Raw genomic sequence first — 142639 nt, forward strand, 5'->3', positions numbered from 1 at the left:
GCCTCAGGGAGGCAATGTATTTTAATGGCTCAGAGAGACCCGACTTCAAGTCACCCACCTGCGTTGAGGTGACGGACTGGGGGGCAACGTGGGTCATGGTCATTCACATGTGTCTGGATGTTTCACAACTCCGGCTGGGTAATAAATCCAACAGGGTCCTGATCACATGACAGGTAATGGTGGTAAAACAAATATATAACAGTAGATAAAGAAAACACAAGCTCCATCTAAAACACATGCAGCTATGCATATAGATCTTGTGGATTTATGGTGGATCCATGTTAATATATTGTGGGCGTTTAACAGTAAGATGGGGAACCATCATCAGCCTGAAGATAATATCTCAAAAACATTCACTTTCTATAGAAATGACAAAAAGTTAATCTTAATGATTTTCTCCTTAAATATCTTAACACTATTTTCTGATTGGTGTTCATCTAAAAAAACTGTGAAAGCAAAACTAAATCCCTGCAGTACAATGGTCTCACAACTGAGGGCGAGGGTACATGATACACTGCAAAGCAACAACCACATAAAAAAGACCTACCACGTTGATTACCAACAGGCTACTGTTCAGGTTAAGTTGATGGACTTTTTTTATGGACCTTTTCATATTGTACTGTGATTCAAGGGCCACAAATGTCCTGAGTAGCCTTATTTATTTCTACTCTACATGATGAAATGGCTAGTATGGTTCATGCACATGATTCTCCTATTTCGTTAAGAAGGACACAATAAAAGTCTACAGGCTCTTGGTACTAAACCACAACTGCTCTGTCCTCAACTATGAACCTGGCAACCTGCATACATATGAAAACAATCTAAAAAATGTCTTCTGTTGAAATTAGTTTGACGCAATGTTTTAAGTGTTTACATATATTTGTGACTCTTTCCTACAACCTATAACTTAATTCAGGTGTATTCCGCATGAAAATTAGTTGAGAAAATGACACAAATCAGTTGTCCTCACATGTCAGGGTCCTCCAGGCCACATGCATATTTGGATTTATGTGGATGTTACTACATTTACTTAAATCCTGTCACCCAGGGCTACAAGGAAAGTGGATTACCCCTTAGCCCAAAATAGAAAATGAAGTGATTTCACACCAATCACTCCAATGAAAAACTTTTATTTTCCTTTCACTTGGAATGGATCCAGTTGTTTGCATCACACTTCATAGCATAATAATATGAGTTGGTTTGGTGGTCTGGTAGCATGGATGGTTTGAAAAGGCTGAATTTCTGCATTCTAAGCATTTGGCACATATAGTTTGCTAAAACAAGATTAGTGGAGAACACTGTATATTTCTTATTTAATAGCTTTAATTGTATTATATTTTGGATCCAATTGTACATAATGGTACTCGTACATAAAGGAAATCGCTTTGGATAACATAAAGGTAACACACACACACACACACAGATACACAGGCTTCCAGCTCATCTGGTTTTGTCCCACCGCCTGTGCTGTCGACTGTTCAGCTGGTTCGGATCAGCGTTGTCCCTGAATGCCAGACCTCTGGCCTTTCCACGCATTGCTGCAATTAAACAGACCCCCAGCCAGACTACCGTGCCTACCGCAGCAGAGTGTCCGTGGCCCATTCAGTCCTGCTGGCGAAGAAGGACAACAACAGTTGCCGGCCCTCATCCAAAACACACTGGACACCCTTCCAGTAGTAATCCCACTCAGGCAGGGATTGTATTAGGACGCGTGGAAAAAACACTAATGCTACTTTTGTAGCACTCACACAACAGGGAGCGTTTCTGTTTCTGGACTGCCAAGCTCCGATGTTGACTTTTTGGTGCTGAACTCGGTGACATGGCTGTGAGATTGTGAGTTTGCATTCCAGCTGCATTGTGTGACTTCCTTTGATAAGCTCCATGGTGAGAGCTCCTCAGAGGCTCGATGCCTTGGCACTTGCCACGGGAACTGGTTCCAGCGGCGGCAAAAGCCAAGCGAAGTTAATCAGTACCAGATACCATCTCCAGGGGTCACAGGTCGTCACATTAACCTTCTTCTCTTTCCCTGCATCTGCCATGAGCTACTGTATACGTAAACTATGGACTAAAGCACCAGAATGGAAATGATTTCGGTTTACAGATGCCAAATCCATATTATTTACTTAATCTGGGTTGTAATCTCTTTTACAGTAAATATATGGGCTCTTTACATCTTTTAAAACACATTTTAATTTGAAAATGTGAGATCTCTGTGACCCAGGAGGTCTCACCAGATCAAATGCCAGGCTCATTTAAAGGATTTAAATATTATCCATCTACAGTGTGCGGCTGGGCTTGGATAACAGGCTTCTTAAATTCAAGCGTGTGGCATTAGCTGTGCCCCCATTGGACGGCTTATTGAAGCACTTTTGTTCTAATGTTTCCATGTTGCTTCCTTGCCAGATGGCCGTCTCAGTCCTATCTAAATATTTAGAGAGAGGGAGCTCAGCAAGAGGCAATCTAGACAGACAAGAGGGATCCGAATGCATTCAGGGAAGCCCTCTCACCCTCAGCCTCCTGGGAAACCTGGTCACAGGTGAGTACTCGGGAAGACGCAGATTAGCTCTGTTCTGTAACCCATGATCAGACAGAAGGACACTCTTAAACCTGCGGCCTGAGGTCATGGAGTGGGGGTGGGGGGATGGGGGGGGGGGGGCAATGAAGAGTTTGGAAAGAGAGAGAATGGAGAGGACTGCCAAGGCTATCTGCTGCCCTCTGCTGCAGACACTGTGCATGGAGGTACATTGAGTGTGCGTTCAATTAGAGAAAATTTGATGAGAACTGGCTTTTTGTCTGCAAATGGAAGGCAATGTTTGTTCACTTACAAAGGCTGGTAGCTGGTTTGGGTTACTCAGTAAATTCTGATATGCAGCTGCTAAATATAGTATGCATGTTACTGCCTATTTCGCAACAGCAAGGCTTTATAGACTTTTTTTTACTGGTCAAGAGGTTATAATTTGCAAGAATACCAACGCTATGTTTGGATCACACTACTTACATCAAAACAGTAAAAGGCCACGTGGCCACTGATCACTGAGCCCTATATTTTTCCAGCATTTCCAGGGCCATCAGTGTGTGCAGTAGGGATTTCTGTAAACAGTCACATTATTCCAACTTCTATATCACTGCAGTGAGCAATAAGTCTCTGAATGCCCACACTCAGTCTCTCAAATCCTCATCAGATTCACTTTTGACTGTAACAGTGAGGACATAACAACCTGCTTCGTAACAAGGTCCTACTCTGATGGAAAAACTAATTGAATGCTTCCTCCAGTTTACTAAACTTTGTGATGAACTATTTATTTTTAATAAAAGCATAAAAGCTTAGTTTCAATTTAACCAGAAGATTCACATTCAGTGTTCTAACAAGGCCACAGTGGAAAGCAAACCACATAACACACAATCATTAATTATGATCAAATGGTGAGGTATACTGCAGCCATAAAATGCTTTATGGTTCAGGTTTATTTTGGGTTTGTAGCTTATGCTTCCTGTCTAAGATTTTTAATTAAAGGCAGGTCTGTGCAGTGAAAGTGGTTTAAATGATGTAGATCTGCTCAGATGTGCGTAAATGGTGCGTGTAAATGTTTTCTAAAGCACATACCTTGCTCTTTGGAGCAAACAGGCAGATGCACAGTAAACAGATTCTAAAAATATAGAATGGCTTTTTGGGCAATATATGTATTTACATGCCTCACATATATATATACACACACACACATACACATGCATACACACACACATACACACACATACATACAGAGGTTGCAGACAGGGCATCCAAAGAAATTCCTCACATAGCTATGCTTTAAAATGACTGCTTTTTGGTTTTATACAAAGCCCCTCTCTCTAGGCATGTGTTGACAAGACACTGAGGACATCTGAAATGGTTCTGGGCACATCTACGCTCCCGCACACCAGGATTCAGGGGTGGATCCCCTCTAAGAGCATCACCTCCATCTGAACCTTTCACCCAGGTCCAGTGTAATTTTAACACCACCCCGGTACAATAAATAATTTTGTAGCTGCCTCTTCAGCAGAAATTCTCAAATTTAACACCCTTCACTTCAGTCAGATTGGACCTTGCATTGTGATTGGCTGGGAATACATTATGTAATTTGGAACAATATCTAGATAATATGTTCATCTTTTTTGTTTTTATTATGTTGCCATTTTTTTTTAGTTTGTACCACTTTAATTACATTAATAAATTATTACCAGTGTGAACAATTTTTTGTCAACAAACAACTTTTGCCCCGAAAATGTTCCAACATGGTAATATTCAGTAAATGCCACCCTCCAATAGGAACCCAGCCATGGGAACCCAGTGAGCTCTGAGCAACAGAGCAGCAAAGCAAAGCTTCCCAGGCCACACAGAGGAGATTCTTGAGAGGCAGCAGAGCCTAGCAGAACAGCTCTGCAGCCCATCATGTCCAACACACAGACACAGCGGACTTCCACCTTCAGTGAACTTATCCAAGAATTTCAGCCATCAGGTTGACAGCCACACAAAATCTGAAACACACACTGTTGTAAGTTATGTCGCTCTGACTCCCTCTCAAAAAATGCTTTATGGTTCTACATGATGTTAAACGTGATGGCAAAATATGTTTTGGGGAGCCTGCAGCAATGCCCTTTGACCTTTGCGTGTGCTGAGCATGCATGCTACCTGTTAGGACCTGACTCTCCAGCATCTGATCTTCGGATCGCCCCGCTGGGGCCTGGGGCACCACAGAAGTACCAAAAGGAATTCCAAAGATGCTGCTGAGCCTTTCAACCGGGCTATTTGGCCTATGTGAGCTTCAGAGGTTACCTGTCATGGGCCCTGTATCCCCTACCCCGACCCCACAGGGGAGCTGAAAGCTGAGCTTTTGGAAGTGGGTGCACCAAAACATCACAAACTTCAGGCATTTAAGTGTGTGTATCCCTTTGGTTTCATCATCGGCAGAGCTGACAGTCCTGATGATGGAGTTCTGTGATTAGCCGGAGGCACAATAGCAGCAGTCGTTCCAACTTGTGGCGGGGGCTACTAGATGTTACTATTCCTTTGCTAAACTTAGTTAGCTGAAGTATCGTTGGTTGTTCTCCTCTGTCTCAGAAAAGCCGTAAAAATTGTGCGTGACTCAAATCATATTCTGTTTGAATTGCTGCAAGCAGTCCTTTCTTGTCTGTATGTATTAACTTTTCAGTCAATTCAATAAAACATATTTGATGTGATATTAGCAAACACTCCTCATGTTCCATGAAAATCAGCAAACAAGCCTTCCCATATTTAACCCTTTAATGTCGTGCGTTCCATATTGAGATATGCATTTCAGAGACCCATTGCATTACCATTAGAAATATACTTAGCATAAAACCCTTTTGTATACTATGCGATGCTTGTCTTCTACCTTTTGCACTGCAACAATTCTCACATACAGCCAGAATAAAGGGAGATTTAGGGGTAAATCCCTCAATGATCATTTGTTATTTTTGTCATTTGTCTTCCATAATCCACAATACAATGTTTTGATGAATCAATTACACAATTTACAGAATGAACTGTGATATGTACAACTAATAATTTGACTCAGATTTCAAATACATCTATGCAATGGCTAATTAATAGATGGCTAAATGGAAGTTCACAACTGCATATGACATGCGCTTATGACATAGAGGGCCTTGTAGAGACAGTTGAGTATATTGACCAAATACGACAAAAAACCTAATTAAGATAAAAATTAGTTTTCTGTCCATTATTTCTTGGTTCAGGCATTAAAGGGTAAATAAAGAGACACATTGTCACACAACCCAGCCTCAATCCTAGATATGCAATTTGATTGCAAAACAGTAAAAAGACAGAGCAATAGGTATAAAAGTATAGAATAACACACTGTGATAATAAAGAGCCACAAGTTTAACAGAATAATGTGGGGAAATGTGCGAGATTTGCAATGTGTGGCATCACTATCCATGGATAGAAAGATGCAGTGGTGGCCTAACACATGAGGAAGAAATGGCTGCCCACTACTCACAAAAAGTGGGATGTGTTAAATGCAGAGGACACTTTCTGTTGTGTGCAATGACAATGACAAAAACGGTCACTTTATCGATCTTTATTGATCTTTCCATTCATTTACTGGAGCAAATTAAGGGTCTACTGACCACTTTAGGATATGAAACTGGAATCCTCTCATGGCAGAAGCCTCTGAACCTCAAAGTGATGGACACTGAACAGGTAACAAGAGGTGAACGTATTAGGAGAACAAGGCCAGTGGGTGTTTAGACTGAAGAAGGCCGCAGGCTTTGATCCACAGGAGAGACTGTGGCACCTCAGACGCTGATAATTACCATCATCGTCGCCCCCAGCCACCAAGACTGTCCCAACAGCACGCAGCTATTGATCAGTGAGGGATGACTAAACCCTAAATCTAGACACACAGACCAACTAAAGACCCATTTTTCCACAAGAAACAGCTGTTTCCACTGACATTAAGTTAAATGCACTAAGTGTAATGAAGGACTGCAGGGGTCTCATTTAAATGTCTTAACCGCATTTTGCTCCAGCAGTTTTTTCATTGCAATGGTAATTAGGGGTACAATTTCATTGCTGTCCCCTGCACAATTAACCCACAAACACCCATTTGCGCAAGGAATGTCGGTGGCACTGAATTCTAGCATTGCAATGCAACCTGGCATCGGTTCTATGTCACCTTACTAGTGCAAGTGAAAGTGACTACTACCTTAACTAGGAAGTTAAGGTAGTAAGGAAGTAAGTTAAGTAAGTTAAGTAACTAATACCTTAGTTGTCAAGTTTATCTTGTAACAAAGTCATAAATAGCTGCTACCTATTAACTACCCAACAATATAATGTAGTTTTGCAACAACACAATGGTAAATTGTAGAGGTATAATCTAATGCTTCTCAAAAATTTTCCTTGCCTTTGTTGTCACATATTAAGTCAAATTTGTATAAGAACAATGATGCACCATGGGCCACGCAACATAATTCGATATCAGCACTCATTCTCAAGCCATATCTACAAATCAACTCAACTCACAGTGCCTTTGGGGGAAAGGGAATTTAAAAATGGGAAAGTGGCAGAAAGATGGCAGGCCGAGATTACGCCCTAATTGTGTTTTGCAAACGCCTGTCGGCTTAGGCTCAAAATGAACTGGGTGTTTTGGAGCCTAGGGTGGCCAGAAGCGACCTTTCATCAGAAAGACGGTAAGGGGTCTAATGAGGCGCGCAATGGATGATACACAGCGGGTAGTTTTCCACAATTAGGAGCGATTAGGGCACCATCCGAGAGGGCAGGGGAAAGGGCAGAAAGGCAGACTGGCTTTTCATTAGAGGATGCTGAGAGGAGCCAACGCTTCCGGCCCTTCACACTTTGCTCAGGACAGGGCTCCATAAAGCCGAGGAAATTCGACTTGCTAAGTTGAAACACGGAAAAAAAAGGAAAATGAACAGTATGAAAAAGGAGCTGCAAGAATCTTCTAACAGGGTAGATTTTAAAAGGTTCTTCAAAAATAAGACAAAGAGCTGGAAGGTTCTGGACATGGTTCCTTTTTCACCGATATTCCAGGACAACAAACATAAGCATACATGTAATAGTTCTATTCATTTACTGATCTGTTTATTCTTTGTAAACTCCATGCTAAACAGGTCAGTATTAGTTCAATTAAATGTGATTTTAAAGCTTCCTTTTAATGGTGTTTTGATCTGCAGTGATACATTTAGGTGCAGGCAGTGTTCCACAAGTGCCTTCAGGACCTTCCTTTCAGGTTATTGTCCTCTTCCAGATGGGTCATGGCACAGTGCACCCTTACACACTTGTAATAACAAATTCACACAATGGGAGGCAAACACAATAAGAAACTCAGCCATAAATCCCAAATATCTACAAAAATGCACAACTGACCAATGGGCGTAGGCAGTATGAAGATGTTTTTTATGTTTTATGGAGGATAACTAGGACACTGTAGAAATAAAAAAATCCCATAATTTTTTGTAGAGCTAAGCTTCAGGCTCATGCAAGGAATTCCATGTTAAACAGGGTTGCAAAGAAATTAAAGAAAGCTGAGCTCCTGGCCAGTTAGTCCACTTCCTCGCCAATCCTTCTGAAATAAAATATCTCTGGTCTGAGCGTTTGCTTTTGCTTTGCGCCTGAATACTTGCAAGACCTGGAATGGAAAAGAGGGATGACAAAAGGACTGGACTTTAATTGACAGGCATGTAGGGAATGGTTACACTTCAGACTGAGGGAATGGATTTAGGCGAACGAAAGTGCAGGCCTTCAAAACTACTGACCCTGCAGACCCTCTCATCTTCTTCCCAACGCACAGCATCACCGCTGGAATGCTGCAGCAGCTGGCTGAAGTCAAGAGTACAATATATATTTCAATCCTTCAGGCGACAGGATCTACCATCAGCACGCCATCACGCATGTGTAGCATGTGCTTGCTTAATTCAAAGCAGCGATGTTGTCACGACTACGGACTTACGGGGGAAGGAAGCGCAGAGGTTTGACATGCTGGGAAGGGGGTTTTATTAATACAAACAATAAAGAAATACAAATAAACAGCGGCGCGGTGGCCGAAAACGATTTAACTTAAATAACGAACTGAAACTAACCCGTAGGCGTGTGGCGATTGCCAGAACTCAAAACACTCATAACAAAACCAGGTCAAGTTCGTGCAGAGTCCACGAAAATGCCAGAGACCCAGAACGGGCGGAAACTTCCGGCATTTATGGGGCGTCAGGATTGGATTCAGGTGTGGAGCCCAGCTGCAGGCAATCCTGACAGATCCGCGTCCGCCCCGCCGCCTCCACTGATGGTACTGTTGGGGCTCCGAGGACGTAGCCCTTGGAGGGGGGGCTCTGTCAGGATTGCCTGCAGGTTTTGTTATGAGTGTTTTGAGTTCTGGCAATCGCCACACGCCTACGGGTTAGTTTCAGTTCGTTATTTAAGTTAAATCGTTTTCGGCCACCGCGCCGCTGTTTATTTGTATTTCTTTATTGTTTGTATTAATAAAACCCCCTTCCCAGCATGTCAAACCTCTGCGCTTCCTTCCCCCGTAAGTCCGTAGTCGTGACAGAATGCCAGCGACCCCCCCAAGAGCGCAGAGGTAGAAAGCAGAGGAGAAGAAACGCCGCGAAGGACGCAGCCCGGCGCGGCGAACGCGGACGGCAGGGGAGAGACGCGCCGCCCGTTCTGGTGGAGCGTTTTCTCCCCGAGAAGCCGTGGTACGCGACGCCGCGTGATGACGTCACCCCCGGGAAACTCCGCGAAACCCGGAAGCGACAACGTCGGCGGGTGAGTGGGCGGAGCGAGGACGTTGGCGTCGGCAGCAGCGAGGAAGTGACGTGGGCAGCGAGCGCAGAAGATGCGACCCCCACGATCTTCGGCATGTCGAGCCAAGAACTCTGCGCTCTGCTGGCAAGGCTCCCCGTGGACTGGGACGACACGGACGACGACGAGAGCACGGGAGACGAGAGTTGGGCTCCGCCCATCGCACCAGTCTGCGATCGTCGCAAGGTCCATGGGGACCCACGTCACTTCCAGGGGGGTGAGAAGCGGCAACAACAACGGCGGCGTTCCTCCAGCGAGGAGGTGGGCAGCCTCCAGCCCGAATGGCCAGAGTACTGCCCATGGGAGCTTATCGCGCCATGGGTCCAGGATGTCCGCAGGGTGGACGACCCTCGGAGTCACCGGTGGGAGGACACGGATGACGAAAGCGATGATGACGTGGATTTTCGGTGGGCGGTCGGTGCCGGGATGGCTCCGCCCAGCGTGCGCGTCCGAGATCATCGCGGCGTCCGTGATGACCCATGTGACTTCCGGGGGTACGAGGTTGACACGGACGACGACCAGGATGACGCCGTTTGGGCAGTCGGTGCCGGGATGGCTCCGCCCATTGCGCCCATCCAGGATCGTCACGAGGTCCGTGGAGACCCACGTCCCTCCCAGCAGTGTGAGGAAAGCTGGTGGAAGAGGGCGACGGGAGGTCGCCAGCCAGCAACTGCGCTGCCGGGACTGCCTCGCAGGGAATCCTCCATTCCTGCTCCAGTCGCCGACCCGCCTTCCCTCTGCCCGGACGTTCCCCAGCAAAATGGCAGCGCAGCACCAGCGTCCACACCTGCTGGAGAAGACGTCCACCCCCCTCCACACCACACACCTACCACCATCTCCAGCGACGTGCCCAGCCCCGTGTGGGACAGCTCAATTGTCCCGGGACCCTTCAGTGGGGCAGCAGACACAGACGAGATCACTACCATCCTCAAGTGTCTGACTGGATCAGCATGGGGCTGGAGCACAACCCTCTGGCAGCAGGGAGAGACAGACAGGAGTTTTCGGGACTTCCAACAGAGACTGAGGGCGGAGTTTGATCGGCCTGAGCCAGGGATCGAACTCTGCCCCTCCACCACATCCAGTGCCAGTCAGGATCCGGGGCAAGAAGACCCAGCACTGGTGGGCGACGAGAAGGTCGCTCCTCCCGAGATCCTGGCTGTGCCCCCTGAGGAGGTCCCGGAGAGCCCAGAGAGGGAGCCAGACGACCCTCTCTTCTGTCTGTCTCTATCTGTGTGTGTCTGTGTGGCATATGTGTCCGTATGTCGCCCCCACTTCCCCTCTTTGTGTCCACCAGATGGCGACCCAGCCGCGGAGCCGAACCCCAGGGAGGAGGTTCCTGACCCGAATGTGCTGGTCCAAGGCGAGGTGGACAAGCCCCAAGGTACCCCTAAGTCCAGCCGGGGGGGGTGCTCCCCCAAAGAATTTTTTGGGGGGGTGCAGTTCGGGTTGGGGACTCCTCCTGAGGGGAGGGGAGGTGGGGAAGCGATGGAGCTGGGTCCTCCGGTAGCCAGTGAGGAGGGCGGACCAGGCATGGGCTTGCGTCTGCCTCCAGAGGGGTGGAGCGCCATAGAGCCCCCGGGTAGGCATGAGGACCCAGCTGGGACAGGCAGGAAGAGGGCCTGCTTGTCCCAACGGACGCAGAAGGGGCTAGCCGGATGGTCTGGCAATGCCCCCCCCCTTGGCACCAGGGCCGTGCAGCGAGAGGGGCTGCATAGTCCCAGAAGGCACCAGCCTGGGGTGCCTGGAACAGTCGCCGGAGGCTCTGGGACAATCTCCCTGCGCGGTGCAGGGGGTGACACAAGACGTGTCAGAGGGGACATGTGGAGACAGGGCCCACACGTACCCAGATGGATCGGCCCTGATTATTGTGTGCAGGTACGGGAGTCCGGGGCCGCCATGCGGGACCACGCCGGGGAGCCAGGCCGAGGGTCCGGGGCCGCCATGCGGGACCACGCCGGGGAGCCAGGCCGAGGGACCGGGGCCGCCACGCCTGACCACGCCGGGGAGCCAGCCCGAGGGACCGGGGCCGCCACGCCTGACCACGCCGGGGAGCCAGCCCGAGGGACCGGGGGCCGCCACGCCTGACCACGCCGGGGAGCCAGGCCGAGGGTCCGGGGCCCGCCACGCGGGACCACGCCGGGGAGCCAGGCCGAGGGTCCGGGGCCGCCACGCGGGACCACGCCGGGGAGCCAGGCCGAGGGTCCGGGGCCGCCAAGCGGGACCACGCCGGGGAGCCAGGCCGAGGGTTCGGGGCCGCCACGCCTGACCACGCCGGGGAGCCAGGCCTAGGGTCCGGGGCCGCCACGCGGGACCACGCCGGGGAGCCAGGCCCAGGGTCCGGGGCCGCCACGCGGGACCACGCCGGGGAGCCAGGCCGAGGGACCGGGGCCGCCACGCCTGACCACGCCGGGGAGCCAGGCCGAGGGACCGGGGCCGCCACGCCTGACCACGCCGGGGAGCCAGCCCGAGGGACCGGGGCCGCCACGCCTGACCACGCCGGGGAGCCAGCCCGAGGGACCGGGGCCGCCACGCCTGACCACGCCGGGGAGCCAGCCCGAGGGACCGGGGCCGCCACGCCTGACCACGCCGGGGAGCCAGCCCGTAGGGACCGGGGCCGCCACGCCTGACCACGCCGGGGAGCCAGCCCGAGGGACCGGGTCCTCCAAGGGGAGGATACAGCAGGGCAGGAGCCCTGTGGTTGCCGCCGTCCGCCCCGCCGCCTCCACTGATGGTACTGTTGGGGCTCCGAGGACGTAGCCCTTGGAGGGGGGGCTCTGTCAGGATTGCCTGCAGCTGGGCTCCACACCGGAACTCAAGCCTGACGCCCCATAAATGCCGGAAGTTTCCGCCCGTTCGGGGTCGCTGCCATTTTCGTGAACTCTCTGCACGAACTTGACCTTGTTTAGTTCTATGTGTTATGAGTTCTGGCAATCGCCACACACCTACGGGTTTGTTTCAGTTCTTGATTTATGTTAAACTGTTTTCGGCCACCGCGCCATTGTTTCTTTGAGTTTATTGTTTGTTTATAAATAAAACCCTTCCCAGTATGTCAGACCTCTGCGCTTCCTTCCCCTGTAAGTCCGTAGTTGTGACAGATGTATTATGAGTCTGACATGCTTCTCGAGTATGTCAGGTGCTCCTGCCTGTTGAAGGGGGAGAAGAATGTCAGAAACTCGGCCGCAAAACCTGTCAGTGTTTCTGTGTGTGAACACTCACAATAACATATTGTCACAATAGAATTTGCACTAAAACATATAAAAAGTTACACAACATTTTAGTTACACTTCATTAATGCTGGGATCAGACCCTATTTTGTTGTGACAGACAAATTTCCAGCATCTGTCACTGGGAAGGATGATTGGATCTTGTGCAAGGTCTTGGTCTAGAACATCAGATTTAATTTAATTTAACTCCAAATATGTTAGTTAAAACTTCATTTCATAAATATATACACAAATTGACTATAATCTGTCACTTGAAATTTAGCAATCTCTAAAAAGTATATTTTTGGAGTAATAGAAAACTACTATCTTGTTTATTCGACTGTTGTTTCATTTACATCCTTTATATTCACATGTTTGATTGCAATGCCTTGTCATATTTGCAGTAGGTGTAGACTGTTCAATGTGAGCAGAACAGAAAAGAATGACTCCGTTTACTTCAGCATGCAGTTTTATAGCTGTTCCAGTTAGAGCCCAAGAAAACCCACCTCCCTGGTTTTCATTGTCGATTTTACCAGGGTTCTAGTTGGATTCCAAATGAAATTATGCTGGCGTGCTTATTAGTATTCATATTTGGTAGCCTAGTGGCTAACACAATTGCCTATGAAACCACAGGGTTAACTATTACTTATTACCATTGTAATAAGTACAGTGATTTAGCAGACATCCTTGTCCATAGTGACTTACAATCAGTAGTTACAGGCACAGTCCCCCTGGAACATCACTCTGTATACTTCTATATAAAAAGTGAAAAAGTGAATGTAAAATGATTGTCATTGTGATACACTGCAGCACAGCACACGGTGACACAATGAAACGTGTCCTCTGCTTTTAACCATCACCCTTGGTGAGCAGTGGGCAGCCATGACAGGCAGTGTGTGGGGACGGTGCTTTGCTCAGTGTCACCTCAGTGGCACCTTGGCGGATCGGGATTCGAACCGGCAACCTGCCGCTTTCTTAACCGCTAGGCCAACCAAAGTTCACTTTGACTAGACTTTGATGGTCAGAATGCAAAGATGCTAGTGACTGTTTGGGGTCAACCTGGTCAAGGTCAAGGGACTGTGAGAATTTAATGGTGCTATGAATCCCACATGGTGAGATCAAATTCTGAAGACATCGGTTTGTTTTCCTTAAACCGGGTTACATAAAATCAGAATGACCACTTCACCGAGCTGCATGAGACTTTAAAGTGTCACACACTACTGAAAGGTGTACACACACATCCATCAGAGAAGTCACTGCCCTGTAATAAACACTCCTCATTACAGGTCATCAGCGCTCTCTAATTTACCCCCTCACACTCTGTGCCTCTCTTATCAGCGTCACTCTCCCAAATCTTCCCACACTCTTAAAAAGAGGCTGAGAATGAGCCCCGCTCAAATAAACACACCTTCTGGGAAAATAATAAAGATAGCAGAGTAATGCAAAGTATTCACCCAAAATATCTCATTCCTATATTTCCCACAGACCACTGAACTGACTGAAGTTTATATGATGTACTGAACAGTGTGACCTCTGCATTTAACCCGTCATCCTTAGTGAGCAGTGGGCAGCCATGACAGGCCCCCGGGGAGCAGTGTGTGGGGACAGTGCTTTGCTCAGTGGAACCTCAGTGGCACCTTGGCAGTTCAGTAGTAAAAGTTTAAGTCAAACTGGGATTCGAACCGCCAACCTTACGATTACAGGTCCGCTTCCATACCCACAAGGCCACCACTGCCACTTATCCTTGGTAGCTGAAGATAGACATAGGAAGACATTTGGAGGGGTGAGTACCACATGGGTGTAAGTAACATTTTGAGCAAAAGTGATATATGCATATCAAATGAAAGGATATGAAAAAAATCATATCAAAAACAAAAGTCAAATGACTTAACACTGAAGAGACAGAAGCAACTGGTGCCAAACAGGAAATGCAAAAATGTATTGAAAAACTGTTTTTTGAATAAGTGTATAGTGTGTATGTATAGTAAATCAACACACAAAGTGATATTAAAGTATGATATTTTTTTGCTCTAATATTTTTTTAAGCATTAAAGCAAAATGTACTTTATGCCTACACTGAAAAAAAATTAACATTACCTAGTTGTTAAAACATGAAATTTTATTTGGATTTAGCCAGTGTTCACTTTTTTCAGTGCATCTCACACCCGTTTAATACTACTGCCACATCTGCTGTAGATGTCTTTCTACGTATGAAAGAGCTACTCCACCAAACCAACTTCAACACACTCTAATATACAACCCAAAGGCACTAACATGGTTGAACACGGCACCCGAACGGTTGAAATACTGAGGAAAAGTATTACAGATTGAATAAACTTCCAGTAATTACTTTGGTAATTCATGTCAGATACTTTTAACTGTCTCGCATTAAACACCGCCAGTGTAGCATCTGGGACTAACCTGACAAAGGTCACACATTTCTTTACAGCAGACCAGGCACAGGAGGGTACTAGTGGTTGGACAGCCACACAATCAACCTAATGCCCTTGATTAAAACTGACCAGGCAGAATGAGCCCAAAATGAGCCACTCCATAGCCTCCGAGCACCAGCACAGCAGACCCAGCCAGGCATCTCTCAGCATAACCTGTAGACACATTCCTCACTTGAAATCCCTTTTGCATGACTTTTTGACCCCTGCCTTCCTTCCTGATGGTAGGGGGCTGGGCTCAGACATGAGGGAGACACAGTAAAAAGCCGTGTCACAGAGCTGAATGGCGGCGATGACTTGACAGGGGTCGTGGCGGTATGTGTGGACTCACACTCTGAAAGGAAAGCAAATTAAGCTCGTTGAGGAGTTTCTCTGAGCACTTGAGCGATCTTTGGCTCCTTTGAAAACAGCAGCGTGCATGAAATTGAGTTGAAGCGAGTGAAGAGGTGAGACAAAAGCGCTGTAAACGTCAAGTCGCGGTCACCTCCCCCACTCAGTCTTACAGACAAGCATGCACAGCCACACAAATACAGAGAAATCTTTTAAGTAGTCATAAAAAAAAAATAATAATTTACTGGAAGGTGTACCCAGCATTACTGGCATTTGTTCAACACTTGGTTCTTATTAGAAGCAATGTGAATAAGGAGAGCTGTACACAATTTGTACAAAGTGTGCAAATACCGATGTCATGTATAACCATTCTGTCCCACAGCATTTGTGCTCATTAGCTAGACAGCAGAGTTAGACATCTGAGCTAAAATGCATTTGTTTACACAATGCAAACTGAATTTAGTGGGATTGGTGAAGTGAAAGTGAAGTGATTGTGAAACACCGCAGCACAGCACACGGTGTGTCCTCTGCTTTTAACCATCACCCTTAGTGAGCAGTAAGCAGCCATCACAGGCGCCAGGGGAGCAGTGTGTGGGGACGGTGCTTTGCTCAGTGGCACATCGGCGGACTGGGATTCAAACCGGCAACCTTCTGATTACGGGATGCTTCCTTAGCTGCTAGGCCACCACTGGAGGTGCCACAGGAGGCTGTCTTATTATTTGGGCTATTTTAAAACAAAACAGGTGAAAGATACCCATGGACCCTGCACAAAACATATTATATGCCACATATTGTTAACAATGCATGCAGTGTTATACATATTGTTACCGAGCAACTTTAACGTAACAAAAGTTTCTTTCAAAATTTGCAGTCACAAGGCTTCATCTGAACGTGACCATCTTTTTACAGGAAACATCTGTCACAATGTCTAAAAAGCTTTTTTCCCACGCTGATCATCGGAAGATCATAGTGAAGTTACTGTATATGTTAATTGTAAGGCTCAGCAGTGATGTTTCGTTGGAACACACTGCTGATAGGCACGTCAAGCATGCATTAAAGTCATTACAGGCGTGATCAAAGTCTGCCGATGAGGTTCATTTGAGTCATTCTGAAAGCTGGCTCGCATGGCACGGCGCTGAACCCGGTTCTCTGCCAAGACATGAACGCTGAAACCGAAGCCTCCAATTATCACTCATCGAGAGAGGGCCCTCGTTCAGGCAACGGGCATTTCTAGAGCCCCGAAATGTTAAAACACAACATGATACGGTGATGAGGCCAGGCAATGCTCTTGCCCGACAATGTCTGTCTGTGTAACAGATTAGCATGAATGTCAGAGTCTCTGCCTAATCTGAATACTAGTGCGATGGTGCCAAATCCCTCTCGTTGCTGGCTTCCCTGGGATCCTGCGCTGCGCAGTTTCAGCAAAAGACTCCCCAAAGTAGGATGAGCATTTTCACTTTTTGTTCACGACTCCCGTAAAGAACCAACTGGACCACTTCTCACTGCTCTTTCTAATGGGTTTATCCATGTTTGTGCGGGAGATTTATAAATGCCAGACTGCACAATGCCAGTTTACAAGCCCCAGATGTCGGGATTGTGGGGATCGAGTCAGTCCTTGAGCTGCACTTGCTCACTGATGACAGGCGCCAGTTTGGGGTTCAAGGGGCAGCGGTTGACTGGGGTTAGATCGGGACCAAGTGTGACTGAGCGTTTCGGCATGGCGAGACAGCCCCAAACCCATCTTCCTGCTCCAAACGTGGATCCCAGCCATCAGCACCTGCTGCTAGAACTTCTGCTGCTAGAACTTTGTTATGACTGTGCAGAGCATGTTAAATAAATGCACGGATTAAGAACAATTACCATTCTGTGATTTTCGAAACAGAGGCTAAACACCATTGAGAGTTAAGACTTCCTTCCTACTTCTTTCCTGCATGTCTTATGCTACGATTCCTACCACCCGGCTCTGAAATTGTAATTACGATTTATTGTGCTTTCATGTGCTTAACGGGGAAATTTACACAAATGAGGACATAGTCTTTTTAATAGGAATTAATGACCTGACAACCCCCCCCCCCCCCCCCAACACCCCCCCTAAACGAACTGGAGTAGAAAGTTTTCATGACTTCCAAATCCTAAAACGTGGCCATGTTTGTCCTTGCTAAATCAGGGGACTAACGCTGGACAACCTGTCTCAACCTGTCAACCTGTGCTGCTGTGTATCACATGTGACAATCACTTCACTTTTTTTTTTTTAATATTTTTGCTATATTTGCTGCAACTCTAAAATCCATGTCTGAAAAATAAAAGTATAAAAGTGAAGCCTGGCTCTGACTGAGAAGAAGGACAGCCCAGCCGACAGCTGAAGTATGAAGGGGATTTTGCTATCATGGGATGATGTTCCCAAACAGCTGCTTAAAGTCACACAGAAGTTTTCGAAGACCTTCAAGGTCTCCTGGGTCCATCCACCACAAAATGCCCAGTGCTCTGAGAGTGACCTTCCAAAACACACAACCTAGAACAGGGTGTAAAAAGCACAAACTGGTTACATTTCACACACCCAAAATTCAAGGTCCAAATCCATTTTCCACTGACAAAGCAACCTCGACAATTCACCATTCATTTATTAAACCAAACAAATCAGTCAAACAATCAATTTGAAGTCACATTGTTTTAAGGTAGTGCCATTAATTTTATGAATAATTATAATATCTACAGTAATAAATCTTGCTGAACCAAGTTAACCCTTGCTGAACCATTCTTTGGTCCTACTCAGCTATGCAGAGTTAACTGGCTTGCTGCAGAGAATTACCACAAAGTCAAGGACCTGTATTCTTCATTCTTTATGTCCTATGGTAATTCCAGCCACTGGGGTCAGGCAGAACCAATCAAAGGGCGGTATACTGAGGATATTTGGTGCTAATCACATGACATTTTAGCCACTTGTTCTTTCATAGTTTCCCTTCAGAAGAAGGGAAGATGTTCAGCACCTCAAGTGAACAAAGGAAATGATGCTTTATCAGCCTCATGCGGGCATGACATTTCCTATGGGCACAATCCAGAAAAAGGGTGTTTTGGAATTATCAGGACAACCTGCCTTTTGCTGACTGTGAATCGCCTTTGTACTATTACCCAAAAGAACCTTTTCATTCACCGCCTTGGTGCACCGTGGGGCAGCTTTCTTTTGCAGTGGCTTAATTCCTCTTCTCATTTGCATGGCTGAAGCAATGTTTACACATGCCCCAGACCACAAGCTGAGAAAATGACACTGCAAGACCCTCGGTGTGTGCACAACAGTGCTATAAATTCTAACTCTTTTGTTTCACCCTGAGCCACACAGAACAGTTCTGAAATGTTGGTGCTACGAAACTGGAAATTTCACACTGATTTAATGCCTGGTTCCACATATCCCATACAATGTACCTATTCATTGCCACCAATAATCTCGCCTTCTGTCACTGCATGCAGCCATGGGATGACCATGGAATCCTACAACATTAGAAGGATTCGTCCATTTTTTTCAACACAGGCTACACAGATACTTGTCCGATCTCTGGTCATCTCCAAACTGGACTACTGTTACTTACTCCTGGTTGGTCTGCCTCAAAGCACTACTCGACTACTCCAGCTGATCCAGAACACAGCAGCATGACTTGTTTTCAACTTTCCCAAATTCTCCCACACTCCTCCACTGCTATATGTTCCCTGTAGCTGCCCATGTTAGATTCAAAATACTGATGTTACAAATCCAAGGAAGGGTCAGCACCTCCTACCTCCAATCCTCTTTATCTTTCCTTGCTCTGTACCTCTCCGATCCTCCAACACTGCTTGCCTGGTATCACCATCTCTCAAGGTATTAGGAAGCATTTTTATAGACTCTGGAATGAACTTCCACCCAATGTTAGAACAGCTGAGTAACTAAAGATCTTCAAATGAAAGGTAAAAAAATTGAAGCTAATGGTTCTCAGACCCTGGAGAACCAAATTAGGGATTTCTATTGTGGACATTTTAAAGCACTTATATAAGTCACTCTGGATGAGAGCATCTGTCAAATGCTGTACATAAAAGTTTAAGCATAATTATAGAGTTAATAATAAAATGAATGCCAACGTTGACAATAAACATTGGGAAAGTGTACATCCCTTTTGATGCAGTCAATGTCCATCAATTATACTTATAAAGAGTGATAACAGTAAAGCTCATCAAATATCTCTGTACATCACTTTGAATGTGAAAATACCATCTAATAGTGAATAGACCAACAAAGTCATGCCTGGAAGCCCCTCACTTACAAATCTGAGAATGAGTATGTGTGTTGTTCTCTATGTAGCATCGCATAAAAGAAACAAATGTAACCAAGTTCAGTCCACAGTGGTCAGCAGTGGAGAGAACATGCTGGAGACTGTCAGAGGAAAGACAGTTCGACCACACAGAGAGAGACCAACACAAGTGGCCATACAATAATTAGTCTGGCAGGAAGGAGAATAAAGAATAGAATGTCCTGGGACTTCATTTCTTTCCCTCTTTCTTCTTGTATTCTTTTTTAGACATGGAGTTGGCCTTTGAATATCGTCTCCTGTTTCTGCCGCTCATTCATTGTGCAGGAAAAGGAAGAGGGCCGGAGGGAGATCTGGTTGGAGTCTCCATGCTATATCAAAGTTATGGATCACGTGTCGGACAGGTATGTGTTCTCGCCACAGCCTTTGGTAAGATCAGAGTCATGGGTCCGTGAGACAAATGATGCAGATAAGCATATAACCGCACACCACACTCATAAATGTCCAAAAACGTTTCTACCATTCAATGATGCAAATCAATTCTAACCACCCAGAGACAAGACAGTTTTTCTGCAAATATGAATCATTCAATATGGCTTTCAACTGACAGTCCATTTTATGTAAGCATGTCTGAGATATTTGTTCATTATTATAACCCAAGGACTTCACTTTATCAAAAATTAAAAAAAAACCCTGCCACCACCCATCCAATTCTTATACAAAGAATATATTAAGATCACCTCGATGGAAAATCTTCAAATTCTGCACCCAAATGGGACTAGTGGATTAATGCAATAGAACATCACACACAATGTCCATAGATGGCAGCCAAAAAATGTATTTGTCTGCACCACCAGGAAGTAATTTAGTACTAAAAAGGCTGTACGGTTGGATTATGGTAATAGGAACTGATAATATATCTTGAAAAATCATCCCTGAAATAAAAAAAAAAATCTAACTGATACAAGGTGACATTAATAATAGTAACGGTAGGATATGTTCTGTGTGCAGATTGAGAATTAATATTCAAATTCAAATTTTATTAGTCACATACATAGTCATACATGGTATGATATGCAGTGAAATGCTTTAATATGCTTTAATATGCAAATAGGCGTATAAGAAGGTATAAACGCTTCAGGCATATGTGTGCCTCGGGTCTTGTTACGGTAACCATCACAGACACCTTCCATTATTCTGGCCTTTCTGTTTGTTTGAACCCTGGACACTGGAAATGTTCAGCAGAATGCGTCTCTGCCTATGGCTTGGTGAGTGGCGAAGGGGCGTATTTTGGAGGAATTTCCTGTCGTGTGTACATATCACAAAAGTAACAGCTTCCACCATTGTAGTTCACTTCTGAAATAGTCACATTTCCACAGCAGATTAAATTCTTGGCTGAGCAATTTCGAAAACAAAGACACCAGCAGTGAATGAGAAGAAGACAATTCTGCGGAAATAAGGTCAGACTCCTTATACAGAATCAAATCATTAAAAGAATGATATCAGTGAAACGTCTGGCTGATCAAAATACAGGATGCTATGTTTTGACATTTATCACTTGCTTGCAGGGTTGAGTTGTTCATTTTGCAGACAAGCTCTGGAATTTCCAACGTTTTATCAACAAGGAGCTTCCAGCGCAGGGTGTGGATATGCCATCATTTTCATTACTTCTCAACATTCAGGTTATGTTTTGTATGATCCTTTTCAATGGTGGTGTTACTGCCGATGATTATGGACAATATTAGCAATGTGATAAATATGTCTGTTAGAGCTTATTACTTAATACATACTTAAGAGTATATCATAATGACCATATTTTGGGTTAACCACATGTAATTCTATGAAAGCAGACAGAAAAGACATGAGGACATGCTTCATTCATAATGCATTTACTAAATTATTGGTTAACAGGCGAAAAATCAATCTGATGTCTTGCACTTACCGTACTGGCAGCTGGGTCCATTGAAGCCTACAGGGCAATCGCAGAGCTGGGCGGAGCCTTCTCGACACACACCACCATTGAAGCAAACACCATAGCTGCAGACAGCTACAGGACACAGGGGAAGGGTGGAGGAAAGACAGTGAGATCAGTAAAAAAAAGTGTGCACTGTCAGCACTGTTACATGATAAACCTAAATCCACATCTACCCACAAGCTATGGAGCCCTGGATAAACAAGGCCAACCCTGATCTTACCCATACTGATTAAATAATGACTTAAATTGGACACTCATCCGTCATAACTTCATGAGTCCCTGCCTAATAACGGCTCAGTGGCACTGCATAGTAACGTCCCCACACACTGCTTCCCGGGCGCCTGTCATGGTTGCCCACTGATCAATAAGGCAACGGGTTAAAAGCAGAAAACACATTTCGTTGTGTGTACCGTGTGCTGTGCTTCACAATGACAATCATTCACTTTCATTTTTCCACAAGACCTCGGAAAGTATACTGTGGTCTCTTGCATTAACTTTTCCAGATACTTATGGTACAGTCAGACAACACAAACCAGCCTGTGCTGGCCACATACACCAGTGAGCATAGGCCATCCATGACCCTGTTGCTGGATCACTGGTTTTCATCATTGGTAGCTCCTGACCACTGCATGGGGAATATCCCACAAGATGCTTGGAGATGCTTTGACCCAGCCATTTGGCCATCACAAGTTGGTCCTTGTTAAGGTCCAACACATTGATTTCAAGAATAAAATGTTCAAGTGCTGCCTAATATATACCACCAACTGCCAGGTATTATTCACTTCACATCATAATGTTATGGCTGGACAGTGTATATTTTTGTATATATTCTACAAAATTTATTCTGGACATAATATAAAAACGATATATTTGAACTATACAATATATTCTTTTTCACTCCTCTATGTGGGTAGAGAATTGTATGAATGCTGTTATATTACAAAAACAACCCAGTATTATCCCCTAATTATGCATGCTGTTCAACTCCCCTCAATCTTCTGCATCTTTCGTCCTTCATTTTACACTACACACAAACACTGGCTCCCCATACTCAGCCTCTGAGTGCTTCTTAAGTGACTGCATGTTTCTCATACATAGTAAAAACAGATGTGATGGACTCTTTCACCTCCTATAAATCAGATTGAAATTTCAGTAATTCAATAAGCTTAAATTTAGCCATTTCCCCTATGCAACATTGTTGGAGGCTGCCAGAAACATCTCTGTTCCTCTTTTCTTTTGGCATTTCTGCACCACCAGCCAGGTGTCACATGTCCACATCCACAGATCCTTGACAGTCGTCTGACACTTGGCTAACATACCTGGTCTGTTCTGTGTGTCTGTCAACAGAACGACCATCTCCAACAACATCGAAGCCGTTCGGCTCCTCCAGCTCACAACATACAAAGGCCCCTCAGCTTCAACAATGCCCTGTAATGACACGCATGGTGTGTGACCAGAAACAAACACTACATCTATCACCAGCTCTTTTCTAAAGGCTCCTATTGTTGTGGAATGTGTTTTTAATACATGTCCCACAACCCACACATCCACTTTGTTCTTAATAATGCCTAGGGCTACAAAATATGTGGAATATGTGCAATGCTGAGAATTTTTTTAATGGGACAATGACATCAACAACAGCTGGAGAAGCCATTCTGTCTTAAGTGCTCATAATCCTTGAGTTGATCTGACACACTGACAGCAGTGAGAAGATCTGAGATCAGCTTTACCAGGTAAATATTATAGGCCCAAAAACAATTATTAAAAAACATTTTGGCTTTGTGAAGTATCTGACAATTTCCAGCACCACTACCTGCACCCTGACACCACCTAATCTCTCTTATAATTCCCTATATGATTCCCTAACCCACCCTACAGCGACTGGCCTAAAACTGACACATGACATTTGTTTTTCCCTCCATACAGTGATTAACAGAGACACAGACATTTCAAGATCTCAATATCTACTTCAGAATCTATATTTGAAAATATCACAATATTATTTCAAGGCCATATTGTGCAGCCCTATCAGGCATCGACTAGCATTAATAATAAGAATAATCATAAAGCCCAGTTGAACTACGCCAATACATGGCCATATGGATAATATGCCTTTGTATCTGTTCTCAAACATTTCAAATCCCACAGATTTGAAAAGCGGAAATTGTATTTATAATTTGGAAATTATATTTAAAACTGGACCTAGTTTCCTACAGTCATTTGCAATTTGCAACTGTTCCCAACTGTTTGTTTCATCAATTTCTTGTATCGCTCAGTATTTCCTGCCATTTCATGGTTTCTGATATATGATGTAAGCATAGTCATCACATACAAATTAGTTACAAATTAGCATTCATTTTAGAGGATGTGCAAAAATCAAACTACCAAGCCTAGACTGGAAAGCAACTAAGGCAGCCACACTCATTTGTTTTAACTAGACCTTTGGCAGCCTCAGCTTCAGGCAGCAAATCATGTACTGCCATGCAGAAGAATGCGTAAAATCAAAAGTCTTCTTGCTTGACTTAAAGTCAGGCCAACTCCAGGGCAGCAGCATCGGATCCCCCTTTTGCTAATACCGCTGCAGAATAATGGGTTAAGTGCCCATTTCAAAGTATGGAAAATCAGTGAAATTATGCAATGAAAATAAGCACCTGGAATTTGCGTTTGAGATGTTAGAAATCAAATCAGATTATGCGGTCAAATAATAGACATTGCAAATGCAATAAATGCAAATGAAAAGTCACAGACATGGGACAGAGGCAAATGATAACAATTTTGCAGCTCTGTTTACTCTGATCAAGGAGAAGAAGTGTGCAGAGGTGGTTTGTATCATCATCAAACCTCAGTTTGAATCTCACAGTGCCACTGTTAGAATCAAGGGTGTTCTGGACAACAAGACCACCCAGGGATCCCGACTGACCCGCTGTCATTCCACATGGCTTTCCGCCCACTCCCAACAAAGGACCAGTTCCCATTCACTGGTTAACGAGAGCAACAAACAAACTGGGCACATTGTCCCTGTGCCTTTAAAATGGCAACTGTCACCATCGATCAAGAGAGCTGCCCTCCTGACTCACCTGTCTTCACCGCAGCACTTGAATGCATTGTTAAAATGGACGGAAGTCTCTCTGAAGACCATCCATTAGCCAGTTAGGGCACTTCGAAGACATAAAATGGAATTTATGTGATCATTCCTAATAGTTCACTCATCTCAGGACATTTCTAGGACTGCCGTTTGACCACTCAAGCACTCAACAATTGCCTTTAGGTCTAGTTCTTTTGAAAGCCTGCTTTGTATTTGTTAGTAATTAAGTTGCAGGGCAGGGCCTACTGATGTCCAAGGGGTCAAGAGTCTACAGTATTGTTGTTTTCTTTTCATTCATTTCAGTACTGAGTACCACTTCTAGCACAATGACGTATAAAAATGAACAATTATAATAATAAGTTTATATACACTATATAATTGGCCATTCAGTCCTTCAGGCCCTCAAATTTTACTCAATACTTGTAACTAGTTATATTTACAAGATTTTAAGTGTGCACAATTAGAGAAAAAATCCCCCATGCATTATTCTTTGGAACTGCCCAACAGACATAAGAAGCACACACATATATATAGCAAATGGGGTTGGATTTAGATAAAAGGTTGCAGGGGAAACCCAAACACATCCCTAATTTGTTAACAAGCAAATGTTCGTGTACAGACACCGAGCCCTTCCTTTCCCCACCTTCTCACCTGAAGGATCACGATCCTCCTGAAAATACCACATCTCGCCATTTAACCAGCCAATGGATTGAAAAGTGACGAATGAAACGCAAGGCAGGTAGTGAATCTTGAACTGAGCATCCTTTTACCCTGTCACTCATGCAGCTCAGCAGCTCAGTAAAAGATGGAAAGATTAGATTAATTTGTCCCATTTTCATGTAAACACAAGGGACAAGCCAAAGAGTAAATACATTTAAAATGTGGACACTGACACTAAAAGGACAGCGGTCTTAACTCTTGGAGACATTAAGTGACCTGTGGGAATCCATGTTAAGGCGTCTGTGTGTGTTTAAAAGCAAAGTGCAGTTAGGGTTGAGCACACAGTTTAGTGTTCGCCAATATAATTTAATGCTGTAACCACCGCAGAAACACTGGGGTCTTCACAGAAAAAAACAAGATAAAAAAATCACTGTCTCGGGTAATGAGACTCTTCTAAGAAGCGCGGCTAAGAGATCACTTTCTGTCTTATTCCTTCTTTTGACTCCCTCACCCGCTTTATTGCCCATTTCTACACCCTGCTCAGGCACTGTGCACTAAGCGGTGGGCATGAAGGGTGGTCCAGGCCTTTGTTCCTTTTTTATGAGATCACAAATGTGCCAGATCACAGGGGCAGTTTCTGTGGCATACCCAAGTCGTGGGATACCGACTTGGGTATGCAGGCTATGTGACTGGACCCAGCTGCCATGAAATCCTGTGAACAGATTCCAGTCTGGTCTTATCGGTGCAGGGATAAGCCGGAATATTTCCTGGCTGAGGGAAGACTTCACCCTCTCCTCACTGAGAAGTTTTTGCACACAAAAAAAATTTTCTTTCAGTGTCTTCCTTCTAAACAAATTTAGAAATTTGCTGATGAATGGATTTTGTGCAGACATACAACTAATTAACCCTGAATATTTAATGTACCTAAATTGGTACAATGTAATAAATCTCTTATATAACTTTATGCTTTTCTTTGATCTACCATAGATATACCATAGATAGTTGATTCAAAAGATTCCATGGCAGCTTCTGAACAATATTTAATTAGAATGTCGGTCGTCTGTTATATTGCACTTGGGGTGATTTAGACTGAAATGTGACAGTGTGTAACCACTCTTTTGTTGCAAATGTCTGGGTTGAGGTGTTTATGTTTACTGCGTCATTTCAAATGGTTCATGGGTCACCATTATGGTGCTAAGATATTGATCAGGTTCAAGAGCCTAGATTGGGAATGTCTGACATTAAAGGCAAAAGTTGAAATAACTTTGTGTCACTGCTGAAGAAAACAGGGCTGAAATCTCTCAGCAGACGGAGGCTCAAACAGCTAGACCACCACCTGTCATTTTGTATATCGTTGATTTAGCAATCAATTTCTTGATTAGCGCGATAATCAAAAGTGACGGCTGTATTTCAATTTTAGCTTTTTATAACTGGTCCACCTAGTGCCAGAGTTCAGTTTTGCCATGCACAGTATAAAAAGACAGGATAAAAGGACATAAAAATAAACTGTGACCTGCCGATAAGACCCTATGCCAGGAGCTACTTCAACACTGAGAAAATACTTCTCGAGAAGGAAAGCCTCCTTCCCCCATACGCTAAGTCTCTGGCATGAGCCCAGCGTTCAGTGTACAAAGAGCTCTACAATTCAACCCACTCACTGGATTAGTACAAGTCTGGTCATTAGTGCTCCGTATGTTCCCTTTTTATATCAGAAATGAGACAGAGCCACGCATGGCCAGCTTTACAGCGCATACAAGGTGTTGAGATCCTCCTCACCCTTACAGATGATGGCTGTCAAACATTTCACCTCCTTTTACCTCGCAAAAGTCCCTGAATGAAATTATTGGTTAAAACAAATGCAGAAGACGCGTAGACCCATCATAGTGCACGTGTGTGTGGTGCCTATTTTCTTATAACTATGGGGATGCCAAGGAATGTTTTGCTATTACACTGATTTTTTTACCAGCATTTGGGAGAGCTAATAACCATTCACAGGACATGAATTGCACCAGTGGATAACCGTGCAAAAGGTGTAACATCTGTAACTGAGGACACTCTCACTTGTATATTTAGGGGTTCTGTACAATTCATGTTAGCCCCTCGATAAAAAATGTGGAAGTACTGTGCAAGCATCCATTTTTAATATTACGTCTGAGGCCGAATGGAAAGCGATTTACTTTTCACGTGCAGGTCTGCACACATGGTCCCAGGATGCCTATTTCCTCTCCAACGTGTTGCTATATATCATTGCTAGGGTCTAATTTAACACGTCTCATGCTCCCTGCATCTTGTGCTCGTCAGCGGTCCACCGCCCGTCCCTGAGCAGAAGATTTCAGATTCTCAGCCAGGGCAGTGCACCGGTGAGCCGAATAACTCTTCACAGGGTCTCTTGTGGGAATTTGTCAACACCTGGCAATAGTGCGTGTGTAGCCGTCCTCGACCTGGCAACCCTCTACAACCTGACTCAGTAACGAGAAGGAGGGAAACTTACGATAGAGGCACCCGGCCTCTCCGTTGAGCTGGGACCATCCCGGGCAGCACTTGTGCACCGTCTCCTGATCTTGCCGGTAAACCTGTCTGTACGCCGTGTAATATGCCGTCCTGCAAAAACGACACAAGGACACGTCACTTCTCAGACTTGTCTCTGTTCAAGCAACGCTCCAAGGCGCCTGTCATCTGTTCTCACTGGGGATGTTCTCGTGGTCACTCTTCGTGCCATTACTTAGCGTGCAGCGCTGGCGATGATGAAGGAGCGACGCCGAGTGCCTCGGGCTTGCGGTTATGCGATTTGGGCCGTAAATAAGAGTGTTTACGGATGACGTGGTGCAGTGTGAAAAGATAACGCAAAAAGAGTTCTGCGATTTGCTAACGTTTCGCTCCTTCTTTTATGTACCCTTTTTCAAAGAAGGAGACTGGCAGACACCCTTTTTTTTAGCTAAAGTGCCTGTCCCTGTAGTTTGGACCAATCTACATCATTACAGCCCACGCCTGACTCTTTGTTTGCAGACCTTAATTTGAGGCCGTGGCAGCCATCAAAGCGGGTCTCGCCACCGTACCTGTGTAGGTGTTCGGAGAAAGCAAAGCTTGCGAGGACTGTTGTGAAACTCCCCAGTGAGAGGGACTTTAAATCCTGGCACTAAACCACATGCTCTCAAGATTCCTGCCGTGCTTCCCAAATTGCACGTTTCTGGGAGCTGGGAGCAAACCTTACACTTAAAAGCTATAAGTCAAGGTTGCAACACGGGCGTCACCTGGCCTGGCCATTTGGGAGTTGAAGGCCCCGGCGATTTTTATATGGCCCTCAGTAATCCAAATAAAACGTGGACCACTCTGCCCTCAATTTAAATTGATGTAATAAAAAAAAAAAAAGATAAAGGATTTGTGTCACTGTGTACTTGAACAGGAGTAAAAGAAGACATGCAGACATTGGTCCCTGCTGAAGAGGGTAATGTTATTGACAGTTCTGATCATTTGGTTCCCGCGAGATAAGGACTCGGGGTGTGTGGGAAAATCCTGGAGTTTAAACTGGTCTGAGAGAACATTGGCCTTTCATTGTGTGTAGTTCTATTTTTTTTAGTTAGTATTATTTCCCCATTTTCACTTTCATCAAAATGCTTCGCCCACAACAACGACCTGTTTTTCTTTTCATTTTTCTTCTGTGGGATCTGGAAAAAATGCCCTGGATGCATGGATGGGTGTCTGAATGGGGGGCAGTGGTGGCCTAGCAGAAGGTTGCCGGTTCGATTCCCGATCCGCCAGGGTGCCACTGAGGTGTCACTGAGCAAAGCACCGTCCCCACACACTGCTCCCCGGGCGCCTGTCATGGCTGCCCACTGCTCACTCAGGGTGATGGGTTAAATGCAGAGGACAAATTTCACTGTGTGCATCGTGTGCTGTGCTGCTGTGTATCACATGTGACAATCACTTCACTTTACAAATGGACGGGTAGATTTAACACACCATGTATTGTTTTCCCTTCAGAACATGGCTAGTATAACGTGAGTGCTGATGTAAGGCGAAGTTGTGCACAACGTTTGGCAGTGGCCCGTTCGGCAGAGACAACGACGGATTCTTACCTCCTCTCATAGCCCATGCACCACGACTGGCCGGTACAGCCCTGCTTCCACACTTTGACCATCCGTGTGAAGGTCTGAACGCAAGGCTGCTTATGTGCCACCAGCTTGACCTCCTGCTCTGTGCACACATTCGGCCTACAGAACCCCCCCCAGAAAAAAAGAATCAGAAATAAATCAGAACTTTTAACTGGTTATATGCTTGTGAGGACAAGCATAAAAAAACAATCCTGTTCGCCTGCGACACAAGAAAGCATTTCATTCCGCTCGGCTGTTATAAAGGCCACTCGGTAGCAGAGTGCAAGATCCTACCTGCAGGCAGACGTGACACCACGCAGAAAGTTCAACCGTCAGAATGGCAGCGCATACTTTGCGGATTACATTTCAAAAGCCTTGTGTTTTCAGTCAGACGTACAGTAAGTACGATGTAAGTATGATGAATCAGACCAGCGGACCGTCTGAGGCTAATGTGCATAGATCTTGACAAATGTGTGCCCTAAAGCTGTTCTCTAGAACAAAAGTGAGAGGTTTATCAAGACATGAGGCTATCCACGAAAAATAATTATGACAGTTGGATGCCATGACTATGTCGACTGGTTGATGGCAGCCAACATCTCATGAACTGATGCAGGTTTGGTCCCTGCAAGTCAATCCGAATCTGTTCTTTTCCACAGCGAAAAAAGTCACATGGCTTCTTTAAGTTTCTTAAAGCAGTATTTGTCTCTGCACACGGATCAGGCATTACATTTAGCATGCAACATAATAATGAAAAAATTAATAATCTGGTGGTGTGTGTGTGAGAGAGGGCTTTTCAGATTGCTGGTGCTGGAAAAAAAACTTTATGGGACTCCCATGCACCACAGCATATATTTAAATTTCACTTTTTTTCTCGTTCACCTTGCTTTTTGACAATTACGATGGATCAACTAATCAATAAATCCAGAACAGGCGAACTGTAGCCTATAGAATAACTGCAGAGTGAATAAAGCAGGTGAAACTACTCACATGTTCGGCTTGAGGTCTCTTCCGTGCTGGGATGCTGCGTTAATCACGTTAATTATCACCACAAGGAGCCATGTCCATACGGTGTCCATAATGGAAGAAATGAAAATGGGAAAAAAAAATGATCATAAAAATCACACCGTTTTTTTTTTTTTTCTTTAATAAATCGGTGCCAAAACGTAGCGCTCCTCGCGTCTGGAAACGCGTCCAAAAGCGGAGTGGAGGTTAGTTAACCGGAGGAGGTGGGGGTAGAAGAAGAAAAACACACACACACACACACACACACACACACGCCCGCACCTCAAAGAAAGAGTTACGAGCCAAAATATCCCGGGGGCGCAGCGCCTTCCGCTCCCCGAGTCTCCAGACAACATCCTTTTACGCGCCGCGTCCCTCCGCTGCTGCGTAACGGCGGACGCGCAGTGCCGCTCACGGCCGCTCGGTTGCAGGGTGCGTGCCTCCACCGACCGGAGATCAGGTAGTAAGCTGCTTGATCTTTGGTCTTTTGCACGTTCCTGGTGATGCAGCAGCCCAACCGGCTTTCTAAGGAAGACGCGGTGATGAATTCATTCATTAAAAACGTATACAGTACAGGCAAAAAGTTTGGACACACCTTCTCATTCAATGTGTTTTCTTTATTTTCATGACCATTTACGTTGGTAGATTCTCACTGAAGGCATCACAACTTTGAATGAACACATGTGGAGTTATGTACTTAACAAAAAGAGGTGAAATAACTGAAAACATGTTTTATATTCTAGTTTCTTTGCTCTGATTACTGCTTTGCACACTCTTGGCATTCTCTCGATGAGCTTCAAGAGGTCGTCACCTGAAATGCTTTCCCAACAGGAGTTCCCAGAGGTGTTTAGCACTTGTTGGCCCCTTTGCCTTCACTCTGCAGTCCAGCTCACCCCAAACCATCTGGATTGGGTTCAGGTCCGGTGACTGTGGAGACCAGGTCTCCACTTTTTGTTAAGTTCATAACTCCACATGTGTTCATTTATAGTTTTGATGCCTTCAGTGAGAATCTACCAATGTAAATGGTCATGAAAGTAAAGAAAACACATTGAATGAGAAGGTGTGTCCAAACTTTTGGCCTGTACTGAACATTAGACTGCTGTTTTCCAGGTTTAAATGATCTCCCCTTGCAGCGGGGGCTGGATTTTGGACAAAGACATCATTATTCACTGGTACCAGACTGACGCTGCTATGAAAGATTATTCTCTCATCCCTGAAAATACGTGTGAGAGAAAGAAAGACAATGAGATAGAGGTGAAAGGAAGGAGGGGGGGAGCTGTGGGGCACAGAAGGGAGATCTCCCTGAAGTCAGCTGGATCACAGCCTGGCCAGGCTGAGCTGCACTTTACACTGCCTCAAATTAGCAAGGACTCAAGGGTCAATGCCAGCCAAGGTTCAACAGCACTGTCAAGACAGAATTTAGGTGGACACATTTAACGGCATCTAAATAAACAGGACAGCAGTGAAGGAAATTCCTGGAGGATGAACTGTGGAGGGAACAGTGTCAGGAACAAAAGCTGCTATTTTGATTCTTGACGTTTATACTCATGTTCTCACATATGAGAGGAAACAATTGTTTGTTGCAGAATAAAGACCTCAAATGGGAGAAAACCCCCTTTCGTACTTTGTTGATTTATAAGTGACTCTAGTAGCTGGAAGTGTCTCTTGATGATGGAATATATGCATACATGTAGAGAGGAACTTTATCAGCAACAGTGGAATGCAGTGGACTTTGTCAGCAGTTGAGGCAACTATTAATATAAGATGATACTTTACTAGTCCCACAAGTGAATTAAGATGCATTTTGCAGTGTTCTGAGTAACAGATCACCATTTTAAATAGCTATGCTGCTGGTTACATATACACTGGTCAAAAAATTAAAGGGAACACTTAAACAACACAATGTAACGCCAAGTCAATCACATTTCTTTGAAATCAAGATATTCAGACGATATGTGAGACCATATGCTGGTGTGGTTGGACACGGATTCCTCCTAATGCAAGACAATGCAAGACCTCATGTGGCTGGAGTGTGCCAGCAGTTCCTGCTAGAATAAGGCGCTGATGCTATGGACTGGCCTGGCCATTCCCCAGACCAATTGAGCACATCTGGGACATCATGTCTCATGCCATCCATTAACACCACGTTGCAGGCCAGACTGTCCAGGAGTTGACAGATGCTTTAGTCCAGGTCTGGGAGGAGATCTCTCAGAAGACATCCCCCACCTCATGCCCATGCATTGTAAGGAGGTCATACAGGCACGTGGAGGCCACACACACTACTGAGACTAATTTTGACTTGTTTTAAGGACATTACATCAAAGTTGGATCAGCCTGTAGTGTGTTTTCCACTTTAATTTTGAGTCTGACTCCAAATGCAGACCTCCATGGGTTGATAAATTTGATTTTCAGCTATATTTTTTTTCCATCAACACATTCTTCTGTGATTTTGTTGTCAGTACATGTAAAGAACAGTATTTAATAAGTATTTAATTAGAAAATATCAATCATTCAGATCTATGATGTCTTATTTTATTATTTTGAGCAGTGTATTTATACATTATTCTGTTCAATTATATTTTAGTCAGAAACGTAATTGCTGACAGTGTTTGATATGCAAATTGTTCAGCAGTAATGACTATGTAAATAAGATTGAAACCATTTAGTGACCTCTGTGAACTTTCTACATTCAGAGCTGCAGCAAGGAATTGTGGGAAACTATTTCTCTGTGCGTCTGTACTATTTTGGGAGTATGGGATCATAACATTTCGCCTCTTTAACATTAACATTCAGCATACATTAGATGCTTTACACTGAAGTCTGCCCTGTACCCCTTTATCACATCAACTGGAACAGGCTGCAATCGACTGTATGAACAGCAGAAGAGTTCATTGGTGACCCTCTGCCCTCCATCCAGGACCTGTCCATCTCAAAAACCAGGAAAAGGGCAGGGAAAACCATCAGAACCTGGACACAGATCTTTTGACCTGCTACCCTGTGGCAGCCTGCAGACTAGGACCAGCCAACACAGGAAAAAAAATTCTTTATAACCCTCCTATACAGCTGAACTTTCATTGATATTGCAACTGCACTTTATGTACACTTGTGGCATTATTTCTGTAATCTTTAAATGTTCAGTATATAATATTTAACCTATGTTGTTCTTGTTTTATACTGTTTGCACATATACAATAAGTGAAGTTCCTTTTTCATGAATCAGCATTATAGCATATCAATGTTATCATGGGCATATTGTTATACTTTCGTATAATGGGTGATCCCCATCACCCCCATAGAAAGAAAGAGACACTACAGCTCTATTATCCTGCTGTTGCAGATAACAGAATGTTGCTCATATGATTTTATTAATATGTTTTCAGGGGGTTGAAAGCACAACATTAAATTATTATTATTAAATACAATCATGGCGACTTTCCTGTTTATTTAAAAGAACTTACGCAATTAAAGCAAAGTTCAAACGTTACATGTTTGACACGCCAACTAAAGGCTTTCTATGTGGGACGAATTCTACTCAATAGCTTGTGATTTGCTGCCACCTATCGACTAGACTTTATATTACAGGAAGCCAGTTGTGAAAGTTCTCTTTTTTTATAGAAAACAAATAAGCCGAGAAAAGAATTAACACTGCCAGTGCCTGAACTCTGCACTGTTCAAGGTCCGTCTTAAATTCAGGTCATTTTTTGTGACGGTCCCCTTTCACGTCCAAGTCGCCGCTGGAAACTTGCGACACGGTTCCTTGTTAAACCGAACCTCGTCCTTTGCACTGTGAACTCGGAGCCGATTCGCGCTTTATTATGCTCGCTGTGGCGAGAGCAGGCCTGTGTGCGGTTCCCGCTGCCATTAAACCGCCACGCTTCGTCCGCGCCAGAAGCATGTCGTCGCCGGACCCGAAGCCCAGAGCCGCGGCCACGCTCCTGGGCTCGATGGCCTTCGGCGGGCGGGCGGACGCGGAAGTCAGCGAGAAAATGGTCGCGGCTTTCCTGCGTCGCGGCCACGGCGAGCTGGACACGGCATTCATGTACAACGACGGCCAGTCCGAGGCCATTATCGGCGCCCTGCAACTACCCGACTGCGGTGAGTGAGATGAATGAGAATATTACAATGTCACGTGCAATGGCTGTATCCAGGGCAACGCCAGCCTGTTATTGTTGTTATTATAACAATCGTGCGCTAAATGAACCTAAGCTATAATTAAATGTGTGCCAGCCAGTGGCAGGCTTTGTACGCCTTTCATAATTGTAAGCACACATACCTACATATTTCTCCATATACAGTACAGGCCAGTAGTTTGGACACACCTTCTCATTCAATGTGTTTTCTTTATTTTCATGACCATTTTCATTGGTAGATTCTCACTGAAGGCATCAAAACTATGAATGAACACATGTGGATGTAACAAAAAGTGGAGACCTGGCCTCCACAGTCACCGGACCTGAACCCAGTCGAGATGGTTTGGGGTGAGCTGGACCGCAGAGTGAAGGTAAAGGGCCCAACAAGTGCTAAACACCTCTGGGAACTCCTTCAAGACTGTTGGAAAAGCATTTCAGGTGACGACCTCTTGAAGCTCATCGAGAGAATGCCAAGAGTGTTCAAAGCAGTAATCAGAGCAAATAAACTAGAATATAAAACATGTTTTCAGTTATTTCACCTTTTTTGTTAAGTACATAAATCCACATGTGTTCATTCATAGTTCTGATGCCTTCAGTGAGAATCTACCAACGTAAATGGTCATGAAAATAAAGAAAACACATTTGAATGAGAAGGTTTGTCCAAACTTTTGACCTGTACTGTAACCCTTCTTATTCATCTGTGGGCCCTTAGAATTGTTATAAAGTTTCACGTTATTAGGTGCACGTCTTCATTTACAAGGAAACTCTTCTACATGTGAACACCCCCCCCCCCCAACCAGTAAGAATAGCAACCAAAGCTAACCCTTGGGATGGGAAGACGCTGAAACCAGACAGTGTCCGTTCCCAGTTGGAGACCTCACTGAAGCGCCTGCGGAGGCAGAGTGCCGACATTTTCTACCTGCATGCCCCCGACCACCAGAACCCTGTCCAGGAAACCCTGCGTGCCTGCAACGAACTCCACACAGAGGTGAAGCTTGGCAATGGAAGCGTGTGTCTGTCTGGTTCAAATGGCTTTTTGCATTCTTTTACAATTCTTTACTGCTATTCAGGGGAAATTCAAGGAACTTGGATTGTCGAACTATGCATCATGGGAAGTGGCTGAAATCTACTGGATATGTAAGCACAACAACTGGATTTTGCCCACGGTCTACCAGGTAGCTACTGAATACATCATCTTTGCCTAAAGTGAATAAGAAGATCATGTTTCCTCTCATCACAGAGGAGAAACTTTCTGTTCCTCAGTATGTATTTAACTTTTTAATTGATTATGTATAGTAATATAACATTGTATGCAATTTTCTGTGAAATTGTGTGTTACAATAGCAGATGTGCATCTCTCTTGTAGGGCATGTACAATGCCACAACACGTCAGGTGGAGACTGAGTTGCTTCCGTGTCTCCGATACTTTGGCATTCGGTTCTATGCATACAACCCTCTGGCAGGTACCATTACTATAGTGACTTGAGCCTTGCACAAACCTTTTTTTTTCTAAAGAAGAACAGCAGTACATCCATTATAATGGGCATTATGAAATGAATTTCATTAACAAAAAAAAACAAAAAAAAGAGTATTGTAATTAAACATGCCTTGTATCTTGTGCCAGTAACACACAGGGACATTACATCCACACAGGCGGGCTCCTGACTGGGAAATACCATTATGAGGACATGGATGCAGTTCAGCCTGCAGGACGTTTCTTTGGCAACACCTGGGCTGATGCGTATAGAAACAGGTAAGGACAATGGTCCCAAGTTATTTACATTTAGACAGCAGAGAAATGGAATGTATGTTAAATATTTTTTTTTATGTAGGTACTGGAAAAAAAGCCACTTTCAAGGGATTGAGACAGTCCAGAGGGCACTTGAAGCAGCGTACGGCTCAGAAAAACCCACTATGACTTCAGCTGCCATTCGTTGGGTGTATCACCACTCTCACCTAAAGGTAATATCTGGACTATACAGGTAACTTGTATATATATATATATATATATATATATATATATACACACACACACACACACAAAATAATTTATATACAAGAATCTGTTATCTTGTTAGGGGGAGTTTGGCGATGGCGTCATCATTGGCATGTCAACCATGGAGCAGCTGCATGAGAATCTGTGCGCCTCAGAGGAAGGGCCTCTCAAGCCTGAGGTGGTGGAGGCATTCAAGCAGGCCTGGGACCTGGTTGCACACGAGTGCCCCAACTATTTCCGCTAGAGGTGCCGAACTACCATGTCAGTACTTCATCTGAATTATAAGATTAATAAAATTAATCAAGCTTCAATCCCTTCTGATGGCGTGAAGGTTAGATGCTATTCTTATGCAAATGTTAATATTTTCATTATGAAATCGTTTAATAAAGAAAAAGTCTCAACATACTGATTGTATGTAGTAAGTCGACAGAGCATTAAAGCATTTACCAGCCATTACAACATCAGTGTCTCAAACAAAATACAGCACGGAGCATCAGTTCCTCTGACATTCAGGGGGATATCAGAAAAATAACATGTACAAATCATGTACAAATGCAAAGACGTCGGTCAAAAGTGTTGCTGCAAATTAACTTCAGGCCACGGCATTTTAAAAAGTCTTAGAGTCTTGTTTTAGATTTATTCACTGCCTTCTAAGTCCTTGTCTTCATTATCATCATCATCATCATCATCTTCGTCTCCCTCACTGGCCTGCATGGCTTCACTGCCATCTTCAATCAGTTGTACAAAGTCCCCAGACTCAGAGTTCCACATGCACTTTATAGACAGTTTGAATTCAGCCATTTCAATTCCAAAGAGTTTCTGTACCAACACAAATATCAAAGAATATCATAGTTAATTGCAGGTTTATTTTAAGACAAAAAAAATGTTTGAGGAAAAAAAAAAATTAAGTCCTCACCAAAATTCGAGCTTGTTCAGGTGTTAATGTGTCTCCTTCTTTACACACCTCATAATCCTTAATTAGGGTAACCACTCCTTAAAAAAAGGGTGCTAAAATTAGAACTTGAGATCTGTACAAATTATTTCACAGACAGTTATGCCAAATATGTTCCATGTAAAGTTCCTTGTACCTTTTTTAAGTGCTGTGGGTAGCCCCAGCTGCCTCAGCTGAGGCTCCATGGAATGGGGGAACTGGTCCAGTGGCCCTTCATCAAGGGTCACTGCCATCGTTGCTGTGTTTCCTGCCCGAGCATAATCTGTGTCTTTAAAGCTGCCAAAGTACCTGTATGTCAACGATACAGCAGGAAAGTAAAGTTCAGTAAGGTTCATGGTAAAAATGTGGTATAACCTAAAGAAATAAAACTTGACTCACTCTTGTACTTCTTCTTTGGTTTTATTGGTGAATAAGACACCAACTTCTCCTCTTAGAAACCTGCTGATCTGCAAAATAAGAAATTAGCTGTTGATGCACAATAAAATATACATCTAATCTAATGAACTGATCGCTAGAACACTGCAAATTGTGCTACCTTGTGCAAATTGTCCTTGTACTCATCTGATGGTCCTTTCCCTAGAGCGATCATCATCACTTTGTTCTTCCCAAAGAAGAATCTGTGACAGAAAACAAACAGGTTACACACAAAAATAATACTAATAATCACAGACACATAACTCTCAGTAGATTCTCTGTTTTACCGTCCGACGGCATCTTACCGGCTATGCTTCCAAGCTGTCCTGATGTCCTTTAACTTGTTGTTTCTCATGTTCTCCACGGAAAAGATGAAAACATGTCTGTATGTGTCTACACACTGTCGCAGCTGAGGAATACACGACATGGTAAACGTTGTAAGCACGTGTTTACATCGTATATTTTCTGAGAAGGATCGCGCTAATACGAACCTCTTCAATTAACTTCTGTTTCGTCTCCAGCCCCTTCTTGGCTGTTTTTGTTAAGGACACTGCAGACAACCGTAAAATAATCGATTAAATAGTAATAAAGGAAACATAACGTTTATTCCACGTTTACGTGACTGCCTGACAGACACAGCCGGCAAAGTTTACCAGGGGGATATTAAGCACAGACACGTTTCTGCATCTTATAATACATATATGACGAGCATATTAGCATTTGTGTTCTGTACGCTACAAACCGTAACAAATCGCATTACTATCCACATAAAACAACTAAAAAATTACCTTTCTTATCCCTTTTCGACTTCGGCATGGCTCTCACGTTGTGCGCCCACTGTTTCGCAAGGACCCCAAAATGTTTCTGTTGTAAAATATAGCTGGCCGTGTGGCGCCTGTTTAAAATGTCATCAGGATTGTGTGTCAGAATAAAACGCGCAGTTATACATACATTAATTTGTTACAGTAAAATTGTTCTATCGCCCTTGTGTGTTAGATATGATTGACGATGACTAAGATATCGTCTGCATTGTGTCACGTGTTACGGAAGAAAAAAAATCTTTCCACGCTGACCTGGGATCGGCCAAAAAACATCACATGTAATGGACATAATTCGAGTTAAATTAAACTTTTCTTAACAATAGATACGGTTTATATGTGTTCTATATTTTAAATATACATAAATATTTAGATATAGTTAAAACGTACCAGGAGGGAAGAATAATAATAATCATAAATTGTGTACATTTGACGTATGCCTGTGTGTTTTTAAAAACTAACTACAGTATTGCGATTAAAATGAAGCAGAACCGAGCGTGGACTGTGGTGTCGTGTGCTTTCTGTCCACACGAGGCGCTGTTGAACTGTACGTTATGCTGCATGTACAAAATAAATCAAAGCCAAAGCTTGAGGTTCCAAATAAACAGGGGTCTTTGCGATCATCCCATACTTTCTTTCTGCACGTAATGGATTTAGCATCACAATGTTGCACTCACACTGTCCTGCGTGTTTTTTTCTTTCCAGAATGACTTGCACCTTGTGTGGGTGTTTATGGTACGTTTCATCATTCCTTCGAACGCATCATCAACTACACATCTGTCATGAAATCCCCTTTGTTCCCATGGCACAGTTCTTTAGTTTACTGCTTTTGATTAATCATTAAATTAATTCCTGTTGCTGAAATGCTGTTACTTTGTAGTATATACATTTTGTATTTCAGTTTTAATAAGTTTGTTTTATGAAGCCATTTTTTGCCAATACCCATAAACAAAGCGATAAATAGAAGGATGAGATTAGAAGGATGTGGTTGTCACACAAGTTCATGGCTAGTTGCTCTGAAGTGATATGGAGAAGGTTCATAATTGCATTTCATTATGGCATATGCATTATGCATTATGGCATTATGTGTGTGCATAAAGAATGGAATGAAAGATTATAATGCGCGCTTGGAAAGGTGGGGTCTGATTGGTGCTGTGTTTCCGTTGGTTGGAATCTCCTAAATCTTCTTTAGAATGCAAGACATTTACTTGGCTGTGGAATAAATGTCCAGCTGTGTAACTAAGTAATCAGTCATCAAATTCACTTCATTTGGATTAATATATATATATATATATATATATATATATATATATATATATTTCGACCTATGAATATTAAATTATACAGCACACACCATTATATCCACATTTCACAGGTATTCTAAACATGAACATCAGCAACTGCAAAGGTTGGCCCTCTACCATCATGCAGCTGATGAAATGTGTCAAGGGCACCCCATGGCATAGAGGAACAGCGGTGGGGGTTGGGGTAAGGAATTAGGATTGCTGGGGTCAACTGAAGGGGCCCTTCAAAGCCCATTGAGACACGCTGTATGTGATTTGGGGCTAATATAAGAAGTAAATGTTGTTGTTGTTGTTGTGTGTGTTTGTGCATGTGTGTGTGTGTCAATGTAGATCTTCCTTAGCAGGTGGCTGCTCACGTGCCACCTGGGGGGACATTCTCAACATCACTTTGCATCCTCTATATTAATTTACATTTACATTTACATTTACATTTACAGCATTTATCAGACGCCCTTTTCCAGAGCGACTTACAATCAGTAGTTACAGGGACAGTCCCCCCCTGGAGCAACTTAGGGTTAAGTGTCTTGCTCAGGGAAAGTGGGATTTGAACCTGGGTCTTCTGGTTCTTAGGCGAGTGTGTTAGCCACTAGGCTACTACCACCCCATATATTCAGAGGCGCGAGGCAATTTTCTTTTCCGGGGTTCACTGTTTACAGCCGATCATGCGCGCACGACGACTGCACAGATTCACCAGCGTCGTAAACAACGTCCCGCTCCCCCGACGCGTCCCTGCCCCTCCGCGACCAAATGGGCGGTTCCGGGCGCCTCTGCCGGCGGGTGCGTGTCTGACGTCGCGATCCGCGCAACAGCCAGTGTCCGCACCGCCGCGACAATTTCACGGAGGCACGAGACGCCACAAGCACGAGCAGGAAAAAAAAATACAAGAACGGAAAAAATGGGCAGAGTCCAGGGCGGCATGATATGCGTGAAATATCTGCTCTTCGTCTTCAACTTCATCTTCTGGGTAAGTGATCGCGGGTGCAGTTTTGGTGCAAAAGCTGGGGAGGGGGTGTGTGTGTCGTGGGTGGTTTATTTATTTATTTATTTATTATTATTATTTCTCGTTTGCTGCGTGACACGTCCAGTCACCGCACAGCGCCGGGACGACATCTGCACATCTTTCTCGCTCCCCGGCGACCGTCGGGGTGTCTGCTGTCGCCACGCTGTGTCACGTCGGCGCAGAGGCGGGACATATTGGGAACAAGGATTTATTATTAATAATAAAAGAACACTAATAAACACCAACACGGTGGCTGGAAACAGGGAAATGGGGGTGCGGAACATGAACTTGCCCGAGGGCGTGTGGCGGTTGGCAGAACTCAAAAAACACAAACCAGAAACTCAAGTTCGTGCACGAAAGTCCACGGAAATGTCCCCGCTCCCGAACGGCCGGAAATCCTCGGCTTTTAAAAGCGGTCCGGACTGGGCACAGGTGATGAGTCCTGTCACACCGTCACGTTTTTAATGTCGCCCGGGCGTCCCTTCGGCGTTATGCAGCGCTGCCGGACTTCTGGTATAAATATTAGATTAGATTCAACTTTATTGTCATTACACATGTACAAGTACAGGGCAACGAAATGTAGTTTAGGTCTATATATACGGTGCATAGTAATCGTACCATGTACAAATTCCACTGGACACTGTATATGTTTTCATTGATGAAGTAATGAATTAATTCAGCTCGTGATTAGGTACTAAGGTTTTGGAAGTGGGAGTTTTGACGAGACTGGCCTGACATTTATGCTGCATGCATGGAAGGGATTGAAGTTCAAGATGCAGATTAGTGCAAAACACATACACACACACACACACACACACACACACACACACATGAACGCGGTCTCAGGCTGGAGGAGTGCACAAGGTGCGGCCGGACTATTACATCGGGCGGTTTTCTTTTTCTGCCGGAAGCTGCACTTTGCTGTGCGGCCTTTCCCCCACCCCTCACCGAAGGGGATTGGACAACCACAGGCAATTAGGCCACTCAGGGCCATCGGTGGCCAATCGAGCTTTCCTTGCACGACAGACTCGCATCAGCCCTTGCCATGGGGGCTCCATTACACTAAGAGCCCATCATCAGCCAACACTTCATACTATCAGGGACGTCCTACGTGAAAGACAGGAAATGCACACGTGCATATTCTTGCTATGTTAATTATCTTGAAAGCATGTGACACACCCCGATTAATGCTGAAAGCACTCAGCAGAGGAAAGAGACCCCGGGGGCTTTTTTTTGTTGTTGCTATTTTCACCTGTCTTTCTTTCTCGGGACCCTATTTGGAGCGTTTTGCTCGAGTTAAAGTAATTTAGGTCTTCAGTAATAGTGCTAGTGACAGTCGTTTGGAGAAGTTGCAGGCAGCATCATGTCCGGGCATCTTTGTTCTTGCAGATTTCGGGTCGAAATGAAACCTCGACATGTTTATTTAAGCATGCCAGCTTCTCGGCTTCACTGAGCAAAGTCAGGCTCCATTTCATCTATGTGTCTGCTGAACATGAGGTGTGATTGGAATCGGTGAGTCTGTGCCCATTGACGCATTTGATGAACTTCCGTATTGTTGGTGGGTTAGCTGGTTCCACACAAAGTACCGCAACATGACGACACTTAAACATTGTTTGGGATGTACAAATGATCTTTCACTGAGAATTATTGGTGGAGTCAAGCGAACACCCTAGATATGCCCCATGAGTATTTTTGTCTTAAACGTGCACTGCCAGTATCTAAAGTTAGATAAGACGATTTGTCATTCATCACAAATCATCAGCATAGCCAGTCCATCTCTCTCCATGCAGAGAAGAAGGTCATTCTTAGAAGTCAGGCTTCAGGCTGTGGCTGTCTTGGTTCCATCCCATGCTGTATTTTGTAATACTGAAGGCAACCTTTCAAAATGTTGTTTTTCAAACTTTGCAGTATTGATGTATTTTACAGTATTGATTACTTAATTAATACTTTGCATCATGCATTGTATCTTTCTATTCAGATACTAAGCACATCAAAACTCAACCTGGCATTAAAGTTCATTCACTGTCAAGTACAGATCCAGGCAGCACCAACTGTCTGTGTTTTACTTTATTATTTTGTCCATATTTGTGGAAAGCAGACGAAAGCAGGCTCTGTCATAAATCATCCTTTGCGTGGTGCTGAATGCGTTAGCTTCAAAATGCATTGGTCTCATTGTATTTTTAATTTTTTGTCAGTGCTGGAGGTGGGGAAAACTGACCCCCCCAAAAAAAGAAAAATTACATTATCATTGAGATTACAGAGTAATGAAGTGGCGAGATTAGATCTGCCCAAATAGTTAGTGTAGTGTAATGTAATTTAGAGCTCAGGCCCCTCTGCCATTGGTCACCTCTGGAGTGATATCACCTCAACGCACACTGTGTCTTTGTCCCGGGGGTACGGACACATAAGCCGGGCCCTTGTGCGGTGTGCCAGAATGGGCGGGGCAAGGCACAAGGGACAGCGTGGGTTTTCAGGGGTCAGTGCCAGGGGGCAGTCTATGCCAGTCCGGGTGATGCGAGGCTCGTGAGGCTGGCACAGCCTGCCCACTGCTGAGGAGCACAGGGAGTGACAGAGCTGGGCCATGCTCCTGCAAGGGACTGTAAGGACCAGACCCTCTTTTGCCCAGGGCCACCGTGACAGTGAAGGGTCATGCATGGGATGGGGCCACCGGGGAGGCTGGGACACACAGGAACATTATTATGATGGAGAAGAAGTCCAGATAAGATCTGCATCTCCTCCCACAGCTCCATTTCCATATCAAGTGCCTCTCTGTCTGCAGAGGGCCTGCGAATGTAAAGCATTTTCTTGAAAAATCTGTACAGTGTGTCTAGCGTGATCTGTATAATGACGCAATGTTTGTGGTAGGCTGATCCCAAGTTTTGAGTGCGACGTTACTGTTCGTTCCTAAATGCAGAGGCATGTGTACAGACTCTTCACGGGATGTATAGATTTCAGGCAGCAGGGATGAAGTTTATTGGCAATCCTTGACTGTGCTCAAACCCATATGGAGGAAATATAATTTTATAGTACTGAATATCTGACCCTCCCTAGTGGAAATGGTCTCTGTCTGAAATTCGTTGAACTCATCCTTCATTTTCCCATGTATGATTAGATGAGAAGGCCTCAGAAGCAGACCCTGCAGTAGGTGACCTGCAGTAGGCATTCTGATGTTAATGGCGAGCTTGTAAAATCGGAGCCCTCAATGAAATTCAGAAAATACATTCGCTTAATTACCAATTCGAAGAGACCTCGTTTACTTCTACTTACGCATTAAATGTTCTGGCCGGAATTTATGATCGGCCTGAAATGGCTTGAAATGAGGCCAACGCTGGAGTTTCTGCTGAAGGACAGATTGGGGAGAGTCAGGCAAGGATACGCGACCCTTTCTGCCATACTGGGTTTCAATCAATGCCCTGCCAGAGATGCACAGGATGCTAAGAGAGAGAGAACGTGTGTGTGTGTGTGTGTGTGTGTGTTTGTGTGTGTGTGTGTGTGGGGTGGGGGGTGGGGGACGACGACGACTTCTTAATGGTCAAAGATGATCACTGGTTGGGGTTAATATTAATAAAACTGGCCGAGACTATCACCACTTTTAAGAAGCAGGTGAAAACCCTCTTGTTTAAAAAAAATATTACAGACAAATCTAACACTTACACATTGCACAAACAATACAAACATGTATAAATACATTATAATTTTTCTTCGTCTAGCACCTAACAATCTCTGAGCATGCTCTTCACTGACAAGTTGAGCCTTATCAGGGCTCTTAGTTTGTAAACTCAATATTCTATAGAAACCGAATGAGAATTGCTGGTGTCTTCCTCTTGTAAGTCGCTTTGGATAAAAGCGTCTGCTAAATAAAGTAAAGTAAAGTAAAACTGGGTGGTAGTAGCCTAGTGGGTAACTCTCTCACCTAAAAATCAGAAGACCACAAAGTCATAGGTTCAAATCCCACTTACCACCATTGTGTCTCCAGGGGGACTGTCTCTGTCACTACTGATTATAAGTCACTCTGGATAAGGGTGTCTGATAAATGGCGTAAATGTAAATGCAATTATGTTTAACTAAGAATAATTTGCTGGTTTCTATACGTGACATACATATAGTACATAAATACCCCTCTCTCTCTCTCTCTCTCTCTCTCTGTCTTTTTGACAGTTGTCTGGCTCGCTGGTTCTGGCCGTGGGACTGTGGCTGAGGTTTGACCCGGATACATCCACTCTCCTCAGTGAGAATGGTAGCCCAGAAACCTTCTTTATCGGTAAGTTAAGAGTTAAACAGGCCCAGCCGATATTTTGTGTGTGTGTTATTTAACCCTTTCCTTCCTGATGGGTAAACAGAAGGAAGATATTGGACTTTATTCATCTGAGGAGATCAGGGTAGTTTTTAGAAGGTGAGGGCCATTAAAAGGTTTCGGGCAAAATCAGGTTACTCGCAATTCACTCCTGCAAAAAAGAGCTCTTTATTGTCCAAGGACAATACACCAGTCCTCAGGGGTGTGATGGTGAGTTCCCTACTCTCGTTTCGCCCTACCCGTTTATTTCTTTTATTTCTCTCCCCGTCGCTTCTGTTGATTTTTAATATGCAAGAAGAAAAAGGGAACTAAGGGTCGGTTCAGTGCTCCGTCCGCATTGAGCGAAATTTAAAAAATTTGAATGATTAAAATTAGAATGTAGCATCTAGATTCAAGATTATGCTTGGCAGAAGGGAGATGCGTTGAAAAAATACAATATCCTGTATTCGCTGGCAACATGTGACCTTGTCTTAACATTAACAAACCACACAGCAGAGACCCAATCCGCTTTGCCGTCACCAGGCCAGAAGCCCTGCAAGGTTTGGACTTTTGGTTATATGATGCCATGGCGTCTGCTTTTAACGTTTTACTAGGAATTTTCCTTCTGTTATAGTGGGAACAAAAACTGTGTTGAACAAGGTCATAAAGCTTTTGTCGTGGGAGTTCAGATGTGGTCGAGAGTTTACAGTTTCACTTTTTATGATGTGTTTGTTTCACTATTGCAGCAACACTAGTTATTTTTTATATACACGGTCCATATATATAGTAGTGTCTTTCAGTCCAAATAATAAAAATGTTATATATTACACAGTGAATGTACAGAAATATGCTTTTGTGATTTTGGAAATCACAAAAGTGTTTTCACAGTAGTGTTTTGCAAAGGTTGGTGTTGACCTTGGAGCAGCATAGGTTCTAGGCTCTTTTCTCATTTAGTATCTTACACTTCAGACCAGGCCTGGGATCAAGAGGCCTGGGGTCACCAGATATTTCTTTTGTTTTGTTGTTTTTTTTATTCAAATGCATCCCCGGCAGAAAGCACCTTCACTTTTTTCTCTCTCTGGTGTGAAGTCTTGGAGTTTCCATTCAGCAGTGGGGCCTTTATAATAAATAGCAAGATCCTATTATTATTTTAAAGTGATAACAGCTCTGCGTGTCACTGTGCACCAGGCCAGGAGCAGCGACTTGTTTTCTCTGGTGAATCCACAGTGGACCCACCAGCTTTATCTCTCATCTGTTGCCCTAAAACAGGAAAAACAACCTGCAGCTCCCCCGTGGGTTAATTACAGCGTCACCACAGTTACGGCCGCGCCGCGCCTGATGAGCCTCAGATCGCGGCTGCAAGCGGCCCGGTAGTACGCCATTAGTCGGGGTGGAGCAGAAGAAGCGAGGGGGGCATCGCTTGGGGAGATGACGCCATGGCAGCCCGAGCAGATGCTAGACGCTCTCCTTTTCACCCACTCCGCTCTCCCCTTCTTCTCGCCTCTCCCACCATCCATCCCCTCTTTGTGAGGCCAGCGATTAGCTCACCTCCTGGCTCCCGTGAGGGGTATTGTTACTAAGGGTGGAGCGAGCTAATGAGAGCATCCCAGAGGTCCCTCAATGTGTGCCTTGTCTCAGCATGGAGCGCCAGATGAACAAACGGGACAGAGCATTTTTCACTTGGGGCAAGTGACGAGAACTCATACTACCCGCCGTCTCACCCCTTCCTCTCCATTTATATGGAGCTTCAGCTTTTGTACCCCCGTGTTTCAGTGTGCTTACAGTAAACGGAAAAGGAGTTTACTGTAAATTCTTCATAACCCCTGCATGAATGTGAGTGTGATTACACCTGCTCTATAGTCAGAAACAGAACATGCAAATCCAGTCTTCTGAGAGAAGCGCAGAGCGATTCAGTTCAGAAACCAAGCCACCAGACCAAGCAGCTGTTTTAGAGGTTTAAAATTGAATCAGCTTTAGTATTTTCAGTTTGATCTGTGTTGCCAGATCAGGAAAAAAAACACAATAAAAAAAACAAATAAATACATATTACATAAAGTTTATTTGTTTGCTTTTATTTTATGTTTTTATTTTGGTAGTGGTGACAGAGTAAAGTTACAATGTAATAATCATTGGGGGAGAGGTGGAGCTAAAAGTGCTGTTGTCCTCTGCTGACACCTACTGATCAGGTGTAAACATGTCTAAAAAATTTAGATTTTTTAAAGATTATTAATGAGTTATTGTTCTTTTTCTTTTCAATGTTCTCAGCTGTGTATATCCTGATCATTGTGGGTGGAGTCATGATGTTGGTGGGCTTCTTTGGATGTTGCGGGGCTGTCCGCGAGTCACAGTGCCTTCTGGGATTGGTGGGTAGGAGCAGGAACATATGGAACGAAGCTATTTTTTTACCTACCATTGATTTTGTGCACAGTTTGCATTTTCTAATTTCTCCTTTCTCTGATTTACAAGTGATAAACTTCTAAACAATTTTAATATTAACCTGGAATATGCTGCTTATGTGAGGGTGTATTTTATTATAAGTGCTTTAGCTGTAGGAATGGACATATTTTTTTCACAATGTTTAAGAGTAGCTTTCCATTTACTAACACTGGCTAGTTAAATATTGTTAAAGTGGTCAACAGAATAATATGAGCAGACCAAGACTGAGCTTTTAGTAGGGTGTTTTATTTGTTTTATTTATAGATTTTAATTCATGTACTGGATCAAAAGACTGTGGTTTTCATTTAAAATAAAACAAAAAACTCTTCTGCAGTTCTTCGCCTGCCTACTAGTGATCTTTGGTGCAGAGGTTGCTGGAGGGGTCTTTGGATTCTTACACAAAGAGAAGGTAATCCATAGCGATTCATATTTATTATATTGATTACACTTGTACAATTGATGACAGGCTATTTTAAGAGCCTAAAATCTGAGACCGTTAATAATCTCACATGTGTTACTTCATAGATTTTATTCTACGTGTAGAAATAGTCCGAAAAGAAATCTAACTCTGTCCATTCCAATATTTTAATTTTTTTAGGTTATTGATGAAGTTCAGAGCTTCTACAGAGAAGCCCTCGCTAATAACACTGCAATTGTAAATGTGTACAAGAAAGTTGTGAGTAATGTTTGGTTAATTTTGACAATGTATTTCTGTTTAGTGTTATTATTGTCTTGCATCATTGTTTGATATGCTTTTTGTGCTTCTCCAATAACAGCTTAACTGCTGTGATCCCACTGAGCAATCACTTTGTCCAAACCCTGACGACAATGAGGTAGAGACCACTTTTACATTTCTCTGTGCATGTTATTACACAGTTCTTATTAACATGACAAATTCCATATTTGCCATCTTGCTATTTGCTCATTGTCATTTTTTACAGTATGAAATATGAAATTGGGAGTACTACCACCACAGCCCCATAGATGGCAGCAAAGGTCATATAACTGGTTTAATTATAGCAGAATGTTCAAAGGTATAGGATTAAATGACCAAAACGATTTACATAAATATCAATTAAGGTAAACTAATGTAGAATCTGCAATTGTAAATCGGGTTCTGAGATATGGACCACTGTTGATCTGGAAACAACAAAGAGCAAGCAAGTGTGTCAGAAAATGTTGACTCACAATCATTCATAGGAAATTAAATTCAATGGCATTGGTCTAGTTCATAAACTTTTTTGTGATATTGTCATATTTATGGAATTTATCAGACACACTTATCCAGAGCGACTTACAATCAGTAGTTACAGGGACAGTCTCCCTGGAGCAACTCAGGGTTAAGTATCTTGCTCATGGACATACAAGGATCACAAGGACACTGCAGTGAAATGTGTATTCCCCATGCAGGCATTTTGACATCCTGAGAGAGAGACCTCTGTCTCTGAAGCCAGCCCTTGTTTAAACTCACATTGCTCACTGTTCATTTCTGTTCATTTTTACATGAATATTTAATGTAACATGAATTAGTTAATTATGGTATTAAGAACATAGTGTCACAGTGCAAAACATAGGATGTAATATTTAAAGTAAGTTTATGCAATGTACTGTAATAATACCGCATAGGCTTGTATGTTTCAGGCTTAAACCCTCATTTGTGTTGGTATCTGTGTTGCAGGAGGTATGTACCACTGCAATAAGTAACTTTTTCAATGAAAAGATCTTCATCATTGGCTATGTGGGGATTGGCATTGCGGGGATTATGGTGAGGACCAGATGTTAGAATATTAAAATCTGAATTGTTAGTAGCACTGTGTACGTAAACTGAGTGTGTAATCCTGCCCCTTTAGATCATTGGCATGATCTTCAGCATGGTCCTGTGCTGCGCCATTCGTAACAACAGAGAATACATTTAGATGCCTCGCCACTGTTAGGCTGTCCTGAAGTCACCGTCTGGACCAGCCGGGGCCATCACATCTGGACTGGAGAAGAGAGAGCATTACACAACACAATATCTCTGACTTGATTGAACTTGTTTGTTTTTGGTGGGTTTTGTGGGTCTGATGACATGGGGTTTTTTTTCTAATCGAGAAGCTCTGTCGGAGTTTCCCACCTGTTGGACTGGACCCGCACTAAGCTGTAAGCCTTGGTGTCAACCCTCCCCTTTCATAGGTACCATTTTCCTGGACCGCTTATTCCATAACACCCTATGATGCAGCAAGTCACATTGGCCTCTTATGCAAAAGTGAAAAAAATTTCTGCAGGTAGGACTAAGGCTGCATTTTTTTGAGCGCATCCTTTTGTTCATTGTTCTTGAGTCATATTCGACTCCATAAAACAACGTTGCATAATTAGCGGGTCTTATTTTACCGATTTTTTGATCATAGACACATGACTACCTGCATCATTCAAGATTCACATGCTTCTGCTGGACTCATGCTATGGGTAAAAACCCATATTTCTAAAAATGTACGTGGGAGAGCATACACTGCAGTATTACGATGTATGACTCGACACCTACTGCCATTTGTGATTAATAACTAGTTACTAACTAAATTGCCTCAATACCAGAAAGACCCAATCCTGGCCAGAGCTAGTAACCTTTCCCTCATTCCTTGTAATTTATGTCATGTTAAGTCCATTGCTGATTGTTTAACTCAATCCAGGTGGAACAAGAGGTTTGGAAGCCTCCTTAAAAAAATCCACTGGAAGAGATGAAGCATTCGGTTGGGTTTGGAGCTTCGTTGGCTTCAGTGTTATTTTCGGTTCCGTTTCAGTTCAGGAAATGAAATTCTGCTTAGTCTTAGAAGCCGTCTGAACTGTATTGTCTTTCCTTTATTGGAACATAATTGATCATAACTCTGGGTTATGTTTTGGAGTTGCCAGCACTTAATTCTTCAGCTTCCACCTCTCTGGTCGGGGTGACACCTCATTAAAAAAAAAAAAAAGAAAAAGAAACATGACACAGGCACAGAGCCATGTGGGCGCCTCCTGAGCATGTACGTGTGAACTGTCACTATAAAGATGTACACATTTTGTGTGAAACTGTAATTTATCTTTGTTATTAATGTTTTTTTTGGAATGTACTCTTAAAGATGTGTATACTCTGTAGCTGTTTGTAGATCGTGTTTGCTAATCGTGCAAAAGGAAAAGAAAAATGGGCAATTTTCATAGCATGACCATTTCGTAGCAATTTCTAAATAAAAATTGCTTTGAGGAATAAAAAAAATAATGTTATGAAATGTTGGGAGTTTTTATTCAGACGATTTTCCTCTACCTAATCTCATTTTCAGGTTTTTAAACTGAGTCAAAAATCCACACAAACCAGTTAAACCGGAACAGCTTAAAGGCATAATGTCAACAGTAACCAGGAGTGATACTGAAACTGAACCCAAGAGAAACCCCCGACGTGCAAAGACAGATTTCTCAAGAAATGTAGCCCAGAGTTTCAGCTTTTTTGGTGCACTAACTTCCCGTAGTTTTTTTATCATGTGATCTTGAAAATAATATAGGCTTCTCACAATATTCCACAATCACCCATTGATCTGGGAGCCTTAGGCTGTTTCACTGCTGTTCAAGAGTAGTCTGTACAAATCATATGAATATGTGTGAGCTTGTTTTATGATTTAAATACATTTTTAGATTAGATATACAATGCATGCACACAACATGATTGATTCCATATGTAAAAAAATACAAAGGCCAATCATATGTGAAGTAAATAACAGTCATACAGAGCTAACTGGTGGTTATGAGCGAACAAACTGATGGGAGCTCAACAAGGATTATGTAAACTCAACACTGTTTATTGCCAGCAACACAATGGCAAGAATATGCAAAGCAAGAGTGAAGACAGAAGGCCAATTAAAGCAGCCTGAAGAGATTCCTGAGCAAGTCGAGGATCCACCTAGTGACATAAAATGCAGCTCCTCAAGTGACATGTATTTCCCGGTGCTCACTTGCACTTTCAGGTAATCCTAACTGAGCTGGCCAAAACTCACTGGCTTGGTGCCATAACATTATTCAGAGCACCTAGCAGGCATCATGAATCTAAGCAACATTTTATAATATCCCATCAGGAAGAATATACATGTATGTGTGTATAAAAGTGCTTCATTTTGGTTTGTTACATTAGAGTGGAGAGAGAAAAAAAAAAAAAAAAGACTTTAATTTTATAAGCAGATGAGCTTTTATTTAGTTTCAGTAGCCCAACAATGTGTAACATACGTGGATATAAGAGACAAAATCAAGTTTTTCCTCAGGTGTACATTTTAGTCCTTACATTAGTGACCTGGAAAACAAAGGCCCAAGCACTGCTGAGTTAGATTTAATACTGTGAAGGCTCACCACAGTGGAGGGGAAAAACCCCTCATAAGGCAAACAAAAACAAAAATATTCATGAACTCATGTTAACTATTCACAAAAGTAGCAAAAAACACCCTGCACAAAATCACTTTGCAGAGTATAAAAATGCTAGTTCTAGTCAAACAGGACATCAAAAGCTGTATGGTGAGGTTAATATGGTTAAAAAAAAATAAAATAAAAATCAAGTGGCCTCAGGGCACATTGCTTTAAGAACAGGAATGAAAAGTGTTCAAGTACTGAACATTTAATCCAAGGAACACAAGTAACATTTCAAACCAGGACAAGCTCTTTTCTTTAACAATGTAACTCAAAAAGGAAAATATTAACTTATTACATACATATATTTCAGACAAATAGTAAGTAAAGGAAAATAATTATACACAAAAAAAAAATATATATATATATATATATATAGAGAGAGAGAGAGAGCGAGAGAGAGAGCGAGAGAGAGAGCGAGAGAGAGAGAGCGAGAGAGAGAGAGCGAGAGAGAGAGAGAGAGAGAGAGAGAAAAAAAAAAAAAAGCCTGTGTTTTGTATTTTTTTTTTAACGCAAGGTGCCTGCGACACCAGTCATCACTCCCTCATTGAGGGAAATCTTAGTGGAACTTCCTGGAGGGAACAGGCCAAAGCCACACTCCCTCCACTCCTCATGAAGGCCCCTTACCGACAAGTGCAACAACGTTGAGCACAGCCTATCAAACAAGCTGCTAAACCACAAGAGGAAGTGCAGTAACGTTAGGAGGAAGTTAACTAGTGTAACCAGTTGCCACAAGACTGCTGAGCGGTCATGTTGCTGCCCCGTACGTCTATGATTATTATCGTTATTTCTCGACGATTTCTGGGGATTAGTCTATAGGTGTCCCTTATGCAGAAAGAAGGTTGAAAGGTGTTTGTCCAAGGATGAATTCCCCAATGCCAACAAAGTACATGACTTGCGCAATGCCAAAGAGAGGTGCAATGACCAAGGCCCTGCAGCCTGCTCCTTTAAGGAATGCAGATGGTCCCTCCCGCTGCATAATCTTTCTGCAAAAAAAGCAAACACAAGAAAGTAGTCAAGAGATGGAGACAGCTGCTTATTAACAAGACTAACTGAAAAAGTGACTGAATGACTTTAAATTGCAAATTATGTCTTACGTCACACAGTCAACCACGCCCTTGTAGCTCTCTTCATTTGCCCCTTTGCTCAGAGACTGTAACCGTGTCTTGACCACTGCAATGAAACAAACACGAACATCAGCATATTGCACAAAAAGCATCAATGAAAAAGCTGTCTGCACTTACCATCACAAGGGTTGACAGCCACTGCAGCAGTTGAGCCTGCAGCACAACCAGACAAGAAGTTCCAGTAGAAAGGTGCAGGCTCTTCAGGAGACGGCTTGCCAAACTTGTTCATGTTTGCAAAAAGTGGGAAATATACAATGGAAAATGGAACGTCCCTGTATGGAGAAAAAAATAATAATAAATCAAAAGTTGATGGCTGGTTGTAAGCGTTGTTAACCCCAATCAGGCTTTGTCCTTGGTCCCGTTACCTCATGAGCGTGGCTCCCAGGCCTTTGTAAAGACCTCGAATGCCCTGTGTGAGCAGCAGATGACGGGCGATCTGAGTTGCAGACACTGCCCTGGCTGTGGGGGATGGGGTGACGTTGTAGGAGCGGCTCAGGACTGTGTTGGTAGGAACCAGCTTTGTGGTGGACATGATGCCAGGCTTCCTCTGCTGGGCAGCTGCAACAGGAAAGACACTATTAATGCCCAGGGACTGGAATGTCCAGTCTACAAGCAGGTTTAATCTGTTCAATGATCCTAAAGGCTCACGCCAGAAAAGATCTTACCTAGTCTTCCAGCATCTTGAAGCTGAATCTTAAGCATCTCCATTGGAGTTGTAATGATAACTTGGCACATGCCAGCACCACAGCCAGCCAACATTTCCTTATAAACAGTCAAACCCTTGCTGAAATAAAGAAAAGTTTATTATCAGCAAATGTTACACAAAAACTATTACTGTTAATAATAATAATTTATAAGATTCAGTTAAACCCAACATACCCATCTTTGTCCAGGTGGTGGCGGAAGAAATCATTTGCAGCCAGTTTGATGGCCTTCTCTGGGGTGACCAGGGTTAAATTTACAGCAGCCCCTAAAAAAAAAAATACAACAAATGAGTCCAAAAACCAGAAGCTCTACACTGTGAAAGCAGCACATACAAAACATTCCCCACCACCATCAAACCATAGAACAAAAGCTTTACACTTATTACACCATGTACAACAACAAAGCAAAATATGCTAATTCTGTGGAATGATCGTGGAGGGGGATCTTATATTATATAATACATATTGGATTTTGCTTTTTAGTTATTAAGAGAATAATTAGACAAAGTTGATAAAGGAATATAAAATTGATGGGAAATAAATGTAACGCATGCAGTAACAGAGAAGACAGGACAGGATCATGATTTTGACATCTGGTCAAGACACTTAGTAGAATGGTCAACATTTAAAAAGAACAGAAAAAAAATGCAAGAGAAGAAATGAAGGACAGACAGGACACTTATCAAGAGCTTAGTATGACGTGAGCACAGGAGTCAGATTACAGCAGAGGTGAAGGGACAGCAGAACGAGTACAAGTTCATTAGGTATAAAAAAAAAAAAAAAAAGGATAGAAGGAGCAAAATACTGAATAAAACAGCAAATAAATAAAATAAATAAATAAAACTGGTGCCTAATTAAAATAGAGCAATATTGTAAGAACCATTAAATGATTTGCCTCCAGCGTGGCTGCGCCATATCGGCTAGCCTTCAATATCCCAGGGGGGATCCGTGTCTGTAATGTGAAAAACACAGATGCAAACAAAACAGCATTCCTCACAAAAAGGGAGCCCATTCAATTTGCTCCCATTTCTTCTCCATGAGACACTTTAGTGTGCACAGCTGTGAGGCCGCAACTTTTCATTAACTAATATATATATAAAAAAAAAAAACCCCTCAATTTCCAGCCTTTGGCCTCCAGTTACAACGTATCTCTTTATTACGTTAACTGTAGTTCTAAGTAAAACAGCTGTGTAATTGCTGTGCCAATAAAGACATTTAATACAGTTAAAACATCTAAATTACAGGCCAATGCAAGCACCCATTTCGGTCTTATCTGATGGTGCCGTTTGTTACGGCCAAAAAAAGGGCTTCGCGGCCGTTGTTAACTTTACACAATGCTACAAACTGACTCATAAAAGCGCTCAAGGGCAATTAAGCAGTGTTACTTCAAAGAACGTGAACGGATCTTACCTCTGTACATTCCAAAGTATCCCTCGGATCGCACAGTTTTGACCAGACAGTCAATCCTGAAAAGACACACAGTTCAGACACCAGTCGGGCAGGGATCGCATAGGAGCAAGCGGGAGGGATTGATTAAGACTCACATGTTCTTGTAAACCTGCTGGCCCTGTCGCTGGTTTTGTAGCCTGGTCTTGGCCAAGTCGATGGGGAAAACACAAGTGACGCCAACAAGGCCAGCGATGCCGCCGTTGATCAGCTTGGCAGGGAGGCTAAATGTGTGTATAAAAATAAATAAATATTTAATTGAATATTACAGTTTAAAACGGATAATTAAAAACCAGAAAGGCTGCACATCACCTCATCTGTTGCTGAGACATCTTGTACTACGGTGAACTTGACACAGTGAACGTCCGTGAACGACCTGCAGAGGGAACGGCAAGAGGTTTACACACCTACACACTAATCTCTTCCCACACAGGGGGATTACAACTCCCACTCAGCTCCACGCCCACGGACCCGAGGTCGTATTTAGGCCAAAGTTGATTCCGAGAAGCGCGCATGCGCGGCTAGGCGACGCCACGTCACGGTCGTGACAGTAAAAATAAAAAGTGACATGTCAGAGGTCAGAAAGAAAGAAAAAGAAATAACCGAGGACGCTGTATTCTAACGTAAATATTTGCACTGTTGCTAAAAGGGGCGTGTAGCTTCATGCTGGACCCAGATAAAAAGAACACATTCTTATATCTATGGTTATGGCGCGATCCCCAAATACAGTCCAGCAGACATACACACAACGTAACCCGGAAACGTAACTTGCAGAAATCACCTTTCAAGTGCAGCTAAAAAAAAAAAAACGTCGGAATGCAAGTTCCATAGAGGCCAAGTCATGAACAATGACCACACACTCACACACACACACACACAAACCGCGTAGCCTGCACTACTTACTTCCTGTACTTCACAAAAAAGGAAATGCTCGGTGACTTGGCGGGCAGAAACTGGGCGATTATTGTGCAAGTCAAAATAAATAAAATAACTAAATGTAAGCATTTCATTGGTAACAACGTTATCTGTTGTGTCACCGCCAGCCAGTTTCCATGACAGCGCGTTGTGAAACAAAATAAAAAACGGCTATCAACTGACAACAAGGAAGGAACTACACAGGGGGAGCTGTTTTACAGCAACAGAACTCACCTAGCGAACGGAAAGTGCGTCCTGAAGCGAGTGAAAACGAGGAAAGCGCTCGCCGTGGAGTGAAGACGCTGGGTGAGCGCTGGAAAATTCCTCCGATTCTTAAAAATGGAGAGGCGGGGTGTCGGGTTTCAGCGGCGGCTGCACCAATCAGCGTCCGCAAATTTGCACGGCTCATGCTCATTGGTCCACCGCCGGCAAATGGGAAAAACGTAGGCGTGGACTCACCACCCGTTACCTCGTCTCTCGGCTCGTGTATTATTCGACGTCATTTTATTTGTTTATTTTTCCCCAAACAAGAAAAGTAAAACAAAACAAAAACAAAAAATCACAAGTGCGCGAAACGACAGGAGCGAAATTCGTGCGTGAATGGAATCGTTCCGGCTTCCGTGTGCCTCGTGGCCTGGTGGAGTCTCAAAATGGCTGCCGTGATCTTCTTGGGTGGGGCCTCGGGCCTCGGGCCTCGACATTGAATAGCGGTCTTCACCAACCGAGGACCGATCAGGTTCATTACTCGTGTGAAGATCAACACCACTTTCGCCCGCGTCCAGAAAATAAGCAGCATGATGAGAATATTCCCGAAACACGTCCTGAGCTGTGAGCCATGGCAAATATCCTAAATTGTGTAATAGTCACAAAAGTTATGAAACACATTTCTTATCTTTCTATGCAGAGTGAGTATTTATCTTACTACGTAAAATATGTGAATGTGCCTACTCATGAGCACATGTGCAATTACATCAAATCCTAGATATAGCAGTCAAATTATTATGTTCTAACAGTCTAGCAACGACATTAAAATCCATTTCCATTAGATTTTTGTTAAAGAATAAATAAGCCCATTTGTCTGCAGACATTTAAAACAATGCAAGGATTGTGATTGCTGAAAAACATCTAGTAACATGCTGAAATGGTGACCAAGTTTAGAACTGTACAGAACGACCTAAATCCAAACAGAAAAACATGAAATGGTGCATTGCTCTGCATAGCAGAGGATAGGTATGTACGGCCTAAAGCCATTCTCAAAAGAATGCTGAGGGGGCAAATTCCTCTAAGTTTATTGTTTTATCCATTAGAATGCATTATCAGGTTTTTGGCAGTTCAAACACAACACTGTCTGCCTTTGTTGTCCATGTGAAGCATCATATTTTCATGTGATTAATCAAGTTATTCCACTCATAAGATCACATGATTTGTGGATTAGTGTGGAATGGCATAAATAACCTGGTAAAAAAATTCAACATGTATTTGGCCTACACAGCTAGTTTATTCCACATGTAGGGTGCATGAAACATCACTCGAAGTACAAATAAAAGTATAGGTATAGTATAACTATTTATTTCAGGAAGTTCTACTTCAGGGACAGCTACAGTGCTCATTGTCATAACTGGTTCTCGAGCTTAAAGAATGTGACGTCATAACGTTTGTTTGTAGCAGATGAGAAGAAACGCTCTTGAATTACATTTCTGTCACAGGCAAAATCACATGACAGCATTCCATCTGAGGTTGTAACTTATAAATACACTGCAGCTGTCCCACCCGCGACATTCATTGTCTTGTCACTAAGCTTTACTGTCTCATGATCTACTCCCACGAAACATACGGCTGCTCAAAATCTTCTTCAGGAAAAAAATATATGTGCAATTTACAATAAAACGTTTCATATAAATGCCATACAGTACAACAGCACAGTGTTTTTAACTTTATATATAAAAGTTACTAGCTTGACTACTGACTTTATGGTTTCTTTTCTTTTTCCTTGCCGTGACAACACAGACAATTCATGACCTAAGCTCACGTCGTGTGTAGATGTGGGTTTACCGCGTACTCTAGTTTACCGCGTACAACGTCAGGATGTGATTAATGCCGATTAGCAGAGTCTATTTACAGTGTCCAGCTTTAATGGATTTGTATTCATGGCATTTCCTGGCAAGGATCAGCAGCACAGTGAGTCAGAATGGGAGACCATGTGAGCCATGACAGGCTAACAACAGACTCATGAACAATACGTAAAGGGAACACGGGGTGAAGAATGGCTGGCCACAGTGTAGTAAACAAGGAGTCCTGTCACTTCCAAAACAGGGTTACAAAAACAGCCTGACGTCAACTGGGGCAAGGACACAAGGTCACTTTTTATTTCGAATAAATGCATGTGCAGGCATCAACATCACCTACGATGATTTTGCATTACAAACCCACGATGAAAAACCAGTAAAGTGAAACTATCAGTCGTACTGGCTGTAATAGCTCTGGTCGGGGTAAGGGAAGAGGGGTCTCACTGGCTTGGAGCACATGCCGCCGACGTGGCCTGTCTTGTGGGCACACTCGTCGCTGTGAGTGTTGCACGTGCTGCAGTGGCAGCTGAGGGCCACAGGGTAGGTAAAGAGGGGATCAGCGTGCAGGGGGCAGCCGGGCAGCGCCGCGGTACGATATTCCACCTCCTGGTAGGCGCAGCCTCGCTGGATCAGGAAACGCGGCCCTGCCAGCTCCTTCATGTTACTGTCCTGCCAGGCGCACAAACACTAACACTCACACAAGTCCTGCAACACAACTGTAACATCTTGTTATACAGCCAGTTTCTGTCATTTCTCCTATTCCTTCGTAACATTTGGTCGCTATTCAGCAGTGTGTCCTTTTTCCAGATATTGAACTTTGTACCTAAAGCCATAAGACTATCAGTGTAATGGATAGGGGGTTTCGTCATTAAATTAAGGTGATCATTCACTTTGTATTGATCATTTTTTTTAAAATGATTTGCAGTGACCCCTCCCTCTAAAAGGCCACGCCATGCCATTAAAATCCCATCAATTCATTTATCCCCCCACTTCAGTTGTTCAGCTGCCCGTAAATAGTCTGCAGCACATGAAAACTGAGCTCAGGTCACTTACCCTGGAGAAACAGAAGCCCATACAGATGGTGGTGTTGATGGCCACACAGAAATCACACTCCTGCTTTTCCACATACAGTGTGTAATCGGTCAGAACACACATGGGAAAAGCCAGTTTTGTTAGGAGGCACAGAAGAGCACAGAAAAGTAGTGCAGCAGCCATTTCCATCCAGAAATTCTGAAGTGATGAGAAGAGACAGTCAACACTCTCTCTATCACTGTTCGCATTATTCATACAATCAACAATGCAAGAACCTGCATAGCTTTGTTGACTGATGCAAATGTTATGCATGTAGAACCGCATTTAACTTTGGTGAAATGTCGAAGCCAAAAGCATTTTACTCACCTGGGTTCTTCTGCTGCAACAACTGAGGGGCTTCAGTTTTTATACATCCTGTATAATCCTCCTTTATCCCAGTGCCCCTTATCTTGCATATCTTAAAGTGCAGGTGGGTATGAATCGCTGGTCTCTCCCTGAGGTCACTCATCCACTTCCAGACCACAGGTTTATGTGCTTCAGCGTAATAGTGAGAATTGAGAATTAAATATTTGAATAATGGTTTAACATTGAGTGAAGGTGTGAACTAAATGGTGTAATTTACAACAGAAACAAGTAATCCTTCATGATTTTAAATATCAAGAATGAACTACTTTATTGCATTTCTTATTGATGGCCTGCATCATCTCGTCCAAAATGAACACTAACAAGTCACATGCTAGGGACAGTGGTGGCCTAGCGGTTAAGAAAGAAAGTGAGAAAGACCCTCTGATATGCCACCACTGCCCCGTTGAGGAAGTGGCCCCATAATGAGAAGGTTGCCGGTTCGAATCCCGATCCGCCAAGGTGCCACTGAGCAAAGCACCGTCCCCACACACTGCTCCCCGGGCACCTGTCATGGCTGCCCACTGCTCACTGAGGGTGATGGGTTAAATGCAGAGGACACATTTCACTGTGTGCACCATGTGCTGTGCTGCTGTGTATCACAATGACAGTCACTTCACTTTCTTTCTTCTACTTTCATGACATTTTAGGGGTGTACTCACTTTTGTTGCCAGTGGTTTAGACATTATTGTCTGATATTATTGGCTGTGTGTTTAGTTATTTTGAGAAGGCAGCAAATTTACACTGTTATACAAACTGTACACTGACTGCATTTGATCAAAGTGTCATTTCTTCAGGGGTGTATGGACTTTTGTCAGATACTGTAATTAGCCAATCATTCCATGATAGGTAAATTGCACAAACACTTTGATGAAGATGTGAAGAAAGCTGTACTGTGTAGATTGATGTGTAAACCTGTCATTTAACCGTAACCACTTAGCATTTCTATGAACTACTCTGGATCCTAATGCCGAACTGCCACCTGTGTGAGATGCACCAAGATGTTACTCCAGCCACCCCACGATCAGTGCCAAAGAAAGAACAACAGACCACGGTCATCATTGTGGACATATACTTGTATCTGTGGACTGTGACACTGGGCTAGCTAAAACATACCCTGTCTAGTGTCTTCTGGAAATACATTCTTCAATACACCATGGTGGACCATTGCATGCTCTTTCTACCCTGGAAGGGGCTTTTTAGCAGTTTTTCCTTGTGTTCAGAAAGGGTCTAAGCTTGAGGGTATTAGGGGTCTGTTTGGGGATCTGTTCATTGAGACATTCTGTTTGTGATTTTGGTAAATGTTGTGATTGTTAATCACTCTCAGAGACTAGCAGCAATTAAATAATAGACAATTATGGACATACATTGTTCAAATACAAATAACATAAAATAAAATCAGTTGCTGACATCAGTTGTTGACGTTTAATCAAAATGAAATGTCCCTGCGAAGGCCATCATTGTATTAATCTCTTCTGGAAAGGTTGGAATCTAAACTTAAAAATATATATATGACTATATGTTTTATACTTAAACTAACTTCTAAACTGTTGTAGTCTAACTTATGTAAGAAAAACAACAACAGTGTGCACAGAATGATTGTATTCAAAGTTGGGGTCCTAGTGAACCAGAACTGCTAACTTTCACTGATGGTGACCTGAGATGCAAGTCACTCTGGACAAGGGTGTCTGCCAAAATGTACAGTAAATGTATGTAAATGTGAACTTTGTTTGCTGTCTATTTTTAAGCTCAGTTAGCTCAAAAGTTTCCCTATCTATTAGCATACTCAGGTGTTTAATCAGTGGAAGTTTCACATGTTCCCCAGAGGTGTGAATTAGGGGTCAGGGTTTAGTGAAGGTCAATGCACCCAAACCTTCTCTCCCTCTTCCATTTTCAACCCATCCATTTTGCCGGACTGCCATTGTGTGCCATTTTTAACCCATCCATTTTGCTAAACTGCCATTGTGTGCCTGAAACCTATTCCAGTAACTACTTAACAGCAACCTTGTCTACCCCTATTGCCATCTACTTCTCAAAAATGGGTGGTAGGTGGGCTCTGGAGCCAGGACATTTTCAGTGGGATGGCCAGGATGGATCTGTTGCCATTTTAGGTTGGCACACATGTGTCAAAAAAAAATACAGGGCTGTTTAACCCTTTGTGTATCCCATGTGTATCATACCTGAGACATTGCATTTCTGATTCTGCGACCCACTAAGTTTCCATGAGATATAAAAAGATAAAAACAAAATTGAATTTTCTGTCCATTATTTCTTGGTTCAGACATTAAGGGGTTTAGCAACTAAACCACCTCTACAGTATTTTGAATGCTGGTAGTGGTGGAGAAGATTAAAAAAGTACCATTGTTTGAACGGAATAGCTTGACTACGCATACTTGGATCGCTTATGAAAGTAATAGCACACCTTTTGAATACATAGCCAGTACAACCTGCATTACGTCAAACCGCAAGGAAAGTGCCATTGCAGTGTTGAATGGTTCTGCACGGAAAAAACACAGAGACAACTGTGATGCAGTGCTTGGGGTGGCCAATAGGGTGGCCAGTATTAAGCATGAGTGGGGCAGTGGTGGCCTTGCGGCTAAGGAAGTGGCCCTGTAATCAGAAGGTTGCCGGCAACTGCCAAGGTGCCACTGAGCAAAGCACCGTCCCCACACACTGCTCCCCGGGCACCTGTCATGGCTGCCCGCTGCTCACCAAGGTTGATGGTTAAAAGCAGAGGACACATTTTGTTGTGTGCACCATGTGCTGTGCTATGTATCACAATGATAATGACTTCATTTTCATGAGCCACCCCACAGCTCATCTCTGCCCTCACTACTATCCACTCCCATGACTTTTCGGCATTAACCGAGACTTGGCCATCCCTTCAGAACACAACTACACCAACTGCTCTCCCCTATGCTTATGCTTTCAGAAAGTGAAAGTGAAGAGATTGTCATTGTGAAGCACAGCACACAGTGCACACAACGGAGTGTACCTTCTGCATTTTAAGCCATGAAAGGTGGTGGTACCTCAGTTGTACCTTCACATCTTTCATTGAGTTCCATGCAGTTTCGATTTCTTCTCCAGTGAACATCTATCTCATAGTGAGAAGTGATCCTCCCAGGCCACTTTAAACCTTTATTGATGATTTGGACACAATAGTCAACAATTTTTCCATTGACACCCCTCTAACTCTCCTTGGTTACTTCACCTTTCCACTGAACAAACTTCAGTCCTATTGCCCTCTTCCCCTTCTCCACACTTTCTCCTTGGCCAACAGCAGCAGCAGACACAAAGGACCTGATCATCCCTCCCCAACACATTCTGTCCTCTACCCTCACTCAAATCCAAGACTGACCAATATGCCTCCATCATTCGGCATAACCTGCATGTGCAGGGCATGCTGCTGCAGGGGAGAAGCAGGGTGTCACATGGACAGGTGCAATATTCCTTTTTTTACCAGAATACATCAGTTTGGAAGTTAAAGATTAATGTCTGTCTCCACCTTGGCTATGACGTGGTGCTTTAAATCACCTGTTCTTAGAAAAAAAAAAATTATAATCTTGTAATGCAACTTGTAAATGCATCAACCTTTTCAGTTTTTACAAGAATTTGGTTGTAATAAGCTTTTTTTTCTCTCTCATTGCTGACCAAGACATGTCAATCAGTCATCTCATTAAAGGAACCATATCATTGCGTGATAAAGTTCAAAGTTTTCTCTGTACTATAAAGTTAAATTGGCAACATGACAGGAAACAATATTTAAACTTCCATTTATTGGAAATTTGGAGACGCTTCACTTCATTTCCAGTAAAAGAAAAACTATTTTAATATTTTCAGATAAAAGATAAACTCCTTTTCTCTTATTATTATAATACTGTATTATCTACATTTGCTCCTGAAATGCCTCGTTTAGCCAAAATCTGATGTCTGACAATTGATGGCATATAACATATATAGTTTAAGTTGTGTAACATTAGGCAAGGATAAATGAGGTGTTCTTTCACATTCTAACAGATAACAGTTGAAAGAGCATCTCTTATCGCATAATAAATTAGCAAACAAGGCAAGCAATTAATAAGTTACCCTAACAAGTAACCTTTAGAAAATCAATACATCATTTATGTTGTGAAAGACATACGATAAAGAATCTTTGAAGCACAGCAGTTAAAATACCAGGAATAAAACAAATATAAAACGACTATTTTATTATGATCAATTGCAGGAACCTTTTTTATTATTAGAAACATGACGAAAGTAAAGAAAGTTAAGACCATAGACCATATTTTTGGAATGCCATGTTTAACCTCTACACAATGAGTTAATGATTTTTGAAGTGGATTTCATTATCACCTCTTTTGTCAGGCTGTAACTGATTGGAAAGGCATGAGTTTTTTATTTACCATCAGGTCTGCTGTGGACTCCTGTGCATTTACATAAAGCCCGGATAATAAGTCAAGCATTGAAAAAAAGAGGTTGTGAAATTGTTCTCAGATCTTTGCTAATACCATCATGCTGTTGGCAATGACATCTAAAGAGGAAAGCAATGAAAAGTGAGCGAAAAATCCGTACTTTGTTTGCTGCTCGTCATGTTCTTCCTCCCCAGCGCATTCAGAACTGTTCAAGAAGTTCTGTTCCCATCGAAGTTCAGCCTGTAACTGTAATATTCTCCCTCTTATCCACTGGACTACTGCAACAGCCCCACGTGCATATGATAACCTGTACTTAATGTAATACACATTATAAATGTGTGGCGGTTCACTTGAACAGAAGGTTCACTTTACACTTAGCAAATATTAAATCTGACATGTAGATAAAAAACAACTTAACAACGAATTGTGAGAAAAGCAGGGCAGAATTCTATGATATTAAAGTACAGGACTGTACAGGAAAAACTTCCAATTAACTAATATTTATAGCATAGCAATAATATGGATGCTGTAAAGTCAATATGGATAGCAAAGTATATCTAATCCAAACATATAAATGGACATGAATGTGTAACCATTGTGGCGTCTGTTCTTCCTCAATGATGAACCTGCCACCATTGGCTTCAGTCATTTGAAAGTGTCTTTATGGCCCTGTGTTTTCATTTAAAGTTAATCATTGCTCAGACAGTTCTGTGTCTCTGTCAGACTGAAACCAGAGAGTACTGACTCCACAACATTTAACCCCACAACACTTACACAGAATTACAAAATGATAAAGATTAGGAAATAGGCTAAGCGACGATGTCAGGAAACATGGCTCGGCAGACAACTGTAAGGATGCTTCCTTTGCACAGGAAACTAGCGAGAAGTACCTCGCTTGCAGCCACGTAATCTGTGCTATAGCTGTCACTGATCAGTCTTCAAAGGACGCGTGATTTACTGGTTCCTATACCGCAAGGTTTTTTATCATGCAATCTTTCATATTTTTTCCTTTGAATAAACATTCAACACAATAAGTGCAAAGTCAGTATCCCACACGTAAATTTGATAATTCTATTCCACACTTTTAAAATTTCCATGAATTTCAATTACCCTAAGGCTTCTCTGAAGCTTTAAACGATGTATTTGTAAATGTAGAAAAACGTTTCACGTGCAGTCTTGCATGAACTCCGTTATACGTTCATGTGTCATTCCAATTTCAATGACTTTTCCATAACTTTATATGTTTATTTTTGGACTTGAAAACGTTTTAAGGCCTCTTGTAAAATTCCATGACTTTTCCATGTTCTTAATGACCGTAGGAATCCTGACCATTTCCTGTAGGACCCACAAAATGAATGTGATCATGCAGGCCTTTACTAGTGTGATTTTGTCCTGTAAAATATTCAACCAAACAAAAGTGATATGGGCCAGAGCTTTTGTAATGTCAGATTATTTTGTAATTCCATTTGGGACACAAAATTGTTATATTATGTAATGTTGCATGCTCTCTGTACTCATTTAACATTTACAGCTGCTAGCAATTTTATTTTTATTTTGAACACAGCATAATGAATCAGTTTAAGAGTTCAAAGTGTAACCATATTCATAAAATTATACTGATAAACACAGCAGAAAAAATTTATGGCACAGGAAAGTGGAGCATATAAAATCCTACATGTAAGTAGAATATGAGCAGGACTTTTTAAATTTCCTTTTCAGTGCTATAGGCATATCGTCATTCTGGCTTGTGTCAAGGATTGTGACTTTTGCAGGACATACTGTACATGCCTGGTTTAGGTGCACACCGAATTACTTTGAGACTTTAAGGAAATAAAAACGATTTAGGAAAATCAAATATTTGATGAATTGTTCTGCTCATGAATAGAGTCTCAGAAGAAAATGTTCCTATTACTCTGAGAGGGCGGTGAGTGACTGTATCTTTTGGTCTTGAGGGATGATTAACTTGGGCTTTTTGTGGTCAACTGCAGGGATCTCTTGCTCATAACCAGCAGTCCTCCAAGAAAGTACACCGGGACGCCTTCCCAGACAGCTGCTGAAGTGTGATAAGGAGTTCTCGTTAAATTCTCTGGAATACTCCCTGGATTTTTCTCTTTGACTGCAACCTCCTCGTTTGCACCACTTTTTTGGCATTCTAAGAAAAATCCGTTGGTATTTTTTTATGAAACGGACTTCTTTGTTTTTGCAATGTGATTGTAACTGACGTTTGTTTAATTCATCTTTCTTTTATTAGTATTTTAGAACTGTTACACACTAAAGCGATTCTTATAAATGTATGTAAACTGTCAGGCGAGGTTAACAGGTTTAATTGGTCTATAGATAATAATTTGGTGATTTGAGAACAGGCTTTGGTGTCATTTTTTTTGGTGTCATTTTTTTTTTTTATCATGGTTGATGGCAGGGGCCCGGTGGCCCTCTTTTCAGTCTGGGACTATGTCGTTTTTGTCCTCATTATCCTCGGAGCGGCTGGCATTGGCTTGTTTCAAGCGCTACGAGGACGGAAAGAGACCAGCAGTGCAGAGTTCTTGCTGGGGGGTCGACAAATGACAGCCGTTCCGGTTGCCATGTCCCTCACTGCCAGTTTCATGTCAGGCATTACGGTCATCGGAACACCGGCAGAAGCCTACCGCTTTGGAACGGCCTTTTGGCTCTTCTGCTTCTCCTACTCCATCATGTCCACCGTCACTGCAGAGGTTTTTGTCCCACTGTTCTACCGTTTGGGCATCACCAGCACATATGAGGTAAGAAGAAAAGACACATACAGTGGTGTGAAAAACGATTTGCCCCCTTCCTGATTTCTTATTGTTTTGCATGTTTGTCACACTTAAATGTTCTGCTCATCAAAAACTGTTAACTATTAGTCAAAGATAACATAATTGAACACAAAATGCAGTTTTTAAATGAAGGTTTACGTTATTAAGGGAGAAAAAAAGTCCAAATCCACATGGCCCTGTGTGAAAAAGTGATTGCCCCCCTTGTGAAAAAATAACTGAGTCCAATTTCTGTAGTCACCCTGATTACTGCCAAACCGGCTTCAATCAAGAAATCCCTTAAATAGGAGCTACCTGACACAGAGAAGTAGACCAAAAGCACCTCAAAAGCTAGACATCATGCCAAGATCCAAAGAGCTTCAGGAACAAATGAGACCAAAAGTAATTCAGATCTATCAGTCTGGTAAAGGTTATAAAGCCATTTCTAAAGCTTTGGGACTCCAGCGAACCACAGTGAGAGCCATTATCCACAAATGGCAAAAACATGGAACAGTGGTGAACCTTCCCAGGAGTGTCCGGCCGACCAAAATTACCCCAAGAGCGCAGAGAAAACGCATCCGAGAGGCCACAAAAGACCCCACGACAACATCTAAAGAACTGCAGGCCTCACTTGCCTCAATTAAGGTCTGTTTTCACGACTCCACCATAAGAAAGAGACTGGGCAAAACGGCATGCATGGCAGATTTCCAAGCAAAAAGAACATTAAGGCTTGTCTCAAATTTGCTAAAAAACATCTCAAAATGACTTTTGGGAAATACCTTGTGGACCGACAAGACAAAAGTTGAACTTTTTGGAAAGTGTGTGTCCCGCTACATCTGGCGTTAAAGTAACACAGCATTTCAGAAAAAGAACATCATGCCAACAGTAAAATATGGTGGTGGTAGCGTGATGGTCTGGGGTTGTTTTGCTGCTTCAGGACCTGGAAGGCTTGCTGTGATAGATGGACCCATGAATTCTACTGTCTACCAAAAAATCCTGAAGGAGAATGTCCGGCCATCTGTTCGTCAACTCAAGCTGAAGTGCTCTTGGGTGCTGCAGCAGGACAATGACCCAAAACACACCAGCAAATCCACCTCTGAATGGCTGAAGAAAAACAAAATGAAGACTTTAGAGTGGCCTAGTCAAAGTCCTGACCTGAATCCTATTGAGATGTTGTGGCATGACCTTAAAAAAAAATTCCTCCAGAGCGCTGTAAAAGACTCGTTGCAAGTTATCGCAAACGCTTGATTGCAGTTATTGCTGCTAGGGTGGCCCAACTAGTTATTAGGTTCAGGGGGCAATTACTTTTTCACACAGGGCCATGTAGGTTTGGATTTTTTTTTCTCCCTAAATAATAAAAAACATCATTTAAAAACTGCATTTTGTGTTTACTTGTGTTATCTTTGACTAATAGTTAAATGTGTTTGATCAGAAACATTTTGTGTGACAAACATGCAAAAGAATAAGAAATCAGGAAGGGGGCAAATAGTTTTTCACACCACTGTAGAAGACATAACTCTGGAATTAATCATTTCTTTTTTAAAGCAGCTTTATTCTTTTATTCTAGTATCTGGAGATGCGATTCAATAAGCTGATACGAGTGATTGGGACTTCAATGTTTATTGTACAGACAGTGAGTAATACACAAAACTACACAATAAGCTACATTTCCACCTTCTGGGACTAATAAAGGATCACCTTATCTCATGAAACATTTATAACACATTCATGACAATATACAGTAAAACTATTATACAGCTGTTACATTCATTATTTATCCTAAACAATACAATACTAAAATGTATCGTTACACATTTTGAGTTCCCAGTTTCCATCTGGGATAAGCAGTTAATCCACAGTTTGTCATGTTAAATGTATTTCATTTTCCACTTTAGACTAATGTACCTGCCTTTTGAATGTGCAAAATGTGAGTTTCCCAATTCAGCTAATCACCTAATTACTGTTATTTTGTTTCCAAGGCCCTCTACACAGGCATGGTTATCTACGCACCAGCACTTGCGCTAAACCAGAGTGAGTCACAGGCTAAACTAATGCTTTTTATTCAGCACGGCACAGCTGGCTGACGGTGCTGACGCCATAAAGATCATTTTTCATTAGAATATGAAGTACTTTATCCAGGGTGATACAAGCACACGTTCACACAAGGTTCTGATAAGACTCCTGATAAGACTGCTCTGTTTAGGTCAAGTTAGTATGTTCTGTTTTGACCCAAGCAACTTCGTTCTGGATCAGTTCTTGATGTTCAGGTAACACGGGCATGTATGAACACAAGATAGCAATGCAGCACACTGACATGAAAGCCCCCCTCAGGCATTTTCTGCACACACCCAAGAAGGCTACATACCTATTTATGTCCATGACCTGACAGAGTGACTTTTTCGTTTCTCCAAACAGAATAAGATCTTAAATATCAGGTACTGTGGAATGGAGCAGAATTCCCACATGAAATTTACAACCATTGCAAAACGCACCAATCAAAATCAATGGTTTTGCATGGTTTGTTAAATATGACCGCCTCTGCAGTGCACACTGATAGCTTCTGCTGCTCCTTAGATGGATGATAGATGGATGAATGAATTTACACACAAACCTCCTTATAACACTACTTTGCTGTCATTTTCAGTCACGGGACTGGACCTCTGGGGAGTGCTGGTAGCCACAGGGACAGTGTGCATCATCTACTGCACCTTGGTGAGTAACATGCCGAAGCATGCACAGTAATAACTCTCAATTACAGGTGTGACCCCTGAAAACATGCAGTAAGCCCTTGAGTGACGTATATACAGTATTGTGCCCTGTGGCTGTGTGCTCAACCCCGCGCGGGGATTGGCTGTGCAGGGTGGCCTGAAGGCGGTCATATGGACAGACGTGTTCCAGATGGTTATTATGCTGACGGGCTTTGTGGCAGTGATCGCGCGAGGGGCGGTGCTGCGAGGAGGCCTGGGACGAATCTGGGAGGATGCGCGGCAAGGAGGACGGCTGGAGGCTTTTGAGTATGGATAATAATCATCATGTACTTCACTATGTAGCTTAAGCAACTTGACAGTGTCCAAACTGATACACTACCAGTCAAAAGCTTGCACGCACCTACTCTGTGACCACTGGGGACCAATATGGAGCCATTTTGAAGAATCCTATTCAAGAAATATTTTGGTAGCAGGAGAAAGTGAATTATGTTTGATGAATCTGTTTTTTCTGAGTCGCCTCCTTTTAGCTTCATGATTGCCTTGTTCATTATTGTCAACTTCACAAGCCGCTTAATGAGCTGCTCATCAACATGAGTGATAAGCAACCATCCCCGCTGTCTAACTTAAGGTGGTAGAGAGAAGCCAAGAGTGTGAACTGCTGCCATAGCAAAAGCTCCCTGCTTTGTATAGACTCAAATGTTGCACTTGTGTTCTTCACATGTGTTATTTCATAGTCCTGCGTCTTCAGTTTTATTCTTTAATGTAAAAAAAAAAGCAAGAGCAACAAATTGGTAGGTTCGTCCAAACTTTTGACTGGTAGTGTACATTATCACTGTGCTGGCCAATGTGAAGCCACAGCTGAGCAGACTTGTTCGTGTTTTCCCATAGCTTTGACCCAGATCCTCTGAAACGTCATACATTTTGGACAATTGTTGTGGGAGGAAGTTTGATGTGGGCATCCATCTACTCCATCAATCAATCCCAGGTCCAGCGTTACATCTCCTGCAGAACCCTGACCCATGCAAAGATGTGAGTAAGTCTGGATAGAGGTGTGTCTCATATGGGACTCATTTCAACTGACGCCTCATTGTCGTTTGGCAGGTCTCTGTATGTAAATATGGTGGGGCTGTGGGTCACTGTAAGCCTGGCTATGCTCAGTGGCCTCACAATGTACTCCGTTTACAAGGACTGTGACCCACTAAGCAATGGCGATGTGGACACTTCTGATCAGGTCAATTGCTCTTAATTAATGTATGGCCATAAGCCAATGCTGCACATTTTTTGTATTGATGCAAACATTATTTCAAGATAAGATGCTTAGCTACTGTGTTGGAATGTGCGAAAACAGCTTCTTCCATATTTGGTGATGGACATATTAGCTGCTTTCCCCGGAATCCCTGGATTGTTTGTGGCTGCAGCGTACAGTGGAACGCTCAGGTAAGAACTCCACCCTTCCTGTAACCTGCAGAAACAGAGATGGTTCTAGAATCCACACACACTGAAGAGAACAACACAGCAGTGTTCCCCATGCACTTTTCAAATGGGCAGTGGTGGAATCCTGAGCCGCCGAGGTGCCACTGAGCAAAGTACCGTCCCCACACACTGCTCCTCGGCTGTCATGTCAAGGGTGATGGTTAAAAGCAGAGGACATATTTCGTTGTGTCACTGTGCTGCTGTGATGTATATCACAATGACAAATCCCGAACTGCCAAGTGTCACTGACCTTGTACCGTCCCCACACATTGCTCCCGGGCGCCTGTCATGGCTGCCCACTAAGGGTGACGGGTGACCACATGCTGTGATGCACAATGACATTCACCGCATTTGCACCGGTTTACATGCTATAAACGATATGGGATGCTTGGGCTGCCCATGTTGATTTGAACCATGTGTGTGTTTAGCACTGTGTCCTCCAGCATTAATGCTCTGGTGGCTGTCACGGTGGAAGACTTCCTGAAGCCTGCGCTGCCCAGCCTGACAGAGAGACAGGTTTCCTGGATAAACATGGGCCTTAGTGAGTTTTCATTCTCGCTCTACACAGAGGAGCATGTTTGTGACAAATAACCGTATGCAGAATAATCTTTTGTTCTTAATGCACTCTCGCTTTTACCAGGTGTGTTTTTCGGAGGTCTGTGCATTGGGATGGCAGGCGTGGCTTCCTTAATGGGGAGCGTATTGCAGGTACATTCTGGACAACCAGTGAACCTTTAGCACCACCTGCTGGTTTATATATGACATGTCAGTTATATAACATATTACTCCCTCATCAGGCAGCCCTGTCCATATTTGGGATGATCAGCGGGCCCCTCCTAGGCATCTACATATTGGGCATGTTCTTCCGATGTGCCAATTCAAAAGTAAGTCTGAAAATCTGGCTTTTAACTCTGAGACAAGTTTCCACTGGAATTATAACAACAGTAATTATCTTATTTCTTAAAGGGAGGACTGGCGGGTCTGATCACTGGTCTGATTCTGACACTCTGGGTAGGAATAGGAGCACAAATATACCCCCCCGGGCCCGATAAGACCCTTCCACTCCCTCTCAGCACACTGGGCTGCACAGACATTATAAACGCAACCACAGTGTCTCCGTGGACGAGCACAGCTACGAGCACTCCAGCACCGCGGCAAGCCTACTTAGTATTTTATCTTCTCATCTTACATATTGCGGTAGAGAACCCGCAGACATGTAACCAATGATCCCTGCTACCACTGACAGGCCTGCCCTGGCAGACTCTTGGTACTCCCTGTCATACCTCTACTTCTGTCCGGTGGGGACGCTGACTGCCATGATCGTGGGAATCGTAGTCAGTGCAGCCACAGGTGAGAACTTCACTACTTGTCCACATGTCTCTCGCCCAGTCATGTCCTCACTCGCAGTTCCGCTGTCCCCTCTCAGGCGGCTGTAAACAGCGGAAGGTACGGCCAGAGTTGTTCGTTGGAAAGAGTGACTTAATCTGCTCTGGCTGTAAGAGAGAGTCTTCCGAGGTAAAGGACAGAAAGTGCTCTAATCCATCGCAGCTTTACTTTTGAACTCTTGCGATCTCTGGTCGCAGCAACCTGCCCTAAAATAAATTCAACTTTTGCAGACGTCGGAGCTCACTGAGAAGATACCATACAATGCCGAGGTGGGAATAGACAACCCGGATTTCAGCGACAAGACGATAAAAATACAGGAGATACAGGACATGGACTCAGTCACAAGATTCTGAGATGGTGCCTCAGATGATAAAAAACTTTGTTTGAAAGTGGGACTTTTTCCATCTTCTTAAAACACAAGTAGTTTTGTAGTATGCTGTGTCTGGTGGACAATGTTAGTAATATGAGATTTTATTTAATAATAAATTAACATGTGCTGTATATACTGTGAAGCGAAACGAGTCAAGGCAAAGGTTTCCTCATAAACCGAGACAAAGTCAAATGTTGCACCAGGCCATAATTGATTTTTTTTTAGGATTTCTTTCACTGTAAATGAACCTGTGTATTTTGTTAGTCTGTCAAATATTAATAAAGATTTTGTATGTTTATTTTGTGTAATGGTATAATGGTATTATAACAATTTCGTAGGTAGAACTTATTAATCCCTCAGGAAGGTTCCTCATGGAACCTCAGCAGCAGTACACTAGCATAGAATACAAGAAGATAAGTGACATAAAAATATGATAAACAAAATTTACATAAATTTACACCAATCACACAGTAATAAAAAGGTCAAACTAATAATTAAATGATTACTGCGTGGGTTAATTGCACAGCCATGTGTCCTAGTAATGTTAATTGTCCATTTGTGTTTGATTAGACTAATTGTTCCTGCTCCTCCCTGTCCTCCTTTGTCCTTCTGTCCCCCTCCTGCCCCTCAGCGAGGAGTTCAACAGTTTGATGACTTATGGGACAAGAGATTTCTTAAGTCTGTTGGTTCTGGACATGGGGAGAAGCGTCCTATGACAGAAGAGGCTCCTCTGCTTGTTCATGACAGCCCACAGAAGGTGTCTGAAATTGCTCATGGTGGCCATCAGTTTAATAATAAAAACCCTTCCCCCGTAAGTCCGTAGTCGTGACACACATACTGCAATGACCAAGTCGTCTAGAGTCAGAATTGCTCAACAAGCCAACAAGCCAAGTTGGTGGCCTAGAGGTTAAGAGTCCTCAAATTCAAATTCAAATTTTATTTGTCACATACATAGTCATACACGGTATGATATGCAGTGAACTGCGACTGCTACAGACCACAGTATTGCAAATGTTGCAAGTATACAATGAACCAATATGCAAATATTGCAAACATAACCAAATATTACACTTTTACGTCTTTAACGTAATATGTGATAATAAAACGTAATAAAAATATGTGCAACTGGTAGGGTGAAGGCGTGCAAATGAGTGAAAGACAATGTTTAAAGAAAAGAGCAGTAAAGTAAAAAGTGCAAAGTGATTTGTGCAAAGTGTCCAGAGTGATTGAAGGTGAAAGTGCTGGAGTTATATGTACTGTTGTTGTTGATCAGTAGTCTCAGTAGTTGATCTCGTAATCAGTAGGTTGCCGGTTCGAATACCGATCTGCCAAGGTGCCACTGAGGTGACACTGAGCAAAAGCACCGTCCCCACACACTGCTCCCTGGGCGCCTGTCATTTCTGTTCACCAATGGAGATGGGTTAAAAGCAGAGGACACGTTTTGTGTTTCACACTTCACAACTTGCTACTTAACGTGTCCCATCTCAGAACTAGTGCCATAAAAACCACCCAAATAATCCTTGATGTCCACTCCTGCCAGTGGTTTTAAAGATGTGGCTGATTTACCAACATTTATATACACCTCATTGAAGTAAAAAGTGTTGTTTCTACTGGTTCAGAGTTTGAAACCTGGCGCTGAAACGTCACTGTTAGCTTTGTAAATAAAGAAAGGAAGGGTTAATGTGGCTAATAAACCACGTCTCCTTGACAACCTGCCAGCCACAAAGGAAATTTGCACAGCAGAGGACCGCCTTTTTACCTGCTAGTGACGCAAAAGAATTGTGCAGTAGACTCTGGCCTACAGGGAGTGGCGGGTAGAGGAAGAAGAAGAGTAACAAGAGCAGCACAGCGCCAAGTTTCAGGATCTGCTCAGAAAGTCGCTCTTCTTTCCCCCAAGGTAGGTTTTTGTAATGAAGACCGGCATACAGGATTCAGCTTATATGTTACGATCCAAATACAAAAGCTGTGAGGTACTTTTCCGACTGAAAATACTGCTGCATGCTAACAGAGGTTTCTTTAGCCCTTGGGGCTTAATAATAGCCCATCTTTTTAAGAAGAAAAACAAGTTGATTTGATAAAATAAGGACCTTAAAGTGAATATACCTACTTAAATCTACATATGTAATCGATGTATAGAAAAGGCTGAGAAGGATGATGCGGACAGGTTCTGTGGGTTCAGTGTGAATAAACGCCTGTGGTTCAACCGCCAACAAATTATTCATTTGGCCAACTCTATTTTACACCGTGATGTTTTACAGTGTGTACTACACTGTGTTATACTTCCAACTTTTAACACTTATTTTGGCATGTGTGTGTGTATATAACGAAATACATGCAATAGCACCAAACGTTTGATTACATTAAGTGTATGGATGTCTGCAGTTCTATTTCTACAATGTTATCATATTATTCTGCTCAGGTCTGTCAAAGAAGCGGAACATCATGGGCGTGTTATGGCCAGCGTTGTTTCTTTTCAGTAGTCTGTGGCTTACATCGGCAGCCACTACAATTCCTCCAATAGCAATTACTTCACCAAATAATACACATACGGCAAAGGACAACAACACACATGTTTTACCAACAAGTGAGAGCAGCACCTCAGTGGCGGGGACAACGGCAAGCTCGACAAGAACGACTGATTCAAGCATTCCCACCCATTCCCAGCACAGTGACACTTACAGCACAACCACAGACTACATCTCCGCCTCCACTGAGACAGCACAGACGTCTGGGCCCTCCTCAACTCGGGCGACCGCTGCCACCAGATCCACGCCTTACACGACGTCTAATCCTAGCACGGTTCCAGGGAGCGGGACACCGCAAACGGCAACGACCTCGGCAAAAACAGTCCCCACAAATGCCAGCAGCACATCGACATCAATTACAGAAGCTCACAACGAGACCGTCACACCATCTACTGGAGGTGATGACCATGTCCTTGTTACAAGCACAGTGCTTCATCTGAAACACCACCGGTGCCACTGGTAACTGAGTCGTGTTTTACAGGTTCTTCAGCGGGCCTCGGTGATTCTGAACGAGCCATTACTATTTTCTTCGGTGTTGTTCTCGGGGTGCTTCTTCTTGGAGTTTTCATGTACGCATTAAGCACCTGCAAACGCAGAAGGACGCAGTTCTCCCATGAGCCTCTCTACAACACCTCAGACGACACAGGTTCGACAACACGAGTTCAATCACACACTGAATCACATAGTACATTTTAAGATAACTTTCTAATGTCCTTTGTTCTGCTTTCAGTGGACCAGTTTAGTCCAGGCGATGATACGCTTATCATTTCTGGCGGACTTTATGATGGCCCTCAGATTTATAACCCCTCAATAAATGAGGAACTTCATTCTCACCACATACCCTTTGACTCAAGACCTACACAGTTCCGGCTGGAGTTTTTACGGGAAGATGAGGAGACGGCCCGTAGCAATGGGCACTCAACCTTTCAATCATTTAAATCAATTGAAGACCATTGAACGATTCGTCCTTACAGAAAATATTCATATTGTTGTCCCATCATTTTAAAATTCATTATCACTGTTAAAGAACAGTGGAATATGCATTTAGTGTCAACAGGTGAAAGTTGACATGTTGAACTACCCAAGAGTAACTGAGAGTACTAAATAAATGCACAACGTTTATTTATTAGTTCTATTAATCAGTGAAAAATGATAACTGTTTTTCCATCCACGTGTAAGTCAGTAACAGTTCAATGGGTGGAGTCTACAATTTCATCCGAGGAGAAGATAAGTTGCAACTGTTCTGCAGTGTGTCATTGCAATGAAATCAGTTCACCTGAGATGGTGGCTAACATGACTCTATTGTCATATCACACAAACATTAAGTAAATATATATTCTGGAATAACTAATTTTGAACAATGGTTCATGTAACAGAACATTTAAATAACAAAAATTGTAAAATTGTCAAAAGGAAGCTTAACATATCCTGAAAATGTTGACTATTGAACAACTACTCACTGAATAGAAATCACTATAAACTGAAACAACTTCATATGTTTCTCAAATCATGTGCTCTAGCAAATTTAAGCAAATATCTTTTCGGTGTTCTTCTTTTTCTTCCTGTCCGAATTGATCACAGTGGTCCATCCAGCATCTCTCAATCGTTTCATTGCAGCAAGTTTTAATGCTGTTCCTGGTGATTTGTGAATAGCTGGGCTTTGTGTCTAAAGTAATAGTCAATTATTAAAAACAAGCTTCTAAATAGTATGATGTAATGATTCCTGATTTAATATAGTAAACCAACAGGTACTGTAATCCATTACTACAAATGGAAAGCAAGTTACTGTTTCAGCTGAACTTTGATTAATGTTTATTTATATTATAATTAAGACCATTTTTAATATGACTTTTGACTGATGACAAAAAATACATCAACATGAACAATATTGCTTCATAGTTAGCAACTAATATGGTGTACACAAATACCTTCTTTAACACATCTACACTCTTCTGACCAGTTCCAGCACCATGTTTAGTCTGTACCATGTTAGTATTAGGAGACAAGGCCTGCAATAGGAAAGTTAAAGCTATTGTGATTACTTATTTCAAGTTCAAAAGAGTTCAAATAATTGAATTTCAATTGAATTAACAATGACATATAGTAAGCATTCCAAAGTATTTTTTATCTAATATAATGATCCTCCCTTGTGCTACGATTGGAGTCGTGGCCTGAGTTGGTGTGACTCAGGGTCTTGGTTATGTGTAAATGTAAAAATGTCATGCCATGTGTTAGAGGTGGCGTGTGAGAGCGGATTGTCCCTGTGAGAGTGAGACCTTTCCTTTTCCCATTTCCACTTCCCCCTTACCAAAGTGGAGCCCTATATGTTTGTCCTAATAAACCTATTTGTATTCCACTTGCGCCTGGGTCCTCCCTCTTTAGTGTTGTGAGTTACTTGAATACTGTACTTTCAAGTACAATTTCAATATCTGTACCTCATTTTGAGTGTTTGTAATTAATAAATGTATTGTTGTCAAAGAATAATTTACCTGTAATCCGTTTTGCTCTGAGCTGTCTGATTTTGGATCTAGCTGTAAGGTTCCTGCTCTCCATGGCTTAGTTTTCTCAGTAGAAGGTGGAGTACGTACTCTAAAAGACTGATCATTTAAATTGAAAAACATTGAATTACCAGGCAAAAACAATTATTATTATCAGGATAATATTATAGGAGTACATGTAGTCCTTTATTTCATTCATTTCATTTTCTTTAAAATGATACCTTAATTCGAGGTGTTGCTCCAACCTTAATGTGTGAAGCCCAAGTAGCTTTATGAGGGTCATTGTCCTTCAGGTGAAAAAAGAAATAAGAATTGATAAGAATTCAGTTATAGAATTGTAATATACTTTGGACGGTCACATGGTGGTATGGTGGTTAGCAACGTGGCCTCACAAATTCAAGGTTGTGTGTCCTTAACTGGACCTTGTGTGTGCAGAATTTGCATGCTCTCCCTGTGTTGTTGTGGGTTTTCTTCGGGCTCTCCAGTTTCCTCTAGCCAACCAAAGGCATGAATACTAGATGTATTGGCAAGTCTAAATTGACCACAGGAGTGAGTGTGTGCCCTGTTGTGAGCTGGCTCCCTGCCCTGCATCCAATGTCCCGACATGGACTCTGGCAGTTGCGACCCTGAGAACGGGCACTAATTGGTTAAGTATAGCGAGTGAGTAAGTGAGTAATACATTTCCTCTGTAGAAGTGAATATCTGGCCACTCGCTCAAAAAAATTGCATTCTGGGTAATTCAGAACTCAATGACATGCAAATATTCAACAGTATATATGCCTATGAGCAGTTTTTAAAGAACCTTTCTGGTTGATGATGTCCCAACGGACGAATCAGTCTCTACTCCTTTCGAAAATTCAAACACTGATCTATTGGCCGATGAAGTATTTGACATATTCCAACATCTCTCACTTTCAAATATCTAAGGAAAAAAAAACACAAAAATCAAAATGTTAAATGTTTAATAAGAAACAAATGTAAACAAATGATGCATTACCTGTTTGTCTGCCAAGTCTTTAGGCTTTTTTTTTTTCAAGGACTTGGTTTGTTTTTTTAAAGACAAAATGTCTTGCTCCAGGTTCTCCTGAAATTAAACAAATAAGAATAATTTATATATGTATTTATAAAACACACAATCTTAGCTCACATGCTGTGTGAGCTCCCCCTACAGGTGAAAAGTATTTTTTCCAAAATTTATATTTTGGGCATCAATACCACTGTAGGAAATGCTGATGCCGTGAATTGAGCCTCACAAATATGTGTTTTACACTTACATTTTGTTTCAAATAAACGGCTTTCTGACAGACCAAGGTTTTGTCCAATTCTTCAAACCTTTGCTTCAGAATATCCTAAAAGCAGTCAAACTTGATTTTTGCCCCAAAAGTTCAATGATCTTTCTTTTATCTTTTTTTCAAGTTTTACCTTTTCTTTTTTCTCATTTGCAAGCTGCTCTTTCAGTTGTCCGTTTTCAATTTGCATCTGAGACAACTGTAGCTCCTGCAAAAAAACATTATTTACAGTATACAAGAGATACATTTACAGTGCACAAAAAAATAATGGTAACTTACTAATGATGTTTTAATAGTAGTAATTTCAGTCACTTGTTTTTGTTTCAGTTCAAGCTCTGCAACTTTTTCTTCAACCAGCTTGTCATACTGATTCTGAAAAAGACAACCTTATGCTCTCAAACATGAGGAACAATACACTACCAGTCAATAGTTTGGACAATAGTGGCGGTTATGGAGACTGGATGGAGCCATTTTATTTATTACACAACATCACGTGTAATTTCATAGTCCTATGTCTTCAGTTTTGTTCTATACTTTAATAAAAGGCAATGCAGGGGCAGTGGTTGGCCTAGCGGGTAAGGAAACAGACCCGTAATCGTAAGGTTGTAGGTTTGAATGCCAATCTGCAAAGGTGCCGCTGAGCAAGGCACCATCCCCACACACGGCTCCCCGGTTGCCTGTCATGGTTGCCCACTGCTCACCCAGGGCAGAGGACACATGCAGTGTTTCACAATAACAATTGCTTCACTTTCACTAAATGAGAAGATGCAGCCAAATTGTTGACTGGTAGTGAATGTATATGTTTATATATAGTCAATGTGTTTGAATGTAGATAACCTTGTGCTTGTCCAGTAAAGCAACCATGTCAGATATTTTATGCTGGCATTCAATCTCAGTGTTCTTCTTAATCCTCAGAGCTTCAGATTCAGATTGCTTGAATTTTTGCACCTATATCAAAGCATACACATTTTGAATAGATTTATACTCAATTTAATTACTATAAGAGCAATCTTGGTGTGAGACAGAAATATAACTATTAACTAACCTCATCTTGGAGTTCAGCCTCTGAGGCTGTCTTTGTTCTGAGTTCTGTCTGAACTGCCTGCATCTCTTTTTCAGATTTTTGACACTCCTGCTTCAGTGCATTTATCTGAGGTTTATGAAAACACACATACAGAGTATTATAAATTCTATGAGACTGACAACAGCAATATTCATGTATGTTAGAATTAATAATAATTAATAATACCTCAGATTGCAGACATTTATGTTTTTCCTTCTGAGCAGCTACTTCAGTCAGAAGAACTTTGTTCTAAATACATCAAGGCACAGCATTGATATTCAAACCAGTTGCAACCATTTCATCTATGTTGCACTTAATTGTGCTTACATTCTCAATATTTACCTCTTTCTGACAGTCCTCGTGAGCTTTAGTTTTATTCTCCAGTTTAGTTTTAAATGTTTCCAACTGTAAAGACGAAAATGATGTGTAACAATTAACTGTAAACCAGTATACAATAACAAATGTAATTGAGGAAATTACCTTCAGGTCTAAAGCTTTGATTTGTCGGTCCTTTTTACTCAGTTCATTCTGTGAGCTTTTACTCTTAGGAGAGAAAATGCATAATCATTATTGATGATGGTAGATTGTCATTTGAACAAAATAGTTTAACAAAGAATATTTGTACTGCATAATATGAATGAGGAATAAGATGGATGAGGTTTTATACATACTTTCTTGCCTTTTCACATCTATTAAAATGCCAAAACCAGAAAAAACATGATATACTCATTCTAATCTGATCAAATCATAACAATTCCCTATTAAAGCTATGAAATATAACGTTTTATTCAGGAACATTTAAACTTTTATTTACAGGCCCCCTGACATGAAACTTCCACTTCGTGAGATTATTTAACATTAATATGAGTTCCCCTAGCCCGTCTATGGTCCTGCAGTGGCTAGAAAAGTGATATGTATAAAGAGTGCTTTGGCCATTCTGCTTCACCATTCAGAGAGTGGCAGCTCAAATGTCAGATATGAAATTTGGGCCCTGATGACCTCATACGGGGAAAGGTAACCTTCCTATCTCATGCTTTTCCACCCAGAGAATTTCCCACCCCTCCCTTAAAACATTAGCTCCACCAACCATCATGGCTTGCAAACGAGCGAAGTATTGCAGTTGCTCAGTGATTAGATGTAAAAATGATCTATTTTTTTTGTTTCGTCATGTAAGTCTCTGAAGCACCAGGGGGTTTATTTTATTTTTTCTATAAAAACACTAACACAACTTCCTGTCCGCACCAAACGTTGTTGGTGAATAGTGCTGATTATGTAATTTTTGTGAATGCGCCCTCATTTCTATAGGTTGCTCTCCTCATCCTGTTTCTCTCCTACTCATTAGTATTTAAAGCTACAGACAAAGAAACAGTGCATCCTGGAGAAATGAATATATCCTGAATAAATATTCAGCTACAGTATCAAGGGACCACTAATAAAAGCTAAAAAAAAAGTCATGGGAGGTTTAAAAAGATCCCTTGAGTTTTTCTTTCAACATAACCTCTAAGGTGTCACTGTCTTGTTTGAATTATTTAAAATTTGTTATTCAATCTTACAGGATCAGACCCCTATTAGAGAAACTGATAGAACAAACATTGGATGTTTCACAAAAGCACACACAAATATTTCATGAAAAAGTGAAAGGACACATAATCTGTTAACTAACTGTAAAAAATGGATGACTTACAAACTCAATTTTTTTCTTAACATTCTCTGCCTCTTCATGGTACATCTCAATATCTTTTTTCAAAGACTCTAATTCCACTCTGTGAAATTGTGATAAAATATTAGAATATAATTACTTTTCAACACTGTATAATTAAGTATAATTTCTGCAGATAATAAATAAAGTAAAATACAAATGTATAACACATGACAGACTTATACCTCAAGTTATTATTCTCCTTGTGAAGGCACTCAATTTCTAACCTCTTCTTCTCTTCATTTTCTTTACTTTCCTGCTCAAAGTAACCATTACACCATAAACTTGGAAGCTTTCTACACAAATATCATTTATATAGAAATTATGGTCATAAATGGCATACATATAGTGTAATTATTATTTTATATCAAAAATGATAATTGATTATTGCAACAAAATTTTTTAAATGTAATGTTAAGTTTAAACCTTGAGAAGAGATTCAAGCGTCTTTGCCTCTGATACTCCACCCTCAACTTGTTTTTCAATACTTTGCTTCTGAAACTGAAGCTTATGCATGCTTTCCATAAGTTCCACAGTTCTCACCCTGGTGGAAGAAAATTTCTAAATATTTGATAATGGATAAAAGATAATTCACTGGGAAAAGAAAATCGTACTCATATATTTTTGTGTCTTTTTTCAGCTTTTCTATTTCCTTTTGTGACTTCTCCTCCTTCAATAATGCAAATGAGAGTTGTTCCTGAACCTCTTGAAGTTTACACTGTATTGAGTCAAAACATTACAAAATAATATAAATGAAATATTAAAGCTGTTAAATATTCATGTAAATCATTTTCATGTATGCAGATATATTTGACATACACATACATTTTATGTATGAATCAGCAACTCATTACTTATTAACTGTACTTAACTCTAATTAACCTAATGAAATATAATGATCAGACTTAAACAAAAACAAGAAATCCAAGCATGCTTTCATTAGCACCTTATTCGTTTCAAGCTCTTCGGTGAGTTCAGAACATTTCACTGCCTCTCCCTGCATCAGTTCCTCTAGATTCCTGATAGCTGAAGTTTTCTTATCCTTAAAGATATTTGCATATCATATATTTTCTGTACAATTTTTTAGAGATTTCATTATTGTAAAAATATATGAGTGTAAAGAATATAGTACTACACCATGTCTTCTTTCAGGAGATGAATTAGTTTCTCTGCTTCATTAATCTTTTCTGTTGCTGCCACTACAACATAACACTTATGAACTACATGTGCATATAGACAAATCACTTTATTTTAACTCTGACATATCTTGATGAAATAATAGCTCACCTAATTCCACCTGTTTATTGTTGAGCTGTTCAGAGAGCGTGCTACCCTGGATTTCAAGGTTTTCCACCCTATTATGAAAATATTAAGTCAATCATATATTTAAAGGCATTTTGGATAAAAAAAAATGGAATATGGAAATTTTGTTAAAACACACCTTTGTGTCTCAGCTGCCAGTAAAGATTGCAATGATAGTGTTGTCTCCTGCATTACAGCAATCTGTTCTAGATGTTGATCTTTGATTTTGGTAAGTTCTGTCAACCTGTTATCTTTCTCAGCAAGGATCTTAGCATTTTCCTGTTTGTGGACATCTAAAGTATGGGCAATGCTGTTCTCTTTTTCCTTGAGAAAAATATTAGGTGCTGCTTAATAGGCTTATAAGGTGTCTTCTAATATTTTCCAAGTAACCATATACACTGATTAATTATATACATTGATTATCTTGTTGCAGTTGTACATAACTGTGTATTTGGTGGAAAGGGAACATTTAATCTCTGAAGTTAATATGTTGGAAAAGAAAAAATGGGCAAGCTTAAAAAAATTGAGTGACTTTGACAAGTGATGGCTAATGGGTTGGGTTAGCCAACGAAAAATTGCAAGTCTTGTGGGATGTTCCCAGACTGCAATGGTCACGACCTACCAAAAGTGGTTTGAGGAAAACATCTATGCCCACTGATGCTTGTGGGGAGAGAACCTATCCACATGTTGTTGCAGACCAACTATTGTGTCCTCTTTCAGCATGATAATGATCTGTGCATGCGATTTATGTCATGCAATTGGAAACTGACAAAAATGTTATTTGTTCTTCAACTATTTGAGACATATAAGATAACAAATCACTACAAAAAAGCTCCCAGACAAATAAGTTTTTAACATCTGTTATATGACCAGAGGGGGTTTAACTCCACAGAGCTGAATACAGAGTGAAGATGTGACTGGTTTTAGGTATGCAACTGCAAACAGAAAAGATAAACAAGTTCATACCTTACTCTCCTTTTGAAGCTCGTTTGCTAGTTTTAGTTTCTGTGCAAGGATTTCTTTTTCTTTTTCACAACTCTGAAGCATTTCAAATTGTTGCTCTATGTTAAAAGAAAACAATATTCACATACTGATAAATATGTTTACATACTGGTCTACTTCAATATTGAGGGAGGAAATTACAATGTCACACCTGAAGCTTCACAGAGTTGTGTGCATTTTGCTTGTGTTTCTTGAAAGCTGAACAAGATTTCCTTAAATTCCTTTTCTTTATGAGCAAGTTTACCCTGAAGGTTTACAACCTTACAAATTAAAAAGAACATTTCATTGTTATAAACTTGTAAGTATAAAACAAGTGCCATAAAATTGATGTGTGCATGATAATTATAATACATAAACTTGAGGTATACTCAAGGTATAATATATTTACCTCATCTTGATTTTGTTGTTGTTCTTTTTCAAATGTCTCTTTAAGGTTTTTAATTTGTTGCAGACTCTCTCTTACTGTATAAATGGCAAAAAGTAATGATAAGAAAACTATGCTTACAATTCTGAAATCAAGCAGGATCAAAGCAGCTATATTTTTAAAAAGGATATTCCAATGACATCCTTGGAAATCTTCAGCAAAATGTTAAAACACAAACTTATTATTTTTAGTGGTGCAGTATTCTGAGTTTAAAATTCTTCGGAAGTTTGTTAATTGAGGTGTCTTGGTATATGGAATGGCAAATGCAATGCAATGCATACAAAAATATAGAAAATAATACCTTTTAATGCTTCCTTCTGATCATGTTCAGCTTTAATTCGAAGGCCTTCAAATGCAGCAATCATCCCCTGAAAGTATAACGAATAAATAAAATAATAAGTATGATGAATAAATCTGCGCTGTAATGCCGCTATGAAGCAAAATCTACATCCACCTATAAACAAAGCAACTGCAATTTGTGCTGCAAGAGATTCAGAAAGAAATGCACAAAATCAAACAGAAATGTCTGTCACACATGGAACTGTATACGCCAGTTGCATTAACTGCATTTATGCTCACAGCAATACCTGAATATTTCCATGGCATTCTATGAAAATGTGATGGGTTTCTTCTCGTTCAGTTTCAACTAAAACAAAAAAGAATTGCTTTTGTTACAATAAATATGACCTTAAATGCAAAACTATATATGACATGCTTTCATTCTACTTACACTGAATCATTTTCTCAGCAGTTGTTTCAAACGTGTCTTTCAGTATATTGCACAAGTTTCTGGTAGAATTATTTCTGTAAAAGTACAAAAAAAGAAAAAAATTATGTCTATGTTTGTCTATGCTGCTGCATAATAACATTAATCATTGTTAACATGTAACAAACTTGTTCCTGAGATCCTCATTTTCATGGATTTGGTCTTCTAATTTCATACTGAGGCTTTCGTTGGCAAACTTCATCATGAACAGAAATAATTTAGAATGATGAGAATGTTGTTTTTTATACCCATTTCGATTTCTAACGAATCTGTGAATACCTGTAGTTCCTGAATAGCCTTACGCTGGGTTTCCATTATTCTTTTGTTCTCCTGAAGTTTCTTGTCTCTCTGCAAAAGCTCTGAGTCTATTCTCAACTTCCAACTTTTAATTTTCTCAGCTTCCTCAAACAGCTTTGAATATAGGTGACTGGATTTTAACATCATCTGATGGATAAAATCAAAATACACAGAGCTTCTTAATCTGTAAATCACTGATCAAATATACATTATTATGCCTAGAAATATACATAAAAATAAACACAGACCTCTTCTTTTTCCATTGGCAATACAACCATCTTCTTAGAAACATCTAAAAATCAGTACAAATATTTCAATACAAAAATAAAATAAACAAAACAAGACAATAAGACAAAGAAAGACACTAAATAACTATATGTGTCTGACATCACTTACCTGGCCTGGTGGCTTTTGTAGGCAAAATCGTGCCGGTGTTTGAGAACTTTGCTCCTACTTTGGATGCATTAGTCTCCAGATTAAAACATGTGCTGGAGCCCTAATGTCGGACAACAGTAAGTAGTAAAATTAGTAAATTTAGTAAAGTTAACTAACACATAAAGACATTCGTGTTTATGTGGAATGCCCGGCTACTTGTAGGGACTCGAAACCGTGACCACTGCTGCTGTCGTAATGATCCTGGGGCTTGACAGTAGAAACCTGCCCAGGGCTGCTTCTCGGTGGCAGCAAAAGGCTGAAGTTAAAAGGCTGCTCTTTATCCATCTAAACACAGAATATACCACATAGTTACCAGGACAGAGTTCTGTCATTTAAAAAGCCGGTTCAGGATTTCTCTGAAATAACAGTAGCAAGTAAGTTTAATAATTGTGGAATTTAACAATAATAAAAAAAAATTATGGACAATAAATTGGGGGAAAAAAAATTGTCCGTTTATAGCGTTTATAATACATGTATTTTCATGAGCACGAGCCCACGCTAAAATACGCATACAGTATGTGCCTTTATGCGCGTCAAAGTTAATTTCCTGATGCAAAATGTCGAGTCTTGACAGCAGACCCACCCTTTTCCTCGGCGGCCGCAGCAGGTTGAAGTTGAAAGCCCGCTCTCTGTCCATCTAAACGCGCATTGCGCCGTCGGCGAACGGCGAGGGGGGGGATAAAAACCCACCAGCGTTAGCCTGGAGGCTAACCCAACTCCCCAGAGTTCTTCCGGCGCTTGTTAACGCAAACTTGGCGATTACCGACCAAGCTCGGAGCCGTTTTTCAACACGGCTCCAGCAAGGGACAGCACGTCTTCAGCAAGGGACAAAATGTCCAAAAAAAAAAAAAAAAAAAAAGTGCGGAGCGCTCCGCTCTTTTTTTCTGATTCCTGTCAGACCTGGCGGCCTCTGCCTCTTCCGTTACAGCCACCGAGGCAGAGTTACGGGGGCGAGTTCAGCGTCACGCCACGTCGTGCTTTAAAACGACAATATTTCTTATTTGCCCTTTTCATTTAATTCACTAGAGCACTTTATCCTACCCAGAGCGATGGCTTCATTGAGCAGTTTCAACTGTTTTGGCGCATAATGGTTGGCGCGAGACAATGTCTTTACGCAGGGGCATAAAATTATTTTATAAGACAGCACGTTCTTGAACAACGAAGTACACAGAATAATACAGGCGTAAACCCATTAAGAGACAGCTGTATACATTTACATTTACGGCATTTATCAGACGCCCTTATCCGGAGCGACTCACAGTCAGTAGTTACAGGGACAGTCCCCCCCTGGAGCAATTTAGGGTTAAGTGTCTTGCTCAGGGACACAATGGTAGTAAGTGGGAATTGAACCTGGTTCATAGGCGAGTGTGTTACCCACTAGGCTACTACCACCCATAGTAAATGTGCAACAAAGGCTTCAAGGTCCACCATTTTCCAATGATTTCAGGAGAGAATTCAGTATTCAGTATAATAATAAACTCAAAAAAAGTGATTTTAAAGCCAGTGTTCAAAATCATCCAGCGTTCTTTCATTGACAAACATGAAAATGTGACAAATTTCATGCATAGAACAATGTATACTGTGTAAACGGTCGAGAAAACATTAAAAATAAAAAAGTGCAAACTCCCCCTGATATGCATTTTAAAGACAGCTTAGACAGTTCAGTTACTTGTATTCAGCCTTGACACAAACCTATAGATTTATCTAAAAATATAATTTATTAACCTTCTAAACTAGATTAGAACATGTATTAGAACAATGTAACACCATGAGATTGCAGTAGTACATGAATGGAAGGATTTCAGGTATGGAAAAACTCTTTCAGGACTGGTCATTGCCATTATCACTCATTGTGTTTGATGCATTTTCTGCAGAACATTGGATAATGGACATTGGATAGTCTTCAGCGATTGTCACCAGTTCCGCCACAGTTGGAATCACATCATTGTTGGCCTCACTCTCTCTAGACGCATTGGTTGGAATTGACACTTCACCATTACTCTCCGGGTTGGAGCCCTTGGCCTCTTCTTTGGCCTCCTTGTCCAGGAGCCTGTAGTTGATCCCCATTCCCGTAAAGAGGAAAAGACTGCCAGCAATCAAGATAATTCCGCAACCATAGTATGTGTACTTGTAGTCATGGTAGATGTCATTGAATTTCCCTGTGAAAGTGAAGACAATAAAGCATATTTCAGGGTATGACATAGTTCATGGCATTGGTAGCATTGCACTGTCTACACCAATTTATTTGTTAAAACATGAAACATGGCTTTATTGCTTGAATCTGGCATACCTAGCAATGGTGGCCCAAGCAGCACAGGTGTACATTCAATGATGGTCACCAGACCCACAGCACTGGAAAAGCGCTGAGCTCCCACCAAGTCCATGAGTGTCTCAAAGAGCACAGAACTCAACCAGCCAAAGGCAAAGCCAAAGAAGACGGCATAGAGAACAAAGCCCATGTAGTTGACTGCCTGAGGAGCCAGCATATGACACAGCCCATTGAAAAGCACAGACAAAGCAAAGAAATACTGTATTCTGGGCCTCACCAATTTGGTGCTGGCCACTAGACCCATGGAAGGCCGAGCCACCATGTCCACAAAGGCCAGTACTGAAAGCAGAAATGCTGCCTTTTCTTTTGGTATATGAATGCTTTTGGCATAGTTGCTGAGGAAGACTAGTGGAGAGAAGAGGCCAAAGAACATAACCACATTGCCCATGAGGTAGAGGAGGAAGCCACGGTGTTTGAATAGGGTGAGGTCGATGAAACCATTGATCACCTGCAGCACACTTTTTCTCTCTTGATCTCCTCTCACTTCAGGATGAGTCTTGGGGCCGATTGGTCTCATGAGTGAACCTGCCACGCAGCAGTTCAGCAACAGACCACCTAGGATCAGGAAGCTTCCCCTCCAGCCAAACTGGTCAAAGAACCAGGTGTTCAGTGGTGCCAGTGTGGAGAGGAAAACGGGGCTGCCAGCCATGGCAAGGCCATTGGCAATGGGCCTCTTGTTGTAGAAATATTTGCCAATCATAGTAAGAGCTGGATTGAGATTAAATGACAGTCCCAGACCTGGACAAAGAACAAATCACTGTGATACAAATGACAGTAACTTCCTTTACAGAGAATGTTTTGTCATTTTTGATTATAATGCAATAAGTCATCAGCATTGTATGTAGGAGGTCCTGTTTTGCCCTGCACTGGTGTTTGATAACTTACCTCCCACCACTCCTACACAGAGGTACAATTCCTCCACCGTGTTGCAAAAGGAGGCAAAAATCATTCCACATCCTGAGAGACAGCCGCCCACAATCATCACGGGTCTGCTTCCATACTTATTCACCAGGATACTACTTATTGGACCTGGGGAATAACACAGACGAGCATGTTAATAACTAAAGGAACCACAGTTTTTATTAGTGCATGATGACGCTGTGCTGTTACAGCTAAAAGTCCCTCTGCAAATAGCAACATATCTTTAGTTGACCACTAGAGGAGCCTAGAGCTGCACTTCTAAAATAACACGGGAGCGGCAGAATTCTAATAATTGCTGCTTGTTGTGGAGTTCTTTTTTCCTGGTGCACTGCAGCAATTTCACTGAATTTATCACGGGCGGCAACAGTGTGCAAAGAAACTGAAAGTAGAGTGTGATGTCACTCTTTAAATCACATTAGCATTTTAGAGAAAACACAGGAGGCTGTTTCAGGAAAATGAGGCCAGCGTGACACATTTTGCTGTAAAATCTTAGGGGTGCACAATGTGAAATCTCTCAGAGGAATTGTTTATTTAGTGAATCGGACTCAAGCAGAGCAGATGCATATTTATGGACGGGTCAAATTTAATGAAGGTTGCACGTCTTTACCTTCTTTGCATGTTTTACAGTGTGTAATCTGCCTGCATATAAAGAGCTGATTCGTCAACATAGCATACTGATTTTAATGAACTGATGGGTGAAATATGGGAGCACACTGCCGTGGGAAAAATTATCCCATTAAAATCTGTTGCTGTGTTTGATTCTTGCCACCTTGGAAACATCACAAAAATAGCCCAGGCTGTCATTGCAGTGTGGAACTGGCTGGTCTCTATACGTAGTCTTCGAGTACAGATAAATCACAGGTGAATCACAGGTGTGATTACATCTATTTGTGAAGTGTGGCTCACAGGGCTGTGAGCCACACTTCCTAAAATAATATGTACTCCTGTCAGTGTCTATAGTACAGGCCAAAAGTTTGGATACACCTTCTCATTTTCTGTTTTCTTTATTTTCATGACCATTTACATTCATTAGATTCTCAGTGAAGGCATCAAAACTATGAATGAACACATGTGGAGGTATGTATTTAACAAAAAGTGGAGACCTGGCCTCCACAGTCACCGGACCTGAACCCAATCGAGATGGTTTGGGGTGAGCTGGACCGCAGAATGAAGGTAAAGGGGCCAACAAGTGCTAAACACCTCTGGGAACTCCTTCAAGACTGTTGGAAAACCATTTCAGGTGACAACCTCTTGAAGCTCATCGAGAGAATGCCAAGAGCATGCAAAGCAGTAATCAGAGCAAAGGGCGGCTATTTTGAAGAAACTAGAATATAAAACATGTTTTCAGTTATTTCACACAACTCCCCATGTGTTAATTTATAGTTTTGATGCCTTCAGTGAGAATCTACCAATGTAATTGGTTGTGGAAATAAAGAAAAAACATTGAATGAGAAGGTGTGTCCAAATTTTGGGCCTGTACTGTAGTTTTATTATATTGTGCCAATGGATGATTGTGCTATGAAGTTTCAAACAAGAACGGCAAGTGCTTTAAATGTTTTTCCCCCTTAAGTGTGCAGATTATTTCGATTTGTACAGTATTAATGCCGTGAGTAAACCATGTCATGAGAGGTGGCTTGGGATGTGGAGAACAACACATTCACACAATCAATGGGTTACTTTGTTAGAAGGCGGGAAGGACTGATCAGGAACATGCATGAACACATGTTCACATTGCTGAGGAGGAACTAAATAACTTAGTGGCCCCAAACAAGCTTAATTTTTTTTACACATTGCAAAATGTTTTAGCCTGTGTATTCACCAGTGCCAGGGACCAAATGGAGATTAGGAAGATAAGATAAAATAATGTGGTTTCTCTCACATTGTTGTCATTTTATCCATAGTTGCTCCACATCAAACAGGTATTCATTTAGTGAACTTGTTAACAATGAACTGTAAATCAGGCATGCCTATAAACAGTTATTCAGACAGGCAGACTGGGTTTTACTTTAGGCATGTCTCTCTTTGGATTCTTGCCCACAAAAACAGGGCTTGAATTTACGTTCAGGATGCTTCAGCCTTTCTGCCAACACCTGACACTGCTGAAGGGAACCAAATGAAATGTGACAGTTTTTGCTTAGAGGCTGTCCAGACTCATTTGCTGGAAAAAAGACGACAAAGTGTTGGTACATTCTCAAACAGCTAGAGGAAGCATCAATATGGACAACCACCATCACATCTTGAAAAAGTGGTTGCCGTGTAGACTGGACAATGAGGTCCTGCCTAACAAATACACTGAAAGCTGATAAATAAATGTGTGGCTAAAATGAAACGAACATGCTGTGTTAAACTTTATGGTTTATAAGATATTGCCCTCTGGAAAAAGAGCAGTGGTCGAATCTGTCAAGTATTCAACTAGATGATTACCAACTAATAATTGAAGCAAATTAACAATATGTACTGTTTGTACTAGTAGCCTAGTGAAAGTGCAAATCTTGTGGAGGACACATGACCATGTCCCTTTAAACAGTGAATGCCTAGAAGAAAACTGACCCGTTGCCTGACCTGTTGCAAGGCTTGCAATGCTACACACCTCAATGGATGAGATCTAAATGTTGAAAATTCCATGTATGCAATTGGTGATATGTCAAATTGTTCCAGCTAAAATTTCATCATAAGCCGGCCAATAAACAAGTTTATTAAATGGTTAAAAAGGTGAGACAAAGTTAACACTGGACAATTAATGCAGAATAAACAGCTGAGCAGTGAAGAGACCCAGATACCAACTCCAGGGAAACATACTGTTGCTCACTGCCATATTTTCTTGTTTAATGATGTCCATTTCACTCAGGCCATTTCAGAGAATATGCTTATTTGTCATCTTCTGCCCCATGACTTCATTTTGCACATGAATGGAGCTTTGGGCTGTATGAGGATTGTAAGATTTCTTAACATCTGGTAGACAGAGGATGGCTACACTGCTGTGGATGTGATAGAGAGTGTCTTCAAAAGATTTGTGCAATGTGTAGCTCACCTCCACCATACATGACTGCCAACATGATAGAAGAGATCCAGGACACTTGGGAGCTGCTAGCATTGAAGATTACTTCAATTTCTTTGAAGAAGACTGTGATAGACTTCGGGAAGGCATAAGAGAAGCCAATGGAAATGAAGGCGCCTACAACTATAGCCCAGCCCCACCCCCCCTCTGGAGGAGTGTAGCCCACAGGCCCGCCCACTGCTGGTGGCATGTCTCCAGACTGAGGTTTTCAGACACAGAATCCAGAAAAGGAATCTACAGAAGACAGAATGTAGCAGAAACACATTTTAATCAAGACACAAACTGCAGTTGAATGTTATGTCTCACACAAACACTGTGTTAATAATTGGGTGACAGTCTGAATACATCCTCAACTCTATAGCCCAACCACAGTGTTTTGAATCATGTTCAGTTTTGTAACATTTTAGTAATATTTTCTTACATTTTTTGGTGGATGGGTGGGTAGGGGGTGGGAACAGTAGTAACTGTCTTTAACAACTTGGATACATATGTTGTAAAGAATTCAGAAAGTATTCACAGAGCATTACCTTTTCCACATTTTGTTATGTTACAGCCTTATTCCAAAATGGATTAAACTCTTTTTTTTTTTCTCGACACACAACACCCCATAATGACAACATACTTTACTTGAAGTATTCACATCCTTTGCTCAATATGTTGTCACTACTTTGGCAGCAATTACAGCCTCAATTTTTTTTAATATGTTGGCACACCTATCCTTGGCCACTTTCTCCCATTCCTCTTTGCAGCACCTCTCAAGCTCCATCAGGTTGGATGGTAAGTGTCAGTGCACAGCCATTTTAAGATCTCTCCAGAGATGTTCAATCGGATTCAAGTCTGGGTTCTGGCCGGGCCACTTAAGGACGTTCACAGAGTTGTGAAGCCACTCCTTTGATATCTTGGGTGTGTGCTTAGGGTTGTTGTCCTGCTGAATGCTGAACCGTCACCCCAGTCTGAGTTCAACAGCGCTCTGGGGCAGTTTTTCCATCCAGGATGCTACAGTCATCTTTCCCTCTATCCTGAAAAACATCCCCACAGCATAATGCACCACCATGCTTCAGGGTTTCTTCCAAAGGCCTGGCATTCACACCAAAGATTTCAGTCTTTGTCTCATCAGACCAGAGAATTTTCTTGTGGTCTGAGAGGCCTTCATGTGACTTTTGGCAAACTCCAGGAAGGCTGCCGTTTGTCTTTTATTGAAGGAATGGCTCCTGTCTGACCACTCTACCATTAAGGCCCAATTGGCGGATTGCTGCAGAGATCTTTATCCTTCTAGAAGCTTCTCCTCTGTCTTCAGTGGACCTCTGGAGCTCTGACAAAGTGACCATAGATTCTTTGTTACCTCTCTGACTAAGGCCCCTGATTCCTCAGATTAGGTGGCTGATGTAGAATTCTGATTAGAGGAAATTAATTGAATCCATTTTGGAATAAGGCTGTAACATAACAAAATTGGGAAAAAGTGATGCGCTGTGAATACATTGAATATGATTGCACTTTACAACAATATTGCATACTAAAATGCATACATTGGCAAAAATAGCTACACACATACTACATATCTTGTATATACATATATCATAATTAAACTTATAATACATAATTTAAATGTAAAAGACAAGGTCACTCTGTTAAATAACCAAAACAATAGAAAAATAGACTTAACCTATAAAAATAACTGCATAATTGTGGATACAAACAGACAAAACAAGTGTGGCTTGATATACTGAAATATATTGGTATTGCCACTAATTTCTCTTGTGACACAATTTAATGAATGAATGAGATACTTAAGACTCTTCGAGTATGATAAGCAAATCAAACAATAGTTTGTTTCAATATTTTCACTTTGGAATTATAGTATACAAACAACAACTGTGCCTTTACACAGTCTTGTTCTTTACCATTTCCCTGCAATGGACTCTGGATCACAGAATGTACTCTCACGGATGCTGTAACTTTGCCAACTTTGTCAATTGAAAATGAGAATGTGCTTGAAGGCTCTTGGTGAGGAATTGAAAGTGAATGTGGCCTACAAATGGAATTGTTCCTAGGGGTTACATAAAAAACTATGCCTTATATCAATATTAGACTATTGTTATTGCTGTATTGTTAGCTAAACCCTGCTCTGCGCACACTTGGATTTGTGCAGCAGGCTCGTATGGAATTCTTGAGAGGGATCAGTGCTCCTGCATGAGCTTTTTCAGTCCAAGATACCCCTGAGCACCAGGATAGCTTAGTATGAGACCACAAAAGCGTCTATCAAATGTCTTCTGGAACAACAAATACAAGCATAAAATCTGAAGTATAGTCTGCTCCCTGGGGAAATAACAGAGCTAAAAGGCTTTTCGTGAATCTGGGCTTTATAGTAAGTGCAGCATAATTATGCAATTTTTGTGAGTTTCTTACCTTCAAAGCTGATTTCAATGAGTTTTCTACTCAGCACCGTGTGCGGCACTTCAGTGTGCGGCACTTCAGTGTGCGGCAGACAGCATTTAACTCCTTGGCTGGTAATTGGTCAGGTGAAAAATCAGCTGTCAAGAAAAGTTGCCAGTTGTTTCCAATGTGTATGAAGCCAGTCAGGTCCAATAGATTTCCACGGTTGATTCCGATCCAGAAACTCAAGGAAGAGTGTTGTATTCTTGTCAAGCAACTGATGTAGGGATGGTGCAGTCAGATGTCTTATTGGTGGCTCCTTGAACAAGCCCACAAAATGTAGGCGGTCTCATACCCATGTCCTTTGTTTTACCTACATGTGCAACCCTACATGAGACCACTAGCAGTGTTACATGATCAATGGGGCCACGGGGATAATGTTTCTGTTACATGGTCATTGCTTAATTACATTTACATGCCTTAAATTACAAGATATTAGATATGGTCGTAATTAAACGCCTGGCAAAGCATGCATTGATTCGTACAACTTGCTGGGGTGTAAAAGGGTAAGGTCTTTCAATCACATCAGAATTAGGATGAGAAAAGAGACAGTGATGAGGCTTGAGGTTATGCCAAATCACTCCTGGCAAGGATTTGTCATCCAGCAGCCATTCAATTTGAGCAACAGATCAAAAATTGCCTTTCACAAACATAAAAAGCTCATAGTGTTTGATAGTTGTAGTTGCACTATAAGGGCTTTTTTTAGCTCTCCAACTTGAAGGTGTAATGAGATCCACAGCTCCCTTTGTAGGCTTGTACAACACTGTGAATGTCTGTAGGCACACCATATATATCATACAATGGCATCATAAGACTTTACATTAAAGTGATGTTCAGATCTTTCCAAGAGAAAGAGAGAGAGATGCATGCATAAATGCATGTCCATAAATGTCTTGCCACACTTTTGCATCTTAATAATTACAGAAAAATAATGTTTACAGTCATTCAATACATCAAAACAAATATGAAGGTATTGCCTCTCCAAAAAAATGGAAATTAATGTTTACAGTCCCCCCTTTGCAACAAAATATGAAGATATTAAGTGATTGTCATTGTGATTCACTGCAGCACAGCACACGGTGCACACAATGAAATGTGCCCTCATCTTTTAACCATCACACTGAGTGAGCAGTGGGCAGTCATGACAGGCGCCCGGGGAGCAGTGTGTGGGGGCGGTGCTTTGCTCAGTGGCACCTCAGTGGCACCTTGGGATTCAAACCGGCAACCATCTGATTATGGGGCCACTTCCTTAACCCTTAGGCCACCACTGCCCCAGATGTTTCTTTCTACAGCAGAAAGGTTTTGGCACTATAATCACACTGTGTCCCACCAGGATTACGCAATGGAATTTTAGGAAAACCTGTTACAGTGAAAGAGATTATTTAGAATTCTGCTCAAGACAAATCATGTATTCCCTGCTTCTTTCCCTCCAGCTTCCCAAGGCTTCCCACATCCGAGAGCCATGTGACAGAGAGAATGCCAGTGCAGTCAGATAGTGGCCTTTTGACAATGCTATTAGAGGACATCTCCTGGGGGCTCCGACGACGAAGCCACGATTATGTAAAACCGCTGTCTCTAATCAGAGGAAACATTTGAAAGTCTCAGAAAGACACGTGCTGGGTCGTACAGCCTGAGTAACTGAGTCTTAGTTAGTGCTCAGGATCAATGAGACGTAAGAACCTATTTCCAGGCCTCCAACATATTCTAGAAGCAGCTGAACAGGTGGTGGTTGGAATGGGTTGAGTTCTTGATCAAGAGATGTGCGCTGATGTGACTACACTCTAATTTTGTCCAATCAGTAGACTTGTTTGGATGGTAATCAAATTGGAGTGAATCAATAGTGCTGAGTTTGTTTTTAAATCATTGATTTGAGGACTACTGGTTTATGTTCGGGTGATTCTTGCTGATTCTTGTCAAGCAGTGGGGCATGTGAAACACACATTCACAGCTGCACAAAAAGTCCCCTTTCATATCAACAGCATCTAAGAGACATGGCGGCGCCTGCAAATAACAGCTGAGACAATAAACACCTACTGTGACAAGACAACTCAGCTTGTGTAGTGGGATGTCCTCATCTCATACAGTATGCCGATGGTGCCTGCAGCTATCTGAAGCGTGGCAGGAAATAGAGTATGCCACCCCTGCCATGTGTATTCATGGGGTGTAAACATCAGGGAGGCAGTTCAAAGGGCACATGCATGTGGGATCTTCTGCCACTGCCCTCCCTACCCACTGATGTTTAATTGCCTCCATGGCTTATACTGCTACTGTAAGCCATGTGAAAGGTTGTAATAATTATGTAGGGGTTCACATTCGGACAGGGGCACAAGCAGAACTGGCTATTGATAGGATCTAGGCTGTACCCACAGAGATCTTAGTGTTTGTAGTCAAAGCTCACTCTAAGTGGACAGACTTGGAGGAACATGACAGATCACAGGTGACTGAGGTGGGTGGATATGACAACATCGAACACATGACCGATTATGAATATGTTAAACTGTTGTTGTTTTTACAGCTCCCGTGTTCTGCTTTTTATTTCACTGCCAGGCAGTAAGACGGGCCATCTGTTGCATACATTATTGTGGTGCTTGGTTTCAACGCTCCATAGAGAACATGGCTGAATTGTAGCAAACTGCTGCTGTAATTTCCAAACTTTCAGCCCGCAGGCACTGAAGTAAGGCTTCCTTGCAAGCACCTACCCAATCATTGTCTTCTCTGCAGTGCTGGGCAAAAGGAGGTTTGCTATGATACCTGTGCAACTGTATTATTTTTTTGGACTTAATATTTAACAATATGAATTAAGGTGCCATACTACAGATACACATTCTACAAACTGAATAGTAAATTAATATATATGTATTAAATAATTTAATTTCATATTTGTGCTAGGATTTTAGATAAATAAAATAGAGGGTAGAAAAACATTTACATTTACATTTATGGCATTTTTATCAGACGCCCTTATCCAGAGCGACTTACAATCAGTAGTTACAGGGACAGTCCCCCCTGGAGCAACTTAGGGTTAAGTGTCTTGCTCAGGGACACAATGGTAGTAAGCGGGATTTGAACCTGGGTCTTCTGATTCATAGGCGAGTGTGTTACCCACTAGGCCACTACCACCCTATGCATCCTCCTTTTAAGGGGCTATTCCAAAAACTTAAACTGACACTACATCTTTCCCATGAAATTAAGATCTGCTTGATCGGCAATTAAAGCTGCATTCATGAAGGTGATGATGAAGGTATTTAATTTTGGGGCTAGAGGGTGATTTGGGGTTAATATATAATTTATATCCAATGGAATATGACATTTCTTTTTCTCTTCTATTCATTGCACAAGTGTAACTCTGAGAACTATTGGGGGTGGAACTGGAGTCAGAGGTAGAGAGAGGAAGGAAAGCTGCTCTGATTTGTTCAAGAGAGAGGAGGAGCTGACCTTGGGAGCAATAGGGAAAATTGACAGAGGGGCGCCCAGTTACAAGGGCTGGCCATATATCAAAGAGGCAATTTTGAGCGCTTTATCCACTGGGGTCCATCTCAGGCACAGAAACATAGATCAGAGGTTCTGGGCCCCTGACACACGCTCAAAAAGAAGTGTTAGATTTATGCATTGCTGAACAAGCAGTATACTGGCACAATCCCAGGGAATTAGTTTAATTGAGTCCAAAAGCACAGTCTAATCAACAGGATTTTGTCAAAGAAGGACTGAAAGAATAGTAAGACGCATCCCCAATGTGTGATTTTTAATTTTTAAATCATGGCTCGGTGCTAAAGACGCAAATTCATCTGCAAAGTTTTTGACGACAGCCTTGTCGTAGCAGGTGACCTTTTCAATGATTGCTCCCATTTTCCATTTGTATTTCTCACAGCACCTCTGAGACTGGCCAGATGGCCAGTCCACTGGGCAACAGAATCTGTAAGACAGGAACAGTGTCACATTACCAAAGAGCTCTGGCTCAGGCCCAGCAGTGTGTCCAAACTGTCTGTCTGCAGATTCCACTGAGACAGAGATCAGGCCACAGACGACAATCACCCCGCATCACAGCAGGCATAAGCAAAAATGCTACTATTCCACCCATTTTTAACATATTACACCATACACAAATCAGTTTTAAAAGAGCTTGGTTTTGAATTTAAAAAAAAATATTCAAAATTGCATGCTTTATTTAGTGTCACCTAGTGTCACAAGTACATTCATCTCAATGAAACGTGTATTTCAATGTATTAGTATTATTATTTTTGTTCGTTGCTTAATTAGTTAGATAGTTACTTAGCAATAAACAATGCAAATTTTTTATGGATTGTTAAATAACCAAAGAGCTAAAATACTAGTGCCCTTATTTGCTCCTAGAGAGGAAATGGTGTCTTGAAAGATTTATGCATGACAAGATACTACACTGAATTCTACTCTAAGCATCAAAACTGTTGTAAACAAATTCAGAGTATGCATTTTTAATGCTACATGGACGCTGAATAGTTGAGATAAGTTTAGAGAACAGTCAGGGCTAATTAAAAATATGCCAGAGATGGAGGGAGGCATCTGTGTGTTTCTGGCATATGAAATATGTAGCTGCATGTTTCAATTTGACTAACTGATTATTCCGCTTTCAGCATATTCAACAGGCATCTAGATCAACGCAGCAAAGTCTGCTCCCTTCTCCCCGCCACAGCAGTTGTTCATTTATTAATGCATTCTAATATACACCCAACCACTGCTTGGCCAATTACCAGTTGGCCTTTCCCAGAGTCACTAAGTCCTGCTGGATTCAGATTGTGCCTAGGTTAGGTGATAAATATGCACCCTGGGTGCATTAGGCTACACCCTTGAGTGTAAATTTAATAGGGGCAATATTGTGCTGAATGTATATAGTTGCCTGGCTCCCGTCTCTGCAGTGATGGAGGATGCCGCATCATTAATTCATTCATGAATGACAGTTAGATGTGTGTCATGGGTCAGGATGCACAGCCTGCACAGCACAGAATATGCAATTTGCTTTGTTGCTGCTTCTTATCATGGCCATTTTTACACACACACACACACACACACACACACACACACACACACACACACACACACACGTAAACATACATACAAAACCTTGGGGTGGAAAGTTGCATCCTTGACTTCGTATGCTTTATTGTAGCTGAGCTAAGAAACTAAAGGTTATTAACAATTGTGGCTATTCTGCTTCAACCGGTCAGATCCTCACTGGTTCCGATTTGAAGTGACTGCAACTAGCGGTATATCAGCATGCAGCAAGGGTTCTGTGATCTGCTTCAGACCCAGGCTACTGGTACAGCAATTCTGTGGATCTCTCGCTGGTCTCATGCTGTCAAAAAAGTAGCACCACAGATCTGCATAACTGATATGATGTATCACTTATCTCCACCTTTTCCATTTTCTGCATGGAGAATCACACAAAATGGACTCCAAGGCGTTACATGCAAAGTGCTTTTTATTTCACATTTACACGGAGAAGTCGTGGCTCATTAAAGGTAGGTAGGACACTCAACGGTATGCATCAAACAGCAGCAGCAGCAGTGGCGGCACACATTTAAAATGATCTACACACTGCAATTGACATACTGGAATCCAGGAGCCTTTTTCCAGAAGAGTGCCTGTTACACACATTGTGTACGCCGCATGAATAATGCTAATGTTTCTTGCTTGAATGGGTGAGGTGAACCAAGTTTAGTTCATGTGAAAACAACTGTTTGTTACTTTACTTTACTTTATTTAGCAGACGCTTTTATCCAAAGCGATTGTTGCACCTAATGGGCTCCATTGCCATATTAGCACCTTGCCAGAACGTTTGCTGAAATTAGCACAGGCAGTGCTGGTAACAGCATATGAATTGTGCGTTGCCATGGATTGCATGCTTACTGTATAAATACTACATCATTATACATTAAGAGAGATAAAATATGGCAACATATTGAAAAGCTTAGAATTGCTTATAGAATACATTTCCTAGTTTAAATTAGAATTTTCACTTTAATCACTCGAGTTAAAAAAGGTTCTATCCTATATGGATCTTAATTATTCGATTAAGGCTGCAATTAAGCCTATGTGTATCTTAATTATGCAGTTAAGTAGGCAGTTAAGCCTTTATGAATCTTAATCATGCAATTAAGGCAGCAATTAAGGTTATATGTATCTTTATTATGCAATTAAGGTTTCTTCCCAACGCAACTACTTAGGAAGAATTCCCCAGACACTTTCATCCTCCAAACCTTTTGAATTATAATGTAGCTCACTAACAATATTCACTTTCATTCCTTGTACTTACACTAATTATCAAACAACTGCAATACTCATTATACTTATTAGCTGCTTTTACAGAATTATTAAGTTATTACACATGGAAAACTACAGATTTCATAAATAAAAACAGCAGAACAAAGATGTGCATTTCTAAGTTGCACACCAGGATGTGCAACTTCAGATTATTCTTTTTGTTCCTGCTTGCTAGCCTTTCTTCAAATAAGGATTCAAAACAACCATCAGGAATGAAGGAATGAACCATCAGAAACATAGTGTTGGCCTGAAAAGCTCCTGATAAATTTGTAATTATTGCCACTACTGTTTTGGGTAATTTACCCTGGCACGTCCCACTGGTTTTATGAAACACCAGGGATGCCCATGTAAAATTCATCACATAAGGTGCATGTGTCCAAGAAAATGGGGAAACCATCTTTATACAGCTGAATCAAGCAGGCAGAATGCCTGAATAGGAGTGCCTCTTGTACTTGCCATAATGGCGAAACAGGGTCAGTGAATGGAAGTATTAGTAGTATAACTAAGTATTAATAGTTTTCTAGATAGAAAGGGGTATAACAATAATGCTAAGAACAGAATGGATTTTACGGTGTGATACTAATGCCAGAAATGTAGACCTAGAGCAGAACCAGATATATAGAGATTTTAAATGCAATAGGCACGGGCACTTCAGGATTCATGAAAAATGTGTATTCATAATATGCGCAAGAAATGACTTTTTGGTTTCACATGGGTTTCCGGATTAGGAAATTCCCAGCACCTATTTCCATGAGTTCATTCCACGTTGTTATTACATTAGTAGCACATAAAATTGTAGCTCATTCTATCGTGCCGATTACTGTGAATAAAAATATTCAGATGGATGCTTAAAATGGGATTCCATTTACATACATACATACAAGTTCCTCAGTTTTGTATACTTGCATCATATGACATGTCATATCTTGTAAGTTTTAAGTACCACATTGGCAATTTTTTTGTTTTGTAAGCTCAGGCGGTTTAATTCAGTTGTTCAACAAATAGAATTTACCACATGTAAGAGTTCCCTGGCACTGCAAAGAGGAATAAAGAGAACAGCTGTTTATTTCTCACCCTGTACACACCACTGCTTCTGCAGAAGTGCTGGAGATTTCTTGCTGAACATAATAACTTCCATAATTTTCTTCTATGAATAATTCATACTTCATTTATCAAAAAATGCAGCCATTATAAAAGACTTTTATAAAGACTTGATCATTGCAAGTATCATTGCAAAACAGAAAACATTGCAAATCATTGCAAATGATATGTGATAATGGGTGGTGGAAGCCACATGAACAGTTAATGCAACAATTTAAATACTTTGTTCATTAATTTCTGTTTATCAAAGACACAACATGAATTATTATTCTTGTAATTAAAATCCATATTATTTGTAGATATTCTGATGGTCACTGTTGTACAGAATGGTATGCAGTATGTGGGCAAGCACACGGAGAGGCTGGTAGGAGAATGAAATATTCATACAACACTACCTTCTAACAACAAAGGTACATTTCACTGGTCTCGGTTTCGAACAGCGGAGGTGCTCAGAGCCAAGAGGGAGCGTAACCTGACATCTATTCAGGTTGTTCTGTCAAGGACTGATGGACACGGCTGACAAGAGCCCTAACAGCTCCTTGACATGGTTTAATGATAAATAAATACAACAAGTACACAAGCTTGGAAGAATTGCAGAATACCATGCAAATTTAGTGGAAGTAATCTGGAATTTGTCTACATTTGATTGGTGGGTGAAACAGGAGACTTTATGTTCAGTAAAATTCTGGTTGGCTTAAAGGCTATTTTGTTGTTATCATGTTTTTGTGTCTGTGTGGCATGGCATTTCTCTGGTTTGTGGCATTTTTATTTAAATGTCAGAGTCCAGCCTTGCATGGCTGCAAAGGATGATTTCTGTAGACTTTCAAATACCCACTGAGGTCATGGCATCATGAGTGTTGGGTCCAGAAACAGGAGCCAATTGTATTCTGCCAATAGAAAAGGTCACCACGTGAAGGCTCTAAACAATGGTGTTGAGAGCCTTTCACCATGGTGAAGCAGCTTGCTACACATGTGGCTCATGTGTTGTGTTTTTGGCAGTCATGGACATGCTGGTCTGTTTGGTTTGCAGGTAACTGACACAAAATGTTATACAACTTCCAAAGATTATAGCACAAATGTAATCAAACAAAAGCAGAGTATGCATGTTCTACATATTCTGTTCCCCAGTAATCAACAGGACCATTATCATGGTGATCAGAAACTAAAGTAAATTTAGTCCCACATTTCTATGTACATTTGTATACTAAAAACCCCTTTTTTATTTTCACTCTTAATGGGCTGGGCTGCTAATATTATCAGTAATTTTGTAATATGATTCATTCAGCCTCCATCAAAATCTCCAGATAACAGGAGTCTCCTTTTGACTCACTCAAAGCCCCTCAAGGATCCAATCCTGCACATATCTTAAAATAATCCCTAACCACTCTTAGTTCTAAACTTTAGTGACAATCAAAATTCATAACTTCTGTTCTCTCCAAGTACAAACAAGTTTAAAGAGCTCATAATTGCCATGTACGTGCCACGTGATTCCATCCACGTGACCGGGAGCAACATGGAGATGGGGTAACGTGACTCCCATAAATTGGCAAGTAAGCCACAGCCAGCTGCTCAGTCATTGATTGCTTTTGTTGCCAACCGACTTGGTAACAGTACGCAAACCAAAGTAAGACTAATCCAGTATGTCTCCTTACCGCTCATCCTGTCCATTCCCCAATTCAACCCTTTAACGCGAACGTCAACATCCGTGGGGTTGTGTTGCGGCTCACATTAAACTGGAGGAAACTTACCTGCCTCCTTGAGTCCAGTCGCACAGGGGTTCCTTGTTTCTTCCCACACACACATACACTCACTTTCTGGTCCTTCACGGGTGCACCGTGACAGTATGAATATGTATCGTCTATTGTACAAAATAGACTTTAATACTTTAATACTCAAGAGCACAAAAACATAACCCCATCCTTGTCAATTTGCTATAGAGACGTTTCCTGCCTGTGCCTGGGTCTCAGGCAGTCATTATGGATGCAGAAGTGTGAAAGGCATGGACAAACTAAGTCCTCACCTTGCAATTAGTGTTACATTTACAGCGAAGCCTATACCCTCGACTTCGCAGAAAGTGAAAGAGTCTGGGGCAAAATTAAAAACAACTGGCCGCTGTTTGCCTCAGGCTGAGGTGTCTAAAAATCTTGTCACATTAACTGATGGCTTCATTAAATCCCGACCACAACCCTTCAATATGCCTTAAGGCCCCTAGCAGGCCTCATGTGCAGGGAGGAGTGAAGAAGGACAAGTACTTCCTCTGAGGGCATCAGCAACACTGTTGATTCTCCCAGACAGATGAAAATGAAAAATATAAAAAAAGACAGCGGAGTAGTGTTGTTTTCGTCAACTAAATTTATGATGAAATATCTTGGTCAACGATCCTTTTTGACGTCATGAGGACAAGACGAAAAAATGTTTGTCATGTGGCTATAACTATAATGAAATATATCATGTAATATATTGACAAATAAAAACAAGACTAAATATGATTAACAAGATAAAAACTAGACTAAATTGTCATTGGTTTTCATTAACTAAAATTTTCATGGTATCTTTCTCATTAAAGTATGACTGAAATGCTCACACTTTTAGATGACTGAAACCTGACTAGACTCAAATGAATATGGACATGATTAAGACTAATAAAGACCAAAATGACATCTTGATGCTGTCAAGAGTAGCCTACACTAAAATTAAGACAGGTCACCAAAAACAACTATACAGCTAGTTATTCCTCATATTTTTTGTTCATTTTGTGTTCTCTGTGTTTATTACATCAAAAATGTGAACCTAATCAAATTGTACATTCTGAGCACATAATGTTTAAAAGCACACGTGTTTTAATAATTGTGCAAGACCACACATACCCCTGCCACTTACTAGCATCAGCTCATAACAAGCAAGCTAGTCTAATTTCAAATACACTGAAAAAAGTGAACAGTGGCTAAATTTAAACAAAATTACTAATCTGGAGATTAAATTTAGCATTGCCATAATGTGAATAAACCCCAAAAAACTGCTGTCAGTAGCATTATAGTAAAGTAAAAAATAAACATACTAATAAACATTAAATAGACAGCTTAGTTTAAAAGACAGTTACGTTTTAACGATAGTTACGGTATACTTTTTTTTGTGTATGCAGGTGAGCAAGTTCCCCATTTCCCTGTCCGCAGTAAATGTGCAAATACATTACATTTCATTTCTTCTCCTAGTGAAACTTAAAGATTTGGTCAATAAAGTTAAAAATGCAAGACCCATAAATGAGTAGGTGTGTCCAAACATTTGACTGGTTTGTAAGAGTTGACCTTAATCAGATGAGACCTTTTGCATGCATCCATAATAACAAATGTCCGAAGCTTTGAAACTGGGATGACCTGGGATTTTGAAACAAAAAAAGAGATGTTTCACTTGCCCTGTAAAACAAAAGATTTTTTGTCTGCCAGCCTGTCAGCTTTGCTGTTCCATTATTGACATTTTGTGCCTGGTCACATGGGGTTGCCGGTAGTCACGGCATGAAGCTGATTGTTACAAAATGCTGTGACTAATCTCTGGACTTAACGCCCAACATGGAATGAGTCAGGGTCGTTCCTGCACTCCTTGAAATCCTTAAAAGTAAGGCCCCTACTGTGCACACAGAAGACTGCAAAAGAAACATAAAACATAAAAATTTAAGTTTTGTATGCATTTCCTTTTGAGAAAAAACCTTCAGTTGGGAAAGTTGGGAAAAGTAGTCAGCAGGCTAAGAAGTAAAATAAATATGGCTTTTAAGTTTTTCAAGGAAAAGGGGATTAAAGAGCCAAATGGCTCACGCCAGATGGATCCTTCTTATGAAGGATGCCAGAACCAGTCAATAAGTCATCAGTGCATCCTGTTCTGCATAGAATACATTCAACAAGGGGATTACATGACACCATATTAATTCTTGTTTCCTTTACATCCCTCAATGTAATTGTTCATTGAATCACAGACAAAAACAACACTTCATATCTTTGAAAACATTAATCTGTGCATAGATGTCTTTGATTCAGTGGGACACATTGAACACATTGCTTTTGGTTATACTGATCGTGGGCTTTTATCCTGCAGTGCATCAGAGACCAGCATCAGGTCAGAATATATCATATCACATTTGTTATTGCTATTCTTGCCCGCAGGGACACAAATTAACAAGGTTGCTGGTATAAGAGGTTACGGCAGGAGTCGAGCAAACACAATACAGTTGGCATTTTATGCAACGAATATGTCAATACACTGCCAAAGATCAATCAAACTGTCCTTTGACACATCTGCCTTTTGACACTGTCATCCTAACAACTCAGGCCTTTATACAGACCGGCTTGGGATGTTAAGGTCTAAGTCTTTTGCACTTAAAAACCAAATTTCTATACGCAATGTGAAAAGCATTATTTGTGCTTCTGAGAAAAAGTGGGGAGTTGATTCACCCCACACATAAATTGTTTTGGAATTGCTTTCCCAAATTATTCCATTAATGACTGATCTATAAAGGCTTTCAATAAAAAAGGACAAAAGGGTCATTTAAGCGCAAACTCATCTAAAGGCCTATTTGTCAGGGTAATTGCACTCAAAACATTGCCATGCAACCAGTATAATGGGAATGATGGGAGGCTTTCTGAACAGTCATAGAATGTGAAACATAAATAAAGAAACAATTAACCCTGCGGATTTCACAGAGATTAAAGCAGTATGTCAGGTGATGACTGTGCGAGCTTTTTTGAGTGTCTTCTGAGAGTGGTTCCAAAAGCTATGGTCAAACATTAAGAATGACATTTAAAAAGCGATGACGGGCGCTGGGATCTTTTTTGCCATTTAGTGACCTTTATAATCAATACATAGCCATTCCATGGAAAGAAAAATTATTCATTCTAGTATTTGTAATCAAACTGATCAATCAGAATGCACTGCTGAATGAAATGTGATTTAGATGATTTTGTCCTCTTTTGATTTAAAGCCTTTATAGATCAATAAGTAATGGAAGGGAAATCTGTGTGCGGTGAATAAGCTCCAGCACACACTCGTCAGATTGCATATAGACATGAGTTTTGCTCATCCTGTCCTTGATTTCTAGCCTTAACCTCCCAAACTGGTCTGTTCATGACCTGAGTTGCTGGATGAGCAAATCCATTTTTTTTTTTTTTGCCATTTAGTGACCTTCACAACGAAGAAATTTTATTGTTGCCATTACACAGAAAGGTAAACATTTATTTTTTCATTTAAATAATTGTGTTCAAGAAGAACAGTGAGAACCCAGTGCTAAATGAAATGTGGTTACCATGCCACCTACTCTCAGTTGTGATTTACGTTTTAAATCTCACAGCTCCTACCCTTTTTAGTTAGGCACTTTCATTTAAAAGTCGAGATGAAAAACACCACACCACATGCGTCAGAGAAGGGAAACTGGACTCTCTGATGTCCTTGGGTCAATCATTAGCGAAACGGAAAATGGGAAGGAGAGAATGGCTGCAAACACAACATCATTACTCACTCTGGCCCAGATTAATAATAATGCCAGTGCAGGGGGGACCTGGATCGTTTTGCGAGAGTGTGCTTCACAAGTTTCATTAGCCTTCAATTAGCAGCCAACAGTGCTGGAGCGTAGTAACGCTGAGAGCCAAAAAAAAAAAACACAATTGAGCTGGACTGGGACTTACAGAAGAACATTGAGCCGTGCAAACATTTCCTTTCACCCTAATGAATGGAGGTGACCCCGGGCCCTCTGTTTGTAGCAGTACCTGCGAGACAGCCCACCTGTCTGATCTGCCGGCGGGGTCCTTCTTCGTGGCGACTCTTAATTATACTGCATGTGCACGGGAGAATAGAGGTGATTTCCCTGAATCTCCAATAGGCGCTTTTTAATTACCATGTAGCCGACGTGGAGGGGAGGCCAACCCGAGACTCCTCAGCCCATTAAAATGGAGGGCTTTAAGGAATCCTCGAATCCATCAGCCACACGCTGCTCTTCAAAGGCGCCAAGCGGACGAGTTGCTCTTGTGAGGATCACAGAACAGCGGCCCAGCGCTACTGTGGCAATTATCTGCAAGCAAGGAGTGTTTATTTGCTTTTTGGATTCGTAACTATTCGCATTAAGCATGCTTCCCGCTGATCTCTGCTGACAGTGATAATTAATTTGACACATGGAACTTTTTTGTTTGTTTGACTGCAGCCCTTTGTACAAGCAGCCTGTGTAAGAGCGGATCGTTCAGAATCACTCGAATCCGGAGTTATTGTTAAGGCAAAGAAGGACAAGCTGCATGTTTTGTACTGATGATTTATATGATTTGTACTAGTTTGACATATTTACATTAGATATTATTAGATAGTATTAGATATTATTAATATATTGCTATTTTACAAACGTCAAAACGGCAAGGATGTTGTCCTAGACAGGATTCCGAGCGATAGGCAAGGCAGTAAACTCTTGCTGCATGCATATAAAAGACACATGGAATGAAGAGGCAGAGCACAGGATGTACTATAAAGGGGAGACCAGGAATCAGGACGGGTAAATCTCTGCTAGTGGCAGAAAATATGAAAATATGTTGTTTATTGAAAATATCTCATTGTTTCACAGCACTAAACAACCCCATTAAAAAAACAGTTGGCGCTTGGCTTAATTCCAACATGAGGATGCTTTTCTAATAGGAAAATGAAGACAATCACCCATGCCAAGACACTGCTTTAAATGGTTCCATTTTACGGTTCTTTATTTGTCAAATTTATTTACTTTATCCCTGTCTAGTCACGTGTAGGTTGGATGTGACTGTGACTGAGCGGAAGAGATGGAAAGTGAGAAACAGAGAGAGAACCTTCATTCTGTGATCTGTTGTACAGTCCATGTGCACATGAGACGGTACAGGGGAAGGCCTGACAGATAATGAGACAGCCGAGGGAGAAAGAACTGCTGGTGCATTGTGTGCCAAACAGATACAGTGGCTTGAGTTCTGTTATTTGATAGAGGTGGACGATGTGGGATAATGAAGACACTCAGGGTTAACAGTGACTGCAGCTCAGTTGCTGAAGGTGACTTGTACATGGGCATAACGCAGCACAGAGTATTTCTGTGAACAAGCATAACTCAGAAATGACAAACAAGTGCCAAGTGCGGCACTTATTCACTAATGCAGAATCTACAGCGTCCTCAGCTTTTATACAAACAAACAAACAAACAAACAAACAAACAAACAAACAAAGAACAATAAATAAATAACAATTAATTTTTGGTTCTAGAAGAAGAGAAATAAACTACCTATGTTGTTGGGGTGCAATTATTTCTGTAAACTAGAACATGATCATGTTTTTAAGAACAGAGTTTCAAATGGGAGAAGCCTGATGATTGATAGCGCTCACACGATCTACTTCATCATTCTGTATGATTGAAACCTGCACCCATCAATACATCACATGTGCAAAACAGTAATAAAGATAATATTTCTTTCATGCTATATCAGTTATAGTCAATAACTGGTTACCCGTTGTTTTAAAGAATGTACAAATGTGGGCCTGGGAAACGAGTGGCTCAGATTCATGCAAATATCATCAATTTGGAATTGAAAAACAGAACAGACAGACACACAATCACTTGACACACACACACAACTGAAATGTCACTCTCTCTGCATTCCCCTTAAGTTCATCACTGGACATTAATCTCTAAGGGCACAATTTGTTAGTCTGTTGGTGCCGTATAAGACAATAAGTTGGCTACACACACTTTAATTGCCCAGTCGTGAAAAGCTAATTGTGAAATCAATATGTTTAATAAGTCATCTAAGTGAAAATGTTTAGCGTACTAATTATGTTATATTCATTTGGCATAATGGCTATTGACCATGGTGTCCTCACTTGATTAATCTTAAGAGAAGCATCTGGTTAGCAAGAGCACACAGAGCCAATTTCCCCAATCACAGCCTTCTAGAAAAAAATCTTAAATTTGGTTCTGGTAATTGAATTATTTTAACATAATAACAGATATTAGACTTACATTTGCATGCATCCTGACATCCCCAGTTACAGCTACTGGAACTTTCTCATCTTAACATGTATGTATTACATATATACATCCGTATAGGGGCAGTGGTGGCCTAGCGTCTATTTTACACTACATTAGAGCTGTAATTGTCCCTAAAAAGTTAGGCCCGTCCTGCCCCAAGCTCGACCCAAGTCGACTGTTATGCTGTGTGATGAATTTAAACATATGACAGGCACACAGTCAGTTTTTTCTGCACCTTTCCATACAGCCATGACCCTGTGAGCTTGTAATGTAAAAAAAACAGCTTTCTTAGCACAAATTATCAGGTTTAAAATATCTTCGCCAGCTGCTTGCCTCCATTTCACCTCATCAGCATCCATTTTCGCATCTCTCTCACGATAATGAAAATGGATCATGTGATGGTAGCCAAGAATTGCAAATCAACAAATGTTTAAAAAAACTTACACAAAAACATGCAAAAGACTACATACAATTATTTAGAATTTGTGTTATTAATATGCCTGAGTGGAGATGGGCAAAAAGTACTTGGACCGTCATGGTAATCTACTTATTGACAGATCCCCAGGCGTTCAGGCAAAGCTACAGAGAGCTTTTGGGCAGACCATTGACTAACGGTCATCGTCAATGTTTAGCTGAGATAAGACATTAATCCTTTGGACTCTAATGGGCTTTCATGGCCAGTCCAGCTCTCATTCATTTTCAATTCTAGCGTTTTGTGAGTAAAATAATCCTCTGTACAGTGGTTATATTTTCATGATCTCTTGGAAATAAAAAAAAGATTGCTGGCATGTTTTTTGTAATATGTCTGCATCAGTCATATTCTTTGGGCTATATTGCAAAAATCTGGAACATTTCAGACCCAAATGGGCATTTTGCCTTTGTAGCACAGTCGTCAAGCTGCATGCATTTATTTTTGAATAGAATTTTTTTTTTCTTTTTAATCCATGGTGGATTAAGTGCTCTGAGCATGTGAGGCTCTGCACATTATATGCATTATTAAAGGCAGATGTTGACATATTAGGGCTATAACTCGGAAAGGCAAGGCAAGAAATCAGCTAATCCTCAAGCGGAAGATTTTAATTCTGTGATAAATGGCTCTCCTCACATAGTAAAATGTGTTATTAATCGGTCCCTTTGTAATTAACTCTTGCCGCACCAAGACATGTTTAAAAACTTGATCAGATGGGTTCAATTCTTCAGACATTATTATTTTTAGCGTGTCTGGTTTATTTCCATTTCCATTAATGTCCAAAATACCCATTTCTTGCTCCAGGGAATGAATCTCTGAAATTTGACAATCAGTCTAATATTAATAATAACTTACTGCTATTTTACAGCTGATGCTGATCACTTCAGAAATTCAATAAAGATCTTATCACTGTACAACATAATACTGTAAAACCTACCAATACAGCCTCTGAAGAGGACTAACGACTGACAATTACAGTAAAGATGAAAATAACGAATCCTTCATGACATTGGGTTGTTTTTGGACATGAATCCTGCTGATAGTGCTTTTAAAAATCAGCAGGGGTCTCGCAGGGAGTGGAGGACAGCTTAGTGCTGCAATCATTGGATTCATCTAACTGGGCCGAAGTGATATTATACTCTGTGTCACAGGTTTCCATCCTTTGCTGGAGTGAGAGGATAAGCCCAGGATAAAGATGGCCCAGGAGGAACAATCGGTGTCAGTGGTCTCCATTTCCGATGTGAGAAAAATTTTTCTGCCCTCCCGAGCAGATAAATTTATTTCATTTTTTTGTATAATTGGCGCGGAATTGTCACATGGCCGCTGATTGTCCATAACACTACCTCAATCTAAGCCCATTACAGTTTTGCAGCTCACACGGGATCAAGTTCCTTTAAAAAGAAATCTGGGCTATTTGAGGTTGTAAGCGGCTGAGGAAAGCTGGAGCAATTTTAAAAGAATATAATTCAGCATGATGCAAACATGACGATTCAACACAAGACGCAACTTCTTAAATTTTTGTAAGAAAGCCAGAGTTGCAATTTTTCTGTCTCCCTGATTTCCATGGTGACGTGACCCTCAGTGCCCTAGCCTCTATCCTGGCCCAACACTCATCCCAGGGTGAGTGCCAGTGGCTGCCCTTATTTACTTATATCAAAACCCAATAATGTCACTGGCAGTTTCTTTCAGATATTTGCTTCTCGAGCACAGAAAGCGCAGATGTGCCCTTGACATTTCAGCAGGTTATTAACCTTTTGGGACAGGAGCAGACTAGGAGTGGGAGACCCAGGAGACCAAGAGGCAACAGTAAGAGATTCGGGAAGGGGGAGGGTGGTCCACACCTTGACACTCAACATGTTGCTGACAGGAGCAAATGACAGAGGACTGATATTTTTAGAAAGCTGTCAAAGAAAGAGCACACATGAGAGGAAAAGCAACGAGAGAAGAAATAAAGATTTGTGGAAGGATGGTGTGAAAATTTCCATAGATCAATCGAACACAAGAGCTGTTAGAAAAAGAACATTGAAAATGTATTCAGTTGAGAGGTAGATAAAATAATTTCACACAAACACTGAGGCAATATTGAACTATAAAACAGGATTAGAGTGTGTAATACCAGTGGGGAAACAGAAATCACAGGCATTGTGCAAAAGTAGTTTAATGTGACCAAAATCCAAATGGCGCAAGGGTTGGAAAAGAGAAAACAATAATTGCTCAGCACAAATAGTTGGGTAAAGCTTTGCATATACCGTGCGATGTTTGAGTTGATTTTTTAATGTGTGATCATTTCTCAAGTCAGGACGAAACGCAGCTTGAGCATGCATCATGCGTTGTATTGTGTGCACGATGTACGAGCACCGAAACGACTGGAACATTCGCACAGATGGTGCTACTCGGTGGGTTGGGGAACCATGGCATCACAGAATGCCTCTCATTTTGTGTGTAAACACCTACAGTACAGGCCACCATTTATACACACCATCTCATTCAATGGGTTTTATTTAATTTCATGACCATTTACGTTGGTAGATTCTCAAAGAGGCAAACTATGAATGAACACATGTACTTAATGTACTTAACAAAAAAACATGTTTAATATTCTAGATTCTTCAAAATAGCCGCCCTTTGCTCTGATTACTGCTTTGCACACTCTTGGCATTCTCTCGATGAGCTTCAAGAGGTCGTCACCTGAAATGGTTTTCCAACAGTCTTGAAGGAGTTCAACACCAGAGGTGTTTAGCACTTGTTGGCCCCTTTGCCTTCACTCTGCGGTCCAGCTCACCCCAAACCATCTGGATTGGGTTCAGGTCCGGTGACTGTGGAGGCCAGGTCTCCACTTTTTGTTAAGTACATACCTCCACATGTGTTCATTCATAGTTTTGATGCCTTCAGTGAGAATATACCAACGTAAATGGTCATGAAAATAAAGAAAACACATTGAATAAGAAGGTCTGTCCAAATTTTTGGCCTGTGTATGGTATACATTTCAGTCAAACAATGAACAATAAATTAACTTATTTGTAATTAAATGTAACGTCTAATGCAACAACATGTCAAAACATGCTGTACATACTGCAAACTAAGATTATAAGAACCATGCAACACACTGTAGAGTATAAAACACCTGTCATCACTCTCTGTATAGGCAAAGTTTTTATGAAAGCATACAAACACATACACAATATATGGAAAATACATCAAACTTAAGGCATATAAAAAAATAGGCATTTGATTCAGTATGCATCTAAATTTTTTTTTTAAATATGTAACGCAAACATTACAACTTTACATTACACACTGACAATGCATCCGCCTTATATAATAACAAGCACCAAAGACACTGTGTTATTGTAGCTCTTCATTGCAGTACCTGTCTCTTTTAGGTTGCAGGTTCTGGACACACGTTGTCATTGTGGCTGAACAGTCTGCCAGGTTGCTCAGCCCACGCCATCTCTTGCAACACTACATATAGTTGGCAGCATTTGGCGCCGGGGTTAAATTTGACAAGATGCCAATAAACCTTGTGAAGTGAGCCTCACAAATGTATTTAACCTTCCTGCAGTGCTCGCTGTGTAGCTAAAACGCCTTCTCTTTCTTTGGCTGCCATACCTGTGTTATGCTCACTTCACTCCTGAGGAGGCTTCGGGGGGAAGCAACAAAAGAGTTCCACATTAAATAAAAAATGAGCAAAGAGAGAGGAGGTTTCATTATTCATCTCACACTGGCATACCCAGCTCTCCTGGTCCCCAAAGGGAGCGGTATGAAATTTCAATTGGCATCATTCTGTGTGTTGAGTTTTAATGTCAATATCGCAGACAGTCTTCAACGGCCTTGCAGCCTCCCTTCTGACTCGAACACGAAACTTCAAAGGAGCACTTCTCCAAACCCCTCAGTCTTGAATTAAAAATGTTAACCTTGGAGACATGTTAACTACCCTGCAGTTTGTGTTGCAGAATTCTAATGAATGTTGTGATAATACCAGAAAATGGTGAAACGGTAGAGAAGCATTTGTATTTGCTTCTTGTTCATTCATGTTCTCATATGAAACACTTTTTAGATTTTAATCAGTTTAAAGGGCCCCTATGGTGAAACAAATCATATCCCAAAACGGATATGATTCTGACTAGATTAGTTTTAAAAATGCATAAATTACCTCTGCCAGAGGCATGATAATCATTGCATAATTGGAATGATGCTTTTGTGAATGGATTTTTAATTAGGAGTTTCGGTTCTCTCCACACAAGGCGCTCAGTTCTTTGACAGATGACCTGCTAAGCTTACAAATAGGAACACAATGCCGATCCAATACAATGCAAACACAATCGGACGAGTGCATGTTTACATTTTTATTTTTGTCATATGTCTGTGGGAGATCAGGTCGCAGCATGTTTCAGCATGATGCTTGTTGGGAACGAGAAGTCACTGCACCTCAGCTTCTTTCGGAGAGTAACTGGAGGCGGAGGTCTCATTGGCACAAACTGGCCCCAGACGCTGCAAAGCTGGCCGCGAGGACAAACTTCTGCCTCTGACACATTCAGCCTGCAGCTACGCCAGCCACATGCCAGCATGTGAATGCCAGGATATGTGTCTACCTGTTCCCGGGAAAAGCCTTCTCTGGTGCCTTTGATGTTAGATCTTGCATAAGCCAGTCCACATGCACCACAACACATGACTTAATAAGTAATTAAGAAAGATTACAGGCAGTCGCGTAATACTGATGTTTGCAGCCCGAACAATTTACAGACGAAGAATTTCACATATGAAAAAGTCATTTTTGAACAGGATCCAGATGGGTTTATGGAACATTTGCCCTCTCTAATAAAGAAGGTTGGTTTTAATAGACTTGTAAAAAGAGGGAAATTGATGACCATCCCATGGACCTCCCTTCAAGTTTCCAGGGTAATTTCATTTTAGTGTGGCGTGAATGGAAGGAAAATGTTATTAGTCCTATAGGTAATCTGCTCCTTTAGAGGAATCGCGGAATTTAATTGGATTTTGCGCAGAGCAGTGTGGTGGTTCGGCCCACTGTCCTTCTAATGACTTTACTGATGAAGCTTTGTTAACTGGTCAACATCTTGTCTGCACAACTGGATGTTTAATTTGATTGGAGATATGCTCCTAAGACTTTGCAACACACTCTGCTTAGACATGTGCCTTTTGATCAGACACAAGCTTTTTATTTCAAGAGCCGTTGATAGGTTTCCTGACCTGAATCTCAATTAAACTATACCCACCCCTTGCCCCCCATTGCTGTAGAGAGGATTAGGTGGTCCGAGATAGTTTAATACATGTCATTTTATCCTAATAAATTAATCATATTATCCTGCATCCAGTAAATTAAACATTTGGATGGCTTTATGCTTATAGATGGCACACAATTTAAAGGGGGGTAACTGTGTCCTACATATTGTGTTCTGTTAACTATTTATTTTCCTATGAATTGTTAAATTCAGTTTTATTGCACAATAATCTGAATGAACTGGACTGAACTTGACAAAGACTCCAGAATGGCCTTAAGATGCAGAAAATGAGATTGTCATTAAAAGAAAACAAACATATACAAATAGCCTACAGAAAAACAGTGGAACTGTTATAAACTGAAATAAAACTGCCTTAGGACAATTATAGTTTAAAAGATTGGATAAGCAATTTATTCATACATGTTTGGAACATTTGAAGGTGTTCACATAAAAATTCTATTTGGATTAAACTTTTTGGCATTCATTTTTAAAATCTTTGCTAAACTAATTAGCCTTTTTAGATTCAGTTTATTTAAAATCCTTAGTTGTGTAACTAACTTGGAACGAAAAGGTTATCCAAATGTTTCAATGTACTAAAAAAAATCACATAAATTAGAAAAATCAAAAACTATGTAATTTGTGCTTAATTAAAGTTCCCCACATAATATTTAGTGTGTGGGTGGTAGTAGCCTACCGGGTAACACACTCGCCTATGAACCAAAAGACCCAGGTTCAAACCCCACTTACCCCACAAACCCCTACCATTGTGTCCCTGAGCAAGACACCTAACCCTAAATTGCTCCAGGGGGGGACTGTCCCTCTAACTACTGATTGTAAATCGCTCTGGATAAGGGCATCTGATAAATGCTCTAAATGTAAATGTAAATGTAGTGTAGCATATCCGTGTTATGTAGACTGTAAATAAGGACTCAAGACTCAAGGCCTGTACAAGATTTGTGATATATGTATCATATGCAAGTTCTATCTGCTGCTTCTTAATACATTTACATTTTACTTAGAGATTAAAATCTACATTTTTGGGGTTCTCCGGTAAAATTAAACTTTTCCTTCTGTGCTTCTCATCCCCCGAGTTCTGTTGGAATGGATGTAGGAAGCTTTGGCACACTGATATAACCTGCATGATCTGTAAGAACTGATAAAGGCTGACCACCGTTATAATGGCCAGTCACCCGTCAAATTCTCTTCCTTCTGAGCAGACTGAACAAATTATTTCCAAATGCCTGGCAGCAAATGGTGGCCCCATCTCCAGAGAGCTGCAGCATGTCTTGCTGTTTCCACTTTGCCTCTTCCAGGGCTCCCTGCATTTGCATATCATTTCTCAGTACACCGCGTAGACCGATACATTTCAGCTCAGTCCAATTTTACTTGCATAGTTCTATTTATATAAAGACACTGTCACAGAGCAGCTTCACAGAGAGGCTGCAGCTCCTTTGGACCTTACAATAAAAACACTCACATTTAAAGCTGAAGAATACTGCTGCATTGGAAACACTGTTTTATGCAAAAGCCCCAGGTGCTTATAAATGTCCAGATCAAAACTGGCAAAAAGACTGAAGCTTCTGAGAACTAGTGAGTGCATCAGTCAGGGCTCTATTCCGCTCATTAATAATATATAATGGACTCATATAAATGTCTGTACGTATGTATGTATGTGTGTGTGTGTGTGTGTGTGTATCTATATAAACAGCATTTTTTTCACACAAGTATAATACTAGACAAATCCTCCCAGTGCATTCTTTCATTTTTAATAAGACGTGGTAGACTGACGTGTCTGCAGTTCCTGTCTTGTGCCAAAACAAATCTTGGATTTCCCTGTGAAGCGCATTCTACAAATTTTTTAGTAACCTTTACTGAGGAGTGGCTGAGGAGATTTAGATTTCTTTCAAATCAAATCAGCTGTTTCTGCAAGAGTTCCGTCCAGATACCGTGGGAAAAAAAACCTGAAACATATTCTCCAAAGATGAGAATGAAGAAAACGAACCAGCACATTCCCGAACTGGGGTGAGAATAACATTATTATGACATCAAGATACTGTGGATTTAGGTAAGGTTTTCTTGAGGTTTTAAGGGAGAAAAACCCTTACATTTACTTAAATTATGATTTAAACAAGCACATGCATTTATATCTGTTGTATGGCAACATCTGCAAGAGTTTATCATTGCTTAATGATACTCAAAGGAAGTACTTCAGAAGTCTGAGCTGCAGGTTATAGTTACAAGACTAAAGAAAATGTGTCACAACCTAATAAGAGAAGGAAAAGGATGTGATGAAATGTATGGCACAAAGCCGGCACAGGGCTGAAGTTAAACCAGATGGTGGCAGCATTGTGGAGTCCCTTTCTATTGAGACTGGACAGGCGCCCTCATCAAGAAAAGAGGGGATAATGAATAAATGCTCCAAACACCTATTGATGCCTTGGTGTAAAATCCTGATGCTCTTGCTCAGAAAAGAATCCTTGCCGCTACCCGGCAGGGAGCAACTCAAGCAAGAAATGACTCTCACCGCAAAGTTAAGAAAAGGGAAATCAAATCCATGAAATGCCCCTTAAAACATAATACGCCCCTTTTGTTGAGTTGAATGCCACTTTAAGCCGACCAAAGGTAAGGGCCAAGTGTTTCAAGTGGAGTGGTGTTATTCTCCGCTGAACGTAATCTCCAGCTCTGCACACTTTCGCCTGTGACATTGATGAAATACTATAGAGCGTGGCGCTCATTATTCACAGTTACTGAGTAACAGATGAAGCCTGCTCTGCGGTTTGCCTCGGGTCATTGTAATGAGTTTTGGTGAGACTTTTTTTCTACTTTTACAGGGCACTAAAAAATAGCTGAATAGAGCGGCTGGTATTTTTAAGACTGTTACAAGTGTGCGGGGTGACAACAAGCTGTTAAATGAAGCCGTGTCATGCGTCTGAAACCTTTCGGGCGTCTTTTTCAAATATTCATGGGACTTTTGATGTGGTGCGACTGTAAGTGTGTGTGTTGATTGCGGTGTTGATTGTGCGCCTGGTTGCCACCCTTTAATGTTCCTTTGTTTGATTTCACCGCCAAGCCTCGGAGCTATCATGAATTGTTCATATGAGGAAGTTTAAAAGGTGAAAAGGAAGCATAGAGGAGAACAGTCTCATTAATTACAACTTCATTCTCCTACAGCTTTACTGGCTCATGCTGACACAATGGCATCAAAGTCAAATAAAACACACACACACACACACACACACACACACACAGAAGACTCAAAATCTGTATGCCACACATTCAAAAAAATCATTACGCTGTCATCATTTCAAATACAGCATGCTTCTACAAACACCCACTTCATCTCATAGCATGAAAGCGCTGTAATGGGCGTGTAAAACCGCTGCTGGAAACCGACTCATACACCTTAAAGGGCACAGTGCTATTTTAAATTGTCGCTGCATCATTTCTACACCTAGAGATTTTTTTTTTCCCACGACATTCCCTCCTCCATGGATAGTGCTGCATGGTGCAGAGGCATGTGCTGAATGCTAGTGTCTTTGGTGGGACCTACTTCATTCACGCAAGAGCATTAGTAACACATGATGCCGCAAAAGCTACGGTCACTACTGTGCAACGTGCAACTTATCAAACAGCGATAATTCTGTATCGTAACGGCTTATACAATGGAAAGCGATATCAGCTTGACAGGAAAGGAGTTACCTATAGATGGCAATTTGCTGTGATAATTAATATTCAAGGTCGACTCCTGCCAGGATACCATTTGCATTAGCGTGGATTCAGCACTAATGAGACTATGTTCCCCCTCTGTCTTAATTGGATTGCAGCTCCGCAGTGTCTTATTGATGTTTCCACACTGCACTTGATCATGATAAGTAATGAGAACAACCGGTCACCAGTGGAACCCAATCACCAAGCCCATCAATGAACAGGGAAAAAAATGAAAAAAATAAGTACATAAATAAAAAGGGAGACATTGAGGACAAAAATGAACTCCAACATCCAGTCTGCAGTCACCCATGGGTGATTTGCCCTGTGGGAGGGGTTTCACCCTTCATATTACTCAGGCATGGGAAACGTAGAGAAAATGTAGCTAACAATTAGGCTTGGTATTGATGCATTTTTGCACGGTTTTGGGAATGTGTAATTTACATTGCCCCCTTGTGGTCTTTAAAAGATATTAATTCAGTCTCCATTATTGGTCAAATGAATGAATAGATATACATTGCAAGTCAAATTTAAATGTTGGCTAATGCCTCTAAAATCATTCATATTATCTATATTGCTGTTTAATTCTTACAGATGTGTGCATCAGCTGAAAGTAAAGAATGCATCAGATGCTGCGCAGCTGAGAGGGAGATGATAAATTATGCATGTGTAGAAGGAGGGATTTTGTACATGTTGACCAGGATTCCTGCTATGTGACACAATGACTGTTTACCATTTGCCGCTTGGGCGTTGAGTGGTAGATACAAGAATACTTGCAGGAACACACTCTAATTCCACAAAAGAAAGAAGCAAAACATCTGAAGAAGGTTAAAGATGAATGCACACTTGTTACAATGTTAACATTTCTGAATTCGAGGAGACTTGCTGTTACATTGGTTTGGGCCTGTAAGACATCCAGACACTCATTACATGACATTATTCTATGTAGTAATAGTACTGATAATATTATTGATATTATCCAAATTGCTCTTTATGTGTGCATCTGTATAGCCTGGATACTTAATATAAATGTAACTCAATGGTTTTCAATCATTTGTAAACTTCAGTATATTGACATTCCCTTTGCATGCTTGAAAACTTATTTTTGAAGGAAGTGCTGGAACTGATGCAGTGAATCTGCACTGCTGTGTTATAAATGGGAGTGTTTTGAAGAAAAAGCAGCATTTATTCTTCAATAACCTGATGATGGGACTAACTTATTTTTCTATATATTAAACAAGCTGCTGTCTTTTAGCTGAGGCAGTGCATTTAACTGTGACAGGCACAGAGTAATATAAAATGCTGCTCACACATGCACTGCAGTGAATTAGTAGCATAACCTTAGGCAAAACGTCCCCTCTGTGACAGAGAAAGGTGAAACGGTACACTGTGAACTGCGTACTTGTTCATAGGCCAAAAAGAAACAATGCATGCATCTTTATTACGTCAAAGCTGAAATGCCACAAATGAGTACATGTTTGACAAGAGCTGTTAATATGAATCCACAGATGTGTGGAACATTTGAGAAAAAAGCAAACATGCTCGTTTTAAAGAAGTAATTTGCTGGAGAAAAGCAGTGATTTGTCAAAACAAACATTCATATATTGCAAGACACAAAATTATATACCCTCTGCTAAGCACAGCAAAACACATTTATAGAGTAAGACGTTCACTGACAATGCCGGATGATACAGAAGTCTGGGGGACAATAATGGCATTATTATATACAGACAAGCTGTATGTAAGTGATAATTTTTAAAAAAGTATATCTAGTTAAACTAAACAGTACAGAATACAAAGTTTAAAAAAGAAGTTCTTCAGAGTAGAAGAATGTTCTATTGGAATCAGAGCAACCAATATCAGTCTTGCAGGAGTCCAGCTACTGAAGCAAAGCCCAGCTGTTGTGACTGATAAGATTTTATTTTGACCTATAATGATCACATTTCCATTATCTGATGTAGCCTGAAGCATTTGGCTCGGCATTAGGACCCTGGCAGACTGGGGAGATGCACAAGACAGCAGCAGCAGTGCAGCAAATTTGCTGAAGTACACAGGGGCAAAAGAAACATTTATTTTTATTCACGATGAAACATTTAAATGACGCTTTAAATCAGAACCATTTATCCAACCACTCAAACTTTTTAGGGGTTGGTTTGAAAACTCAACACATTCAAGCATATATTCATTATACCAGATAATTAAATAATTCAACATATACATGATTGCCCTTACTATTTCTTAATGCCTTGGTGCATGAATGGGTGAAGCTATAGCTAATTTGCTATTTGAACAGTAAGTGTTAAAATTGTGAAGTCTTATATGCCATTCAGTTTAAATGCTGAACAGTAAACAGCTAAATTCATGTATATATCTCCAACTCCTCTGTGTACTTTTTAATGAAGGTGAAGTGAAAGTGAAGTTGTTGTCATTGTGAGACACTATGCACACGGTGCACACAACAAAATGTGTCTTCTGCTTTTAACCATCGCCCTTGGTGAGCAGTGGGCAGCCATGAAAGGCACCCGGGGAGCAGTGTGTGGAGGTTACGGGACACAAACCTGCAGCCTTGCGGTTAACCGTTAGGTCTACACTCCCCTCCAATGACTACTAGTCAAGCCCAATGTCTTGAGCACCAGAACATTGCCTCAAGTAAACATATCTGTGAACAGTGTAATGATGACAATAACAAGCCTTGACACAGGTTGAAAGGCCTTTGATCACACCAACCTCTAACACACAGCAGTCTCAGTCTCAGTGGTATTAAAAAGCTCTCAAGCATGTTCCGTTTTTCACGGCCTTGTTGTAACCCTTGACCTTTACATGCAAGTGGAAATAACTTGTGCATTGTGATAATCATGCTGATGTGTGAACATGTTGGCTGGTGAGGATAAAAGAAGTGCTAGTGTTTCCAGTGCAGGCTTTATTTCTTTGTAAGCGCATTGTTGCAAGGAAATGCATTGAAATGCATGGATTTAGCTTGCGTTAAAATTATTATTTTGATGGCGACCTTTGAAGCAGATTAAAAACCTGCCTGTCCAGCACATATGCCTCTTACAGACACATGCTTCACTGTTCAAAAACAGATCTCATCTGATCTGTACTGAGGGGAGACTTGCTCAGGGCACAATGTGACACTTCACTGAATCTCATTACCATAGAGCTGGGAAAGCAAAAAAGGTCCCTTTTATGTCACATAAAATATACAACAGCTGTGCTATTTCTAAAACTAGCCTGTATAAGCTAATGCCACATGTTAAAATTACTGAAGAAGCATAAAACGTAGTGGCTGAATAGGTGAAAAATCAGTATTGATTTTGAAAGTGTGAAGAGTTAACAGGGACCAAAAGTATCATGGTACTTCCAAGCAATGCAATTGTCTTAGCTAGTTTGAGCCAAATGCATTTGTCATTTTCCCGTCCAGTGCCCATCTTGATTAAAAATCAAATGCACTTGCACTGGTGGCCATGGCCCTTAAAATGAGGTTTAGTCAGGCATATTGTAAGGGCATTGATGTCTGAAGGCAGTGGAACAGAATTGCGTGATTGACCAATGAAAGCTTGTCAATAATGCAACCTTATTTAAGGGCACATTATTAAGGTTTGTGCGTGAGTAAGTGAGTGAGTGAGTGACTGAGAGAATGAGATTATTAAGGTTTGTAACCAGAAATAGAAATTCATATATTTTGACTTATATAACATTGTTACACAAATAAATGACAATTAAACAAGCAAAACAGAATTAGGATGTGCACTAAATTAATTTGCACCAAGTATTTCAACTGGTTAAAAGAGGGCTGTAGAATACAGGCAAAAATAAAAGGTTGGAAAATGGCAACCAAACACAGTGCCATTAAAATGCAGCTTCTTCATGAAAAACTTGTACAGTGTAGCAACATTAATGGAGTTCATTGGTCACTAGGCTACAGCTGCAACATCTACTTTATGCTCCAGTGTGCAACTCACGTGATGGAGCCTTGGGTGACAATCCTTATTGAAGTCACCCAGAGCTCCTGTCTCCATGTGTGGGAGAGGCGCAGGAGAGACTGGGAGACTCATTCCTGCTGCTCGGCCTCTCCAGCTTTATGTAATCATCCTGACACAGCCCTGCCTGCAGCATGTGGGAAAACTTGCCACACACTCCGGGCAAGGTTGTGGTTGAGAGAGCAGTGCTTCACTACAAAAAAGCCAGGGCTGTCTTACTCACTGCCTACTGTTAAAGCCTCATCTGGCATTTTTGTGTTTTTATCATGATATCCCTAGCACAAATAATGGCTTTGCTGGAATGGTATCCTTATGCTAAGAACTTTAACCACAATCTTCTTTTGCTAAGTAAATATGTATATACAGTTGAGGCCAAAATTATTTGTAACATTTTCCTAAAATTCTTTTCAATGTTTGCAGCATTGATGATATAATCAAACATTCACCAGTGCTATTTAGAAGCTTGTCATGTATTTTGTAATGTAAAATATATGTATATTTTTATATCAAATATAGTAAAACAATGGGGTGGTCAAAAATATTAGCCCCATGTGAAAGTTTGCTTTCAAAACACACCTACTGCAATGAACCAATCAACTTTGAAACCCTATTGTGCAGTCAATTTCCTTTCTAACAACATTCAATCAGCATAAAAAGACTCCAAGTAACAGGGCGTTTGAAGTAATGAGAGGAACTACTGTTACTAACCATGCCAAAGACACGCTAAGGGGGAAAGCTACAGTGCCAAGTACAAGGAGATGAATTCTGAAAAAAATAAACCCTGGACGTCGCCATATTTGCAAGACATCAAGAACTTTGGAGAGTAAAATAATGTCAAAAAGAGGTCCCGGAGAGATGATTGATGATTGGCGTTGGCCTCTTCTGGAGAGCTGTGAGGGCTCTTCAACGTGGTGGGTTTCAGGGCCATCGTCCCAGAAGAAGCCCTTTACTCAAAGAGCTGCACATCAGATCCCAATATGAGGTATGCCCCTTAAAGGTGAAGATTAGTTTTGGAAGTCTGTGCTTTGATCTGATGAGACTAAACTGGAACTGTTTGTGCACATGGATGTTACTTATGTTTGGAGAATAAAGGGAGAGGCACAGTTAAGCATGGTGGTGGAAGCATCATGCTGAAAGGTAAAAAAAGAAAGTGAAAGTGAAGTGATTGTGATTATGATACACAGCACACGGTGCACACATTGAAATGTGTCCTCTGCTTTTAACCATCAGCCTAAGTTAGCAGTGGGCAGCCATGACAGGCGCTCGGGGAGCAGTGTGTGGGGATGGTGCTTTACTCAGTGGCACCTCAGTGGCACCTTGGTGGATCTGATTACGGGGGCTGCTTCCTTAACCGCTTGACCATCACTGCCCCACTGCTGTGGGGGCCCAGGGAGACCAAGGGAGCCTTTACTCGGGTGCATGGCATCATGAAAAAAAAAGGATATGTTGACATTTTGAGATCGAATGTGAAAAGCATACATCAGAATTACTTCAACAGTTCCTCAAGGATACCAAACCAAGATCTTGGAGTGTCGGAGCCCAGACCTCAATCCTATTAAGAACCTGTGGTGGATGCTCAAAGCTAGGAAGACCAGCTAAGAAAAACCATCAGGAGACATGTGCCAACCTAGTCAATAACTACTCTGAGAGATTGGTGTGAATTAGGGCTCAGAAAGGGTACACTATTGACTATTAATGGACTAGTGTATCAATATCAATAAATTTGGACTAGTGCCTCAACTGTAGATAAGTTTCATTGCTCTTTTGTTCCTCTAAAATTGTGCAGGTGCATCATCTATCTGGAGCACCTACATCCGGCCTCAAATCTATGCTCCTCACATTGTTTCTTCCCCGCCCCGGGACCAGAGAGGAATCAAAGCATTAGATCCCGCAGCCGAGAAGCTTGCCGCATGTTTCATCTCACTGATGGTCTGGCAGGTGCAACGTTTTCAAAGCAAAGAGGTGGGCACCCATGAACGGCGGTTGAAGGGTTCCAATAGAGGCCTGTCAGCCTTCACTCTTTTGACCTTCTGTGGCGAACGCATTGAAACTTCAGACGCCCGGGTGATGACAGGGGTTCCACTGACAGCAGCAGGGAGTTCTGCGTCTGCTCGGCAAAGGCAAGCTCTCGCTTTGCAGAAAGGAAGAACACGGTATGATTGTCTTGACGCAAAGACAGAATGACATACAGGATGATTCTGACAGCATCAGGAAATTACTTGTTTCAGGATGGGTGAGCAATGTATGGTTGTAGAAGGAGGTTAAATTCCTTACATTTAAATGTGCAGAAGACACAAATCTACAGGATTTTGTTGTGTTCGAGTCACTCTGCTCTGATTGGGTTAGACAGTGGATTCCCTCTTAATTGGCCTACTTTGCACAACATTAGTGTCAGTTGACATGAGAATTTGTAGGAATAAGCTTCTTCTTGAACATTCTTTAAACATTTATAATTCGTTGATCTCAGATTTGTTTTCCTTTGGCCACATAAGAATATCAATTTAAAAAAAGGACTCTAAAATTTATTTATATTAATATTATTCTAGAAGCATATTCTAACATCTAACAATTATTCTGTTATTTTTAAAGTTAAGGTGAACTATTTCAGACCATCGACCAAAAATGAATCAAAAAAAGTTTCTCTATGTTGTCAGTTATGGAGTCAGTGTCAGGCAGACCCAGTGATTTTCAGAACAATCGAAGGTTTGACCATAACAAACATTGTAGTCGGAAAGACAGTGTTGAGAAAAAGAAGGCAAAATCGATTTGGGCAAAATCTGGTCTGCAGGGGTGCTAGGCCTTTTTACAGTTCACTATTAAGACAAGTTATACGAAGGGACACTTTTCAAAAAGCAGACTAAAACAAAGATGTATTGACGAACGTAAGAGTTAATAGTAATGTGGCATTTGAAAAAAAAAAAATAATAATTTAAATTCTATCCTTTTCCCACTTTGTCTTTGCATGGCCCTGCCAGAGCAGTCTGGGTGCTTGAAGGGTTCCAGAGAGTTGTAATGAGCCTTGCAGTTTCCCCAAGCTGTATACTGTCTGATGTAGAACCAGAGCAGGATTTGGGGGGGGCTTAAAAGTAATCCAGAGATCGTAGGAGATTTATGGGCAGACAAAGGTGAAGTTCTTCATTTGATGACTTTCTTTGGAACTGGAAAAAAAAGTTGTGGACTCTCTTTTACTGATTGGCCGCTGGCAGAGATAAAGGTGTGTGTTTCAGTTGAAGGTACAACCTTGTTCTCGTAAACACATTCAGAATGTGCAGTCCTGTTATATTGTCCTTTGACAATATAACAATTGCATTAGCTTGTAATTTAAAAATCTGACATGTTACATGTTTTGTCCCTACTTTGATCCTGTCATTCTTAGGAAAGGCCACACAATGTTACTGTAACATAATTTATTACATAAACATCACAAAAAACCTTTAAGACTAAGTAAACTAAGAAAACTAAGTAAAATATCAGAAGAACATATTGTGGGATCTGTGCTTGGGAAACAGGGAACTATTCTATAAACATTAACTTTTTTTTTTTACATTTTTTAATTATTTTTTTTAACTAAATGTAACTATTAAAGCTTGGCAAACTACAGTAATATATGAGAAATTGATAAACATTGCATTTGTAATGTAAACAACACTAAATGTGATACCATGGTATTACTCAATGTAATACCATGGAAGTAATCATTACAGAGAGTGTTATGAAACCAGTGCTATCGTGGTTCTCTTGGCAGCTGCAGAGAACAGGAGAACTGAACACAGCATGTAGGCCTACATGATGAATCACACTTCTCTCTGTACTGTTCACACTAATTATTGTTCTCACACTGGTTCACCAGAGACATGTGCGGCTTTGGATTAATTGCTAATTTAATACCAAAATGAGTCTCCTGTGCCTCAGACAGAGCGGAAATCCTCAATTTATGGAAATATATCTGTGGCACAAAAACGGAATGCATTTAAGAAAAACACAGCATGCTACTTGTATTAGTAGATCCTAAAATAGTTTTACAAAATGTGATTTCATACATATACCACACAAATAATTACTTCTATGCTACGTGATAATATTCTGTACCAACCATGGTCTCTCAGCTGCCAAGTCATTCGTTGAAGACCATATATAAAAACAGATCCATATTACACCTACCCAATAGGTAACACGTTGACATTGAACATGGTATTAAAGGGTGCTATTTGTATTGCCAGTGACGAGCATTTATTTGCCAGCAGCAGAGTGCAGGGTTGGGCGTCTTGTCTGGCTGGAGGAAAAATGAGCGTGCACCGCATGTCAGCACTGCCAGGGAAAATAAAGTTCACAGGATCCCAGTTCATTCGGACCATGTGTGTAATCAAGTCAGTGGAGGAGAAGCTCTGCCAGCTTGTGACAACCAGCAGTGCATCTAAACGTGAGATCAGAGGCTGTCGGAGTGCCCGATGTGTGGGGCTATAAATTAGGGCTCTAAATTTGTTCCATGAGTGACGGTGCATATCTAACTTCCACCCGCTCAGGAAGCAACACAGACAAGAAGGCTATTTCACATAATTAGTGTCAGGTTATGTGAGGGGCTTTGTTTTAGCAGTGCCAAGATACGTGCATGGTCCTTTTTTGTAAGGCTTGTTTGCTGTATAGTATGGTCACAATATGTCACATTTTGTGCACGCAATTAGCCCTCTTGTGAGGCTAAATCTGAAACTCATGGATCACATTTTTTCCTTATCTGTGACAAGTGGTTTTCCTATGACCGCTCTCCACACAAGCACGTTCATCTTAAAGCAACTGACCTCAAAGAAAAAATAACTTTTAGTAATGGTGTTGGTAGATAGGGATTAGTAGTCCCGTTGGGACAATGGCAACCAGCATTAGTGTTTAAAACAGGTAAATGACAGGACATTAGGTGATAGATTAAAATCTATTTTGCTTCATTTTTGCATTGTCCCACACAGATGGTCTGGCTGCATCTGGTAACTCTAGAATTACTTTGCTGTTACAGATAGAGGCATACTTAGCTGTTACAGATAGAGTCTTTTGAGACCCTAGGCACCGGGAGTCCCTCCAACTTGCATTCACCACAATTACCTTAAAGTTTGTCAGCACTTGGGGGTCCCTCACAGACCAGTGACAGGTCAGAACTGCAGTTAGGCCAGTGTAGCATTTGGTTGTCCTTTATATGCATCCATGTCCTGATGATCCAGTCGGAAAGGGGGTTGCTGATGACTTACAGGCATGCTATGTGGAGAAGACCAGATCTAAATTGCATCTTTATTGCTCACAAATTGCAGATGCCGTTAAATGTTGACCAGTCAGACCACGTAATGTATGGCTGGCATCACTATCAGGCTAAACACATATCTGATTATACTGTGGTGAAGGTGAGGCTTTAAAGGCTGTGCATTTTTACATTGCGTTTGCACTTTATAAATTCATTCACGACACACCCTTATTATAAAACACTAAATATACTATCACAATTTAATTATGGTCTGTGAAAGACATAAAGTCATGTACCTCTTGTTTGCAGCATCATCACTCATTAACAGCAACAAAAACAGGATTATGTTTTGCCACATATTCAGAAAAAGAAGGCTGCGTTTCCTAACACTGCAAAAGAGGAGAATTTAAGAGAAAAATATCCCAGCACCTTAAAAAACAGAAAAGAAGGCAATCATTATATATAAATGAGCTATCATTAAACTGGCCAATTTCCACAAATTCTAACTTCAGGTTGTCCCCATAATCTAAGATGATGCCTAGTGGATAAGGAATAAGAGGCAATCATCTTCTATAAGGGCATTAATCTTTTATGAAATAGACTAGATTATATAAAATAGATTATTTCCTTGTCTTAGTGTTTATGAACAGACTTAATTCCTTGAGAGTTTCTGTTCACTCAGAAACTCTCCTTCTCCTACAGCTTCGCACTTCTGCACGAGGGAGGCGTGATTTATTGATATCATTTGACCTGTTAAGGCAACTGTCTGCCAAAGGCTGAAGATTAAATGCCAATGTCTGGGCTGACGGGACCCCTGCTGCTAATTTTACATGATGTATGGAGCTAATACCATTTCTCCAACTGCAAAAGGTGTAGCTGACCGTCGGGTCAGGACCTAACCACAGAACCAACATAGACCAAAACGAAAACATGTAAATGTGAACCTAGCAGGCATTAACGGATGTGGGATGAGGTGTGTGTTGGGGTTTTTGTAAAGAACAATGGATGTGTCCTATAATGCATAGAACAATGCTGAACTAATTTCATGACGTTAGAAAAGGTATCATAATATACGTATGACATTTATGTGCATAGTTTATATAAAGTTTGACCTTGCATTGTATTGTAAACAGAACATGTTCCAAAATATGCTACATTTCTTGACATTTACTGGTCACATAAAGTTTAAACCATAATTACAGAAACATGACAGATGTTGTCAGATGGCAGATGGTGTCAGACAGCTGCTTCCAATGTTGGCAGGTTTAGAGGATCAATGTTACCTGATATAGCTCCTCTTCAGCCCTCTCTGTTTCTCTAGCGGTGTCGCTGAAATTGCTTTACCTGTCTCTCTTCACACCCTTTACCCCTCATGCTTTACGGCTGCCGTAGTCCGAACAGTATCGGAACAGGTTGTTCAGAATATACATTTAATTGACAGCTTATGTTCAATATAAACATTATAAAGGCTTACGTAATGGAAGTGGTATGAAAGATATGCACTCTTTCTATAAGGACTGATCTTGCAACAGCACCATGTCTATCACATTCAGTCAGCAATCTCACAGCTCAGATACTGACATGTTGGATAATTACAGATAACACATTTTTTAAAAGAAAAAGAATAAGCATTTCTTTCTTTAAATGCTACTAGTTTCTGCATTTAACTACTTTAAATGCCTTGTAAGGAATATAAATTTGCTGATTTTGTTGTAATGTAGTCAGATAGGTCATTAGTTGAATAGGAGCTCACGGACATGAACGTGTCGTGCATGCTTCATTTGGATTGCTTTGGCATATTTGCATTAAATAATACCTTGAACACGCACTGAACAAAAACAATGTGTTTAATGTTTCCAGAAACTGATTCTTAGCTCAGCTTGATGGCTGCTAGTCACCAGGCTGCTGCTGGCTGGAATACAGGATCTGGCACTCAGGCAGTCAGAGGAGGTGCAGTTGCCTCATTAGGCAGGTGGGTAACATGAATGTTCACTATGCCAGGAGACACGGGCCAATTTCTCTGCAGAAAATAATTTCAGCCATTCCGGTGAAAGGAAGCTCTTAGCATCACCTGGTTTAGTAGGGTAATACATATTTATACTAATTGACAGAATAAGGCTATTTTGTTGGGAGTTTTTAATCAAGGCTGCTTCCTCAGCAGCAACAGCGCTGGGTCAGAAGGAGCCGTGATCATGCTGACATCTCCAAGCAAAGTGCCAGAGCGAGTCAAAGGTTAATGAGAGGGCACCTGGTTGGGAGGATGAAGACATGGCAGCTGGAAGAATGCAGGGATTAGCGAAGCTCACATATCAAAGAGCCACGAGCCTCCAGTGAGCCCGACTCTGGGCTTTGTGTGAAAATCTGTCTGGATCTTGGCCGCTGGGACCGGCAGGCCTTCCCCTGACTCCGGTCTAATCCAGCATCTGAACTCTAGCACTGGGGGAGAAAGTTCATCCCGCAAGTTGATGAACTGCCGAATATGAATATTTGACTTGGTGAAGTAAACTTGAAACTGCTAGAGAAATGCAATTTCAATAGAAAGCCAGCATTGATGTTTTGGAGTGTACCTGGTCTACAGAAATTGTATAAAAAAGAGGATCATCTTGATGACATGAGACTAAACTGTTGCTATGAGATTTTTTGAGGATTTTTTTGTGCTATTGTTACTCAACCAAAAGTTTTTTCTCATGAGCACATTTTCTATTCTTGCATTGCATTTTGCAACACAGACCTTATTATTGATTATAAATTAGTGCATTAGTGCAAATGTATTGGAATTGATTTTAAATACATGTAAAATAAAGGCTTCCTTAACTAGGATTGTCTATGAAACACATTATATTGAAATGTAATGTTAATACATGTTAATGAATACTGTTCATTTTATTTATATCTTTTATCAAGATGTTTTTTTTTTTATTTTTGTTGTTGTCAGAAAGAGCTGCGAAACACAGTAAATGTAATAATCTTCATATATGAGTAGGTGAAACTTACATTAAGATCAAAATCTCATTATTATGACAGCATTACAGAGGCAATCAAAAAGTTGTTGTCAGAAATGAAACCTCTTGGTTACACAGATGGAGCCGGGTTGCTGGGTGGATGTAATATAACATGCAGTTCTGTGAAAGGAAAATACATTAGATGTTCCAACTAAGGGGTATTATTTATTTATCTCTTGTCATCTGTGTGAATAATTTATGTTGTATTGGAAAAAACTATAATAATAACAAAGCATCATGACAACAGTGTCAGTGCAATAAAATGTAATACTGCTTCCGTTCATGAACAGATTTTCAGTGAGATGTCTGGAGTGACCCCATGAACTCCATTGTCCCTATAATCACAAAAAAAACTTTAAATGACATAATATCTGTTCATCAGTGGCCAGTAACTGGGGCAGAAGCAGATGGGCTCCAGCCTGTAACTATACACTTTTTGTAAAGGAAGACCTGCTTAATAAAATGCAGTCAAATAAAATGACCAGGCACTGTACAGAAATATTTGCTAATTACTTTGTCAAGAATAACAGACAATAGGAGACCTACTCGCATGACATTGTAGAAATTAGCCCATTTGGGGCCAGTGATTTGTTTCATGAAACATCTTAATATCTCCTGAAAATGAGGTTCCGGTCATTTAGCACCATACAGTTTGGCAGGGTGAAGAACACCATCTGAAAGAAATGTAGCATTCTGGTTTCTCTGCTCATGGTGTGATTTTATGGTAATTTTAAAGTGTTACCTTATTTGATACGAAGGACATCTAATTGGTTAGACATTGTTTATTTTATAAATGACTGTGGTAGTGGGAAATGTTAATCTGTTAATGATGGAATATCTGCATACATGCAGAGAGGAACTTTGGTGGTTTTGGATTTGAACCCACAACCCACAATCGCAGTTCAGGTCCTAGCAGGTCCTCTTCCTTACCTGCTATGCCAATCACTGTGAAAATGCATCAAATGTTGGGATTGTTGGCTAGTGTACACTCAAATCTATCCTCATGATTTACACAAATAAACAGTCAAAACACACACACAAAAGAAAATTGTATTTAATTATGTTTGCACATGTGACTTATTGTCATGATCCGGTCTGGAAGGGGCTACTCTGGTGTTGGTCTGGTGTTATTATGTTTCCTGATCGTTTTCACCTGTGTCTGAATGTATAAACCTGCCTTGTTCGTGTCTGTTTGGTCGGGTCATTGTTACTTGATGTCTTCCCTGTCCTGTTCACCATGTATTAAATCCCTGTTTCATGACGTCATGCTTCCTTCTTCCTTGCCATGTCCAGACATCATTCCAGATCTACTGCCTCGCCATGTCAAACCAGGTATGGAAGTAGTGTGCATGAAAACTGTTAGTCATCAGGCTGCATCTGGTGGTGATGTTCATGCCTTAAAACTGATTCTGATACTAATGATGGCTGACAAGATCTGAAATTGTACAAATAAATCTGCAATTATTACAATTAAGACATTATTTTTTAATTCTCTTCTACCTTTTCTGAAAAGCATCTAAAATGAACATAGCGTTTTTAATTTTATTTACTAGTCAGTGAACCCAACTGAGAGCCTGAGAAGCATGTTTTGTTGTTGGACATCTGCTTCTATGGTTGTCAAAAAATGCTGATTTTAGACTGGACAGCTCTCTTTAGCAGAGTGATAGACAACCACTGTTATCTTGCTTCAGCTTTACTGCAGAATACTCAAAAGGGCCAGACCCTCGTTTGCACTGGCTTCCTGCAGGATGACAGGCCCGTCAAAAGAACAACATATTTTAACAGCACCAGCCAGCCAGACATGGGCAAGATGAGAAATCCTGTCTAGCAAAGATTTTTAGAAATTCTTAAAAACAATTAATTTAAAGTAATTTATAGCAATAGGCATTTAAAACATTTAGCTTTATTTTTTATAATAAATTAAGACCTAGATAGATCCCATAATAGATATTTTTTCTGTTTCTTATGTGTGGAAACTGTAGGCAATTTTGTCTTTTAATTTTCATTCATCTGTGCAAGAGCATGAGACAGAATTAAAAAAAGCTTCTTTGAAAGAACAGATGAGTCAGTTTCAAAACTAATCTTCTCAAATATATTTCTGCAGTACAGAAGCCTTTGTCTATCAATCCTGCCATCTCTGCTATCATCAGGAGTGTGCATGATGTGAGAATGTCCACATCCATTTAGGAGAGTTTAGTTTTTTCTTTTTATTGTGATTTATAGCAGCTGCTGAAGCAAAATTCATTAATTTTGGTGTCCCTGTGCAAAGCCACTTAAAAGCCCTGTCTACACTTTGATGCTTTTCAGAAATGTTTGCCAATTTGAACAAAAACATGTGCTAATTGAATACATTTAAAACTAACATCAAAATATTGAAGATGTAATTAATACATATTTCAATAGCACTTTTATTTTGAAACAGTTTGAGCAGAATCTGATTCTAAGTATTTAAGGTCATGTTGACCGTTGCCTATTCCATTCCGCCCTTGCAGAATATTGGAGGTGTCGCAGCAACATCACAAGATCACACATCTCTCTGAAGGCGCCTTGGCCACCATAATCTGGTCACAGCTTGCCGGTGCAGGCATTTCAGGCTGGGAATTGGTGAAGGTTAATACCATGTCAATGGAGCCGGGCCTGCAGACAATGCTGAATCCATTTCATTGCCGTTGAGACATCAGGGCTCATCACGACCATAACACTTCCACATAAATGTTGAGCGAGGACTTCTGAACTGTAAGGTAAATTGCTCTGGGAGTGTCTGTTGTGTCAGGTAAATGTACCTGTTGTTGTCCCTGTCCCTGAGCATACATAGATGAAGATGTTACACAAATGTATATATGAGAGTTCACATCTGATGCAGTCAGTGCTTGAGTTTTAGAACAAATTCAATGCTGCTGATCGTCAGTCTGAATAAATAATCAGTGTGTAGCTAGTAACATTTTATTAGTTTCAAATGTGAAACTCACAGCATCATCTTTTGTCTGTGTTGACTTTCCAAATGAGCCCCTTAATCAAAGTAAGATATTACTGCTGCCTTTGTTTATAAAATTTTGGATGACATGTTTAAAGGTTTTTTTGTTAGGACTGACACTCCCTGCTGCTCATTAGGAAGTAGGAGTATCGTGAGGATATCAACGCTTATTTTATATTATGCTGACTACAGCTCCGTCCTCGCTTCTGGTCAATGTCCCTGAGGGTGACAGGCTGGGGACAGGAGGAGAGGGAGAATTGTGGTCCTTCCTGTTGGAAAGGGTTCACATTTTTCATCTTCATCCAGTCCCCCCCAGTACAGGCAGTGGTGGCAGTCAGTTGTCCAGTGGTGGGACCACCTCCACTCCACTGTGGGAATGTGGGGAAAAACTTTTTTCACACAGCACACAATTTCCAGCAGAATAAAAAATGATTCAGACCCATAATGTGAAGTCATGGCCACTAGAGGCAAGAGGCTGTCAGGACCAGAACTTCATTTCATCATGAAATAATCCATCTTGTGACGCAGAAAAAGTGTTGTGAACAAAGTGAAACTCCTGCAACCCATACACCTAAACTACACTTCCTATACATGTACACACACACATACACAATACCAGTCAAAGGTTTGGACAAAGCTACTCTGTGGTGGTTATGGTAATCAGTAAGAGCAGGAGAAATATGTTTGGGTAATATGTTTGATGAATCTGTTTTTTCAGAGTCACTTTTTACCTTCAAGTTTACCTGCTTTGTTCACTATTCACATTCATGAGATGTTTATTAACATAATTTAACATAAATTTAACATAATTTATTTTATATTTACATATATGTATGTATGTATGAATGATGTATACACAATGTATACACACACACACACACACACTACCAGTTATTATGTGGTGGCAAATTACACATTTACATTTACATTTACAGCATTTATCAGAGCGACTTACAATCAGTAGTTACAGGGACAGTCTCCCTGGAGCAACTTAGGGTTAAGTGTCTTGCTTAGGGACACAATGGCAGTAAGTGGGATTCGAACCCGGGTCTTCTGGTTCATAGGCGAGTGTGTTACCCACTAGGCTACTACCACCCTGCACACATAGAGAGAGCTAGAGAGAGGGAGAAAGCGAGAGGTATATATAGAGTGGTCCACCACAGATATTGGGAGAGAGTCTTTTGTGAACTCTTAAATCCAAAACAGTCATTTTCTGTAATTGTTTGTAATTCTTCTTATGCTCATCATGACCACTTTCTTCTCCTGAGGTGTTTTTTGCTTAATGTGTGAATGAAATCAAGGCCCCCAGGCCATTGATTTCAAGGCCTTTTTTTCTCCCTTCAACTTCTCATAAATTGCCCTGAAAGCACAGTCCTTTCCTCAGACATAATTAATATCCTCCGTTATCACATGCACAGATGAATTATTAACAAGCGGTCAGGACGCTGAAGATGAAACAATACACATCAGAGCTGAAAAGGTCAATGCCACGTTGTTTTTTTATCTGCCTGAAACACAAAAAGAGCTTCATAATTAATACTGCATTCATTTTCATTCATACATCACTTCATATACTGTGTTCTAAATCGACTTGTACATTTTTTTAAATATAAGATATGAATAACCTTTAGAATGAAGGTCGATGAAGGTCTGGCCTGTTTTAATAATGATTGGTTTTGGTGACGGCAAAGGTAGATTATGATCTTGTTCTGCCTAATGGGGATGTTCAGTTAACACAATAATGCCTTATATCAAAATAAAGTACATAACAGATTAATAAGACATACGTATTAGAAAAAATTTGAAAAATCAAAATACGCAAAACATACATATCAAACATACATAAAGCTACTCTGCTGGATGGCCCTACCATTGCATTTTGTGTACAGCAGTAATGCATGGTCATGGCACATCCTGGACTACTTCCCTTGCTTATTACAGTCCAGCGATGTTGCTCATTCTCAATCGATCCTCCCCCTTACATGCGGTTCAGTTTGCTTTACTCCTTGCTCCTCTTGACATGTGTGTCACCTGTATAAGAGTTAACATTGGCATTCTGACTTATTTGGTCCTTGACCCCTTTTGTTTTCTGAGTGCTCCTGGCTTGTGCAGGGCAAGAGCGTACTGAATTCCTACACTTTTTGTATAAAAGATCACTTCTTATATGTAACCGTGCTTGTTTAAAACACAACAACAACCACAATAATATCTTGACATTTTTCATCTTGCAGTATTGAAATAGACGTTCTAATTTTTGACAGAGGCCTGGAATTTGTTAGTGTTTTTGAGCCACATTGGCATGATCGCTTACTTAGACAGTGTGCAACTGTGTTCAAGAATAAAATAAAAACTTCTTTTATTATTTCATCTCACAGTGTATGCAAATAGGCAAAGGAAAAAATGGCAAATACTCTACACTTCAATCTGAGCTTCTTGGTAATAAACAGAAATGAAATGCCCAAGGGTCAAAATCTGATTAGTTTATATTAAATCCAAACAGTCATCTCGAGGGTACCCTGGTGTAAATTTGAATAGAAGAGCAGAATGGAGGGAGATGAAGTAAAGCAGCTTCGCATGTATAATTCTAATACTTTGCACACTAAATGTGTTTGTTCCTTCCAATGCCTCTAAATGTAGAGCGCTGTGACGGTTGCCGGATGGAGTCAGATTAGCCGACGGCAGCACGGCGCATATTTCTGCACACTGTAAACACTATGATGTTACACTTTATTGAGTTTACGGCCGGATCATTTCCTCTAAAAACTCGAAATGTGATTATGCTGTATTATGATCTGCGCAGTCAAAATTGCGCCGGGGCTTGAATTTGCAGTCTGCTAAACTTCCACTCAGAGAGATCTGATAAGCCTCCGCTGTCCTGGCTGGTGTGTTTTATTGTCAGATGAGACATGTGGCCCTCCTGAAAATATGCTAGATGTAAATAAGAGCAATGAAAGCAATCTGGTTTCCTCAAACACTGAATTCCTCTTGTTACAACTGCCTGGTTCATGGCAAGAGTAACATGAGGGGGAGACCGCACGCGAACAAACAATACAAAAGAAAGTTTATTAAAGAAAACGAACTTAATGAACGAAAACAGCACAAAGTAAATACATATGTAGTGTAGCCAGTTCAAAACAAACAAACAAACAAACAAACAAACAAACAAAATGTGCTGGAGACCAAGAGTGCCATCTTCCTTCTCCTTCCCCCCCCAGGCTCTATATGCCACTTCCCCTAACCCCTAGAACCTCCATCTGCAGGGCTCCCACAGGACAACTCTGGGGAGAGAGTAGGCGGAGTAGAAACTCTCTGTAATGATAATGTCATCTCCTGGATTCAAAGATCAAACTAAATGAAACAAAAGGACTGCTTGCAAATGATCTTAATCTCGAAGAGGATTTTTGCTGTTGTGTAGTTATTTCTGACACCCAGAAGACTTTTTTTTTTTTTAAATCTTACACATCTTACTTCCACATTCTTATATTTATACTCACTCCTGTCAAACAGTCTATGTCAGGTGATGTAAGACCATGTGCATTCTGTGAAAAATATATTTTTGGTGGTATTCTCTGGCATTGATTTGTATGGAAGAGTTATCTGTTCACTTGAGTGAAAAAATAATTTTGCTTTGTTTTTCTGAATATATGATATATATGATAGGGTGGTAGTAGCCTAGTGGGTAACACACTCGCCTATGAACCAGAAGACCCAGGTTCTAATCCCGCTTACTACCATTGTGTCCCTGAGCAGGACACTTAACCCTAAGTTGCTCCAGGGGGGGACTGTCCCTGTAACTACTAATTGTAAGTCGCTCTGGATAAGGCCGTCTGGTAAATGCTGTAAATGTAAATGTATATGCAGCAATGCAGTGAGTGGCTATCTTTTAGCCTACTTGACAGCTAAAGCAAATGTCCCTCCTGTTTCTGGTTGTTCAGGCAGAAAGAACCATTCTGACCTGCCGGACTTTCAACAGTGTGTCACTAGGAACAGTTGCCATGCTTCACGCTTGTAAGAGAATGCACCAAAGGGGTGATTCCGATGGCAGTGGTGACGAATACAAATGCAGAGTGCTTTCCTGTTCTGAGGGTCTGTGCAGTGATGAGGTTTCAAAGGTTCTGATACATGTCATGTTCCTAAGTCTAGGGGTCTCAGAAACGCAACAAGGGTGTGGAGAGGAGGAGGTCCACTGTTACACATGCAACCAAACAAACGATACAAACAGTGCTTTTATTTACAGTGTGCCAACAGGTACGATAATACAGCACACTCAGGACAGCTAACAAACATCAAAACAGCCTAAAGGAAGGGATGGGATAACAGGGATGTCTCAAAACGCGCACAAGTCAACAAAAAGGGCACATAACAGGCGAACAGCTAACAGGCTAACAACAAAGGGATCTATCACACAAGGCAACAAGACACACAAATGAGATCCCCAATGGAGCTCCTCTCAGATCTCCGTGGACCTGTGGACCTCCCGAAAGCATAAGGGCCTAGCCAACCCTGGGGACCTCCCGAACACCATCTGAAGTCTCTTTAAATCGGTGGAGGTGACCAATGACAGATGGAGCTGGTAGGCCTCAACTCCTCCCACGAAGTCAACCTAAAAGTGACAGGACGCAAAAAACACAGCCAGACACACAGAACACGTGGGAGCATACGTCCAGGGACGTAACATACATAGCATGGCATAATCATCACCAAAGGCTAATATATATTTAAACTTTAAATGGGACAAATGGGACAGCTTCTCATTCAATGTGTTTTCTTTATTTTCATGACCAGTTACATTGGTAGATTCTCACTGAAGGCATCAAAACTATGAATGAACACATGTGGAGTTATGTACTTATCAAAAAAACAACTGAAAACATGATTTATATTCTAGTTTCTTTGCTCTGATTACTGCTTTGCACACTCTTGGCATTCTCTCGATGAGCTTCAAGAGAATGAGATGAGCTTCAGTGAGAATCTACCAATGTAAATGGTCATGAAAATAAAGAAAACACATGAGAAGGTGTCCAAACTTTTGGCCTGTACTGTATGTGTAGTGCAAGGTCCAGTCTTCTACCTTCCTCCTCAGTTTTACTTCATTCTCTGTGCTTCTAATACTTGCTTCAGGTTATCTGATTGGAAATCTATACTATCATATATAGCATATCATAAATATACCCCTAAATTTCATTTCTTCAGATTACACTGTATTCAGTATTTTAGCATCCTTCTACAAGAAGAAGTAGAAGATGCAGTCACCTGGGAAGCTTTCATAGATGAGGGGAACATTAATTAAGACATGCATCCCAGGCGTCCTGACATCAACTCTGAATTCTGCTTGCTTTTGTTCACTTTCCCATTTGTGTAATATCCCCAAGCTTCCAAAATATTCACAATCATCCACAACCCAGCCACGCCTTGATGATGAAAGTTGCATGTAAATGCACCGAGATTCAGAAATGTGGTTTAATTCTCACGGCATAATATGAAATCTACCCCCTCCGGAGACACGCTGCTCTCTTTCATCACTATTTATTAAAGCCTTGCTGTAGTTGCATCAAGGCGCGCATTTCTTTTGTTTATTCCCAATTAACTCCGACTCTGATTGTACACGTGTAAACACTGCATAGAATAGCCGCTCATAATGCATCGGGGCATGGCTATATTGTTTTATGTGCCACTGCTCCGTAAGTGTCATGCGACTTTAAGTGATGACTGAGCGGAAAGACACTGAATATTGATCAAGGTGATGGGGGACCCGGCAGCCTCCCCAGGCAATCTCCACAGCCGAGAGACGGAATGAGCGGCGCGCCAAAATGCATCATATGCCACATATGAAGCAGTGATAGAGAGGGTACAGCAACACAGCTGACTTGGGACTGGCGCCGCTCCTGACACAATTTCAGCTCCGATAATTAATACCGCTCATTTCCAAGCCAAGACACCCGGATGAATGTTTGCATTGGGAAAACACTAAACTGAAATGAATACAAATAGCCCCGCCATTCACCCATGGCCTGGAACTCGCGACAGACGAGCCACGCGGGCGCCTGACATATTTTGTCACATGTAGATGAGAAACAGCAAGAGCAGCTTGCATCCAAGCATGTCATTTACACTTTCCCCTTGTGGATAGGAAATAGATCAGAAGTGTGTGCGGCCTTTGAGGGAGGATAATCAGAAATAAACGTTAGGAGGCTGCCTGGCGGCGCTGAGCTACAGCTGACGAATTTGGTGCACGGCTGTGGGTTGCAGCTCTAGCGGCACTCCAAATTCCTCTGTTAGAGCATGTCTGACGATGGTTGATGCCGTGAAATGAATCGTCCAGTTAATCAAGCAACCTTTAGTGGTCTAGCACTATTTGTGCTAAATGTATGTTTATTTATGTATTTGTTGAATAAATTGTTAATGTTTTTTGTAAATTCTCTAATAACATATTGGAACCTACGAAATGCTACCCAAAGTGGGGGTTCAGCCTGGTGAATGATGCTACACGTCACATGACAGGCGGAAAGCCAGTAACGACATGGTGAGGATGGATGGCACAAGGGGAGGAGAGACACCAGGAGGGGAGACAGCTGAAGGAACCCCACTGTCTGTTCCTAGAAAGCGGGTCCTTCCCTCTCATGTCTGAATGTACTGAGTCTTTATTCATGTATCGACAGCTCAAAATGAGAGAAGGCGGCTGTCATTGCAAAAGTGTAATTAAGGGCAATCCCAGAATTGCATGCACAACTTTAATTCTTACAATGACAGCCCATGAAAATGAATAGAACGTTCATGTAAGTAATGAGTAGGGGATTTTCTGGGACTCAGAAGACCCTAAAAATCTCCTTAACATATGCCCAGTGCAACTGAAAGGGATATTGGCCTACTTGAAGATCAAATGAAAAAAAGGGACATGCATGTCATGTCCTCTTGGTGGGCTAGTTGATATTCAGTTTTTTGAATTGGCTTGTTTGAATTGCAAGTGGGTGTTATGTTCAGGAAAGCTTCACTGTCACCAAAGCCACTCAATGAATTTAGGGCTGAAGGCTGAATTCAACCAAGGAGCTTGTCAGGAATTAAGGGTCCACAGGCACCAGTGGTGGACAAGGTACATAAACCAGGTACTTAAGTTAAAGTAGTAAAATCTTACTACATGAAAAGTAAAAGTCCTCCAATTAAATCTCCACTGGAGTAAAAGTACAAAGGTATTTGCCTTCAAACGTACTTAATTATCAAAAAATCGATCAACATATTTTCGGTCAAAGGATTTTTTAATGGAATGCCATTAATTAATCTGCCACTGATAAGTAATAAAATGATCATATATTTACATTTTTGACATTTATCAGATACACTTATTGTGTCTTGCTGAGGAGCTGTGGCTTCGGACCACCTTTATATTTTTGGCACAGACAGCCATTTGAAGCTAAATTTGTGAAAATTGTAGGACAGAATGCTAGTACTGAGTGTGAGTTAACCAATGGCCATGAGCTGTAATTTGACAGGTCACTGTAATTCGATTGGTGCACTTACAGCATGCATCTTTGCACATCTAAATTAATATGTCAAGCATTAGATTTTAAAACGATATAAAAGAAACGACTGCTTTTGAAAAAGACAGTGGAGTAAAAAGTAAGATATTTAACATTGAAATGTACCGTAAATGAGTTAAA

General features: G+C 41.3%; 10 protein-coding genes across 16 annotated transcripts; 4 read left to right on the plus strand and 6 right to left on the minus strand.

The window, feature by feature from the left end:
• Nucleotides 1-17707: 17707 nt before the first annotated feature.
• LOC114800993 (multiple epidermal growth factor-like domains protein 6) lies at nt 17708-30530 on the minus strand. The gene is made up of 5 exons (XM_028998936.1): nt 30396-30530; nt 29394-29528; nt 27809-27918; nt 21540-21644; nt 17708-17835 (listed from the first exon to the last, which is right to left on the minus strand). Exons 1-5 carry the CDS (start codon nt 30482-30484, stop codon nt 17708-17710), a joined length of 567 nt encoding a protein of 188 aa, XP_028854769.1. The 5' UTR covers nt 30485-30530.
• Nucleotides 30531-34152: 3622 nt separating this feature from the next.
• Nucleotides 34153-36941, plus strand: LOC114800561 (aflatoxin B1 aldehyde reductase member 4-like). Its single transcript, XM_028998070.1, has 7 exons — nt 34153-34505; nt 35341-35528; nt 35611-35715; nt 35907-36003; nt 36194-36293; nt 36373-36502; nt 36619-36941. The coding sequence occupies exons 1-7, from the start codon at nt 34226-34228 to the stop codon at nt 36778-36780; spliced, it is 1062 nt and encodes a 353-aa protein (XP_028853903.1). The 5' UTR covers nt 34153-34225; the 3' UTR covers nt 36781-36941.
• LOC114800562 (mRNA turnover protein 4 homolog) lies at nt 36893-38718 on the minus strand. The gene is made up of 8 exons (XM_028998071.1): nt 38691-38718; nt 38394-38452; nt 38208-38311; nt 38024-38105; nt 37867-37934; nt 37625-37776; nt 37453-37529; nt 36893-37355 (listed from the first exon to the last, which is right to left on the minus strand). The coding sequence occupies exons 1-8, from the start codon at nt 38716-38718 to the stop codon at nt 37173-37175; spliced, it is 753 nt and encodes a 250-aa protein (XP_028853904.1). The 3' UTR covers nt 36893-37172.
• A 2004-nt stretch (nt 38719-40722) lies between these two features.
• On the plus strand, nt 40723-50712 carry LOC114800673 (CD9 antigen-like). The gene is made up of 8 exons (XM_028998336.1): nt 40723-40988; nt 45183-45285; nt 47563-47660; nt 48068-48142; nt 48332-48409; nt 48510-48566; nt 49412-49498; nt 49584-50712. The coding sequence occupies exons 1-8, from the start codon at nt 40920-40922 to the stop codon at nt 49647-49649; spliced, it is 633 nt and encodes a 210-aa protein (XP_028854169.1). The 5' UTR covers nt 40723-40919; the 3' UTR covers nt 49650-50712.
• A 1888-nt stretch (nt 50713-52600) lies between these two features.
• LOC114801125 (mitochondrial glutamate carrier 1-like) lies at nt 52601-56691 on the minus strand. Of its 2 annotated transcripts, XM_028999112.1 has the most exons (10): nt 56561-56691; nt 55724-55787; nt 55510-55635; nt 55376-55431; nt 54141-54231; nt 53927-54045; nt 53627-53819; nt 53379-53533; nt 53232-53307; nt 52961-53120 (listed from the first exon to the last, which is right to left on the minus strand). In XM_028999112.1, the coding sequence occupies exons 2-10, from the start codon at nt 55741-55743 to the stop codon at nt 52961-52963; spliced, it is 996 nt and encodes a 331-aa protein (XP_028854945.1). In that variant the 5' UTR covers nt 55744-55787; nt 56561-56691. The 2 variants fall into 2 exon arrangements, with proteins under 2 accessions (XP_028854946.1, XP_028854945.1); XM_028999113.1 differs by lacking the exon at nt 56561-56691 and having other exon boundaries at nt 52601-53120; nt 55724-55743.
• Nucleotides 56692-58660: 1969 nt separating this feature from the next.
• On the minus strand, nt 58661-59852 carry LOC114801126 (thyrotropin subunit beta-like). The gene is made up of 3 exons (XM_028999114.1): nt 59791-59852; nt 59446-59622; nt 58661-59061 (listed from the first exon to the last, which is right to left on the minus strand). The coding sequence occupies exons 2-3, from the start codon at nt 59611-59613 to the stop codon at nt 58783-58785; spliced, it is 447 nt and encodes a 148-aa protein (XP_028854947.1). The 5' UTR covers nt 59614-59622; nt 59791-59852; the 3' UTR covers nt 58661-58782.
• A 6411-nt stretch (nt 59853-66263) lies between these two features.
• On the plus strand, nt 66264-73241 carry LOC114801207 (sodium-coupled monocarboxylate transporter 1-like). Its single transcript, XM_028999230.1, has 15 exons — nt 66264-66997; nt 68574-68639; nt 68986-69037; nt 69651-69718; nt 69866-70020; nt 70603-70743; nt 70816-70945; nt 71063-71151; nt 71616-71728; nt 71828-71895; nt 71985-72071; nt 72154-72341; nt 72434-72537; nt 72614-72702; nt 72804-73241. Exons 1-15 carry the CDS (start codon nt 66644-66646, stop codon nt 72924-72926), a joined length of 1827 nt encoding a protein of 608 aa, XP_028855063.1. The 5' UTR covers nt 66264-66643; the 3' UTR covers nt 72927-73241.
• Nucleotides 73242-74707: 1466 nt separating this feature from the next.
• LOC114800905 (integumentary mucin C.1-like) lies at nt 74708-77949 on the plus strand. The gene is made up of 4 exons (XM_028998783.1): nt 74708-74840; nt 75363-75866; nt 75950-76114; nt 76199-77949. The coding sequence occupies exons 2-4, from the start codon at nt 75386-75388 to the stop codon at nt 76423-76425; spliced, it is 873 nt and encodes a 290-aa protein (XP_028854616.1). The 5' UTR covers nt 74708-74840; nt 75363-75385; the 3' UTR covers nt 76426-77949.
• Nucleotides 76578-87031, minus strand: sycp1 (synaptonemal complex protein 1). Of its 6 annotated transcripts, none has more exons than XM_028998778.1 (34): nt 86827-87031; nt 86400-86528; nt 86205-86304; nt 86057-86100; nt 85791-85955; nt 85640-85707; nt 85476-85549; nt 85333-85391; nt 85047-85113; nt 84710-84783; nt 84473-84581; nt 84286-84380; nt 83459-83643; nt 83305-83372; nt 83155-83216; nt 82964-83059; nt 82632-82735; nt 82444-82561; nt 82203-82273; nt 82003-82081; nt 80799-80861; nt 80661-80723; nt 80505-80567; nt 80301-80405; nt 80093-80203; nt 79535-79627; nt 79389-79463; nt 79241-79315; nt 78964-79050; nt 78769-78888; nt 78188-78253; nt 77958-78065; nt 77397-77477; nt 76578-77134 (listed from the first exon to the last, which is right to left on the minus strand). In XM_028998778.1, exons 1-34 carry the CDS (start codon nt 86878-86880, stop codon nt 76994-76996), a joined length of 3072 nt encoding a protein of 1023 aa, XP_028854611.1. In that variant the 5' UTR covers nt 86881-87031; the 3' UTR covers nt 76578-76993. The 6 variants fall into 6 exon arrangements, 5 of the variants coding, with proteins under 5 accessions (XP_028854611.1, XP_028854613.1, XP_028854612.1 ...); XR_003751447.1 differs by having other exon boundaries at nt 77102-77134; nt 78797-78888; XM_028998780.1 differs by lacking the exon at nt 82444-82561 and having other exon boundaries at nt 82203-82275; nt 82633-82735.
• A 1033-nt stretch (nt 87032-88064) lies between these two features.
• LOC114800994 (monocarboxylate transporter 1-like) lies at nt 88065-98830 on the minus strand. Its single transcript, XM_028998937.1, has 6 exons — nt 98810-98830; nt 96255-96270; nt 92525-92704; nt 89458-89601; nt 88534-89310; nt 88065-88402 (listed from the first exon to the last, which is right to left on the minus strand). Exons 1-6 carry the CDS (start codon nt 98828-98830, stop codon nt 88065-88067), a joined length of 1476 nt encoding a protein of 491 aa, XP_028854770.1.
• Between the last annotated feature and the right edge of the window lie 43809 nt (nt 98831-142639).

This window comes from Denticeps clupeoides, chromosome 12 (assembly GCF_900700375.1).
Source record: "Denticeps clupeoides chromosome 12, fDenClu1.1, whole genome shotgun sequence".
Taxonomy (NCBI): Eukaryota; Metazoa; Chordata; class Actinopteri; order Clupeiformes; family Denticipitidae; genus Denticeps; species Denticeps clupeoides.

What these genes read in the sequence shown, in the direction of transcription:
- LOC114800993 (XM_028998936.1), bottom strand. Translation starts at nt 30,484, where the DNA reads ATGGACACCGTATGGACATGGCTCCTTGTGGTGATAATTAACGTGATT. An exon ending in AGAGACCTCAAGCCGAACAT is followed by an intron (nt 29,529 to 30,395) that starts GTGAGTAGTTTC and finishes GGGGTTCTGTAG; the next exon opens with GCCGAATGTGTGCACAGAGC. An exon ending in TGGACCCAGCTGCCAGTACG is followed by an intron (nt 17,836 to 21,539) that starts GTAAGTGCAAGA and finishes ACCCTGTTCTAG; the next exon opens with GTTGTGTGTTTTGGAAGGTC.
- LOC114801125 (XM_028999113.1), bottom strand. Translation starts at nt 55,743, where the DNA reads ATGTCTCAGCAACAGATGAG. An exon ending in CTGGGAGCCACGCTCATGAG is followed by an intron (nt 53,534 to 53,626) that starts GTAACGGGACCA and finishes TTCTCCATACAG; the next exon opens with GGACGTTCCATTTTCCATTG. An exon ending in GGCTGTCAACCCTTGTGATG is followed by an intron (nt 53,308 to 53,378) that starts GTAAGTGCAGAC and finishes GTTTCATTGCAG; the next exon opens with TGGTCAAGACACGGTTACAG.
- LOC114800905 (XM_028998783.1), top strand. Translation starts at nt 75,386, where the DNA reads ATGGGCGTGTTATGGCCAGCGTTGTTTCTTTTCAGTAGTCTGTGGCTT. An exon ending in CGTCACACCATCTACTGGAG is followed by an intron (nt 75,867 to 75,949) that starts GTGATGACCATG and finishes CGTGTTTTACAG; the next exon opens with GTTCTTCAGCGGGCCTCGGT. An exon ending in CAACACCTCAGACGACACAG is followed by an intron (nt 76,115 to 76,198) that starts GTTCGACAACAC and finishes TTCTGCTTTCAG; the next exon opens with TGGACCAGTTTAGTCCAGGC.
- LOC114800562 (XM_028998071.1), bottom strand. Translation starts at nt 38,718, where the DNA reads ATGCCGAAGTCGAAAAGGGATAAGAAAG. An exon ending in ACAGCTTGGAAGCATAGCCG is followed by an intron (nt 38,106 to 38,207) that starts GTAAGATGCCGT and finishes TTTCTGTCACAG; the next exon opens with ATTCTTCTTTGGGAAGAACA. An exon ending in ACCAAAGAAGAAGTACAAGA is followed by an intron (nt 37,777 to 37,866) that starts GTGAGTCAAGTT and finishes GTTGACATACAG; the next exon opens with GTACTTTGGCAGCTTTAAAG.
- LOC114801207 (XM_028999230.1), top strand. Translation starts at nt 66,644, where the DNA reads ATGGTTGATGGCAGGGGCCCGGTGGCCCTCTTTTCAGTCTGGGACTAT. An exon ending in ACCCTGACCCATGCAAAGAT is followed by an intron (nt 70,744 to 70,815) that starts GTGAGTAAGTCT and finishes GTCGTTTGGCAG; the next exon opens with GTCTCTGTATGTAAATATGG. An exon ending in ACGAGCACTCCAGCACCGCG is followed by an intron (nt 72,342 to 72,433) that starts GCAAGCCTACTT and finishes TACCACTGACAG; the next exon opens with GCCTGCCCTGGCAGACTCTT.
- LOC114800561 (XM_028998070.1), top strand. Translation starts at nt 34,226, where the DNA reads ATGCTCGCTGTGGCGAGAGCAGGCCTGTGTGCGGTTCCCGCTGCCATT. An exon ending in GCAACGAACTCCACACAGAG is followed by an intron (nt 35,529 to 35,610) that starts GTGAAGCTTGGC and finishes ACTGCTATTCAG; the next exon opens with GGGAAATTCAAGGAACTTGG. An exon ending in ATCACCACTCTCACCTAAAG is followed by an intron (nt 36,503 to 36,618) that starts GTAATATCTGGA and finishes TTATCTTGTTAG; the next exon opens with GGGGAGTTTGGCGATGGCGT.
- sycp1 (XM_028998778.1), bottom strand. Translation starts at nt 86,880, where the DNA reads ATGGACAGAGAGCGGGCTTTCAACTTCAACCTGCTGCGGCCGCCGAGG. An exon ending in CGCTTGAATCTCTTCTCAAG is followed by an intron (nt 82,274 to 82,443) that starts GTTTAAACTTAA and finishes TACTTTGAGCAG; the next exon opens with GAAAGTAAAGAAAATGAAGA. An exon ending in GTGTAGATGTGTTAAAGAAG is followed by an intron (nt 77,135 to 77,396) that starts GTATTTGTGTAC and finishes CTATTACTTTAG; the next exon opens with ACACAAAGCCCAGCTATTCA.
- LOC114800994 (XM_028998937.1), bottom strand. Translation starts at nt 98,830, where the DNA reads ATGGGAGCAATCATTGAAAAG. An exon ending in CTGTGTAGGAGTGGTGGGAG is followed by an intron (nt 89,311 to 89,457) that starts GTAAGTTATCAA and finishes TTCTTTGTCCAG; the next exon opens with GTCTGGGACTGTCATTTAAT. An exon ending in GCTTGGGCCACCATTGCTAG is followed by an intron (nt 88,403 to 88,533) that starts GTATGCCAGATT and finishes TCACTTTCACAG; the next exon opens with GGAAATTCAATGACATCTAC.
- LOC114801126 (XM_028999114.1), bottom strand. Translation starts at nt 59,613, where the DNA reads ATGGAAATGGCTGCTGCACTACTTTTCTGTGCTCTTCTGTGCCTCCTA. An exon ending in TGGGCTTCTGTTTCTCCAGG is followed by an intron (nt 59,062 to 59,445) that starts GTAAGTGACCTG and finishes TGCGCCTGGCAG; the next exon opens with GACAGTAACATGAAGGAGCT.
- LOC114800673 (XM_028998336.1), top strand. Translation starts at nt 40,920, where the DNA reads ATGGGCAGAGTCCAGGGCGGCATGATATGCGTGAAATATCTGCTCTTC. An exon ending in CCCAGAAACCTTCTTTATCG is followed by an intron (nt 45,286 to 47,562) that starts GTAAGTTAAGAG and finishes CAATGTTCTCAG; the next exon opens with CTGTGTATATCCTGATCATT. An exon ending in CACAGTGCCTTCTGGGATTG is followed by an intron (nt 47,661 to 48,067) that starts GTGGGTAGGAGC and finishes ACTCTTCTGCAG; the next exon opens with TTCTTCGCCTGCCTACTAGT.